This window comes from Coptis chinensis, chromosome 8 (genome assembly GCF_015680905.1).
Source record: "Coptis chinensis isolate HL-2020 chromosome 8, ASM1568090v1, whole genome shotgun sequence".
In the NCBI taxonomy this organism is placed as follows: Eukaryota; Viridiplantae; Streptophyta; class Magnoliopsida; order Ranunculales; family Ranunculaceae; genus Coptis; species Coptis chinensis.
The window spans coordinates 18,441,709-18,585,887 of record NC_141463.1 but is presented as its reverse complement, the minus strand read 5'-3'; the positions used below and the strand labels follow the sequence as shown (position 1 = coordinate 18,585,887).

The window sequence follows — 144,179 nt, the reverse complement described above, 5'->3', positions numbered from 1 at the left end:
GCTGCCAAGCAATTCGTTCTCGGGGCATTTTATAAACCGATAAACTGATGATGTCTAAATTCTTTACATAATTTACTATGAGTATAACTGTCACTTTATCAGCACGCTTTTCCGCATCACAATATTTTTAATATTCTATATTCCTTCTAATTAAAATACCTAACAAAAGTCGAGATTCAGCCCGTAAAACCTTTTATTCTTTTTACTAGTGTCTGAAATATTATAACATAGCAATACTTACAATTAGGGCAGCGGAGCGACAAAAAGCAGCTCCACTGGCATTCGTAGCTTCATACTCATCATAGTCGGCCTCCATAAAATGGCGCTCCGCTGCTGCCATTGCCAAGAGTCGAGGATCATGCAAATCCAGGGGAGTGCCAGAGATTGTCCAACCCTCACTGCAAAATGTGAATATAATAATAATACAATTGAACATCGATTACTAAATTTCCATGCGGATGCCTTACAGCCTAAAAAGAGATAGTACTGAACCCACCCCACCCCCCTCAAAGAAAGTACTGGTCCGGCACAAAAAAACAACTGACTAAATTGTTTAAGCTGGTCTAGCACAGCAATCCTTAATGTTGAACACCCATTACTACACCACAATAGTCTCCACTTGCATGGAAAACACTTTCCTTGCTGAGGTTATATACCCCCCACCCCCTCCCCCGTGCCCAAAAAAAAACAGATAGGTAGAGATAGATATCACGAGTATGGAGAGAGGAACAGAAAGAGAAAGATAAGGAGGGGTGAAAGAAATAACTGAGTACGTAAATTATAAGACACCACATCCAACACTAACCGGTGAATGAATTTCATATAAAGAAAATCCCTGGTCAATATAGGAGCCAAAGTGCACTTCTCTCAATTCTTATTGGTAAGAAAATAAAATTGAATAATGAAAGCATGCTAAAAGTTAAAAACCTACCTGATATCAATGGCGGTGGCATCCTGAGATGAAGGGGGTGGAGCAGTGTAACCAGGCTGGTACGGCTGTTTGACACAGCAAAAAATTAAAATGGAAATCAGATCAGATGAAAGTACAATGCAATCATTATACAACCATGAGTACAGGAGGGCCATATGTACTCATGTCCTACAATATTATGCACGACTCAAAATGGGTAACATGTGAAGAAATCACTGCCTGACTTCTTTATAAAAGCTCAACTATTGCATAAAACGTCAATTGAAAACAAAACAATCTGGCAAACCCATTTATCCTGAAAGTTCAAAATGAGACTAAAAGCTTTGGAGTGATATCTATTTGTCAATATGGTATTAATCATCAAATGATGGACCATCCCCACCAAATCCTTGTTCAATTAATCAATAAAATGGCACTTACAGAAACCATGTCAAGAAGTCGTAAACAAACACACAACTCTCCTCTAATTTAATAATATTATAGTACTACAATAGGATGTGCAGTGTAAAATGGACAAAGTAGCACGAGATACTCTCTAAAGTGGGTCCTACATATATTATGTCAAAAAGTCGTGAACAAACATACAACTCCTATCATACAAATATTACAATAAGAGATACAGTAAGATGTGCAATATGAAGGATATAAAAGAAGCTCAGAATAAGTTCCACTTCCTTTTTGTTGTCTCTTCTTTGTATTTTACGTTTTAAATTCCTTACGAGTGGTCGGAGTGGAGACAAACTTAGAAAGTCTCTTGCCATAAAGTAGCTCAGAATGCTGCAGGATTCCAATGTATTGTGTCCAAGATCAGAACGAGCGTGCCAGAGGATGATGTTTAACATGAGTCCCCAAAACAAAACTAATGCTCGGAATCAGCTTTCTAACGTATTTCTTGAGATACTAGTAAGATAGGTATGGTTTGCACAACGGGTTTTCTTAAAAATTAAGTTACTTATCCAAAGCAACCAGAAACCTCATTAAAACAAGAGCAAAGGATAGACAATTTACCACCAGCAACTCTCTTCCTCATTTTAAAATCTTATGAACTCCTTTTAATTAACAACCAAAACAGGCTCATGTACATTCTACGGACAATAAACCCATATACAAGAACAGTAACTCAAACTAGCCAAAAATAAAGTTGATTTCAGACATGCCGAGAGAGAGAGAGATGCATGTACCTCATGGCAGATTTCACAAGTTGTATCACCTTTCTCATTGCACCAACGCTGAACACACTTTCTGTGAGCAAACTGTATAACTCAAAATACACACATATTAGCATATATACATATTAATACAAGAAAGGAGAAGGATTGTTAAAGGAAAAAAAAAAAAAAAAAACTCCATACTTCCAAAAGATAGTGTAAACTATTTCGAAGTTACCACATATATATACTAAAAAGTGAGCATCGGAATTTGCATAGATACATGTGCAGCACATGAACAGGAACATGCATAGACAATTCACAATGTAGTCCAAAATAAAAGAAGAGATTTAAACAAAGGTGGTACACTGACTTCTTGAGCCATACAATTCAAACTCTTGAAAAAAGTTGGAAGAAACGGTAAGAATCTTCAGTAAATACATAACATACAAATCAAATCATTTTGAAAAAGCAACTAAACAACTTCAATCCATAGCATATAATCTGATGGAATCCATAACATTATATACCGATGCCTCAACCAAAGAATTGCTATTGAGATTATTTGATGATTCTATCACAAAACGGTATCCTCCTTCCCATAATGATAAATATTTCTTACTTTGCTAGAATTCCATACTAGAGAAAAACGTTTTGAGAAAATTACACATACTAATATATTTCCCACGACCCAGATCCTTAGAAAAATTTATCGAGTAAAAAGTAATACCTACAAGCACTTACTGAGAAAGAAGAAAGTGTTTACCTTCAAACTGCCACTGCAAGCGCAAGGAGTCTCCAAATTTTTTATACTGTCTTCTTCCTGACAAATACGACATTCCACAACCTGAATAAGTGGTTCTTCTTCCTCAGGAACCTCCGATTCTTCCACTGCATTCTTACCACCAGTAGGGAAAGCAGAAGTATTGGAAGATGAACCTTCCCCAGTTGATTTTGATGCCTCATCCGGTAAAACAGATTGCGATGTTGCGGGAGTTATAAGTCGGTCGACCAACAAAACCACATGATCACTCATTTTTCAATAATATCCCCTCCTCCACAATAGATCTTTCACTTGAATCTTCGATTTCCAATTACTACAAAGTAAATCTTCAAGTTAACCCTCACAAAAATCAATCAATGCCTGCTCACAAACAGCTGCAGTTCAAGAAAATTCACCATCAAACACCATCAAAAGATCCAACATTACTACTAAAAATTCAACACAAATCCAAATCTCTTAAATCCCTAAATTTCAAACACAAATTGACATTACCAAACAAAGATAAAAGATCTATTTAAACAATAACATCACATAAAACTGCTAAATTTTCCCAAATAATAGCTGCAAAAACCCTAGGACAACTCTTCAATTCACTTAAACCATAATTTCTACATCAAAATCTAATCTTTTTGAATTAATCAAGAAATTATACTTGAACAAAGCCAATATAACTGAAAATTACATGAAATTTCACAGCTTTTTTCACATCAAACCTACAAAAAAACACAATCAATTGAACGAATAAAGCTTACAATATTGAAATTGAAAGTTTTACCTAGCGAATTTTTCAATGACCGCGTTGAAGAAAAAGTTTCTTTCTTTTGGATTTGACTGTAAGTCTTGAAAAGAAAACGTTGAAATGTTACAAAATTTTCATGTTTTTTAATTTAATTTATTATTATTGCAAAAGTAAAGACACGTGTATGTTGGATAAAGATTTGACAGATATTTGCAAGAATATCTTGTACCATAGTTAAAACTTATCCATCGTTCGATACTTGAATCGGTTGTTTGTTGCAAGAATGTGTCATCAGTTATTGATAGGATACAAATCCTAGACGTTTATTTGACAAGTGGAGTATATCTCGAGGTGATTTGAGAAGTTTTTATTAGTTTTACAATGCTACGTGGCGCAGAGAAGTATTTTGGTTAACGTGTTGTGTTATGTTATGTTTCCAAGTTAACGCGGTTTTATCTACTCGCTTTTTAATTTGTCCCTAGGAAATTTCTCGGATAACACGAGGTCGAAGTTTCCAGGACAGGAATTTTAGTGGGCCAGGCTGAGAATTGGAAGTTTCATGGAATGGGCGGGAGTAATAATCAGGTTGGGCCAAACGTTAATCATACCGTGCGTAAGAGCATTTGCAATGCAGGTGATAGCAGTAGATTTTAGCCTGACCGGTAAACAAAATATCGCAATCTGAAAGGTGATAAAAAATATCGGCGGGATGTTGGATTTTTGACATAAAAATTACTCCGGACCGAATATCACGAAATTTAAAAAAAATCGAAAAAATCCGAAAAATATATCTAACATCCCGTCAGAAAAAAAAACCCATTTTTTAAAAAAAAAATCCAACATCCCGTCCGATGATAAATCGGTGGAAGGTTTCTTGTTTTTGAACTTCGGAAAACTACGAGTTTATACCCGATGCACAACACTTTTAGAGGAAAGTAGGTGATAGTTATCACTTCCCCCCTATATGACATTGCAAATGCTCTTGAGATTTTAGCGGGGAACAATATATTTTTACACCGACTTCGATATATCCGATATATATCTACCGAATATTAAAAAAAAATCCGATATATATCAAAATTTCTGATATAACGATATATCCGATATAAATTATTGACTTTGACCGATATTGTTGACTTTGACCAAATATTATTAACTTTGATCGATATATTGTCGATATTTCTAATATATCGACATACATAACAAAATTTTGACTGGTCACAAAATAACTATATATATCCGATATTTCCGATATATTCGATTTTTGAGTACACCGATATATTCACCAAATTCGATATTTTGATCCTTGGATTTTAGAGCCCGGCTATCCCAGAGATATCCTCATATAAGGACGTACTACTGAGGCCATTAGATCTACTCATATCCAACAATATAGAAACATAAACAATTCAATAACCGACCAAAAAAAGATAGTAAAGTGACGAAATAATACATGCTTGTGTGTTTGTCTTCTTCCCCAATTCCACATTTCCACCTATTGATTTCTCTATCTAATTCTCTTTATCTCCTAAACGGCACCGAATTTTTATGACTCCATCTGATTTCTCCCATTATTGAGAAATATTGATCAAAGTGTTTTCTATGTTAATGTGAAAATTCCTTCTTTTGTTTCAATAAAGCTTAAAAATGACTTATTTACTCAAAAGTGTCTAAAGAAAATTAGTTACTTCAAATTTTCATTTTTTTTAATGTTGTATTTCTCTTGTATGACATAATCTAAACTCAAGTTATAATGGTATGAATTTGCAATAATGTTTTGCATGAAATGCAAATTCAATTTGGTTTTTCCTCTAAATTTTTTTTGGGTAGTTTTTTGCAGCAAATGATTTGACTTTGAGAAGCAAATAATGAAAATGTCCAAAACATACTATTAATAGCAAGGCCCAAAATATCGATATCGATCAATATATCGGTATACCCAAAACCGATATATATCGGATATATCCATTATTTTGGTCACTATTCCAAACTATTTAAAATATCGGAAATATCGGAAATATATTGTAAATATCGGATTTATATTAAAAAATGGTAAAAAAGTCAACCGATATATATCGTAAATATCGGATATATCGATTATATCGGCGATATAAAGTTTTATATCGGAAATTCCAATATATATCGGGAAAAAAAAGGTTCTATATTCGGTGGATATATGTCGGAAATATCGATGTCGGTGAACCAAAATACAGATATATATCGGATATATCGGCGATATTTTGGTCCATGATTAATAGTACTTTTGGGTGGAGGAGTTTTGGGGGCAGAAGAACAAACTCTGTTTCTACGGTCCATACTTTTGTTCTCTCCTTTTTCTGGTCAAATATTAAAGTCTGTTATGTCATTTTTGCCCTCAGGATACGAGTAGATCTAAATAGTAGGACGCATAGTACAAAATATCCCGATATATCCCGATATTTGGGGATATCTATCTATATTCCAGAAAAATATATATAAATATCCGATATGTTCCAGGCAAATATCGGTCGGGGCGATATTTATGATATTTTCGATATTTAGAGATATTTTACGATATTTGGGGATAAATATAATAATTTTATTTAATATTTACTATTATATTTTAAATAAATATAAATAATGTATCATGATATATCAAAAAATTTACAATATCCCCGATATTTGCGTGTGAAACAGGAAGATACGATACATATCCGGAATTGAATATCGATAAATAATATCCCGTATGGTAGGACGTACTTATGAGGATATCCCTAGATATCCGGGCTCAAGATTTTAATAAACTCGTGACCTTAATGGCTGACCAGTTTCTTAAGTTCATTACCCCAATTAATGACAAATAAATTTATTACCCCGACTGATTTTTTAATCAAAATTCGTTGCCCTTTTGGCTAATTTTACGTTACATTTTGTTCTTTCTAACACAAGTTTCTTAACAATGTACTAATCAAAATCTCAAAAGCCTATAATCTTTTAGCTCTTACAGTCACTTAGTTTTGTTCATTAGAACTTTGTAATTACCTCGCTTAAATTTGTATCAGCTCGAAATATCACTTTTCTGAGAAACCCTGTATACATTCATCATGTGTTGCTCACAAGTATGTGGAAGTGTGGAACCATCCGGATTGCATCATCGAGCAATATATATATATATATATATATATATATATTTTTGGCTAAAGTCGAGCAATATAATTGCATTCCCCCCAATCAGTCTCCACAACAATTTTCAACAAAAAGCATGTCTCCGTGGCCGTCTCTAGGCCGTGTCTCACTGTTAGTGGTGTCCATATATACTCCATTATATAAACATAGAGAGAAAAATCTCGGTGGCCTGAAAATCGTCTTTTCTTGAAAAAAAAATAAAAAGGCATGATATAATTATTAAGATGTAACGATGATCATTTTTGCAATACATTACTACTCAGTTACCAAATTAGAGTTACCAAAAAAAACCTACCAAGTACAATGGATCCAACGAAAATCCAAAATTCCCAGAACAATCAAAAAGCATTGCTTCCCTGTTACGCTCTGTTGAGATCACATTAAACTGCACTTTAACACTTTGGATTCTGTTTAAGGCCAGCATTCATAATCTCAACTTACAAGTGCAACAGTTTCATTTTTCAGAATGTTCACCTTCTTTACCATTCCCTCATCAAAATACTTGAGTAATCTTGAGTAACGAGTAAAACACATGAAGAGAATTCTCTTGGGTTTACTGGTTCTAGGCTGGACTGCAAAAGCCCTTCATTCACAAGACATTACAACCAACAGGCCAAACCAATGGATTGTAACAACTTTCTCTTGCTCATTTTGATATTTCTAACTGATTCAAGACTTGGTTTTTTCTAAAATAGGTTCTTGTGGGATAGTTGTCCTTCGAAAGGCTTGTTAAAAAGTTAGGGGCAGAGGAAAACAGGGCAAAAGTGACATACTATGTTTTGCAAGACAAACCATTTCTTTGTGTGCGTCTGCTATTCTCAAGAGTGGAACGAGGTACTAGAATTAATGGATATTCAATAGTTTAAAATTTAAATCACGTCCCAAGTTTTATAAACCGAAGACTTAAGACACGTGGCATTTTTAAAGGAGATGTCTTCAGAATTGAAATCATTTGGTTTTTCTTTGATTTCCATAAAAGATCTAGAGCGGTATTGATTCTCAATTTGATATATATATATATATATATATTAGTTGTACCCTCTTGGCTATATTTTTTGAGCCTTTAGAGAGTATCCGCGTCATACAACTAATTACTAAAAATCAGAACGAAAAATCGGAAGTTTCAAAAATGTATTAGACCAAAATAGAAAATTTACGTAGACTCCAAAAAAACAAGGAAAGATAAACCAAACCGCGATAAGAAAAAAAAATACTCGAGTGCCACGTCACATATTTCCCAAAACTTAATATTTCCTAAACACATCCAATTTGCACTTATATAGTATCCACTTTTTCCCTAAACTCTTACACCAAAAATAGAAGTTTAAAAACTTAGAAATTAATACATATTCTAGTTCACACAGTTTACAATAAATCTTAATCACATTCTTCATCTTTATCCCTCTCTTCCTCCATATCCATCATGAAGAGTTGGACACCAAAACCAATTAAAAAAAGATTTTTGAATGAAATCTTTGATGGAGAGACCTGCAATCCAAGTAAAGATAGAATACAAAATATTACCAATGATCTCATACAACATGATTCAATTTCTGAAAAACAAATAAATAATTGGTTCAAAAACAAGAGAACTAATTTGAAAAGAAAACAAAAAGATATGGTCACATGCCCAGAAGAACCTAACAAGCGAAATATGTAGGTGCATTATTTGCAACATAAAATATTACCATAAAAGATAAATATGTTCCCAGAGTGGATGTGTAGCTAACAAAGGTTTCCACGTTAATCAATACCTCTCAAAATTAAATTCGAAAATCCACTACAATTTCTACTAGACTCCAATTTCTCACAAGCGTTTAGCTGGGAGTTCACTTGGTCCTACAATTGCCGGCATTAATGGTATCACCATTACGAAATGGTTAAAACGAACATGTTTTGGAGCAGCACATTAATGGCCCAAAGTTTTATTTTCTAATGCTTCCGATTCATCCTTTTCAATACGAATTCAGCTTCATTCAATCTTCCTTCGGTTTCTAGAATGTCTTTCAGAACTCCCAAGCAGTTCAGACTAGGTTGGTTTCCTTTCTCTATTAACTCATAGTAAACATTTTGATACTTCTCCAGACGGAACAATAACATTTCTCTCTCCTCCAAGTATTTTCTATTAGAAAAAATGAATTTGCACAAATCCATTAAAATATGAATGAGTAGTTTGTCTCCCAAGTTACCCCACTTGAGATGAAATGAGTTTTTTCTTGAAACAGTACGTAATGTGAGAAAAATCTTTTTAATGTGAGAAAAATCTTTTCAAAATGATGCACTTGTTCAAAACAGTGCATTATGCCGAAAAGGTGTGACCTTCGAAAATGCAAGACTTGGTTGAAAGCGGTGCATCATGCAGAAAAGGTGTGACCTTCGAAATAAGCACCGGTTGAAAAAAAATTGCTTTTATGCCGAAATGGTGTGTCTTTTCGAAACATGTGACTTCTCAAAGAGTTGCTTACTTTTTCCCAAGAGTCACTGTGTTGTTTCGAAGAGTCACCACTCACCTATAAATAGTGGATGAATTTGGAGAGAAAAATACATCATATCACACAGAGTTCTGATCTTTCTCTTCTCCCTCTGTTCTTAGTCAAATACTATGTTGTATTCGCTGTATCTATAGAATTGAAGTGCTAGCTTTCTATAGAAGGAAATCCGTTCTATCTTGGGAGACAGTTTCCCATCAACCTTCAAGCACCGTGAGGGGGGAAATCTGTCTTAAGGACATAGTGTATCTACACTAAGCTCGGATTTAATTAAGAAGTACAAGACACTTACAAGACAAAAGGTTTGTATAGTTTGGTAATTGGTAAAGAGTAAGTACAATTAAGTTGTATATTCCTAACAACTTAAGACAGATTTATTTTTCTTCTTCTTCTTTACCAAACAGAATTTGTTTATGTTTTCTTTTCTTTTCTTTTTTGGTTTAAGGAAATAACAAAGTGTAGTTATATTTCAGAATATGGCAACACCACCAGTTACTCCTGCTGATACTGTTCCTACTATTGTTTCCCATTCTGTTCCTCATGGGGAGAAGCCTAAAAAGTTCAATGGAACTGATTTCAAGCGCTGGCAACAGAAGATGCTCTTCTATCTGATTACCCTGAACTTGGCAAGGCTTTTATGGGATAAGGCTCCTGATGTAAGCCCTGATGAAACCGACAAGGAGAAGGTTTTGGCAAAGAATGCTTGGTTTCATGCTGATTTCTTGTGTAGAAATTATGTCCTTAGTGGGTTGGCTGACTCATTATACAATGTGTATAGTGTGTTCAAGACTGCTAAGGAACTTTGGGATTCGTTGGACAAGAAATACAAGAGTGAAGATGTTGACATGAAGAAATTCATAGTTGGCAGATTTCTTGATTTCAAAATGACGGATAGTAAGACCGTCATAAGCTAAGTCCAAGAACTTCAAGTAATCCTTCATGATGTCATTGCTGAAGGAATGACCCTAGGAGAATCTTTCTAAGTGGCTGCTATGATTGAGAAATTACCACCATCTTGGAAGAATTTTAAGAACTATCTTAAGCATAAACGCAAAGATATGAATCTTGAAGAACTGATTGTCCGTCTAAGGATAGAGGAAGATAACCGCCTATCTGAGAAGAAGGGCAAGGATCCCATGGTGGCAATGGCCAATGTTGTGGAAGGATCAAGTGCTAAGGGAAAGAGGAAGCACCAAGACAAAGCTCAAGGTGAAGAGAGTAGTACACCTACTGTTTCGACCCCCACCTACGTGGCAAACGTCCATTAGTAGGGTCTCTATTTTATTCATTTAATCAACAGGGCTAAAACCCAATTTACAATACCATGGATCAATGTCTGGGGCCCGTTAAGCAGCGTGTGTAAAAAAGGTGAACCTTAGCCACATGACTTGCCACTAATGTACATTCACTACTAAAATAAGGGTTTTTTGTGTCACTTTTTAAGTGACACAAGAAGTCACTTGTGTCACTTTTGAAACTAATTACGAAGTGACCTATAAGCCCCCGACACATAAAGTTCTACCAAAAGTGACACACAAAGCCTTACTAAATGTGTCACTTTTTGTTAATAAAAGTGACACTTAAGAATAGCCTCTTGTGTCACTTTTAAGAAAGAATGTCGATTGCTTGTCAAAAGTGACACTAGTTGTATCCATTTTGGACGAGTGGGACATAATTTACGTCAAAAGTGACACATTAAGTATACTAATTGTGTCTTTTGGACCAGTGAATGAGACATAGAATGCGTCAAAAGTGACACATTAAATACTAGTTGTGGTCACTTTTGGATTGAGATGAACATAAGTATATCAAAAGTGACACATTAAAATTACTAGTAGTTGTGTCACTTTTTGGACCAGTGAGACATAAAATGCGTCAAAAGTGACACATTAAATTATACTAGTTGTGTCACTTTTGGATTGAGACATAAATACGTCAAAAGTGACACATTAAGTATACTAGTTGTGTCACTTTTCGACCAGAGTGAGACACAAGTACATCAAAAGCGACACAAAAGCCCCTTAGTGTCACTTTTGGGAATCAACTCCATGTAACTCGTATGAAAAATAAAGAGACACATAAGAGTGGTTAGTTGTGTCACTTTTAATAGATATTATGTCACTTTTTCCAAAAGTGAGACAAATGAAAATAATTTTTTAAAAAAACTTTTTCTCATTTTTGTATTCGATCGTATTCATTTCTCAACCTGCATCCTATACGTCATAACCAAAATCCCATTAACCTGCTTTATGACAGAAACAACATCCACATACATTTATCAAAACATCACAACCAAAATCACTTTAACCTGCTTTATGATATGGAAACAACATCCGCTCGGGAAAAAAGAAACGACATTCAAAACAATTAATTTCTATTGATTTCATGGATCAAACTTAGTATCTATCATCCAGTTTGACTCCCAGGAAAATAAGTCATTCCCATACCAAAAGAATCACAATAAAGCAAACAAAAAAAACTACATGGCCCAACACTATCCTAGCCATATCTTAGCTTGTTGTATGTGCGCTTCCAACACCAAAAACCTAGCTGCCATCTATTCATCGTTAATCGATCCATGCATCCGCATCACACGAAGTCCTCATTCCACTATGACTAGTATATAAATTAAAAAGAAAGTGAATCATTTGGGTAAGAAAAAAAATCGATAAGAAAAGTATATATACATAAAGAAAGGGAAAATATGGAAACCCACTTACCCAAATTAATTACTCGGATAAATTGTTGGATAAAGTCGATGAATTCAAGACGAAGTTCATCTATTTCAAGATGGTGTAACTCTTCTTGCTAGAGAACTCCAATACCGTTAATTAAAAAATATATTATAAATACTATGAAAATGAATAATGCAGGCAATGCATTGCCTACCATATTTACCATATTTACACATGCACCAATTTATAAGCTAGCACACTATGAAAAAATAATGCTACTTTACAAGTCACCTTTTTTTTTAGTGGTGGACCGGGATCCTCCACTAAATCTCGTGATAAAACGCATAATACATAATATCCGCATACAATCTCCCTTTGTTATTGTAGGCACTACACATAATTAATATTTGCATTAACATATATACACAAATTGGAAGATACTTTGTATTGTCTTCCAAAGAAACTAAGCTTCTTGTCACATAGTTCCAATTTAGATTTGGATTCATCTTTTCTCTTTGCTTTGGGCATATTTGATGTCTTGATCTTGCTTGAAAATGCATTCGTTTCATTCTCATTATTTTCAAGATAGAATCAAATATACAATGAAAAATACAATAAATAAAGACTAAACTCACGTGTTCACTAATAATTTAAAAGCTAGATCTGGCAGGCAGCCCTCGAAAATCTTTTAAAGAGTCCAACCAGTACACTTCCATTGATGGTATGTCAAGAACCATTAAGACCCAAAGCCCCCTACATGGCCAGTTATGTGGATACAAATCCAATTAAACACTTTTAATTATATAACCAATTGGAAAAAAAAATAATTATATGAAACTAATGTGTATGTACTGCAAATGTATAAGCACAATTACCCTATGTTGAAAGGAATTAAAAGCATACAATCATCGTGTTCTTCAGCCAACTTCTGAATATATATATTGAACCTTCTCATCATCCTTTGTATAAATAGTAAAACTTTCTGAGTTACTAAATGCGTACTTTGCTCGAGCAATTCTAAAAGTCGAATATAAATATCTACAACATATATATATATATTCTGTTAAGTCGTCACATTTAGTAAAAGATTTACCTTATTACTTATTAAACCAGCCTCCTTTGCAGCCAAAAACACATGTTGTCAGATTGCATTTAACTCCTAGAAACAACGAAACCATAAAGGACGGGTGATATAGCTAGAAGTCTAGAACTCCGTACCCTCAACAATCACATCTCACAGATCCCACCCACATAGAGCATAAAGATGTGTTCCTATATTCTATGCGGTCCTAATACGCACACTATCGAAAAAAATACAGATTTACATAAACCACTACACATCTTTTGTCTTGAATTTATTTACTTTTTACTTGAATAACCAAATATTATTAATCAAAGTCAAACGGCAATGTAAACATCATCCCCAAACTTAAGGTTTGTTCTGTGATTCAATTTCAAATAAATCTAAGATATTAAAGCGACTACCGTTAAGAAACAACAGAAAAATCTACCATCCCAACTCAAGATACATCAAGGTTCGGTGAGGTACACGATATTCTTGCAGCTTATGTAGTTTCTAGAATGATGGGTCATATAGGCTGTGGCAGTTATCGATAATACAAGTCATAAGTGAACTATACAAGAACCACCGACAATTGCTATCCATGAGCAAACATTGCAATGCTTCTAGAATTTTTTTTGCCCTGTTGCATCTCATGCTCCGAACCGAACTCGAATCGCGCTTCAAATTGGAAGGCTGCGAAAAGTTTGTGCTGTCTGGAAGTTACCCCTAAATAGCAACTTATAATCTAACAAACACATCGGGCATACATAGTGTTATGTTTTTGGCCTTTGAAGTGTTATGTGGACATTTGCCAACCATAATGATTGGAGAGACTAGAATTTTCTCTTCCTTTTCTCTTTTAGTGGGATATAGTCAAGGAAAAATCAAGATATCATCGCCAAACATACAAAGTGACAAATGTCCACATGATGGAATCGTATGGTTCCTAACTACAAAGATGATCATAACTTAGCCAATCCAATAATAGTAGAGACTTCAACGATATTTCTGTTTTTAACCGGTGAGCAGAAATTTACTATTAACATGCACTCCTAATGGGAGTCAAAATTATCCCCGTATCCCTAATTCCCTAGTAAAGATGTCATCATCGGCGAGTCCCTGAGATCCGGCTTGCTTAACTAAGAAGTAGACTAGAGGAGGTTGTTTTTTTAGCATCGGTATAAGCCTATAAAGGGAGATTGGTGTGAGATGAATGACGCTTCCGGATGATTTCGAGAAAATGAGGACGGCTAATTTGACATAAAGTCCGCTTCTTAGTTTAAGGTTATTTCCTTGACCTAATTTTGAAAGTCGAGAAGACAAACTATACGTTCTTTGGAAAAGACGAAAGTTAAAGGTTAAAGCTTCGGAAAACTAAAAATGTTATGAAACCGGTCAAAGATTCTCGCCTTCCAAATGATTTAAGAGAAAAAGGACAACAATGCTAGACAAATAAAACGAAAAAAAAAATTACCTTTATTTTCTTTGCTCGCAAGAGAGAGACAATTTGAAAGAGAACTAGGACAGAGAACGAGGGATGGATGAGAGACCCATTTGGGTGGGAGAGCACATGGTGTTAGAATGCGGTGAGAATTAGTTGGGAGGAAGAACGGTCTCGCCGCGTTTACAGCGAGACGTTTTTTTACATTTTTCTTCTTCTTTTTTTTTTTTAACCCTAAGTGATTTAAATGACTTACGTTTCTATTTCTTTTCCTTCTAGGTTGATAAGTTAGTTTCTTTGGGGGGAGAGAACTAAAAATATATCCCCGTGCCCAAATCACCGACTTTGAGTTTAGCGATCGACAATTACTTCGTGTCGCTTATTCATTTTGATAATTTGTTAATTTTGTTTTCGATATTTTTACATCCCGAAGTGACACAACAAGTCAAACCACTAGTGTCACGTTCAAATAATGGGACACAAAAAATAAAATTACTTGTGTCACTTTTCTTAGAAGCAACACATCAGCCCTCGTTCCATAAAAAAGTGACACGCCAAAACTCTGTGTGTCACTTTTTTCTAGTAAGTGACACGAGACAAAAAAAATAAGTGACACAAAAAGCCCTTCTTTTAGTAGTGATTGATTTATGTCCATATTCATTTCTTATCAAAGAGATAATTATCAATTGACAGTTATATTCTATCACAATTACTCAAGCAACAAGATTACTTGAGCTACAAGGACTCTCTACTCTACCTATATAAATACAACATTATTTTTCATAAGGAACTACGTTGAAGCTTGATCCCTAGAGAATAGATCTTGGAATGCGTGGCAGCCATTATTTGGTTCGGTTTCATCTCCCCAACATCAAATTCCCGTTTCTTAGTGCGTTCTTTACCATTGCTCTCGTTGTGTTGAAGCGGTTCTTGTGAAACATAATTGGCACCGTCGCATGGGGAATTTAGAATTCATTACCACGTGAAACAATCAAGATGGTAAGCACAAGAAGGAGACCAAATAGTCAACATATTCCTCCCGCTAATAGGAATTGCAACCCCGAAATTCAAATCGGCCAATGCAAGAACCGTTGAACAATCAAGTTGCTCTAGTGGTAAGATCAATTCTCAACATAGCCACCACCGGCCACCACCACCGCCTCCGCACGCCACTCCTAATACGGTTGGCGTGAGTTACGACGAGTCATGACCGATTACACACTCTAAGAGTAATGACCTATTACCCGTACTTATGGGGAGAATCGGATTGGCGGGGATAACTACTACCCTAGACATGTCCGATCTCAAATGGAAGATTTACCTCGAGAAGCAATTTCGGGGAAGACCGCCATTCGAGATATGTCGACATGATGGGAAGGCGGGCATCGCACAAAGCAACAAAACATGGAGAAGTGGTATAATTATACCGACCACCGCCAAGGTGATTACCAGCCCTAGGCAATTTTGGATACAAGGATAGGCAAAGGCAATCACCGGTCGGAGCTGATCGTGCGTACCGCCAAAGATCTCTAACTCCAATAAGAGATAATAGAAGGTATCCTTCTCCACATGGGCACGACCGGGGGCGTCCAGTTGTTCGATCCAATACTTTAACTCTAACAGAACAACAGTTGAAAGAGTTTATTGCAAAATAACTTAACGATAGAGAGTCAAAGGATGTAAAAATGAAAAACTTGACAGTCAATAATGGCGTACTTGATAAGTTTTCGCTCGACATTCAAGAAGCTTACCACCATCCCGACTTCAAACAACCAGATTTTGAACTTTATGATGAGTCGGAAGGAGATCCTGGCTTGCATGTTCTATCGTTCAAAAATAAGTTGGTGTTATGGGGTGGAGATGATCCGCTCATATGTAAGCTCTTTCCATCAACTCTAAAAGGAGAAGCATTACACTGGTTTAATGAGTTGCCTTCAAGATCAATTCACCAATTCAATGAACTAGAAAATCAGTTTGTTAATCGTTTCCGCCACAATTGCAAGACGCCAAAGGATGTGGACTCACTTCTAAACATCAAGCAACAACGTGACGAAAAGTTACGTACTTTTGTTACTAGGTTCCGGAAAGCAACAGCACCACCGCCGCCGCTACCGCAAACGGCGATACAAATGCCTCCGAAAGAAAGCGTCACGGAAGAAAGTATAAGGAAAACCTTAATCCCAGACTGGACCGACCTGACAGGGAAGGCCGACCTTGCAGATTTGTGGAAAATCGCCATCCTAGACAGGTTCGACCAGACAGGGAAAAAAGGTGTCACGGAAGAAAGTATAAGGAAAACCTTCATCCTAGACTGGACCGACCTGACAGGGAAGGCCGACCTCGCATATTTGAGAAAAACTGCCATCCTAGACAGGTTCGACCAGACAGGGATGGAAGGTGTCACAGAAGCAACTAGATGGAAGACCACAATCCCATACAAACTACTGACCTAGATAGGCTGGTTACACGCAAAGAAAAAGACAATCTCCAGTCGGACCCGAACGTGTGTACCGCCTAAAATCTCTAACTCTTGTAAGAGGTAATGGTAGGTGTCATTTTCCACATAGGCTCGACCGGGGGCGTCTGTCTGTTTAAATCTTCTGGATAAAATGGATTTCACCCCACTTAGCATGAAGTCCCTTTGATGTAACTTCCCACTCATCATAAAGTTCATCTGCACCTTAACGAAGCTTGTCCGATTCATTCGTATCCGTTGCCATGAATTTCCGGTGGTGAACATGCGGGCTTCCAACGCCTATCTTTCATGGATGCTTCTTCGTGGTACTACCCGGATATCTTTGAATGTGGATGACCAAGAGTTCACCGCCTTCATCACCGACCAAGGCATTTTTTGCTACACTGTTATGCCTTTTGGTCTGAAAAATGCGGTGCAACCTACCAAAAGCTTGTCAATACAATTTTTTCTGATCTGTTGGGAAAAATAATGGAGGCTTATATCGATGATATAGTCGTTAAATCGAAGCATACTGGTGATCATCTTTCCGATCTCAACTTGTTTTTGATAAGCTTAACAAGTATAACATGAGACTCAATCCCGCCAAATGTTCTTTTGGCCTCTCTTCTAGAAATTTTTTGGGATACCTCATGACTCGTAGAGGTATTGAGGCTAATCTTGATCAGATACGCGTTGTTATTGATATGCCATCACCAAAAAAATAAGAAGGAAATTCAACGACTTACTGGTCGGCTTGCCGCTCTTCATAGATTTATTTCTAAATATTTCGATCGTTGTCATCCCTTCTTCCAGACTTTAAAGAGGGCGGCAACTTGGAACATTGATTGTGAGATGACATTGCAACAATTGAAGAAATACTTGGTCAGTCATCCTATATTGACAAGTCTTTCAACGGGTCAACCTAGTGGCATATACCTGGCAGCTACAACTCAAGCTGTTAGTGCTGTTCTTTTCATTGATGATGGAAAAATCTATGGAAGACATTCTGCCGCCGCTAATTGGGGGTGACGAAGACAAACATGAAAATGCAATTCCTAATCCCATTGACCTATGGATTGTTTACTCAGATGGCTCCCATAGTAAATCTGGGTCTGGAATTGGATGTGTTTTTGTTAAACCAGGCGGAGAAAAGATTGGAAAATCTGTGCGACTTGGCTTCGCCGCTTCAAATAACGAAGTCGAGTATGAGGCTGCCATTTGTGCCTTGAGAACAGCTTTGACACTGGGGGCGCGAAAGCTCCAGTTATACACGGATTCTCGCCTTGTTGCAAATCAGTTTGGTGGGTCTTTTGAAGCAAGAGATGAGCGTATGACGGCTTATCTTAGTTTGATACATAGTCTTGCTCGACAATTTGATAGCATCTCTATTACTCAAAAACCCCGAAATGACTTACGTCATGCAGATTCATTGGCTTATCTCTCCGCCGCCATTAGAAGCAAAGGGTTTGACACATCACTTTTGCGATCAAATCTAAGTTTGAGCGTTTTAACGCCGCTTTTAGTTCATTACTATCATTACTGAAAAAAAATCGTGAAGTTACCACATTTAGCTTCGTCAGTTTAAGTTTGAACGCTTTTTACGCTCGCTTAGTTCATTACTATCATTACGAAAAAATCTGACGAAGTTACAACATTTAGCTTCGTCAGTTTAACTTTGAACGCTTTTTACGCTAGCTTAGTCATTACTATCGCTACAACAAAATCTGACAAAGTTACTACGTTTAACTTCACCAGTCTAAGTTTGAACGCTTTTACGCTCGCTTAGTTCGTTACTATCACTATAACAAATCTGACAAAGTTACCACGTTTAGCTTTATCAATCTAAGTTTGAATGCTTTTACGCTCGCTTAGTCCGTTACTATCACTACGACAATATCCGACTAAGTCATGGCGTTTCGTTTTGACAATCGAAGTTCTAACGTTTTTACACTTTCGCTTAGTCTAATTTTGCCGAAGTTAAGTATGCAAGTTTTTTAAAATGGGGGCGTCTCGTTCTATTTCATTTGCATAAATCTACAACATTGTTAGTTTTCCGCAGGTATATTATCTGACACAACAACAATATTCAATAACAAACCCATATTTATTTTTTATTTTTCATCAAAAGAAGTTTTAGCTCTATAAGTATTACATTCACACAATTACCTAATCAATTGTCTCGTCAATTGTCTTTACGGTTGTTCGATTAAATCTTCATTTTCTTATTTGAAATATGCATTCTTATTAGCTTTTATGATCATTATTTTTAAGGCATTGTGCCGATCTTTTCTGAAAAAATTTCCGGCGAAAATTTTTCATTCGATTTCATTATTTTTCTAAGGCATTGTGCCAATCTTTCTCTGAAAAATTTTTCGGCGAAATTTTTTCGTCGGTTTCATTATTTTTCTAAGGTATTGTGCGATCTTTTCTAAAAAAATTTTTTTTAAAATTTTAAATCGGTTTTCATTATTTTTTTCTAAGGCATTGTCGATCTTTCTCTGAAAAAATTTCCGGCGAAAATTTTCACAACGTCGTTATTTTTTTAAGACATTGTGCCGATCTTTCTATGAAAAATTTTCCGGCGAAAATTTTTCGTCAACTTCATTATTTTTCTAAGACATTTGTGCCGATCTTTCTACGAAAAATTCTCCAAACAAAATTTTTTCGTCATTATTTTTTTTAAGGCATTACACGATCTTTCTCTGAAAAATTCTTGGCGAATTTTTTGCCGGTCATCATTATTTTTCTAAGGCATTCGCGATCTTTCTCTGAAAAATTCTTCGGCTTTAAAATTTTTCGCCCGGCGTCATTATTTTTCTAAGGCATTAAAGCGAACTTTCGGCGAAACTTTTCAAGGCTCGTTGCAACCGTCGTTTCTCCGTCGCGGCGAGAATCGCGATTACGTCACATTTCTTCGAAAACTTTCTCCAGCTTCATTATTTTTTCTAAGGCATTAAGCGAACTTTTAAGCCGAAACTTTCCGAGGCTCAGATAAAAAAAATGCGGCAAAAATTAAGCATTACGTTAACTTTCTAAGCGAAAACTTTATTCAGCTTCTTTATTATTTTTTTCTCTACGGCATTGTGATCTTTCCGTTCGAAACTTTTTGTCAATATTTTTTGCTCGTAATTCCGCCGTTTCAATCTGCGACGCAAATACAAATATTTTCGTTAGTCTTTCAGACTTAACCAAAATATTGACATACCTGTTTCATGCCGTCGAATTTTTTTGCCACTGCTTTGTCATATTCTCCGAACTTTTCTCCGTCTTATTCGGCAGCCCAAAATAACTCAATAATTGTGCAATTTCTTTGCTTAACGGAATTGCATTCCCGCAACTTAATTGTGAGTAAGCCATTAATTACTACTTCATCTTTTTCGACATTCGTTTCAAATTCATACATTTCATCCATCTCAAATCTCTCGAGTACTAGTATTTTTCGTAGTTCTTTAAGTGACCATCGCTGTGGCGTCGTGCGTTTGTTGTATCTATCACCTTCTTTCCACCTCACCAAGTCTACGATCGTCATCGAGTTTTTTTGTTCTTGATTATCTTTCATCCGTGTAATACGGTCGTTTCTACCTGCAAATAAAAAAAAAAAAAAAAATCGGGTTAGAAAGCTCAAAAACCGGGTTAGGTAACTCAAAAACTATGTTCACTAAGTCCACAAGGGTGAACTGGGCCATATCAATAGGACACAGGTACGGTGCCCTTCCTTAGAGGGCGATGCACCGTATCATGTTTGTTAAACTTAGTTTGAGTATGGGCGCCATCAGTATTGCCTTCACCACTTTTCTTCCACAGCAGCTCATGAAGTCATGAAGAAATAGGAGATGATATATAATATGAGTAAAAATGTTGAAGCCATTACCAAACTTGTTCACAATTGGATATAACATACTGAAGCTTGGAACCTTTGACGTAATACCCATGATGAGCTTTTAAAAAAAAAAAAAGAAGTAATATTAATGGACGTTAGTGTGTGGATTTGTTGGTGATTCTTCATTGGCTCTTGATATATATACATCTATAGGATTAGAGAATTATTGGAGTTGGACGAAAATATTGGAGAATGGGTTGAAGCTTTTCTTTTACACGATTTGGTGGTGATATTTTAACACTTGTCACCATCAGGCGCACTTGATATATAAGCAGAGTTTGATGGTGGTGAACGTACCTGCTAGTCCACGGCGAAGACGAAAACGCTCTGGCGTTTCTAATGGCGATCTTGCGGCAAGCTTTCTGCAACCGGGGATTCTTGATCACGCCTCGTTTTGATAAGCGCCAAAGACTTATATAGGGTTTCGAGATGGTTTTCTATTACTGGTGGGATTCTTTTCTAATCCAACTTCATCTCTAATCTTAAGTCTTATCTACTTCACATTCTTATCTACTCCGAAACCTTTGAGTCCAATTAGTATTTAGCTTCATTTTATTTCTATTATTACTAAACTACCCCTACGTTTAATTTCAACGGTCTAATCATAATATCGTTATTCCGTTGGCACGCGTCGTCGAAATCAACTTTCGTATTGTTATGTGATGCGTTCGGTACAGTTTTTAGCAATCAATTTCTTTTGCAATTTTATTTTTGTGCATCTTTTTATTTTTTTGTGCATTTTCGGCCATATTTTATTTAACTACATTGCGTCCCGTATACGTTAGTTTGACATTATTTCGTTTCCGATAATTCACGGATTTTTTCCGATTGTCCATTTTCCTATTGTTTACGTTCACACAACACTTTGTTATACATTCCGCTTACTCTTTTCTTATTCCAAGTTTTCCTTGATTTTTCTTCTCTTCTTTGCCATGTGAACTTTGTTCGCATGACAAAGAGGGGGCGGTGTTTCGACCCCCACCTACGTGGCAAACGTCCATTAGTAGGGGTCTCTATTTTATTCATTTAATCAACAGGGCTAAAACCCAATTTACAATACCATGGATCAATGTACAGGCCCATTAACGCATGTGTCTAAGGCTGAACCTTAGCCACATGACTTGCCACTAATGTACATTGATTTATGTCCATATTCATTTCTTATCAAAGAGATAATTATCAGTTGACAGTTATATTCTATCACAATTACTCAAGAAACAAAATTACTTGAGCTACAAGGACTCTCTACTCTACCTATATAAATACCACATTATTTTTCATAAGGAACTACGTTGAAATTTGATCCCTAGAGAATAGATCTTGGGTACGTAGGCAGCCATTATTTGGTTCAGTTTCATCTCCCCTAACATCAAATTCCTCTATTTCTTAGTGCGTTCTTTACCATTGCTCTCATTGTGTTGAAGCAATTTACTGACGAAACACCTACTAAGTTCAAGGGCAAGTGCTACAATTGTGGGAAGGCTGGACATAAGGCAAGTGAATGTCGCAAGCCAAAGAAGTATAAGAAACAAAAGACTGAAGCCAATATGACAATGGACACGCTTTCTGACAATGTTAATGACATGAACCTATCTGCTGTGGTTTCTGAATGTCTCATGATTGGAAATGAAAGGGAATGGTGGGTGGATACTGGTGCTACTCGCCACATATGCTCCAACAAGTCGATGTTCACCACTTATCATCTTTGTGGAAAGGAAGAACAACTCTTTTATGGGAAACTCTTCTCGCCCAAGGTTGAAGGCAAAGGAAAGGTGGTGATGAGGTTGACTTTTGGGAAGGAACTAACTCTGAATGAGATGCTTTATGTGCCCGACATTCGCAAGAACTTGGTTTTACGGGTCTTTCTTGAGCAAGAATGGCTTTAAGTTAGTCTTTGTTTCGATAAATTTGTACTAACTAAGAATGATGTATTTGTGGGAAAGGGCTATCTTCGGGATGGGCTCTTTAGGATGTCTTGTTTTACTATTGCGCCAAAGAGCGCCAATAAAGTTGAATCTTCTGTTTACTTTATTGAGTCTTCACATGTATGGCATGGTAGATTAGGATATGTTAATTATGATACTTTGCGTAGATTAATTAATTTGGACTATATACCAAAATTAAAAATAGACCCACACCATAAATGTGAAACTTGTGTAGAATCCAAGTTGACCAGATCATCCTTTCATTCCATTGAAAGAAGTACTGAACCTCTAGACTTACACACAGATATATGTGATCTTAAGTATGTGCAAACTAGAGGTGGTAAAAAGTATTTCATTACTTTTATTGACAATAGCACTAGATATAGTTATGTTTACTTGTTGAGAAGTAAATATGAGGCAATTAAAGTGTTCAAACACTATAAAAATGAAGTTGAAAATCATTTAAGCAAAAAGATTAAGGCTATAAGGAGTGATAGAGGAGGTGAATATGAATCACCTTCTGAAGGTTTCTGTTCTGAACATGGAATCATTCATCAAACTACGGCTCCTTATTCACCTCAATCAAACGGTATTGCGGAATGCAAAAACCGAACTCTAAAAGAGATGATGAACGCTATGTTGTTAAGTTCTGGTTTACCCCAGAATTTGTGGGGGGAAGCTTTGCTTTCCGCCAATTACATTCTCAACAAGATTCCTAACAAAAAGACGCTTAAAACACCATACGAATTGTGGAAAGGTCATCAGACTTCCTACGAATTCTTAAAAGTGTGGGGGTGTCTTGCTAAAGTGGAAGTCCCTAAACCTAAGAAGGTGAAGATAGGACCCAAGACTATTGATTGTGTATTCATTGGATATGCAAACAATAGTAGTGCATATCGTTTTTTGGTTTATAAATAAGAGATTCAAGATATGCATGTTAATACAATTATAGAGTCAAGGAATGCTTCATTCTTTGAAAAGATGTTTCCGTATAACATGTGTATAGAGTCAAGTTCAACAAAGAGAACTTTAGATGCTACAACTAGTAACCATCCTACACAAAGTTTTAAATTGAGGAGGAACCTAGGCGTAGCAAAAGGTCAAGGGCGTCAACGTCTTTTGGACCTGATTTTCTAGCATACTTGTTGGAAAATAATCCTCAAACGTTCAAGGAGGCAATGTCATCTCCAGAAGCTACTTATTGGAAAGAAGCAATAAATAGCGAGATTGAATCCATAATGCAAAATCATACATGGGAATTGGTGGATTTACCACCAGGTTCCAAGACTTTGGGATATAAGTGGATATTCACAAAGAAATATAAGGCGATGGATCAATCGACAAGTATAAAGCTAAACTTGTGGTCAAAGGCTTTAGACAAAAGGAAGGATTGGATTATTTTGACACTTACTCTCCAGTTACAAGAATAACTTCCATAAGGATGCTAATAGCAATAGCATCAATACATGGATTTGAGATACATCAAATGGATGTAAAGACGACATTCTTGAATGGTGAGTTAGATGAAGAAATATACATGGAACAACCCGAAGGGTTTATTGCTCCTGGACAAGAAAGGAAAGTTTACAAGCTTGTTAAATCTTTATATGGATTAAAGCAAGCACCTAAACAATGGCATGAGAAATTTGACAATGCAATGTTGTCAAACGGTTTCAAAATAAACGAGTGTAACAAGTGTGTCTATGTCAAAAACACTCAAAAGGGATGTGTCATTGTTTGTCTCTATGTAGACGATATGCTAATTTTGGATAGTAATATGGATGTCATAAAATCTACTAAACAAATGTTGTCTAGTAAGTTTGACATGAAAGATTTAGGTATCGCTGATGTTATCCTAGGAATTAAGATTTCTAGGATGGAGGATGGACTTGTTCTATCACAATCTCATTACATTGAGACAATTCTTGACAAGTTCAAGAAATATAACATCACACCGAAAAGGTCACCAGTTGACGTAAATCTTCATTTAGCCAAAAATACTGGAGATAGCATATCTCAACTAGAATACTCGTGATTATACTTGGTAGTTTAATGTATGTCATGAACTGTACAAGGCTGACATAGCATACTCATGAGCAAGCTAAGTCGATATACGAGTAATCCTGGCAGAGATCATTGGACTGCCATATTGAGAGTTTTGGGATACTTAAAGTATACTCAGAATTTTGGTTTGCACTATACAAGATATCCAGCCGTTCCAGAAGGGTATTGCGATGCTAATTTGATATCTGACACTAAAGACTCAAAGTCTACAAGTGGATATGTCTTTACACTTGGAGGTGTATTTGTTTCTTGGAAATCCTCAAAACAAAGCGTGCATAGCGAGGTCACTATGGAATCGGAATTCATAGCATTGGACAAAGGCCGAGAAAAAGCAGAGTGGCCGAAATTTTTTAGAGGATATTCCAAACTGGGCTCAACATTGTGCAAGAGTGTGTATACATCTGTGGTGATGCCTAATCTGCTATTGGTAGAGCACAGAGTAGCATGTATAACGGGAAGTCTCGACACATACATCGTAGACATAATACCGTTAGACAATTGCTCTCAAATGGAGTTATCTCAATCGACTATGTAAGGTCAAAAGATAATATTGTGGATCCGCTTACAAAAGGTTTAACAAGAGAGCAAGTAGAAAGATTATCAAGGGGAATGGGCTTAAAGCCTTTAAGATAATCAACCAAGAGTCATCATAATGGAAAAACCAACCTAGTTGACTGGAGATCCCAAGATCTAGGTTCAATGGGCCAACTAAATTATGTTTGTGACTCAGTTAGCACTGGAGAGTAATATTATACTCTAACCTATTCCTATATAAGACAGTGCATATTTGTCGTGAGAACCAGGATAAGTCAAGCTTTTAATGATTTACTATATCTTGGAAAGTTATGTTATCCAAGTGGAGTATTGTAGGATACTCTTTATAGAAATCACCTATGTTAGTGCGAAGTGGGGCCGCTTCTATGAGAATTTTAAAGGCAAATGTCTCAAAATCACTATCTGAAACCAAGAAGTGTTCAAGGCCAAAATGAACACAAACGTGAGAACCAACAGTATTCGAGAAGGTATTGCGTGAAGATGATTGTCTAGGTTTATACAAACGGCTGACAGTTCAAGGACATTAATTGAAGTCTACTGATCGTCCAATTAAATCCAATCGTCTTTCACTAAGGTAAGTTCAAGGCCTCCCATGCTACTTGACCTGATGCGGTATCTTTTCATTTGTAAAAGAACAGAAATCCGATGTTTATGATAGAAGAAGCCAAATTTTCATTCATGTGGGGGATTGTTAGAAAAAAAAATGAATTTGCACAAATCCATTAAAATATGAATGAGTAGTTTGTCTCCCAAGTTACCCCACTTGAGATGAAATGGGTTTTTCTTGAAGCGATGCGTAATGTGAGAAAAACCTTTTCAAAATGATGCACTTGTTGAAGCGATTGCATTATGCGAAAAGGTCGCGACCTTCGAAATGTGCACCGGTTCAAACGATTGCATCATGTCTAAAAAGGTGTGACTTTCGAAATAGGCCTTTGGTTTGAAAGCGATGCTTTATGCGAAAATGGTGTGTCTTTTCGAAACATGTGTCTTTTCAAAGAGTTGCTTACTTTTTCCCAAGAGTCACTATGTTGTTTCGAAAAGGCACCACTCACCTATAAATAGTGGATGAATTTGGAGAGAAAAAGACACCAGATCACACAGAGTTCCGATCTTTCTCTTCTCCCTCTGTTCTTAGTCAAATACTATGTTGTGTTCGTTGTATCTATAGAATTAAAGTGCTAGCTTTCTAAAGAAGGAAATCCGTTCTATCTTAGGAGACAGTTTCCCATCAACCTTCAAGCACTGTGAGGGGAAAAATCTGTCTTAAGGACATAGTGTATCTACACTAGGCTCGGATTTAATTAAGAAGTACAAGACACTTACAAGACAAAAGGTTTGTATAGTTTGGTAATTGGTAAAGAGTAAGTACAATTAAGTTGTATATTCCTAACATTTTCTGCTCCAAGAAAGGAAACCCACCACTTCCTCCATCTTTGTGAAATATCCATTGTCATGAAGCAATCGAACAATCTCGAATGCATTATCTCTGAGTCCACTCTTAAAAAGCATATCCACAATATCTGTTCAAAGATTGATATTTTGTTGGATTTTTCTATCTAACATTAGCATAACAATTCACAAAGGCTGTGAGGATAGAATGGAGTGTAGAAGTTCTGGTATGATGGGCACTTTTTAACATCTTCTCTAAAGTCTTGAGCGCAAAATTAGGCTCATTCTTCTAGAAGAACCTCTCGATTAGGGACTCATATATCTCCACATATGGCACAAAATCTCTCCTCAATATCAAGACCAAGAGATCAAAACCAGCTTCGAATGTACCTTCCTTGTAGTGTCCCATGATCAATGTTCTGAAGGCTGAAGGGTCTTGTCTACCTCTCTTCAACAGATGCCTAAACACTCTCTCAGCTTTCTTGGTCTTCCCCTTTGAGCACAAATACTCAAACATTGGATTGTAAGCCGCAACAACAGGGACACAACCTTCATCATTAACTAATATCTCATTCTCCGAAAGCTCATCAAACAACTCTTCTGGGTAGGTACTATGACATGGTCTTATATACTAAACTAACGGTAATTGAGCATGTGAGTCAAGAATAAGCCCAAGGGATGTGAGTCCTGCTTTTCTTGATCATATTGTTAGTGTTCTATCTAAAATAGATTGATAGTCAATAATAAAAACTAACTTCCTAACACTTCCCACCACCATAAGGACTTTTTCAACCAAAAGAATCCTATTAATAGTAAACTTCCTAAACAAACCTATCTATATACAAAAGTGACGATCTGCCTAACACAAAACAAAAACAATAATTATGGATATATACAAAATAAGAATCCTATTAATACTGAACTTCTAATGACATAAGAAATTAAAACCTAATCAATTAACCTAAACAAACCTATATATATACAAAACCAACGATTTGCCTAACACAAAACAAAAAACACAGGTAAACTTTGAGTTTTTTTTTTTTTATTCTTATTTACATGTTGAATTCAATACATTAGTTTTACATATATAACTGAGTTCTTTTTATTTTCTTTATTGCATACAATAGAAGATATTCAATCAAGACTTCAGAAAGAGTTAAAAAAAATGGATAAGGTAAACTATTTTTTTTGTCGTATCTTATTTAATAATTTTGTTGATTTCTCATGTAGTTATACAGATATGTTTCGCACCTCATGTAGTTCATTAGATATGAAACATCAAGTAGTATTTTGATTTCTCTATTTTTTTTCTTCTCTTGAGCCTTTAAAGAAAAATATAATATCTATATAACATAGCTAGAGGTTAATACAGGGGCCTAGGTCCTGATGATTCAACTGATGATAAAAAAAAAAAAAAAAATAATATCAAAGTTTAAACACATGAGATATTAGCATAAGCCTGTAACGGGGGGTTTTTTTTTTTATTATTCTTTTAATTCAATTGATTCTCTTCTTTAAACTTATTTGGAGGAAGAACTTCACAAAGACAACTAAGCCAGCCCTTACAATGCTACCATGATTCGATTAATAGACCTGTATTAGTGTAACAACTATCTTAAGAGGCAGATACCCAAAAACTATCAACAGTACCAAAAAAAATCATATGCAATTACTAAAAATACAAAATAATAAATAATAAAAAACACCCAACCAACCAAAGAAACAAAGAGCACACAAAAAGTATATGCAACAACGATTGAATGCAAAACAAATTCAAGTTTTTTGTACCTCATTGTTTTCAAGAGAGCATGGTATGCCAACAACATCAGGAAGTTACGCAGGGAAGTAGCACCTATTCACTATAGTCCACTTTGACACAGATTTAGTATCCTCCCACAGAGCCTGCAAAACAGTAAAACATCCTTCAATTAAATAAAACATAAAATAATCTAGCTCGAAGAGTGATAAGAGCCCAAAACTGTAGTTTTAACCCCTTAACAATATTGCTTTTTGACCAATTATGTGATTAATAAGTAAGAGTTAGTAATGTTATCGTGTTCTTATGTATTTCAGGCATTGGAGTCGAATATGTGCAAAAATGCATCCCTTTTACGAGATAAAGGAGCAAAAGTTGGTTGCTAAGAAGTTCTATGATTAAAGGCCAAGATTCAAGGAGAAAAAGCCATTTTAAAGCCCGGTCAAAGCTGAAAAGTCAAAGTCAACACGGGCAGAAATAGCGCACAAAAGTCAGCAGAACTTCCGAAGGTCGTATCTTTAGACTCAAACCTCGGAATTGGGCCTACCTTATGTCAAAACGACCAGCTTGGAAAGAGCTATGATAAGAGCCCAAAACAGTAGTTTTAACCCCTTAATAATACTACTTTTAGACCAATTATGCGAGTAATAAATAAGAGTTAATGCTAATTACGTGCTTTTATGTATTTCAGGCATGGAACTCAATTATGTGCAGAAATGTGCCACTTTGGCGATATAAAAGAGCAAATGGTTGGTTGCTAAGAAGTTCTATGATAAAGACCAAGATTCAAGGAGACAAAGCCTTTATATAAGCCCGGTCAAAAGCTGAAAAGTCAACACGGGCAGAAACAGTGCACAAGTCAGCAGAACTTTCGAAGACCATATATTTGGACTTAGGCCTCGGATTTGGGCCTACCTTACGTCAAAACGATCGGCTCGGAAAAAGATTTCCAATGGTCCAAGCTTTGACCCAATCAAAGGAGCAGAAATGGACGAAAAGTCTGCTAAAGTCAAAGCCAGTTGAAACGGGCTCTGTGGACTGAAGAAATTGGGCTTTGGGCTCGATTTTCCGGCCCAAAACATGGCTCCTCAGCCCATGCACGAAATTGTGGATCTAGTCTCCTGCTTTAGATAAAACAAGACTTAGCTCTTAAGAAAGATATAGTTAGATAGCTTAGAATAGAAAGTAGTCATTAGAATAGCTTGTATATCTAGTTTTTGAATTTCAATTAATAATTAATTAGTTTCATTTCTTGTTTTAGATTAATTATTTAAATCATTGTTCTTCATTCATTAGATAAATACAATAGTAGTTCTTGTTAATTTCGATTTTGTCATTTAAATTTGTTTAGATCAAATTTAATTTATTGTTTGTTATTCATTTCCTAGTTATTAATTTGGATTTCAATTCTTGAGTAGTTAAATTAGTAAAATTCAAATCTTTATATTATGTCTAGTTTTAATTCAATTGGAAATGATAGTTTGATGAATCAAGGCTAAACCTCCATTAGAGGGGTTTGATGAAGCCTTGATGAAAACTTGATTATGTAGTATAAAATCGTTGTAAGAATCTATTCCACTCTAGAAGGTCGTTGATTCGCCATGAGAATGGGTGGACGACCTCACATGCTAGTTATGAATTGGTAGAAATGCCATATATAATTAGGGATTAGAACGACCAATTCTTACCGTAAGAAAGTAAGAATTGGTTTACAACAAATCTATGCTAGTTTATTAAGTTGGTAATCAAGGTGGAATCAAATTCCCCTAATTTTTTTATCTAGATTCAACTCTTAGCATTCCGTCATTCCGTTATTTGTATCTTGTTATTTGAATTCACATCGTAGTATAAATTCCCTTCGTAAATCTCTCATTGACCTTGGATAGACCATCAATTATAGAAAACTTGAATGCTAAAGGACTAAGAGTAGAATGAATCTTCTATTCCAACTCTACGTCAATAGATTCGAGAGTAGAAAACAAATATCTTTGATAAGTCTAGTATAAGAACAGTTTGTAGTTTTACTTTTATTTAGAGTTCATCGCTTTATTCATTAGTAAAACTATCTTTTTTACGAATATCAAATGGTGCCGTTGCCATTTTAGTACTCTTTAGTATTGTTTTATTTAGAATTGATAGTTTTTCAAAGTCCCATAACCCACCCACCCTTGTTTGATTCTCACTGTGGTTGTCCGTTTCAGCACTAAAATTTTCCTCAAAAATTACTTTCGGAAGCGACGCACCAAGGCAAAGCAAATTGAGCCACACCGCGCCCACACGCTGGAATTCCACTTTTTGCCGAGTAGCGACATCGCCTCTACCAAGGCTAACTTGGAGTGCAACCTGCACCCTGCGCTGGAATTCCACTTTTACTGGGAACTGCGCCCGTACCAAAACTAACTTGGAGCGACTGCGCGCTTGACCCTAGGCCTATTCTCGAAGCGCGACCGCCTCTGCTTTAAACCGCCCGATTTCCACAGGTTTAATTCAAACTTCTATTTCTTCAAGATTTTCAGTGTTCTAACTTGTTATATACACTGAGCACGCGTAAACAAGACGTTATTCATAAGTGAAGCAAGGAGGCTTTCAGGTACTCTTTTCTTCCACACCTCGCATCTTCTGTTAGAGGTTTATACTAGCATATCAGGATTGTTTGGAGTGTTGTTGTGTTTCATTAAGATTGGTCTTAGCCTAGCATGAGATTAAGGTCAGGCCAAAGAAAAATGCCTAACGTAATTAACCGACAACGGCAACAAACACGTCTTTCTAGTATACCACTCACTACACCTCTAGCTAGCATACCCCACACCACACCTGAGATTATGGCTGAAGAAAGAGAGTCTCCTCTCTCGGACTTTTACAAAGCCTTGAACGATAGCCCTAAATCTTGCATCGTTCTATCAGACCCAGTGGGGGATTTCCGAATTCCCCCAAATATATTTAATTTGTTACCCATTTTTCATGGGTAACCTTATCAACACATGCGTAGGATTGACCAAGTCCTTACTACATTCCACCATCCTACGGTTGGTGCTGAACAAATTAAACTAAGGGTATTTTTTTCATTTTCATTTTAGCCCGATAAAGTGGCGTCTTTAATTAAGCTGCCCAAGCTCTTAATTCTGTGGACTCGTGGGCTAAACTTGTTCAACTATTCATGGAACATTTTTACCCACCACTGAAGACCGATGAAATACTTTCCAAGATTCATTTCTTTCGACAGAATCCTCATGAATCATTTTTAGAGGCTTGGAATCGTTTCACTGATCTACTTATAGAGTGTCCACATCATAACCTCGTGAAAAACACGTTAGTTTGTGCCTTTTTCAAGGGACTTCTACACCACCATAAAGAAGTCCTTGACATAATGAATGGGGGTAGTTTCTTAAGTAAAGGAACCTCAGGGGCTTATAAATTTTTTGAAGATCAAACTAAGCGTAATAATAACTGGGGGGTAGTGATGATATCTCCCGTTCCGCTAGTTCTTCTACAACAATTAAAGCCACCGGGATGTTTGAGATGAAACCAGATTCGAAACTTAAAAATTTAATCGAATCTCTAACTAAAAAGGTAGAGGCTGCTTCTGTTCAACAAACGCCTATCCCCGTCATGAATGTCAACTCCAATCCATGTAACATCTGTTTGAGTCCAGAGCATCCCGACTCTTATTGTCCTTTCGCCTATGAACAACAACAGTCACAACAAGATAATGTTTGCTCGATTAATAGTTTTCCTATTCCTAATGCCCCTTGGAGAGAACATCCCAACTTCAGTTGGAGAAATAATCAACAAGTAACACCTCCAGGGTTTAATAATCAAAATGTTAGGCAATCAAACAATTATAACCAAGCTCCACCACGACAAGGACAAAGTCAGGGTAATTATAATAATTATAACAACCAAGTGCAACCATAACAAGGTCAAGCACAAGGTCAGGGTAATTATAATAATTATAACAATAATAATGCTAAGAGAGGTATCGTTCTAGTAAATAATAACTACCAAAATCCACCCATTAATAATCAACGAGACATAGTTCCTGTCACACAACATATAGCTAACACTCTTCTACAACCGGATCATTTTGATACCTTTATGCAATCTCAACAACAGATTTTGCAAGCCATCCAACTTTCCTTATAGCAGCTAGCTCAAGAGAAAGTACAACCCAAAGGTGTGTTTCCAGGACAAGCGATACCAAATCCTAAAACACCAAACACAGCCTTTGAGGTGAACGGTAATACTAGTACGGAAAATGTAAACGTAGGTGAGCTAAATACCATCACCACTCTCCGTTCTGGCAGAGTGGTCAATAACAAAGTAACTATGCCTATAGTTACACCACCAGTTGTCCCTACACCGGAGATTATACTAGATACCATAATAGAAACTGAAGAGCCTACCCCTGTAGAGGTACCAGTTAAACTACAACCTAAGAAATAGAAAGCAAATGTTAGACATCCAGTTTAACCATACGCTAAATATAGAGAGAAACCACCATTTTCTCATAAATTAGCTATGTTAAACAGAGATACAAACTTCGATGAGATTAGGGAAGTATTCAAGAATCTAACGATTAACCTACCCTTTCTCGAAGCAATTAAAAAATTACCTCACCACGCTAAGTTTCTTAAGGATTTGTGCACTACTAGGCGTAGGACAAGTATTCCTAAAGACACCTTTCTAACTGAACAATTTCCAACTTTAATAGAACATAATGGAATTGTGAAGTACAAGGACCCTGGTTGTCCTACTGTACAATGCACCTTAGGAGATTCTCACACGACCACCGCTTTATTAGACCTGGGGGCAAGTGTCAACTTACTCCCGTATTATTTATACAAACAAATAGGTCTACAAGAGATGCAACCTACTCAAATGACGTTGCAATTAGCGGATAGGTCTATTAAGTATCCTAAGGGCATGGTTAAAAACGTGTTAGTTAAGGTCCAAGATTTCTACTATCATGTTGATTTTGTTATCCTCGATACAGAAGTCGTTAATGACTCTGTTCCGATCATTTTAGGGCGTCCATTCTTGACAACTGCCAACGCGCTTATAAACTGCCGTAATGGTTCAATGTCCTTGTCTTTTGGCCATCTTTCGGTTGAGGTAAATGTTTTTAAAATGATGAAAAAGTTACCAGATTCGTCTATAGATGGAGAGGTTAGCATGATCGAGAGCTTATGTAACACCCGTATTTAAAATACGTAATTATTTATTTTATTAAGTAATTAAATTATTTATTTAAAAATCGACTGGATTGGATTTGGGATACGGGGCTTGATTTCTGGGCCCGAGTCTGTGTTGGGCTTGGGTTTCAAACCCAAGTATATAATCACATTGTTCTAAAAAATAGGGTTCTTGGAGAATAAAAAAATAATAAAAATGGAGGCAGAGATAGAAACTCGTTTGCTGGAGGGTGGAGCGCGACGACTCGGACTAGGAGGATTTGTGGAGCTTGGGATAAAGGTGAGTAGCTATTTTGCTATTTCACCGGATTTATAGTTTTCATATATCGGTGTATACTGTCTAATTTTTTTCTGTTTTTTTTTATACTGCTTTCATTGTCTTGTTTTTATTCGACGTCGTGTTTGTCTTATTAAAACTCTAGTCAAACACTGTCAAACTATAATACTGTGGGGGTGGCTATTTTATTTTGAACTGTGGAAGCTATGAACAGGCGTTCATGGAGGCGCTAGCCCATGAATCGTACTGCCCTTAGATTATGTTGATTTGTTTTGATGTGGGTTTAGAATCGCCTGTTGAGAGATCTGTTCAAGCTCTTGAACGAGACGTTAATGGCATGGCCGCGATTTGGTGGATGGGTGAAGTGTATGGTTTGAACTGTGGTTGGGGGAAAGGTGATTTGGGTCGTGTGTGGTGCTGTTGGGAGCTTGGAGAAGGCTGTTAAGGGAGGCGCGAGCCCCCAAACCTCCTCCTCTGTAGATTTGCATTACTGTGATGCTGAGGGATTTGCTTTTTTGGTTTTTATTTTCGTGTTTGATCTGCTATGTTGTTTTGTAGGTTGTTGATGTATGTTTGAATGTTGGAATGTTGGAATTTGGATGGGGGCTGTTGATAGGTTGTGGAAGCCATTAATGGAGGTCAAAAACTTTGAGATCTAGGTTTGATGAAGATGAGGGATTAAGGAGGTGAGGGTTTTGGCTTTGTTAATGTTGTAGGGGTTTTTCCCCTGAGTATTTTCGATTTGGTTCGGATGAGTGGAGATTAGTGGTGGCTGGTGGTGGCCGATTTGGTGGCTGCTGGAGGGAGAAGATGACCGTCTGGGCCTTGGGCCGGTTTCGATTTTGGGCCTTAGCTTATTAGTTGTTGGGCCGAAATTTCTATTTTTGATTGGGCCCGATTTGTTTTAAGTTGTTGGGCCCGATTTTGTTTTAAATTTGTGGACCAGTTTAATTTAAAGTTTTTGGGCCGGTTTCAGTTCAATTTTTGGACCGAACCACTTAACTGTTTTGGGCCAGTTTCTAATATTGCTTGGGGCCAGTCCATAAGACTTAAAATAGAGATCCAAAGCGGTCTTTCAACATGTTTAGACTTCCGGATTCTAAGGTTTGGGCTTGGCCAGTTAGGTCCGAACCATTACCTTGGTCCTGAGCCCATGAGCCATGCAACTTGACCTTAGCCATGAACCATGGTTATGACCATGAACATGAACCTGTTGAACATAGAAACGACAGTTTGACTTTGACAATGACAGTTTGACTTCGACCATGATGCGTTGACTTTGACCATTGACTTTGACTGTTGACTTTGACCGTTGACCATTAACCGTTGACTTTGACCGTTGACCGTGGACTGTTGACTTTTTCCGGTTTTTCTCATATTTAAGAATATGGACAAATATAGTAATAAAATATTGTCGAAAATTATATAACGTTGTTTTTCATTATCAAATTAAGATTTGACGTGAGTAGTGTGTAAAACATATATATAATGGGCTTTGATTGTGGACTGTGGACTGTTTAATTGTGCTACATTTTATGTTGTAAATTTGTATGGACAAATCAAATGCTAAAATGCTGTGGAAGCTTGTATAAATTTGGTTGTCATTATCTAATCAAGATTTGACGTTGATATTGTGACATTATATAATATGTTGGGATACATATATTAAATGCAATAGTTTTGGAGAAATAAATGTATAAACGCTCCATTATTTTATATGTGAGATGCTACTATGAGGTAGTATAGTATGTGTAGATATTTTTCCACGGGATTGTGACTTAGTGCAATAATATATTGGCACGTGAAATAATGAAAGTGGTTATGAGATATAATTAAGATATTTCTAAATATTGTGGCTTAGTGCAATAAGGTATTTGACCTGCACGTGATATAGTAGAATGTTTAGGAGTCATAGATGGATGACACTTGAATAAATTACGTAACGAAAATCCTAGAACCTAGCTACCACAACTCATGTGATTTGGCCCTTCTACGTTTTAGTGAATCTGAATGGCCTTCGGGCGTAAGTAATGTGATTGGCCCTTCTGGTGTTTCAGTGAATCTGAATGGCCTTCGGGCGTAAATAATGTGATTGGCCCTTCTGGCGTTTCAGTGAATCTGAATGGCCTTCGAGCGTAAGTAATGTGATTGGCCCTTCTAGCGTTTCAGTGAATCTGAATGGCCCTTTTGGCGTGAATAATGGCTTGATTATTCCGTTAGCAAAATAGTGGCTTGATTTTATGTCGAATAGTGGCAGTACTTGCATAATGGCTTCTGTGTGAGGGTTACCTGGTGTGCGGCATCCCACTCAGGGTAGTTACGCACGGAGTGGTTCATTATGTAAGGGGAGGCATGTGGATGTACATGTTCGGCATTAGGAAGCGATTGTGGTAGCCAGGGAAACTAGGTAAGACATAGATACGACGTGATTTTAGGGACACACAAAGAAAGCCTTAATTAATATAATTATGGTAATATGTTGGTTAATGATATATCTTTAGACAGATGATTGTATATGGTTTGGCAGAAGGGTGGGTCAAACTAATTACTTGGGCAGAGATGGCCCACTCTGTAATTGAGCATGGAATGCGGTACGTATATAATACGTTTGGTTGGTTATTTGTTTAGTTGAACCTAAGGCGCCTCGATGGAGGAACTACCTGCCTTATTTATTATGTGTATAGTTTGTTGTGTGATTAGTGGAAAGTTAAGGCGCCTCAGTGGAGGAACTACCTGCCTTAGTTATTGAACTTAAGGATGTTGTATTAGTCGTGGAAAGTTAAGGCGCCTCGGTGGAGGAACTAACTGCCTTATGGATTGTGTATGTATATGTATAAATATATGTTGTATTTTAGAGCTACTCACACCAGCATTTTTATAATGCTGACCCGATTTGCATGTTTGCTTATCGGGTATGTTCATTATATGAACATAGTTGATAAGTCTTGACAGGTTTAGTGTTGAAGAAGATTGGTTGCTGCTTGTGGTTTGCGTTAGCATCGTATTTCAAGATAGGCCTTGTTTTCCTTTGAGGTGATATAGATTTTCAGTTTAGATAAGGTTATTTGCATTTTCATTTGTAAATTTTTGTAATGAAGATGACTTTTGTTTAAGTTAAAATTTTTATTGGTTTTATTTATCCGCATATTTAAACTGTTTATGGGTTTTGGGAGTTGAGAGTCGGCCACACCCGGAGATCAAGAGTCAGGAACAAATAATGTTTTTCCGAATTCTGTCGAAATTTGGGGTGTGACAGCTTAGCTCAAGATTACTTTAAAAACACGTTTCCAGAAAACCATATGCATAAATTCCTTTCTTTTGGAAGTTCAGATTTTGTCGATGACTCCTACGTAGAAGAAGTCAACACCATCTTCAAGGCTACACAAATCGTAGACCCTTCGGTTGTTCCATATACAAAGTTTGAAGATCTGCTGCCTAAGCAAGTATTCATTACTCAAGATGAGGACCCTCCAAAAGCTTTTATCGACATACCAACCACCTCAGTACTTAAACCTCTTCCTCCTGAGTTAAAATATATTCAACTTGATCCGGATGGTAGCCATCCGGTAATTATATATTCTCTGTTATCTAAGGAGGAAGAGACACGTTTAATCATGGTGATTAGGGAACATCGTTCTGCGATTGGTTGGTCCCTAGCTGATATTAAGGGAATTGACCCTAATGTGTGCACTCACCGTATCCATTTGGAGGATAACGCAAAGACTTCGCCTGAACCTCAGCGTTGTTTGAACCCCGCCATGAAAGAAGTGGTCAGGGAAGAAGTCTTACGGTTACTTAATGCAGGTATCATATACCCAATCTCTGATTGCGAATGGGTCAGTCCCATTCATGTAGTTCCAAAGAAATCAGGGATTACTATGGTACATAATGCCAAAGGTGAATATGTTGCCAGGTCTTATGAAATGGAGGATCTGTATTGATTATAGACGTTTAAATGCCATGACATGAAAGGATCATTTTCCTTTACCCTTTATAGATCAGATGCTTGAACGTCTAGCTGGTCATGCTTTTTATTGTTTTTTTGATGGCTACTCTGGCTATTTCCAAATTATTATTGATATTGATGACCAAGAAAAGACTACCTTCACATGTCCTTTTGGAACATACGCCTATAAACGAATGCCTTTTGGCCTTTGTAATGCTCCTGGTACCTTTCAGCGGTGTATGCTTCATATATTTAGTGACATGGTAGAGCGTTTCATGGAAGTGTTCATAGATGATTTTTCAATCTATGGAGACTCTTTCACTGAATGCCTGTCTAACCTATCTAAGGTTTTGACACAGTGTGAAGAGAAGAGTCTGGTCTTAAACTGGGAAAAATGTCATTTCATGGTAAAAAACGGCATAGTACTAGGTCATATTGTATCTAGTGATGGCATAGAAGTTGATAAGGCCAAACTAGACAAGATAGCAACTCTACCTATACCACAGACCGTCCGTGATATTAGAGCCTTTCTAGGCCATGCAAGGTTTTATAGGCGCTTTATCAAAGATTTTTTGAAAATAGCTAGGCCGTTAACTAACCTTCTTGTAAAGGATGCCATCTTTGATTTTAATTTTAATTGTAAACAGGCTTTTGAAACCTTAAAAGCTGCCTTAACTTCTGCACCTATTATACAGCCTCCCGATTAGTCTAAACCTTTCGAACTCATGTGTGATGCTAGTGATTATGCAAATTGGTGTCGTCTTTTGAACGTAAAACTAGATAATAAATCCATTGTTATTTATTATGCTAGTAAAATTCTAAACGATGCTCAACGAAATTATATAACTAATGAAAAAGAATTCTTAGCTGTCGTTTATGCTTTAGATAAGTTTCGCCCTTATTTGGTTGGTTATAAGACCCTAGTTTACACGGACCATGCAGCCCTTAGGTACCCTTTTGCAAAGAAAGATGCTAAGCAGAGATTAATCCGATGGATTCTCCTCCTGAAGAGTTCACATTAGAAATAAAGGACAAAAGAGGGGTCGAAAATGTAGCTGCCGACCACTTATCTAGACTAACAAACGACGATGATAGTGATTCTCAGTCCATACATGACTCTTTTCTCGATGAGTATTTGTATGCTATTTTTTCTGCACCATGGTATGCTGACATCGTGAATTATTTAGCGTCTGATGTTATTCCTTATGACTGGTCAAGAAATGAACGTAAGAAGTTTTTGGCCAGAGTTAAGCTATACTACTGGGATGAGCCCTACCTTTTTAAGTATTGTGCGGATCAGATTATTCGTTGTTGTATTTCCTAGTGGGAATTTAATGAGGTACTCTCATTCTGCCATGAAAAAGAGTGTGGGGGCCATTTCAGTGGTATGAAAACAGCTGCTAAAATTCTATAATGTGGATTTTATTGGCCTACTCTCTTTAAAGATGCCTAAGTACATTGCAAGGCGTGCATTCGTTGCCAACAACTTGGGCGAATCACGAAACATAATATAATGCCATTGAATCCAATCATGGTGGTAGAAATTTTTGACGTATGGGGCATTGATTTCATGGGTCCCTTTCCAGTTTCCCATGGTTTCAATTATATTCTAGTTGCCGTGGACTACGTGTCTAAATGGATAGAGGCCATGGCTTGCCGTAGCAATGACCATAAGACAGTTTTGTTTTTTGTAAAAGAGTATATTTTATGTCGATTTGGCATTCTTAAGGCCTTCATTAGTGATGGAGGAACACATTTTTGCAACAGAGTTGTTGCATCTCTAGTAAAGAAGTATGGAGTTACACATAAGGTAGCAACTCCGTATCATCCACAAACTAGCGGACAAGTAGAAGTTTCTAATAGGGAAATCAAAAAGATCTTATAAACAATCAGAAATCGATAGGAAAGACGGGTCAAGTTGCCTATCGATGCCTTATGGGCATATAGGACAACTTTCAAAACTCCTATAGGTATGTCTCCCTTTAGACTTGTATTTGGGAAACCTTGTCATTTGCCCGTTGAATTGGAGTACCGTGCTATGTGGGCTATAAAAGCCTTAACTTCAATTTTGATGAGGCGGGTGTCAAGCACAAGTTGCAATTGAATGAGCTTGAAGAAATCCGTAGCGATTCTTATGATCTCGCAAAGGATTATAAAGCTAACATGAAACATGTTCATGATAAATAAATCTTGCGCAAAGAGTTTGTGGTAGGTCAAAAGGTTTTACTTGCACACCCCGCCTACATATTTTTCCAGGAAAATTAAAAACCCGTTGGTCTGGTCATTTTCTGGTTACTGAAGTCACCCCTTATGGGGTAATCACCTTGGTAAATCCCAAGGACAACAGTACCTTTCAAGTTAATGGCCAACGGTTGAAATATTTCCACGAGCTATTGTCCCCTGATGTAGAGGAAGTCCTTTTACAGGACCCTGTCTACGAGGATTGACCTTTTTCATTAGTGTACTTCCTTTCATTTCTATATATTGGTAAGTGCACCATTCAGGTAACCGGGCCCTCCCTATGGAGTGTGTGGCTGTAAGTACCGGATCCTAAGTCCACGGTTAACATAATTCACCTTTTCCACTCTTACATGTTTTCTCGGTTTTTTAGGCATGTCCCTCTATGGTGTGAATTATGCATTTATTGCCTTCCTGTTTTTCTTATATTAAATTTTATTCATAAAAAATAAAAAAATTGTTAAAATCACAAACATAGTAATTTAAGAAGTCTTGGGAATCTGACTTTAAAAGACCCACTTTTAAAAAAACAAATTTTCTAAACTCTGTTGTCAAAAATTTGTTTGGGGGTGGGGTGTTCGGTTTCCGTCCTGGATTGTTCAACTTTCCATGTGTTGTTTAGGCCGTTTAATCGTATTTCGATTCGAGTAGACATTATCTATGAAATTAGATTTCATTCGTTCGCATAACTTACGTCACGCACTTCGAGACATTTTCCATCTTCTTACATGTTACCAATAGTCGGACTAGAGCGTGTTATGGATCATTGGATTGGAAATTCTCTCCTGATCATTTCCATACCTCATTTGCAAAAATTGGCCCGGTAATGAAGCGGCAATTTAAGTTTGAAGTTACGCGAAATATCGAAAAAAAAAATCGAAAAATCAAGTGGGCTTGGCCCAACCTCGCGCGCACGTGCGTCTCCTTCTTCTACCAATAGCCGCGTTTCATTCCCCAAACCGCCATTAACAAACAACAAAGCTTTGAAAACCTAACCTAAATTAAAAAAAAAAAAAAAAACCTAAATACACCCACGCCCAAAGTTAAAACCCACCCCAAATCTTCTCCTAACTACACCCACCACCACCTCCACCAATTTCACAAAAACCACCGAAAATTCAAAAATTTCAACTGCCACCACCACCACCGCGCCTCCTGGCATTATATATTGCCGGATACAAGTCCCCCTACCTTATTCAAACCCACACATCTTATAAAAACTCCAATGGCTCAAAGACGTCAGATATTGCCGGAGCACGCTTTTACTGCCGACCACTTTGTGCCGTTTTACGGTGACGAGATGGTTAGGAGAGACTGGAGTGGTTTGTGGTACTTGGCAGACGATTTTTACCACGAAGATTTGGTCCGAGAGTTTTATAGGACGAGGGAGTTGGATGGAAATCGAATTTTTGTTAAAGTGGCTGGGAGGAGGAGAGAGGTTACTACTGGGTTGTTGGCTGAGATTTTAGGCATTCCGCCTAGACACCATCTCGATGCCACATTACAGGATTCCCAGTTTACTGTTGTAGAACCTTTGATGAACGCAATTGTTGCGAAATGGAACTACAATGCGAGCTCGTATTGTGTTCGCCAATCGTCTCTCAGAACCAACCAGCTAGCTGTAGCTCAGTGGATTGGTAGGAATGTCATAGGGAAGGAGAAAGTCAGCGATATCGGTCTGAACTGCCTTCACGTTCTATGGATACTCCAGGAGCAGAAGTATGAGTTCTGTATTTTGGAGTTTTTGCGTAACATGATTAGGGGAGTTGGAAAAAGTATTGCACCTCTCCCTGTTTTGCTAACGAAGATTTTGATGACCTTGAGAGCGACTCCGAGGTCTGATAGGATTTGCTTGAAGGAGCACCGAAATCATCATATTTATACGGAGTGTATCCAGAGAGTTTGGAGGTTGCCTGAAGAGAGGGTAGTCGAGGAGACTAACTCGGAGGATGAGGATGACACGACATGTTTTGATGCCGATGCCTTGGAGAGGTATAGGTCGGATGCAGAACGCATGGCTGTGATTCACCATGGCATGCGTTCTCTCAATACTATTTGTGAAAACCTCCAAACTCGGCAGGCTACCATGCATCATAACTTCGAGACTCGTGCCTGGCGCGAGGATGATTGGTGGGAATAGACAAGGGCCGATATGGAAGCTCAGCACCAGTTCTGAGAAGACATGCTTGCACGCTTCCCAATCCAGGAGGTTCTTCTTCGGAGGAGCAGTCTGTGAGGCACGAGCGTCGTCGCCGCAAGACGGATGGCTCCGGCCCATCGGAAGCCCAAGAGCTATCTCCTTCACGAGCGCATTCCACTACTAGCAGCGAGTGGTTTAGGGATATAATGAGTTGATTTGTTTTATTGTATTTGTTTTTATGTAGTACGGATGTAAAAAGATTAGTTCAGTAATTAAATTTGAATTTGGTTGTTGTATGTTATTTGAATTCAATTTTAATATAAGTTGGTTAATTTCGAATTATGCGTTGTTTTTATCATTAATCCCACCTTCCCGAATTGTTTGGTGCTGGTATTATTTAGGCTAGCATAATTCGTTATAGGATCATCTATTTTAAGAAGTTGTTTTGGAGTGAGGGTTGAGAATATTGCCGATATGGGCATCGCTATAAATAGATATTGTGGTAGGATGAAATCTCGATGAGTTAGGCAGTTTCTATCCTAAATTCAACCTAAAAGATATTAGGGTTGTTTTAGAATCAAGATTATGAGTTGTTTCCGTTTTCGGTTTTGAAAATTTTATATTTTCGGAAATTGCCTTAAAGCTTTTTGGCAAATTCCCAATTCGGTTTAGCAATTTAAAACCTATAAAAACTGCATTCATTCTACACTCACAACCCCAACTACATCTCACATTCATCTCTCACGTTTCATTCCCACTTTAACCTTATTTTTCCTTCGCACTTCGGCCTAACAGCTCCCCAGCGACTCGTAGTGGAGGGAGCCACCACCAAAGACTGTCGAGAAATTTTACCTCGAGCGACGACGCTCTCCTCCCTTCAAACCTCGAAGCCACTCGCCACCAAAACACTGGAATTCCAGTTTTCATCCAGAGCGCACCCCGCGCCCATCCCAGGCTAAAACTGAGCGCACCCTGCGCCCCAAGTGCCTGGAACTTGAAATTCAATTGAGCGCACCTGCGCCCATCCCAGGCATACCTTGAGCGCACCCTACGCCCTGACCACTGTGGACACCAAAAATTTCCAGTTTTTCCAGGATTGTTCCAGGATAGTTGCAGCTGCTCTAGAGAGTAGTTTTGTGATAACTTCTCCTATAGTAATACCGGAGCAGTCTTTCGAACACTTGTTGGGGGAGCGAGTCTTATGGACATTGGTTCCGCGAGAGGATCATACAGTTCGGATGGAGGCATCTTCTGGTAAGTGAAGACGACTCATATTCACCTAAGCTTATTGAATTTTTTTACAATAATATTAAGTTCTATTGGTAACCAGGATGTAGAACAAGAATTCTCCGTCACAGTTGATGACACACCCCTAGAATTAAATAAGTATGTGGTAGCATTAGTTTCTGGAATACCAATACCTGATCCCATTCACACGTGGGGATATATGACCGATAATTCATACCTCTATGACTATACATATTTCCATGAGTATTATGGGGGAGGGATATTTCGTATAATGGACCAAGGGCGTTACAACATAGCCCTTGGTAGCCTGTCCCTAAATGTAGGCACCACCACGCTATTCATCCTAATAAATATTATAGGGGAGTGGCAATTTACTTCTGTAAATAGTACCACTGGTGATGTCTTCCTTGCTTTAGCTGAGGGACATCACCGATATGACATTCTCCGAGTATTAGTGGCTAGTCTTAAGAGAGCCCAAAGCATGCGACATAAGTATCTTCTTATGCCTGTTTTGGTTTGCCGCATCATGCTCAGTTGTCTACCTGAATTATGTACCCAGTTCACGGATTGGAAAAGCATTGAAGCTATGAGACCCACCAATTGGGTGGTTCTCTCATTTCAAGTAATGACTTGGCCGGGATGGCAGGTGCAACCTCATTTGGTTGCTCCTTACACCCCATCAGACATAGTAACACTAGGCAGATTAGCACAAGTTGACAACACACGGCGGCAGGCTTGGCAAGTTATCATGGCATGGCAGGATGCGAAGGAACCTCATCTCTTTGAAGAGGGAAATGATGAGGAAAATGTTTAAACGGGAGTTAAGGTTAGTTTTTATTTCAGTTAGTGTCTGCTTATGTCCCAAGCAATCTATTTCTCATAAACCCCATTACGGGTGGAACTCTTATAGAGTTGCGACAGTTTTCTTTTCTATATTAGTATGTTATAACCTTGTTTTGCAGATGTTCTGAAATTTCACGCATTTCAATGATATTTTCCTACCCTCTTTATTTAAAATACTTTGAGGAAAAAGCATGCTTCTTGTTTGGGGGGGGGGGGGGGATAGAAACACGTGTAATTAAGGCATCTGTTAGGATATAGATATGTATAATATGCACTTGTTTTCTAGCTAAAAAAAAAATTCAAAATTTTTAAAAATATAAATAAAAAGTATGATATACACTTAGGAATATTGGTATTGTTTTCTTTCTTTATGCTCTAAATAATCTAGAAGTCTCACGTAGCGTTTGCATTAGAATAGTTTTTAGAAACTTAAGCTAATATGTATGTAATAATCCTTGCATCTATTTATAAATATGTTACATGAGTATCTATGATAGTTGGTAGTAAGTTTCTGAAATCTAGGCTTGAGTACTTATTCTACAAATCCTGTGAGAATATAGCCTAAAGCCTTATATGAGTGAACATTTGAGAAATGACACAAGGGAGAAGTAAAATCCGGATAGAGAAATCACACGTCCGCTTGCTTGATTACTATACCATATCCTAAGCGAGAATTTAGGTCCTCTTTGGATCAATATAACCAGAAATTCAAACCTATGAATTATTTTCCGCTAGTCGCCCCTCTGAGCCTTTCTTTAGCCTTTCATAAACCACAAATCCTTACCCTATTACAAAACAAAACAAAATCAAAAAATCAAAATCAACCCACCTAATTCTTTGAATAAGTCTGAGAATAGAGATGAAGAATAGAAAAGAGAAGAACCTTTGAAATCAAGAATTCGTTAGTCGCTTCAGATAAGAAAAGGAAGTTTCCATCCAAATAAATAAAAGAAAATAAAGAGTTAAAACTCCAAAAAAAAAAAAAAAAAAAGAATCAAAGGAGTCAAAATCCAAAGAAAAAAAAATAAAAAAAAATGGTTAAGGATGGAAACAAAGTGTAGAAGCAAAAGTAAAGAACGAGGGTTTCTCTAGTTACATAATATGAAGCCTCTATTATCTCAGACTTGTCTTTTTTGAATACATTTCCTTCCTTCTTAAAATCATCTCCTAATCCCCGCAACACATAATAAAGACATCTAGCTCAATTAGGAATAGGTTAGTGTGATAATAAGTGGCAGATGTGTTTGATCGACTCCGGCTTCCTTGTGTGTCATAAAGATTGTAAGGTAAAATGTGCCTACTGCATACTGGAGTAGCGAAACTTGAGTGGAAAAATCATAGTGGTTTTTGTCTTGACATTTATGTGAGGACATACTTAAGAACGTTATTCCGAGTTTTCAGAAACGGACCTGCTAGTTCATCTCATAATATTACTCATTGTATATATGTTTATTCGTAGATGATAGATTATTATGCATATGTTAGCTTAGGTTTCGACTTGATTATTCTGTATTCATTGCTAGTGAGATGTATAGATAATTGAGACATAGATAAGGAAACAATAGTTATTTCTGAGTCGTTGTAGTATAAATGAAATTTGTGAGTACCTTCACTGGAAAACTCTCACGAGACTATAACTCGTCCACTAGGAAATTCCTAGTGGTTTAAGGCCTTGTTGCATATGGTCAATGCAATCGCACTTGGCGAAATGAGATTAGTTAGAACTCTATTTTTGGTTACTTATGCTAATTTCTCATATTTGCTTGAGGACAAGCAAAATGCAGTTTGGGGGTGGTTTGATAAGAGCCTAAAACTGTAATTTTAACCCCTTAATAATACTACTTTTAGACCAATTATGCGAGTAATAAATAAGAGTTAATGCTAATTACGTACTTTTATGTATTTCAGGCATGGAACTTAATTATGTGCAGAAATGTGCCACTTTGGTGATATAAAGGAGCAAAGGGTTGATTGCTAAGAAGTTCTGTGATAAATGCCAAGATTTAAGGAGACAAAGCCTTTATATAAGCCCGGTCAAAAGCTGAAAAGTCAACACGGGAAAAAACAGTGTACAAGTCAACAGAACTTCCAAAGACCATATCTTTGGACTCAGGCCTCGGATTTGGGCCTACCTTACGTCAAAACGACCGACTCGGAAAGAGATTTCTAATGGTCCAAGCCTTGACCTAATCAGAGGAGCAAAAGTGGACGAAAAGTCTGCTGAAGTCAAAGCCAGCTGAAACGGGCTCTGTGGACTGAAGAAATTGGGCTTTGGGCTCGATTTTCCGCCCAAAACATGGTTCCTCAGCCCATGCACGAAATTGTGGATCTGGTCTCTTGCTTTAGATAAAACAAGACTTAGCTCTTAAGAAAGATATAGTTAGATAGCTTAGAATAGAAAGTAGCCATTAGAATAGCTTGTAGATCTAGTTTTTGAATTTTTAGATTAATTATTTGAATCATTGTTCTTCATTCATTAGATAAATACAATAGTAGTTCTTGTTAATTTCGATTTTGTCATTTAAATTTGTTTAGATCCAATTTCAATTATTGTTTGTTATTCATTTCCTAGTTATTAATTTGGTTTTCAATTCTTGAGTAGTTAAATTAGTAAAGTTAAAATCTTTATATTATGTCTAGTTTTAATTCAATTGGAAATGATAGTTTGATGAATCAAGGCTAAACCTCCATTAGAGGGATTTGATGAAGCCTTGATGAAAACTTGATTGTGTAGTATAGAATCGTTGTAAGAATCTATTCCACTCTAGAAGGTCGTTAATTCGCCATGAGAATGGGTGGACGACCTCACATGCTAGTTATGAATTGGTAGAAATGCCATGTATAATTAGGAATTAGAACGACCAATTCTTACCGTAAGAACGTAAGAATTGGTTTACAACAAATCTATGCTAGTTTATTAAGTTGGTAATCAAGGTGGAATCAAATTCCCCTAATTCTGTATCTAGATTCAACTCTTAGCATTCCGTTATTCCGTTATTTATATCTTGTTATTTGAATTCACATCGTAGTATAAATTCCCTTCGTAAATCTCTCATTGACCTTGGATAGACCATCAATTATAGAAAACTTGAATGCTAAAGGGCTAGGAGTGGAACGAATCTTCTATTCCAACTCTACGTCATTAGATTCGAGAGTAGAAAACAAATATCTTTGATAAGTCTAGTATAAGAACAATTTGTAGTTTTACTTTCGTTTAGAGTTCATCGCTTTATTCATTAGTAAAATTATCTTTTTTATGAATATCAAGCTTTCTAATGGTCTAAATCTTGACCCAATCTGAGGAGGAAAAGTTGACGAAAAGGCTGTTGAAGTTATTTCCAGCTGAAAACCCTTTTGTGGACTGAAGTAATGAGGTTTTGGGCTTGATTTTCCAGCCCAAAACATGGCTCCTCAGCCCATGCACGAAATTGTGGATCTAGCCTCTTCTATATAAAGAGACTAAGCCTTAGCTCTTAAGTTACTGAGAGATAATTCATAGAATTAGTTTTTACATTCAAGAAATTAGTTTTTAGATAAAGGAATCAGTTTCTAGAATCAGTTTTTAGTTTTATAAATAAGAATTAGTTTTATATTCCAAAACTTAGTTTTTATCTAGCTAATTGATTATCAAGAAATTAGTTGTTAGAACAAGAATTTAATTTTTAGAATCAAATACTTAGTTTATATTTCAAGTTTTAGTTTCTAATTCAATACTTAATTCATAGATTTAGTTTGTCTTAAATTGATAATTAGTTATTCATAATCTTAGTTTTAAATTCAATATTAATTCATTTCGAATCATTAGACTATTGTTCAATTAGATTTATAAGGTTTAATTACTTATTCAATAATGACTTGTTCTTATTGTTCTTGTTTTAGAAATGACAGTATAATGATTCAAGGCTAAAACCTCTATTAGAGGAATTTGAGAAAGCCTTGATGATAACTTGATTTTTGTTAACATAGATAGAGTTGTAATGTTCTATTCTACTCTAGAAAGTAATTAGTTCACCATGAGAATGTGTTTGATTACTTCACATGCTAGTTATTAGTTGGTAGAGATTACCATGAATAATTAGAGATTAGAAATACCCAACCTTTACGTGAAAACGTAAAGATTAGGATTATAATGTATTCTATGCTAGTTTATTAAGTCGAATCAAGGTGGAATCAGATTTCCCTAATTCATTCTTATATTGTCAATTTAGTATTGAATTGTCGTCATTTCATTTATCACATATTGATTAGTTAATTCACCATCGTAGTTAAATTCAATTCCATTACTCTCACGACTTTGTTAGTTTACACGAACTAGGAAAGTTCACATCTAAACGAACTAGGAGTGGAACGAATTCTCTACTCCAATTATATTCAACGATAACGAGAGTAGAAAACTTTGATAGTAGCAATACGAAATAGTTCTAGTTTTACTTACATTTGAGTTTAATCACTTATTCGTAGGTAAAACTACCGTTTTCCCTATTATCAAATGGCGCTGCTGCCATCTTAGTTGTGTTTAGTTTCATTTCCTTTAGTAGTGTTAATCCTACCAAAGTCTCATTAAACCCACCCACCCTTGTTTGGTTCTACCTGTGGTTGTTTGCTTCATAACTGGTTTTTTCTCGTAGAAATACACTGAGCGCGCTCTGCGCCTCATTGGCCTATTTTTCGAGCGCGCCCTGCGCTAAAGTGCCTGGACATCGTCTAAGGCAAGAGCGCACCCCGCACCCTTGTAAGGCAAATTTGAAGCGCAACCTGCGCTAAAGTGCCTGGACTTCGAGTCAAGTAAGAGCTTGACCCATGCCCTACCTAGGCAATTTCTGAGCGCACCACGCGCCCTCTTCTGAACAGCCCGATTTTCGCAGGTTAGTACAAATTTCCATTTCTTCAAGTTATTCAGTGTTTCTAACTTGTTAAATACACTGAGCTCGCATATACAAGACACTATTCATAAGCAAATCAAGGAGGCATTCAGGTACTTCTTTCTTCTACTCCTCGTATCTCCTATTAGAGGATTTATACTATCATAACAGGGTTGTTTTGACTGTTGTCGTGTTTCTTTAATATTGGACTTAGCCTTGCATGAGATTAAGCTCAGGTAGAGAAAAAATGACTAACGTAATCTATCGTGAACATCAACACACACACCTATCTAGTATACCACACACTACACCTGAAATAATGTTGAAGAAAGAGAGAGACTCCTCTCTCTGACTTTTACAAAGCCCTGAACGATAACCCGAAATCTTGCATCGTTCTTGCAGACCTAGTGGGGGATTTCCGAATCCCCCAAAATATATTTAATTTGTTACCAATTTTTTATGGGTTAGACCATGAAAAACCTTATCAGCATATGTGTAGGATTGAACAAGTTCTTACCACATTTCATCATCCTATGGTAGGTGCGGAACAAATTAAATTGAGGGTGTTTCCTTTCACCCTAACCGATAAGGCGGCGTCTTGGTTAACTGCCCAAGTGCCTAATTCTGTGGACTCATGGGCCAAATTTGTTCAATTGTTTATGGAACATTTTACCCACCATCAAGACGGATGAAATGCTTTCCAAAATTCATTTTTTCCCTTTAATCCTCATGAATCCTTTTCAGAGGCCTGGAATCGTTTCACTAATCTTCTTATAGAGTGTCCACATCATAACCTTGCGAAAGACACGTTAGTTCGGGCCTTTTTCAAGGGACTTTTACACCACCATAAAAAGGTCCTTGATATAATGAATGGGGGTAGTTTCCTCAGTAAAGGAGCCTCATAGGCTTATAGGTTTTTAGAAGATCAAACAAAGCGTAATAAGAACTGGGGGGGGGGGGTAGTGACGATATCCCCCACTCCGCTAGTTCTTCTTCAACAGTTAAGGCTACCAGTATGTTTGAGGTTAAATCCGATCCTGAGCTTAAAACTCTAATTTAATCCCTCACTAAAAAGGTAGAAGCTATTTTTGTTCAACAAAATCCTACCCCTGTCATGAATGCCAACTCTATTCCCTATAATTTCTGTTTGAGTCCTGCGCATCCCGACTCATATTTTCCTCTAGTCTATGAAAATCCATCCGCACAGTCGGACAATGTTTGTTCCATTAATAGCGAACCTAACGCACCTTGGAGACAAAATCCCAACTTCAGTTGGAGAAATAATCAACAAGTTACACCTCCAGCATATAATAATCAACATGTTAGGCCAGCGAACAATTACAATCAAACTCCACCGAGACAAGGACAAGGACAAGGACAAGGACAAGGTAATTATAATAATTATAACAATAATAATTATAATGATAATAGAGGTATCGTTCCGGTTAATTATAACTATCACAAACCACCTATTAATAACCAATGTGAGATAGTTCCCGTCACACCACCTGTAACAACTACACATCCACAACCGGATCGTTTCGACGCCTTTATGCAAACCCAACAACAAATTTTACAGTCCATCAAACTTTCCTTACAGCAGTTAACGCAAGAAAAAGTATAACCAAAAGGTGTGTTTCCAGGTCAAATGATAACTAATCTAAAGACAACAAACACAGCCTTTGAGGTAAACGATAATACTAGTAATGAAAATGGAAATGTAGTTGAGCTAAATGCCATCACCACTCTCTGTTCTGGCAGAGTGATTGATAACGCCGTAACTATGCCTGTAGTTACCCCACCAATAGTCCCTACACCTGATATTTTACTAGATACCGAAGTAATAACTGAATATCCTACCCCTATAGAGGTACCAGTTAAACCACAACTGAAGAAACAAAAAGCCAAGGTTAAACATCCTATTGATCCATATGCTAAATACAGAGAGAAACCACCGTTTCCCTAGATATTAGCCATGTTAACCAAGGATACGAATTTCAATGAGATTAGAGAAGTTTTCAAAAATCTAAAGATAAACTTACCCTTTCTTGAAGCGATTAAAAAGTTACCTCACCATGCTAAGTTTCTCAAAGAATTGTGCACTACTAGGCGTAAGACAAAGATTCCTAAAGACGCCTTTTTAACATAACAATTTCCAACCTTATCCGAACATAATGGAATTGTTAAGTACAAGGACCCTGGTCGTCCTACTGTACAATGCACCTTAGGAGATTCCCACACGATGACCGCGCTATTAGACCTGGGGGCGAGTGTTAACTTACTCCCTTATTATCTCTATAAACAAATAGGTCTACAAGAGATGCAACCTACTAAAATGACGTTGCAATTAGCTGATCGGTCTATTAAATATCCTAAGGGTGTTGTTGAAAATGTGCTTGTTAAGGTTCAGGATTTCTACTATCCGGCTGATTTCGTTATCCTCCACACAGAAGTCTCTAACGACTCTGTTCCTATCATTTTAGGGCATCCCTTTTTGGCTACTGCCAACGCTCTCATAAACTGCCGCGATGGTTCGATGTCCATGTCTTTTGGCCATCTTTCTGTTGAGGTAAATATTTTTGAAATGACGAAACAATTCCCATATACGACTTTGGATAGAGAGGTTAATATGATCGAGAGCTTAGCTCAAGATTATTTCGACAACACGTTTCCTGATAATCAGATGCACCAATTTCTAACCTTCAGAAGTTCCAACATTGATGCCATGACAGAAGAAATTTTTTTTACCCACTATCCCATTGATTTTTCTAACCCACTTATTGAAGAATGTCTTGCACATCTAAAAACTTCTGATGATATAGACCTGAGAGCTCTAGCTGAACACCATTCACCCACCACACATTATCCTGTCACTCATTCACCTTCCATCAATATTCCCCGCCCTCCACCTTTTCAAAGGAACCTTGAGTTTGCACTTGACCCTCTTGTTTCTACTGTGCTTCATGATTTTCTTAACTCTCATAGTAAGAAACTACAACCTAAAGTGCCACCTGAGACCTTCATTTTCAGATGTGTGATAATACCAACCCACTCCACCAATGAATTTTGTGACAAACCCACTCTCTCATTTCCTCCATTTATTACTTCTAAAATTCATTCATATCCACCATATCTTCCACAACCATCAATTTTCTCACAATCATTCACTTGGCCACCCTTTCGTTGGAGGAAAAAGAAAACTTTGCATGCTAGGTTAGATTCTAGGTCTATCTGCATTCACTCTAATTCCGCTACGCCACGTCATGGGAAATCATGGTGCTTGATTGTGTTTGGGTGTGTTTCCTGTGATCATTATTTATGGAACGATCCACAACTATTTTGGTTGTTGATATATGATAAACTGCATGTTCATTATATACATATATTTTAGATAAAGTCTTGAGTATCTGACTATAAAAGACTCATTTTATTCTTCGGTGTACTCCATTCCAATCTTACATTTTGGTAAGTGCACCATTCAGGTAACCGGTCCCTCCTATTGGAGTGTGTGGTTGTAAGTACCGGATCCTAAGTCTACGTTTAACATAATTCACGTTTTCCACTCTTACATGTTTTCTCGGTTTTTGAGTCATGTTTCTCTATGGTGTGAATTATGTCCTTATTGTCTTATTGTTTTTCCTTATATTAATCTGTATTCATAAAAAAATATTAAGACCATAAAAATAGTAATCTAGGAAGTCTCGAGAATCTGACTTTAAAAGACCCACATTTAAAACAAATTTTTTAAACTCTGTTCTATAAAATTTGTTTGGGCGTGGGGTGTTGGTCTTTCCATCCTTGATTGCTCAACTTTTTATTTTTGTTGCTTATGCCGTTTAATCATATTTGGATCCGGGTTGACATTATCTATGAATTTAGATTTCATTTGTTCGCATAACTTACGTTATTCACGCACTTTGAGGCATTTTCTACCTTTTTATATGTCAACTACGGTTAAAATAGAGTATTTTATGGATCATTGGATTGGAAATTCTCTCCTTATCGTTTTCATATCTCATTCGCAAAAATCGGACCGGTAATGAGTCGAGAATTTCAGTTTTAAGTTTGCGCACATAGGGACGCAATGGGCATTTTCCGAAATTAGTTGGGCTTGGGCCCAAAAATCTTGCACGCATGTGCGTCTCCTACCCCAAAAATCAGATCACGAGTTGTCTTCTCCACTCCGCCTCCATGCTCCATTAACGAACCAAGCCCTAAAAAAAAAAAAGAAAAGAAAAATCACCACCGATTTTTCTCCACTCAAATCAACCCACCCACACTAAATTTCGCCCCTTCCAGTTCACTTCTCTCTCCAACAGTTCGAATATATATATATATATATATATATATATATATATATATATATATATATATATATATATATATATATATATATATATATATTGCCCAAATCAAACCACCACTCAAACCAAAGTTTGATTTCTTGTTTCAACACCTCTCCTCCACTTTACCCTAAACCCATTTTCGATTTTAAATATCAATGGCCCAAAAATGAAAAATCCTTCCGGAACAAGTTTTCAAAATGGAACAGTTTGCGCCGTTTTACGATGACGAGATGAAACATAGGAATTGGCAATGGTTGTGGTATACAGAGAATGATTTTTACCATGAGGATTTGGTTTTGAATTTTTACAAGAAGCGGGAAATCGAGGGTAGGAAGATTTTTGTGAAGGTAAATGGTGCGAAGAAAGAAGTGTGTGCTTCGATGTTGACTCATGTTCTGGGCATTATGCCAAAATGCCAGCTTGTAGCCACCATGTAGGAATCCTAGTATTGGGGAGAGGGTAGAGGCGTTGATGAGAGAGACTGTTTTGGAGGGGCGATACAATGCAAAATCACACTGCGTCCGATAGTCGTCTCTGAGGACCAACCAGCTAGCTGTAGCTAAGTGGGTTGGTAAGAATGTTATTGGTAAAGAGAAGTTCAGTGACGTCAGTCTGAACTGTCTGCACGTACTCTGGGTATTATAGCAACAGAGGTATGATTTTTGTATCATCAGCTTCTTGTTAACTATGATTCGAGGAGTTGGAGTGAGTACCACACCCTTTCCTGTTTTAATTACTAAGATAATGTTGTCTTTTGGTGAGAAACCAAAAACTGAGCGAACTATGTTGAAGTTGCATGCAAATGCAATTGCTTATACGTAATGTATTCAGAAAATGTGGTGATTGCCTGGAGATAGGGTTGTGGAAGAGGTTAATTTGGATAATGAGGAGGAGGACACGACATGTTTTGATGTCAATGCCTTGGAGAGGTGTAATTCTGATATGGAACACAAGTCAGTGCTGCATCGTGATTTGCATTCCCTGAACCATATTTGTGAAGACTTGCGGAATAGGCAGGTTGCCATTCATGATGAAAATGTGAACCTACAGAAGATTGGGGATGAGCGTTGGGTAGAGATGAGGGAATTTATGGAGGGACAATGATGGTTCCAAGACGCTTGCCACCTTATCAGAGTTCTACTTCTGACGAGTGAGAGGCATGAGCGTCGTCGCAGAAGGCCGGATGACTCTGGCCCATCTTCATCTCATGGCAAGTAGTCTAGTTGTTTGGTGTTTAGGAAATTTCCCTATTTTTGTAGAATTTTATTTCGAGTTGTTTGGTTTATTAGTTAGATTTGGATTATGTAATCATTTTCGAATATTTGATCGTTAGTTGAATTTTTAATTTAATTTGTGTTTTGTCTAAGCATGCGATGAATTTTCTATGAATCCCACCTTCCTGAATTGTTTGGGGGTGGTATTATTATTTTTTGCATTGTTTTTATCTTATCCACCATTTTAGAAGTTAGATCTTGCAAATCGTGGAAATATGAGTTCTTGGGAATGTTGCCAATATTGGTGTGGCTAAGATCATATATTGTTGTGGTGATGGAATTTCAATGAATAGAATTAGGAAGTTGTTATTTTGAATTCAACCAAAAAGCTATTGGTTCGTATTTGGAATATGCACATAACTTGTTTCCATTTTGGTTTTTAGTATATTCTGTTTCCGGCAATTGCCTTAATAATTTTGGCTACTTGTGGACGTTGGTTTTAGAAACTAAAACCTTATAAATACTTGATTCACTCTTCACTCACAAACCACACCTCTCACCTTGCACTCTCACCTTTCACTCTCATTTTTTCTCTTAGTTTTCCACTGCAGAGCACTCAAGGTATACAGAGCGCACCTCGTGCCCACAACAAGCCAATTTTGAGCGCACCCTGCGCTGAAGTGCCTGGAACTCGAGTTAGGCAAGAGCACACCATTCACCCTTCACAGGCAAAATCCAAGCGCACCCTGCGCTGAAGTGCCTGGACCTCGAGCAAGGCAAGAGCGCACCCCGCGCCCTTCATATGCCAATTCCGAGCGCACCTCGTGCCCTTCACAAGCCAATTCTAAGCGCACCACGCACCTTGCCCTTTGCAGCCACTTAAATTTCTGATTTTTTGTGAGTTTTTCCAGGGTTGTTTGCAGCACTTCTAGAGTGTATTTGTTGAAATGAACTCTCCTACACTCATACCGGAGCAGTTTTTCGAAGATTTGTTCTTGAGCGACACATACGGATCTTGGTTTCACGAAGTGATCATATAAGTAGGATGGCAATCTTTAATGGTAAGTTCTAATAAACTTTACTCTCCTGCACTTACTTTGTATTTTTATGACCATTGTAAATTCTTTTATCGGATGGATGGAGAACACGTGTTTTCCATCACCATTGATGACGAAACAATAGAAACAACCAAGTTCTTGTTGGCTTTTGTTGTTAAGCTTCCTATGCCTGCTGAGATTCAAGACTCATGGGGCTATTTAGTTGATAATTTCTCTACCTACAACTATGAGCTTTTGCATGAGACTTATGGGGCAGGAATTTTCTGTGTCGAGGACCAAGGGACATATAACGTAGCCCTTAGTAGCTTGTCCCTTAACGTGGGCACGGTGATGTTCTTTATCATGCTAAACATATTAGGGGAGTGGCGTTTTTCTTCTGCGAATGACGCCACTTGCGACATTTTCCTTGCTCTAGCTGAGGGGCGTCTGCTATACGACCTTCCCAAGACATTAATGTCTAGTTTAGGACGATCCCAGAGTATGAGGCATAAGTATCTTCTTATGCCTGTCTTAGTTTGTCGAATCATGCTATGTTTCTTTCCGTCATTTTATGCCCATTTCACGGATTAGGTTGGGGTTGACATTGTGAGACCCACCAACTGCATTATTCGTTCTTTTCGTGCAATTACTTGGTCGGGGTGGAGGCTACAATCTCATTAGGTTTCCCCCTACACCCCATCCGACCAAGTGGAACTTAACAGGTTAGCGATCATAGATGATAAATGGCGTGAAGCCTGACAAATCATCATGGCATGGCAGGATGCGAAGGAACCTCATTTCTTTATAGAAGAGGTTGACAACGACTAAATGCTGGATAGGAGGTAAGTTTTTATTTTTTGTTTGCGTCTGCTTATGTCCCAAGCAATTTACTTCTTGTAACCCCATAACGGGTGGAACTCATATAGAGTTGCGTATATTTTTATTTATCTATATTAGTATGTTTTAACTTTGTTTTGCAGATGTTCCAAAATTTCACGCGTTTCCATGGTATTTTTCTACCTTTTTTATTTCAATACTTTGAGGACAAAACATGCTTTTTGTTTGGGGGGTGGCATAGAAACACGTGTAATTTAAAGCACCTGTTAGGATATAGATATGTACAATATGTACTTGTTTTCTAGTAAAAAAATCAAAAAATCAAAAATATAAATAAAAAATTGTAAAGACTCAAATTCTTGTTAAGGGTATTTTCGTAAATTATATATTTAACCTAGGGATATTTAGGTAATTGGTTGGTCGGGTTTACATTTCAAACTTACTCAACTTAATGAAACTTAACTCAAACTTATACGCCACGTTAGGTAAGCAACTCATAGGAGAAAATTTGACAAAAATGTCGGTTAGCGGCTTTTCTGCGTTCGAAGCTGGCACGAGTTAACAACTTACACGCATGAGTGGGTTATCGTTATAGCCTGCGGTGGGATAGAATGTAGGAGATTAAATTTAGCTGGATGGGCCGGAAAAATAATTACGACGCTACGTCAAATTAGTTAGTGGTTAGGAGTGAATTAGGACCTTAAGCCTAAATTGGACATATTGGGCTTGGGCCTTAATAACTTAAACAAAACAAAAACAAAACAAAAAATGCACAAACCAAAATCGCACCCAATTTCTCTCAATTTTGCAACTCTTAAACCCTAGGAGAGAGAAACCCCAAATTCACCAAATATTCAGTGATTAAAACCTCAATTCGCACACCCAATCCTTAGAGACAGTAAAACCAAAGGTGAGGATTCGAAATCTCCTTGAAATTCCAGCGTACCAAGCGAAATCAAAGTGAAAGGTGAGTTATTTTCGCCTCAATTAAATAGTTCAAACTCGATTTCGATGGGATTGTGATGTATTGATGAAAAATAATTGAAATTGGTTGTTGAATTTCGGTAGTAGCTTGTTTGGAGAAGATCGAGTTGAGCGATATTGGTGGAGCAGCTAGCTAGGGAGCTATTCTTACTGACTCGGTAAGAATTATATATATTCACTCTATTTTAGAGAAGTTTATGTTAGTTATATACTTGTTTAGGATTAGGTCGATTGATGAATGATTGATAAGGAACACCCTCGTAATTATTTCTAGATTTAAGGTGAATTGAAGAGTGGAATTTGTTTGTAGTTGGAGTTGGGAAAAATCCTAATCGTTAGTGGAATTGATAGGATTGGTATTGACATAAAGGCCGCGGAGACCGTCAGAGTAACAGTGCTAGAAAAGGCCTGTAGTGCTGTTGACAGTAGTTATAGGAAAAGATACCGGAAACCAAATTCGTAGCGTCGAGATTCTTCTCGACTTAAGTTAGATAAGAAATTCTCGTTCGTTCGATAAATTCTAATAACATACGTGTATATGATGTTCTAGGAGTTAAATAAGAGTGGATTCGGTTGAGTGGGCTTGATTCGGTTAAGTGGGCTTGCGGAGAACGGAGCTTGCTAAGGTAGGAACCTACATACCAATATATAGTATGCTTATTTTCATGCATGATTTGATTTGATTTGATTTGTTTAAATTGGTAATGGATTGTTTGCGTATCAACCATGCATGTATATATATGATATTCATGCTTTGCATTGTAGTTTTCCTCGATATAAACTAAGTATATGGATAGCTTTTGTGTGAAAAGAAATGAGTTTGTGAAATTGGGGTAGTTGGGATTGTTTTCTTTGTTAAAAGAGTAAAACTGGTTTTGGGAAGGGTTCTCGTCTCTTATCTCAGTAAGGAGACAAAGAGATGGATTTTGTAATGTGGGTAAGGATTACCCGGTTGTTTGTAACTATGTGTGAGGTTCTGGATTGTTCCACAGATGGTTCATTGTTATTTACAATGATTCGCTGTTTGGGAATCATCGGTTGTCATTTACTATGACTGGCCCGTTTGGGAGTCATAGGTTGCATTACTCGATTGTTGGAAATCCAGGAACTCACACATACAGAACCAACAGTTTTAAAAGAAAAACTAAATATGTAACTATAGTATTTGGAAATAATCGGTAATACGAGTATATAATACTATTCTTATCACGAGGGGATTTGGAAAAGAACTGGTGAATTCCTATAAAGAATGAACTGTTGTCGCATTTTCGGAGACGGCAGTTCGCTCTAGGATTCCAATTGTGGTGTACACCTTTCGAGGTGGTGGGCCATATTTAAAGGGATGCATCACAGGATGGAGTCCGGGAATTCCTTTTCTACTTTTCTAGATAACCATGTTTGTACGTGTCACGCTGTATGGTGCTTAGCTTGTGTGAGGTTACATGCTACCTCGATAAGGTTTAGACGCGAGGAGTGATAGTTTAGCCCACTCCTAGATGTGTGTCAGGATCCTGAGCAGTCTGCAGTCGTCGAACGGTTGACCACCGTAAGTTAGGTGACAGCCCGTATGGGGGTGGTCACAGGGCCCACCTGAGCCCTAAAAGCTTTGGGGATTTTGTGTGTACGAACACAACAATGGCATTTCAGCCGCCAAGTAAAATCGGAAAACAACGGTGCATGGTTCACTTTGGAAAGTCTTGAACGAGATATATATGGATCGGGCCGAAAGTAGTACCGTCATTACCCTCACCATTCTAATAGGATGCAGCGGCCACAATAGTTGTATGATGATTGTGAAAAACTATATTTTGAATATTAACGAAGCATGTCGAAATGATTTCTACTAGTTAGTGATGTATTATATAGTCACGATATTTGGATATTATTATGGAAACCCTGCATGTTTTAAATGTTTTCTATAAGTAGACTATTTATTGGTTATGTGCGTTTCTACTGGGCATAGTTGTTTTGCTCATCCTATATTAACATTTCAGCCGAGCCCGTTGTGGAGGAGACTTTCCCTACTACCGAGGATGATGGTTATGGGGATTTGGGTGGGTTCCCCCATACTTGACGAGGGACAGAGTCAAGTTCATATTTTGGGTTGTATAGAGATAGTCTAGTTCATTCTTTTGTTGTATATATTGAGAGCTAGCTCATTTTGGATGTATTTACTCGATGTATTGGAAATAGTTGCTCTTAAGCATTTTGTGGAAATGTAGGTAGATACACCACTGTTGTTTAGAAAGTTAAGATTGTATATATATGGGTGTTGGATGGATTTATTATGCGATGTCCAGGTTTTATGACAAGTTTTGAGTATACGAAACGTCGATTAAACAAAGAAAACTCTGCCAAAATTTCTTTAGAATTGGGATGGTGTCATCCTCGAGATTCACTCTTTGTCTTCGGGATGCGTGATGGGTGTCGGGGCGAGACAAAATTTATGCTATACACTTAGGAATATTAGTATTGTTTTCTTTCTCTATGCTCGTAATAGTCTAGAAGTTTCACGTTAGCTTTTGCATTAGAATAATTTTTAGAAACTTAGATTAATATGTAGGTAATAATCTTTGCATCTTTCTATAAATATATTGCATGAGCATCTATGTTTGTATTAGCAGTAAGTTTCTGAAATCTAAGCTAGTATACTTATTCTACAAATCCTGTGAGAATATAGCCTAAAGCCTTATATGAGTGAAATATTTGAGAAATGACACAAAGGAGAAGTAAATTCTGAATAGAGAAATCACATGTCCACTTGTTTGATCACTATGCCATATCCTAAGCGAGAATTTAGGCCCCCTTTAGATCGATATAGCAAGAAATTCAAACCTTATGAAATTATTTTCCGCTAGTTGCCCCTCTGAACTTTTCTTTAGCCTTTCATAAACCGCAAATCCTTTACCCTTTTACAAAACAAAATAAAATTAAAAATCAGCCTACCCATTCTTTGAATGAGTCTGAGAATAGAGATGAAGAATAGAAAAGAGAAAGACATTTGAAATCAAGAATTTATTAGTTGCTTCAAATAAGAAAATAAAGTTTTCATCCAAAGAAAAAATAATAATAAATAAATAAATAAATAAAAAATGAGTTAGAACTCCAAAAACATAATCAAGGGAGTCAAAAGCCAAAGAAAAAGAAAAAAAATGGCTAAGGATGGAAACAAAGTGTAGAAGCAAAGTAAGAACAAAGTTTTCTCTAGTTACATAATATGAGGACTCTATTATCTCAGACTGGTTCTTTTTGAATATCCATTTCCTTCATTCTTAAACCATCACCTAATCCCCGCAATACCTAATAAAGACCTCTAGCTCAATTAGGAATAGGTTAGTGTGATATTAAGTGGCAGATGTGTTTGATCGACTTCGGCTTCCTTGTGTGTCATTGAGATTGTAAGATAAAGTGTGCCCACTACACACTGGAGTAGCGAAACTTGAGCGGAAAAATCAGAGTATTTTTGTCTTGACATTTATGTGAGGACCTACTTAAGGACGCTATTCCAAAGTTTCAGAAACGGACCTGTTAGTGCATTACATAGCATTACTCATTGTATATATGTTTATTCGTAGATGATTGATTATTATGCATATATTAGCTTAGGTTTCGACTTGATTATTATGTATTCATTGCTAGTGAGATGGATAGATATTAAGAATAAATAAGGAAACTATAGTTTTATTTCTTAGTCGTTGTAGTATAGATGAAGTTTGTGAGTACCTTCACTGGAAAACTCTCATGAGGCTATAACTCGTCCACTAGAAAATTCCTAGTGGTTTAAGGCCTTGTTGCATATGGTCAATGCAATCGCGACTTCTTAAAACGAGATTAGTTAGAACTCCATTTTTGGTCACTTATTCTAATTTCTCATATTTGCTTGAGGACAAGAAAAATGTTGTTTGGGGGTGGTTTGATAAGAGCCCAAAACTGTAGTTTTAACCCCTTAACAATATTGCTTTTTGACCAATTATGTGATTAATAAGTAAGAGTTAGTACTGTTATCGTGTTCTTATGTATTTCAAGCATTGGAGTCGAATATGTTCAGAAATGCGTTCCTTTTGCGAGATAAAGGAGAAAAGGTTGGTTGATAAGAAGTTCTATGATTAAAGGCCAAGATTCAAGGAGAAAAAGCCTTCTTAAAGCCCGGTCAAAGCTGGAAAGTCAAAGTCAACGCGGGCAGAAATAGCGTACAAAAGTCAGCAGAACTTCCGAAGACCGTATCTTTGGACTCAGACCTCGGAATTGGACCTACTTTATGTCAAAACGACCAGCTTGGAAAGAGCTTTCTAATGGTTTAAATCTTGACCCAATCTGAGGAGGAAAAGTGGACGAAAAGGCTATTGAAGTTATTTCCAGCTGAAAACCCTTTTGTGGACTGAAATAATGAGGTTTTGGGCTCGATTTTCCAGTCCTAAACATGGCTCCTCAGCCCATGCACGAAATTGTGGATCTAGCCTCTTCTATATAAAGAGACTAAGCCTTAGCTCTTAAGTTACTGAGAGATAATTCATAGAATTAGTTTTTACATTCTAGAAATTAGTTTTTAGATAAAGGAATCAGTTTGTAGAATCAGTTTTTAGTTTTATAAATAAGAATTAGTTTTATATTCCAAAACTTAGTTTTTATCTAGCTAATTATCAAGAAATTAGTTGTTAGAACAAGAATTTAATTTTTAGAATCAAATACTTAGTTTATATTTCAAGTTTTAGTTTCTAATTCAATACTTAATTCATAGATTTAGTTTGCCTTAAATTGATAATTAGTTATTCATAATCTTAGTTTTAAATTCAATATTAATTCATTTCGAATCATTAGACTATTGTTCAATTAGATTTATAAGGTTTAATTACTTATTCAATAATGACTTGTTCTTATTGTTCTTGTTTTAGAAATGACAGTATAATGATTCAAGGCTAAAACCTCTATTAGAGGGATTTGAAGAAGCCTTGATGATAACTTGATTTTTGTTAGCATAGATAGAGTTGTAATGTTCTATTCTACTCTAGAAAGTAATTAGTTCACCATGAAAATGGGTTTGATTACTTCACATGCTAGTTATTAGTTGGTAGAGATTACCATGAATAATTAGAGATTAGAAATACCCAACCTTTACGTGAAAACGTAAAGATTATGATTATAACGTATTCTATGCTAGTTTATTAAGTCGAATCAAGGTGGAATCAAATTCCCCTAATTCATTCTCATATTGTCAATTTAGTATTGAATTGTCGTCATTTCATTTATCACATATTGATTAGTTAATTCACCATCGTAGTTAAATTCAATTCCATTACTCTCACGACTTTGTTAGCTTACACCTAACTAGAAACTTCACATCTAAACTAACTAGGGAGGAATAATTCTCTACTCCAATTATATTGAACGATAACAAGAGTAGAAAACTTTGATAGTAGCAATACGAAATAGTTCTAGGTTTACTTACATTTGAGTTTAATCACTTATTCGTAGGTAAAACTATCATTTTCCCTATTATCAAAGAGTATAAGACAACATATGAATAAGTTATGATTGTGTATACCCAAAAAATATGGAGACTTGGAGTAGTCATTTATATCTGATTTTGAATAAACATATCTCCTATAAAGTGAGGCATGCAATTTTGACAACATTGAGAATTTCATGTTAATTTTTCAGCTTTTAGATATAAATACCTTTCGGAGAAACTTAGGTGCACCACTAATAGCTCTGCCAGGATTAGATATTGAATTTGCTTCCAAAATTGTTACATGTAGTGTTCCATGTAGAAGAATCAAAGCCATTTTTCACCTGTAACAAATATATATGAGATGAATGATACAAGAACTTTATTAAGTGAAGATCTAAAGAAAAAAGATATACCAGGAGAACGTCAAAGAGAGATGAAAAGTTTAAAACCTAAAATAATGCATGTTCTAAAAGTAACAAGAAATTCTCTGTACTAATAAAAATGTATTGCCTGAAGCTTTGAAGGTCTCAAATTGCCATTGTTAGTGTAAAATAAACCTAAATTATTGACAAATGACTAGGGTTATTAATGTTACCTTCTTCATTAAACCAAAACACTTCTTCACCAATTGGTTGACAATTTGTAACTGTTCCCATTCAAACTACAAAACATTTTGTTGTCGTTACTATCACATTCCAAATCATTAACTATTGTAATTTTTAAAATGCAACTCATGGATTATGAAACCAAACACAATATTTCACTAAAGACGGCGTTGAGGGAAATTCTCATCAAGGAAAAAATTCATGAAGAACCAGTTTACATATCAAAGATTGAAAACAACCAATACACTGCTGATGTCAAAATAAATTTGCCGATAATGAGAGAAATCTTCAAAAATCCTAATTATCCTATAAGCCAATCATTTTCGAGGATGTATCAAGCTAAGAAAGTGGACTAAAAAAATGTGGCTGCAGGAAACGTTATCCGCTTTCTACAGCAGCTATACAAATTTGAGATTTTAGACGTAAGTCATTACTAAACGTGAAGAGCTACATGAAGCAAATACTAGAGAAAACCAACTTCATCAATATATTGAACACTTGAGAAAAGAAAATGCCTATTTGAAGGCAATAAATGAAGCCTTGGTTATAGGAGGACCAAATTGGGAAATGGACTACCTAAGCATTCCAAATAATTTATCAGAATTGGTTGAGGATTAGTGTAGTGTCAGATCTATCAAATTTTTTTTTAGTTATTTTTTAGCTGAATTTTCTATTGGATGAGGATTAACATAGTATTGGATCCATCAAATTTTTGTTTATCCATTATGCCAATTTTTTTGTTTATCTATCCTCTAACATATTATTATTATCTTGAGGTCTTGCAAATAATGCAATAGCTATACACACAAGAAAATATTAAAAAAAAATAATATGATCAATATACTTACTCTCATACTAATGTTGCTTCTCATCTTGATGCACAATCCATAAACACTCTTCCCATGCCTCAACCACCTTAATTGACTACATACCAACAACAAGTTCACCATAACAACACCATTTAATTCCACCCCTTCACAAACCATGTTCATATAGACTTCTAAACTCAACAATGGCTCCCCATATTGCGAATATCCAGCAAACATTACTGCCTAAAGCACCGTGGCTCTTTCAGCCATCCCATTGACCAACCTCTTTTTTGTGTGTTAGATGTGGTATGGTCGTTGAACAAAAGAGAAGCGTATCAAAACCTAATTATCCCTCAATAAGTAAATGATGAGTAGGGTATCGTTCCACTTTTAAGTGTATGTTATGTGAAGAACAGGACTGGAGGGGGTTTGAGGGATTAAAAACTAATATTGTAGAGATTGTAGATTCTAATGCTAAACTAAGCTAAATTAACTAAACTATTGAGAATTTATAAGAGAGAGAATTCAAGAGATTAGAATCCACCAATACTTTTAATCTATGACCTTCTGCTTCATGGTTGTTCTTACAAGTAGACTACAATTAGGCAATCGAGCGAGTGCCGATGCCCTTTTGGATGAAACATTGTTAACAATTAACTCTACTTAAGGTTGTTCTTATGTTTATGCTATTAATATCTTCTTTCCTTTTATGTAAGCTCGGGCAGCCATTCAATGTATTACCAAGAGCAACATCAAGGAGTACTTCCTAATAGGGCACCATTCAATGAATCACCACTTAAGGCAAACACAAAGAATACTTCCCTAGGCAGCCACTCCCCGAGCTACCCCTTCTAAGGCAACACAAAGAATACTTCCTTAACTCTAAAGAATTACACTACTAGAAGAAAAGTAAAGAACACTAGCATGATATTAATATTGCAAAACATAAACTCTATTCTATACTTCCATCCCCAGGTGTGGGCAATGGAACTAATAACTACAAACATAAAGAAGTAACCTGATTGAAGAACACCATGAACCGGAAGAATCATTAAACCTTAGCACATCGGCTTCATCTCCTCCCCTTGAAGGAGAAGATTAGCCTTCCATATAGAAGGAAGAACATGAAGAACGAGAAGAAGAAAGAAGAGTTGAAGAACATAAAGACTAGAAAGACTAATTTATTAAGACTCGGCTAGTTAAAACCGATCTTTTATTATTAATGAGTTCTCTCAAACCTCAAGTTTAAGGAGACAAGAATATAAGTGAATTGGCCCCTACATGAATTGGCCCCCTACGCATTATCCATGCATCCATGTGTCCCGATCTATGCATCGGATGCAATCAAGCCGACATTTTTTCTCTTCTACGATTTTCTCTATCCTTCTATCCCTTTTGCGGGCTTTGGTCCAAGCAACGAATCCTTTGGCCTTGGGCTTCCAAATAGACTTTAAAATAGGTCCAAGTCGCATATTTAATAGCTCCAATTCCTTGGCCTTCTCCATAATTGTCCACGGACCTCCCATGTGATCATTGATGTCTCCGAATTGCTTCGTTTTACCCCATTTTCTCTAATATTCTAAAAAACTCTTTTTCACTGTAGAATCTTAAAACACAACTTATAAACACTATTAGTCCACTAAGATGGCTAAACAAGAGGCATAATCGAGGGTTAAATAGCACTTTTTGAGCACTTATCACAACTCCCAACTAGCCTTTTGCTAGTCTCTTAGCAAATAAGATAAAAATAGATAAGTGATCAAAATCACATCCTAATAACAAAAATAAAATCCTAACTCATTTTCGCGAGGCATCAGCGATTGCATTTACCATATGCAACAAGGCTTTAAACCTTTAAGTTCCCCAAAAGGACGAAGTTATAGTCTCATTGAGGGTTTTCAGGTGATATACCCACAAAATCAATCAATAGCATGTTTAAGAATGATAGTATTTTTCAGAGAGAGAAATTCCTTACCCACTTAGTGCTTACCCCAATAGCAGGTCTCCATTGCTAACTACATTTCTGCAAAAGACTCATAGATTATGATGGGAGATAGTAAAATTGACAAAATTCTCAATCAAGGCTTATGTGTGTACTTAGTCAATCTCCTATACTTTCCTATCTAAGAAACGGAATCCCTAGTTTACCATAGGTAGATAATCTCGACTTTCAATCCTCACCGGTCATACTCTCAGAAAAGAATCTCGAGGAAGATGGTCTACTATTTTTACCTCATGTATGTGGGGAAAAGAATAATGCATCTGAACATCCCACATACTACCTTGAAAAACAGACTTCTGAATAAAATTAGTCTCATGGAAAGAATGTCAATCACATATGAAGTGTCGGGTCCTTCACTTTAGCATCCTCTCACCTATTCTAGACTTCGTACCATATTGTAATGATAAGTCATGGGTTGTAACTTGGCTTGGGTATTGGTTTATGAAGGAAAGGTAAAAAGGATTCTAAGGTTGTTTCGAAAACACTAGGGTTTTGCTTCTTTCTTTGGAAGATTTCTTCAAATTCTGTATTGTAGAAAATTCTTCCTTTATCTTAGCTTTTCCATCCATTCTTTTCAACTTTTTTTTTTTTTTTTTTTTTTCATTGGTATATCCTTGATTAGTAATCTTGGATATGCTTGTTTTCCACTAGCTTCTTTCACTTTGAACAGAATGATGGACTTCATTGTATCTCTCTGATATTTCCTTGTAATCTTCCTTTTGTGGTCTTTCTTCCTCCTTGTGCCCCTCGTATTCTCAGAAACATATGGGTATGGGTGATAAAGATTTTGGCTATACTCCTTTGTCGGAGTTGGGTGACGGGTAAAGGGTTTTATGAAAGAAAATGGTTTATTGTAAAGGCTCAAAAGGGTTTAACATGATGGTCCTACTAGGTGGGATAAAATTTGAATGGGTTCACTACTTGACTTATCATTATGATAATTCTGTTTTGAATAGACTACAAGACCTAATGGCTATCTCCCCAGTTGATGTCACTTCGTGATTAACCAAATTAATGAATAATGAGACTATATTACAATGACATAAAGAATTGAAAGATGATGAGTCATTAAGACTCGGATTTTTCGTAAGAACTCTCCAAAAAATGGGTATAAAGCTCAAGTCTCACGGGCAAGTCTAAAAATTCTACTTCCAGTTTACTAGGGTTTTAAATCTCTCTTCTAGCAAAAGTACACAAAACTGACCAAGTATTATGGTGATGCCTTGATAAAGAATTCTATCAATAAGAACTATGTCCGAGCATAATAAATAGTCTAAGCGGTAATGAAATCAATAATATCAACTATCTATCAAACTCAACACTAAGCAGTATAGAATATATATCCCAGACTCATCATTAAAATTCATTTTTCTCATGCTACTGATATAGAAACAAAAATATTTTTGTTTTTGAAAACTAATTTTCGAAATTCATTTCTCAAGTATACCCTCCCCCTACTTATGCATGCATTGACCTCAATGTATAAAGAAGTAAATGAAATGGATGAGAAAAAAGGTAGGATATTACCATTGATGCCGAATATCAATATTAGTTCAAGAAACAAATTTTTAGGTCTTTTTACGTCAGATCCCCAAGACATAATGTGAGTCTTTTAAAGTCAGATCCACAAGACTAGAATTCCCATTCCAAAACTGATCTCTCAACAACATGCTTACTTCCTATAGACATTTTATACTCGGTCTACTAGAGTTATGAGACTTTGACTCCGGGGCTTGCAACTTCTCTCAAGAAAGGACAAAGTTATGAAAAATGAGGAGGGGCCGGCTATCGATGGCACTTATACTAATGAGATCCTAAGGAGTCAAACTTTACGACGCTTGGCTTCCTCATGCAAAAACTTAAACTAGGCAGAGTAACAGGTTCAGCAAGACATAGAATGTAATCTTTAAGGTGTGTAGGTAACTTACCCCCAATTTTCCACTTCAACAAATGGTCCGATAAACCGGATCCTCGAGAAAAATGGCCTCCACGTCTCCGGTAGGTAACTCCGAGAAAAGGCTTTTAGTCGATGAGCATTGACTTTGAAACGAGTCCTTCTTTTATGTCTTCTACTTCAATAGCTCCAAAAGGTGTGACATGTCTTACTATAAACGGTCCGATCCATCTAGATCTCGGCTTTCGGGGAAAATTTCTAGAAGAGAGTTGTAGAATTTAACCTTCGTCGTGTTCAAATTCTCTCTTCAGAATTCTTCTATCATGTAATGCTTTAGTCTTATCCTTGTAAATCCTCGACTTATCATAAGCATCACTTCTCAATTCCTCTAATTCATCGATCACGAAGCTTCCTCCTTTCTCCTGCTTGATCTAGGTTGAAATTCATCTCTTTCACTGCCTAATAGGCTTTATGTTCTAACTCAATAGGTAGATGACACGCTTTTCCATATACCAAGCGATAGGGCGACATCCCTATGGGTGTTTTGAATCTTTGTCGCTCGTATGCCCATAGTGCATCTTGGAGTCTAAGAGACCAGTCTTTCCTAGATGGATTTACTGTCTTCTCCATAATACTCTTGATTTCCCTATTCGAAACTTCTGCTTGACCATTAGTCTGAGGATGATATGGTAAAGCTAGCTTGTGAATTACTCCATACTTTGCCATAAGATTCCCAAATACCACGTTCTGAAGTGAGAACCGTTATCACTGATGATGGCTCTCGGTGTTCCAAATCTTGGTAGAATGTTCTTCTTCAGAAAGTCCACGACGACTTTATGATCGGCGATCTTCGTAGGAACTGCTTCAATCCATTTTGAAACATAGTCCACAGCAAGTAGAATGTAGGTGTAACCAAAAGAAGGAGGAAATGGTCCCATGAAATCTATACCCCATACATCAAAGATTTCTGAGATAAGGATCGGTTGTTGAGGCCACTCGAACCTTTTCGAGGTTTTACCCAGAAATTGGCATCTCGGACATGCTTTGCAATAAATATTTGTATCTTTAAAAGAGTAGGACAATAGAATCCAGCTTGTAATACCTTGTCTGCGATGCGTTGCGGGCCAAAGTGTCCTCCCATAAAATTTGATGATCATGAGAATGATAGAATGGATTCTGTTCGGTCTCGGGATGCATCTTGAATAATTTGATCGAACACTTCTTGAATAAGTATGGATCATCCCAAAATAATATCGGCCTTTGAGTAGAATAAATCTTTTTCTTGCTTGCTCCAATGTGATGGTACCTTGTCGGTCACAAGATAATTTGCAATGTGGTCGTACCATGGCACTTCCGATTTATTGAATAAGCTGTTCATCGGGAAAAGTCTCCGCATTTGTTAATTGTCTTCCGTATTCTCCACTAGCAATCTAGAAAGGTGATCGAAGCGACATTCTCTGTTCCTTTCTTATCACGTATCTCCAAATCAAATTCTTGTAAAAGTAGTATCCATCGGATCAATCTTGGCTTGGCATCCCGCTTAGCGAGTAAATGACCTTAAAGGCGGCATGGTCGATATAGACAATCACCTTTGAACCTATCGGATATTGTCGGAATTTGTCAAGAGAATAGGCGATGGCTAAGAGTTCCTTCTCAGTGGTAGAATAATTAATCGAGCTCCATTTAGAGTCTTGCTAGCATAGTAGATTGCATATGGCACTTTCTTGTCTCTTTGTCCTAGAGCGGCTCCTATAGCATAATCGGATGCATCACACATGATTTCAAATGGCTGGCTCCAATCGGTATACGAATGATTGGTGCTAAAGTTAGTGCTTCCTTTAACTTCATAAAAGCTTCAACACATGATGTATCAAAATCAAAGACAATATCTTTCCCTAACGGATGTGGCCGGGGTCTTGCAATTCTCTGAAATCTTTGATAAATCGGCCGGTAGAATCCAGCGTGACCTAGGAAGGCACCGGATATCTTTGACAGTTTCGGTTTGGGTAGATCCTTTATAATATCAATCTTTGCTCGATCTACTAGAATTCCTTCCTTTGAAACTTGGTGACCTAGCACTATCCCTTCCTTTACCATGAAGTGACACTTTTCCCAGTTCAGAACTAAGTTGGTATCGCAACAACGTTTAAGGACTAAGGAGAGATGGTGTAGGCAATCCTCAAAAGATGATCCAAAAACTGAAAAATCGTCCATAAAAACTTCCATGTATTTCTCCACCATGTCGTCAAAAATACTCATCATGCATCGCTGAAAAGTGGCCAGTCCATTACATAGACCAAAAGGCATATGACGGTAGGCGAATGTTCCGAATGGACATGTGAATGTGGTCTTCTCTTGGTCCTCAGGGTGAATATGGATTTGAAAATATCCTGAGTAACCATCAAGAAAGCAGTAGTAAGTTTGTCCAACTAATCTTTCTAACATCTGATCGATAAATGGCAATGGAAAATGGTATTTCCTCGATGCGCTATTCAGCTTCCTGTAATCGATGCCAACTCTCCATCCATTCTGAATCCTGGTTGGAATCAACTCATTGTTCTCGTTCTCGATCACTGTGGTTCCGAACTTCTTTGGGATGAAATATGCGTGGGAAAAAGAGGTAACAGAGCCAAATTTGAATAGAAGTTGTGATACAATACCCGCTTAAAACATATATTATAAAAAATTTGGGCCCTAGGCCCAATAGTAAACGTATAAGTTTCAAAGCCCAATAACTTCTAGCTAATTGAAAAAAAAAGTGTAATTTAAGATAGGGCGATTTAGCTTTAGGTCCTCCCAATAATATAGGTATTTGCGTTGGATCCAAAGTTTTTTGTTTCTTAGCTTTAGGTCCCCCTACCATTAGTTGATCGCGTTGACCGTCATTGACCAAGTTTGCCACTTTCAAAATGCCTTAACTACCCCTGAAACGTTTTGCACGTGCCCACACTATAAAACTCAAAATCCAAATTTCAAATTACCCGACACGTGTCGTAATCTTGGCTCCTAATAGAGTGGAGGCTGAAAACAGGGAGAAGCTCGCTGTTGAAGAATCTATTCAGAAGTGGAGATCTAATCATGGCCAAAATATCCAAATTTAAGATATATACAAAACTAGAATCCTACGAAAAGTAAACTTCCAATCACGTAGTAAAACCGAAAAACCAGGTAGCTTATTTTCTTCCTCTTCTCCATTATTTACAATTATTTTCTCACGTCATTTCATATTTTGTTATATTAAAGAATATTGGATCAAGAATTTATAAATTTTATTATGTATATTGCAGATAATGGCTTATGAAAATTACAAGTTATGTAAAAAAAATTGCTAAAGGAAATTCTAGAAAAAGGACTTAATGTTCAACAAGATCCGGTCTACAACACCGAATTAGAGAACGGATGATTCAAAAGCACTGTAACATTAAAGGTGCCGAAAGACTTAATATTTAACAATGAAGATGTCGTAGTTAAAGAAATTGATGGAAGCACTACATATTCTGTTGCAAAAGCAGAAGATTCAGCAACTTTTCACGCAATACAGTTTATATATGATGAACGTGATATGTAAATTAAAGACTTCAATTTCAAAGAACTTATGAAAAAAAAGAAAAGAGGTTGAAGAGAAACAGAACAACTCGACATCCTCAAAAATATTATGTTAGATTATTTGGTTGATGATAAATACAACAAAGATAAGATAAATTGTCTCGAAGAAAAAATTAAAGGAATGAAGGACATGGAGAGTTTAATAATAAAGAGAAGAAAAACATGAGGATTAGTACTTGAATACAAAAAAATTATTATGTTGGTCAAATAGTATGTTTTTTTCTTCTGTTGAACCCTTATTTTAAACTTTATATATGCATTAATTTAATTTATTTACTTCATTTGTAGCAAAATAACGTTGTTTTGAAAGAATAATGTAGTCTGAAATATTGAAAGAAGAATGTATAGATATAGACTTGCATTTATGTCCTATTCGAAGTTAATGTGCTATTTGAATTGTAGCATTACAAAAGAAGTCTTCTGATTTCACTGAAGTTCATGCTTGAAACGAATGAACCTAAAAACATATGGACATTAACCCAAATTTATTGGTGGAAGCAATGAAAAATTAACTCTTATAATGAGTAGTTAAGTGGGTCAATCCAACAGCACGTACTTGAGGATTTGGAAAATCATCTGCCAATAACTAAAAAAAAACAATATTTAGAATTATATGTGGGCCTAAAGGAAGGCCTAAAGATCAAGAATAGTACTCCTTTATCTGTTTCGTCTTCAAAACCAGTAGCTAAGCTATATCCAATAATATAAGCATATGTCATGGTATAAGCTTTTTTCAAACTTGCAAAGTATCAAGACATATTACAATTTAAAACATAAAAAAGTGCCCTCCAAAAACAAAAAAAACTAATACAAACTTTCTAAAACTAACAAAACAGCAGTTGGTATTTCTTAACAATATACACAGCTAGCATATGTGCTTCAGCCTTGGACTTTGTTATCCATTTATGTGTTTGCAAAACCACACATTTGTCTTCCCAATCCATACTCTGAAATATTACTCCTGATGCAGGTTTACTACTAAACCTATCGAATCAAACATAAAATATTCAATTCAGCCAAAACATAAATTAGGAGAAATAGAACACCCAAGTCCCCAACACATGTACAACTCATCCTATTTTGTCTCTTAAGTATCTTAAGCAATTGGAATAAAACAATATTTGACTAAAACAACTTACCCATCCATGGCGTCTACGGTAGTAGATAAGTAAGACTACAATGAATATGAAACCAAGAGACCAGAGAGCGAGGACTATAAGTTTAGGGGAAATGGGTTTGTGGCTGAATATGTAAGGAACGATGAGGGAAGAACTTCTACACTTTCACCGAAACAAACTTCAGACGTCAGAACTTCCTCTTTTTTTGTGTTTGAACAATTAAATATCAGATCACGTGGTCTTCCAATGACAAATGAAAGAAACTAAATAAATGGAAAAAATGAAATTGAAAATAAGTAGAGACCAAATTAAACCAAAATAACATAGCCCATTTCAAAGCTCATAAACAAGTGTTTACAATGTGTCTTATTTTCAAAGTAGTAATGTTACACCGACCCACTTATTTAACATTTTAACCTATTATTTAAATCTACTAATGTGTCAAAAGTCCTAATAAGTGCAAGTTTATACATCAACAAAAACTTCTTAATAAATAATACTCTGACCAAGGACACATTTTCATTAAAAAAATTAACTCAACCACAATTAAATGGGTTAACAGACTTTATTATGGGCTATGTCTAAGATGCATTATAGCCCTAAGAAGTGCTCTATGGGCCTAAGCGATAAAATTGGACTGTATGCGTCAATTTAGTTCGTATTACAAATTACCAAATGGGCTTATGACTTAAGTCCACATTTATATACGAACCACATTTAAAAAAAAAATTGATATAAATGCATCTATCAAAAAGTGGATACAAAAACCACTCAATTCTTTGTGAAATTAAAGAGAGCATTATCTAATTATAATAATTATTAGCGGGTAGGTGAAACTTTTTCATCAAGTATGGATGAGATTAGAGATGAAAAAGACACTAGGATTAGTAAAAGATCATTGATCATACTTTCTTGCCTTAGCCACTATTGAGTAAGAGGAGAGGAAGAGAAACTCATAGTACAGACAATCCTTACCTGTGAAGGTAGTTTACTTGCTTACTTTAACAAGTAAATTTAGATGAGTGATAAATATAATATTCATATCTTATAGCTCTACATAGTTACTAACAATTTTCATAATAATTTAATATATATAATGGCACCCGTTTGTCGAACGGGTTCGAAAACTAGTATATATGTTATAGCTATACCCTCTTGGCTCTATTTTTTAGAGCCTTCATAGAGACTCCAATATTTTCACAACAATTAAACTAATTACAAAAATTTAGGAAAAACCTTACATTGTCTCAAACTAGAAAGGAAAGATTCTCCCTATTACCAAGTTCTCTTAAATCTCACTAAGAGGAGTCAATATATTTCCATCATTATTCAATACCGAAAAAGTAAAAAAAAAAAATAATAATAAACAAAATTTAGCAAGTTTGGTTAAGATATCAGATCAAATCGTATACAACTAGAGCTTCTTCATGTGTTTGTGTCTTTGGAGAACTTGATAGATGGTAAAGCTTTCCATTATCAAATTGTTTATGAGACTATGATTATTATATTGTTTGTAATTGCAAATTTTGGATGGTTACCTTCATCTCTCGACGTTGCGACACTTCAAATCAAACTATGAACTCTTATGGGAGCAGTAGAGTGACTTCCGCTTCTTACGTGATTTAAAATTAAAGTTACAAGTTATTAAAAGAGGTAGTGGAACCTGAAATTATAAATGATATGAAAATTATATTAATCACTCATTCAAATTTCTTACACCACTCTCTATAAAAAGAAAGTACCAAACCTTAATAAAACCTATCGATTTATTTTTGTTGTTAGAATAATAGAAGTTTGATTGAAATTTTGTGAGAATGTCCAATGTGGCGAAGATGATATTGAAGCTACTTGAATAGCAAGACATCCCCAATCATAATTAAAAAAATTATAATAAACACTACTTAAAATATAAAACTGTACTTGTCGAGACATTATATTCTCCCTACATATAATACAACTATGTTTCGGGGTCAGTTTAATGCATTTGCATCAAGTTTCTGATTTTACGTTAATTATTCTTTGATGCTAGTTCAATGTAGTTGCATCTAGTTTCCGATTTCCTATTAATTATTCTTTGAGGTTAATTTAATATAGTTGTATCAAGTTGTTGATTTCTCATTAATTATTCTTTAAGGTTAGTCATTCTCTAAAAAGTAGCTACTTAAGTTAACTTAAAATAAGTACATAAGTAAAACTTCACCTAGAAAATGAATTCAAACACAATTTTTTGTGGTTATGAAGTACTCACTATAAATATCATCTCCACAAAATTTCAACTCATTTGGAAACCTCTAACATAGATAAAAATTGTTGTCATCTTTAAAATGAAATCTACCTGTCCAGAAATGTCGAGTTTTCGCAATGCTTTTTTGCCAATGTTGGAGGTTTCCTAATGAGCTGAAATTTTATGGAGATGATATTTATAGTGAGTATATCATATCTACAAAATAATGGGGTTGAGTACTTATTTTAAGTTAACTTAAGTAGCTACTTTTTAGAGAAGGACTGTGGATATATATAGCCCGGCTCCTAAAAGGGCCTTAAATAAGGACTAAATCTAAAACAACCACAACTTCACCTACAAAATGATTTAAAACCTAATATTTTGTACATATAATCAACTAACCATAAAGAACATCTCTACAAAAATTCAACTAGTTTGATATCCTCTAACTTATATAAAAATTGTTATCCATTTTTGAAAAATATCTAACGGTCTAGAAATGTCTAGTTTTTGCAATTAACTTTTGCCAATGTTAAAAATTGTCAAATGAGTTGAATTTTTGTAGAGATGTTCTTTATGGTTAGTAAATCATATGTACAAAAGATTAGGTTTTAAATAATTTTGTAAGTGAAGTTGTGGATTGTTTTAGATTTGGTCCTTATTTAAAGTCCTTTAGGGAGGATATATATATATATATATATATATATATATATATATATATATATATATATATATATATATATATATATATATATAGTCCCAATCTTAGAAGTACGTACTTAACTTAGTAATTAACGGACTAAACCTTACAGAATATCCACGAGATTTAGTAATCCAAAAACACTGAAAAAACCCCACCGTAATCTCTCTCTCTTATTTCTCTCTTTCCCTCCCTATTTTCTCTCCCCCATTACTTGACTCTCTCTCTCTCCCTCTCCCTCACGGTTCGCTCTCTTTTCTCACGACTTAAATTTTTTTCTTTTCTCTCTTCCAGTCAAAAAAAAAAAAAAAAAAAAACCATTCATATTCTCCTTCTAGTACTTTTTCTTCGGTAAACAAGGACAATTTCACTATTTTTGAAGGTATTTGGTGCTACTTATGTTTTTTTAACAATATCATATTGAAGTAGAACTAGAATATTTTGCATATAGTCTCTTTTTTTCCCCGATGGAATATATTGTATTTCTAGTAGTTGTAGTATGACCTGTGCTTCAGTTTAACATTATATTGATTTTAAATAATTTTAAATTTAAGAGAGTGGTTTGGAGTTGAAGTGTTTATTACTTACGGTGTATAACTCAAAGAATTACAATGTATAGTTCAAAAATAAATCAGTATTACTTTGGCGTTGGTGTTGTTTTGTAACTACTGAAATTAAAATAAAAAATGAATGTTGCACTCTTTGATTCTTCATTTTTCAATTATCACATACTAGTGCCGCAAAAGACCATGCTACAGAATAACTAGCAACGGTCATGCATATTGAAATTGTCTATATGTGTGAGCACTATAGTTGGGTGACCGTGCAAACAAAAAATAAAAATGCTTAGTTGGGTGACGAGTCAAGCAATCTTGGTAAGCTTATTGGCATTCAGATGGTCTTCAAGTGGGCCATCAGTTGACAAGATGTGCTGTTAGATTACACCCATAGAAGGAAGTTTTAAATTGAATGACGCTTTAAATGATAGATGCATGCAGGGAATGGGCATGGAGGAGCCATCAAAGATAGTGAAGGAAGAGTGGTAATTGCATTCTATAGAGATGGGAGAGGGGACTTGTCCTTTCTTGGATGAAAATGCATAGTATAAACAATACTTTACAGATGCTACTAACTACACACACTACACTATTTACGCATTATCTCCATTTGTTTATTGTACTTATTAGTAGGTACTGTACGTGCTAAAATAACAATTAATTATTATTGCATATATAGTGCTTTTTGGTAATGAGTTTAATTTTTTTTTGTGTCAGGTTATAGTGAAATGGAGAATCCAGAAGTCGATGTAGAGAGTGGGAGCTTAGGTGCTGAAAATATTGAGATTTACACTCCTCAAGTATTAAACGACATGAAGCCAAAAGTAGGTCAGGAGTTTGAATCATTGGATAATGTTTACAACTTTTACAATGAATATGCAAAAATAGCTGGGTTTAGTGTACGTAGTTGGTCTCAGCAGAAGAAGGATGGTGCAACAATAAGAAAGGAATATGTTTGTTATAAACAAGGAAAAAGTTCACTAGTAGCAGATGTTGGGAAAAAAAAGGCGAGGGTAATAAAAAAGAAGTTTGTAAGGCAAAAAATAGCAGTAACAAAGACAAAATCTGGTGCATTTGTAGTTAGTGTATTTATTGAGGGGCATACTCACTCGTTGTCAACACCGAGTAGAGTACACTTTCTAAGATCTCACCGTGGCTTTTCTACTGCCCAAAAATGTTTAACGCAACAACTTGCCATGGTTAATATACCACAACATCAACAATTCAACTTGCTTGGTGTGCAGTCAGGTGGGATAGAAAACATTGGTTTTATCTGAGAGGATTTATATAACAGAAAAAAGGAACAAGCGTAATGCGGTGAAGGGCCACGATGGAGATATGTTTCACGAGTACTTAAAATTGGAACAAGCAAAGAATCCTTCTTTCACTTTTAAAATTGAGGCAGATGTTGAACAAATGATTACTCATTGTTTTTGGACAGATGCAACCTCTAGGCGAGCATACAAGTTTTTTGGAGACGTGGTTATTTTTGATACTACATTATAAAACCAATCGATATGGATTGATTTTGGCACCATTATATGGGGTTAATAATCATGGCCAGACCATTTTATTTGCTTGTGCATTTTTATGTGATGAGAGGCTGCAGATTACGTTTGGTTGGTTATTGACCAATTTTTAAAAGCTATGCCGGCGACGCGCGAAGATGATTATAACGGTCGGGATCCAAAGAATGACAAAAGCCATTTCTCTAGCTCTTCCAAATACTTATCACAAGTATTGTAATTTTTGTTTTGTTTTATTTTTTCTTTCTTTTGGCATATTAAATATGGGTATTGTGTCCGCGAATGCAGAGTTGGCACATATTGACAAAATTCGGAGAGATTAGATACAATTAAGTATATTTAGTACTACAGTGAGTTCTCAAGTTGCATATGGAGATGTGAGACAAAGGATGAGTTTGACTCCAAATGGAGTGATCTTGTTGAGAGGAGTGGTTTACATGAAAATAAATGGTTACAGTCATTGTACGATATTCGTTCACAATGGGTGCCTGCATATGTGAATCATATTTTCTTTGCTGGTATATCAAGTAGTCAACGAGCGGAAAGCGCTCATTCATTCTACAAGAGGTATGTTTCCAAGGAAAAATTTTTAGTAGATTTTATGATTCAGTTTGGTACACTACACCAAAACAGGAAATCAGTAACGCACACTTTTTTTGTTTACTAACGCTTTTTAGGCGTAATTATGTTCCTCTCACTTTATTACCGTGAGTAATTATAAGGAACTGTTACAATGATTTTCCATTAAAATTGAATTAATTTCTAACGTTTTGTTTTAATTTTCTTACGAAACTTATGCGCTGGCAAACCATGAACATTAAAAAAAACACACACAAAAAAATTAGAAATTGAGGAATAAGGGAAACTGCTAAAAACTCGCACTCTATTTAAGTTTCGTGTATCATAACTCTTTAACTATGGAAACAAACTATCTTTCAATCTCTCAAATTTCTTTCAATCTCTCTCAAATCTGTTTCGTTCTTGAGTTGTTTGATGCCGCCGCTTGTAAGTCTACTACAAATACAGATGCAGCACACCCTATCGAAGAAGAGTTAACCTCATCTTCTACTACACCTCTGCCTGAACTTGAGTCGTTAAAGATCGAAGAAGATGTTAAAAAAGAGAATGATTTTCTCGAAGAAGCTGAGGATACTAATATTACAACTGTAAGATTACTCGCCCCGTCCTTATTAATATTTATATATTGAGATTTGAGTTGTTGTTTTACAGGTTACGTCAGAAGATACATTGTATTCAATAAAGGGCGACATTTGAGGATTTGAAATTATCATCAGAGTTATTAAGAGGGCTTTATGTTGAGATGAAATTTACTCGCTTTAGTAAGATTCAGTCGGTTAGTTTGCCTATGATTCTCTCTCCACCGTACAAGAATCTCATTGCCTAAGCTCATAATGGTTCGGGTAAAACTACTTGTTTTGTGCTTGGGATGTTGAGTCGTGTCGATCCGAATTTGAAATCCCCACAAGCTCTATGTGTCTGCCCGACTAGGGAATTGGTGGTTCAGAATTTGGAAGTTTTGAGAAAGATGGGGAAATATACCGGTATAACTTCTATCCCTGCTCTGCCTACTAAGGATGGAAGGCGTGGGCAAGTTGTGGATCAAGTAGTTATTGGAACTCCTGGAACGATTGGGAAATGGTTTTCTTACAAGACACTCAACCCGAGAGATTTGAAAATACTGGTTTTTAACGAGGCGGATCACATCTTTGGCGGATGTAAGTCGCTTTTTTATTTGGTTAGACACTTCTGCTCATGTAGTGTTTCTCTTTATAATTTTTAAAAGTGTCTTTAATTGATCATTACTTATTGACTACTTTATCTTTTCTTGTGTATGGATGCTCATGTGCATTGCTACCTTTTGTAGAGTGGCTTCCAAGAGGATTCCTTGAAACTCATGAGGGATATTAGAAAAGCCAATAGGAACATTCAGGTGCATTATTGTTACTGTCATATTGTTCCTACATTGTTGTGCTCAAAAGTATTGGTAGAGTTGTCTTCTAGATTTTATGCAGTAAACTGATTAGCATCTAGGACTCTAGGAGTTCTTCTAGGACACACATACTATTAAGAAATGCAATGAAGTGATAAAACCATCGAAATTGGCTTTTCAATTTAAATTGGATAGGCCTCACCTATCCACGCTTACCCGCTCACCTGTAGATTACCAGAATAGTTGTTAGTGTTACATTGATGAATAAATGAATTACTTATTCATTTCACCTATAAGGCCAATTCTGGGGCAAAGTAGGCTGAGTAACTATTTCACAACCTTTGTTTACTTTAGTGTATTAAGCATACGGAGTCGGACTAATACAAAAATTTGAAGGCATATAAAATTTTTAATTTGGATTTAGAGAGGTCATTTTTTGTTTTATCATAATTAAAATTCACTATATATTTCTATCATGTTGATTTGTTGTGTTTTCTTTGTTCTGATTACAGTATACAACTTATACATATCAGGACGTCCGGTAAATAGTCATTGTTATATAATTATATCTTTTATGGTTTTTTAACCCATTTAAACTTCAAGCATGTATAAATTCATTTATTGAGTCTTTGAAATACAATACATGCTTAGTTTGGATGCTTATTTTGGATCTTAAACTATTCATTCATAGTACTAAGGTTCCTGATCATCACCTCTTATGTTTCCCCAATTTTCAGATCCTTCTGTTTTATGCTACTTTTAACGAAACTGTTAAAAGTTTTGCAGCAAAGCATGTTAGTGACCCAAACCAAATGTTTGCATCAACCTATTTTAAATGGTTGTAGGGACTTTCTGTTACCCGGCTTCTTTTGGTTTCCATATTAGGTTTTGTTTATTATATTATTTTTCTACAGTTGATGAATTGTTTGTTTCCTTGATGAAATATGTTAACATTTCAGGTTCGGACCATTTGAGGGATGTCTTCGTTAAACAAATGGGTCTTAGTGATCAAGATATTATTGCTCTCTCTGGTGGCCACACCTTGGTTCGTCGATAATATACTCTTTTTATCTCCATTTCTTATTTTCTAGCTTGTTTAGTTCTACTGTGGTGATTGAAGCAATTGTGCTTCATGTACTGTAACAATTAGTTTGTTACTTCCTGAATTTTGTTTACATATGTTATGTATCCAATAGGGAAGGTGCCACAAGGACTGCTCTGGTTTTGAAGGGCCCTGGACTGTCAACCCGCTAATATTTGATAACTCTTATTTCAAGTAAGAATTTTTCGGCTTCGAGATAATTTTTTCTTTGATTGAGTTTTGCTTATTTCTTTTCCATCTATTGTGTGCTCCATTGTTTTGAATGGTCTATGCTGATTAATTCTTGATTTTATTTTCCTTTATTAAGCTTTTACTGGGTTTCTTTATTGCTTTTTCGATGGTTATTATTTTTAATTTAACTACTGAAATTTATTCCCTTTTACAAGTCTAATAAGGGAGTTGATTAATAGTGTTGATTTCGTTTTATTTGATGTGGTCCAGAAACATTATGTTCATGTAATAATGCAAGCTTGAACTGCAATCTGTCAGAATATCGCTGTATTATTGCCACCGCAAGTACACTATGTTTCTCCGCTGCTCTCATTGTCGCGTAAATACTGTGTAATCTTCCTTTTGTTTTCCTTTTATTACATAGGGCTTCACTGCCGTTTAAATTTGGCGATTTTTTCAGTAAACTAACCTCTCTCTTTCTTTCGTTTACTCGATTACTATGAAGGTTATGTATATTCTTCTCTTTGTTCAATATTATAACTGTGGTTCACAGCAAAGGTACGGTTTGTTCTTTTTATATTTATGTTTTTTTCTATTAATTCCAATACTTTGGTGGTCTTTTCGAAAAATGGGCAGATTTTCTGCTTCTAGTTGTGCTCGTTTTTTATTTTTTAATTATATTTCTGTCTTCAGATTATGAAATTCGGTATTGAATTTGTGTGATCTCCATTCCTGAATTGTGTTTGCTCTTGAGTCTTTTAAAATGGCTTGTCCATGTAACGTAGGTATGCATGCTGATTTTGGGTTTTTAGGCTACTTTTGCTTGGTAGGAAATCGGATTTCTACCTTCAAAAAGGAAAATTCAAAATTGTGATAAACGGGTGTCATGAAAACATAATCTAGCTTATTGAGGATGTCATGCTTATATCAATATTATTGAGATAAAAAAGATCCTTCAAACTAGGGCCTTTTTCTTTGTTGCTGATAATCAGTACTATTAGTTTGAAATGCTAGTCCCATGCCTAGATAAAGGAGGAGGGACGATGGCGGTGCCTTGGACAATTTTCACTCAACATTGGGAATCTTCTACTAAAGGCGTGTAAAAGTCTTGTTATTTGTTTTGTTGATTATTGTGAGATAGTGATGGTTATTGATGTTAATTTAGGTCTTGAAAGTTAAGAGAAAATTTTGGGTACCACTAATTAATATAGTGAAGAGAATTGTTGATAGGGTAACAATAACACATTTTTTAGCTTTCAATGAACAAATGTTTATGCATTTTGTGGATCATCTCTATTTCTTTTTTCCTTCAAAGTTAAATAACGTGCAAGACTTGGGTGGAAGTTGTTTGTGGTTTATTAAAGTGTTATCGTATGGGATGTTGTTCAGGTGCCAACATTGTGTACTATGCAGGCTTACACACAATGGTATGTTGTGGCCTAGTACGGTATTAAGATGCTATATTTAGGGTGCATTGGTTGTTGTTCTACCAGGGTCCTTTAAATAAGAAAAGTTTAGTTGTTACTACATTAGTTAACTAGGACTACTACTAGTCAGTACTCAAACACCTTGCTGGCTGGGATGTTTTTTTTTACATTCTTAGTTGTAATAGACTTTTTACTTTAGCGAATATTTGGTACTGTTTCAACACTAAATAGTATGATTATGGCATTATGCACTCATATAGGTTTTGTCTTGCAAAAAATCATTTGGCTGTAAAGTTTTTGAGGTACTTGGGTAATATTTGGAATTAGACTTGAAATTAGCATTCACTGAATTCAGGTATGGATGTTTCTTTCATTTTGCATGTCTTATGTATTTTAATTTATCTTATTCTCAGGACTCAAGATTTATGGAGTGTTGAGGCCTAGATAGTCGAAGAAAAAGAGGATGAGTTCCCTGACAAATCTAAAATGTTTATTTCCTTGTGCATCAAATTTCCGAATTCGCATGTTCTTTATGGTTATGACTTTTTGGTTGTGATTTGTAGTAATATAAAAGAGTACGTACTTGATTGGATGTATTTGTGAGGTTTTTTGTTTATTGGTAACTTTTGTGGAATTTTAAAAAAAAAAAAATGGGGGCATTTTATGCAGGTGATTGGTGAAGGTGGTAAACATGTGGCACGAGAAAATTAATTTTTTTTTTCAATATGAAATTGTTTTGTAACGGCAAAAAAGCGTTACTAAGCTCTCCATTAAGTAACACGTATGAAGTAGGAAAAACGTTAGAAATGGGTGCAAAAAACGTTAGTAAATGATTCAATTAGCAACACATACTACACGAAAAAATGTTACTAATTTCTCATAACCGTTACTAATATCTTCAGTAGGCTACGTGTACCAACCGTTACAAATTGAAGGAAAATGTTACTATTTTTGAAAATATTTAATGCGATTGAGTTTAGAAAACCGTTAGTAATTAATTTTAGTAACGCTAAATAACTGTTACTAAAAAGAATTTGTAACGGTTAAAAACCGTAAGTAAATAACTTAACATATTAATAACGCCCAAACAGTTACGGAAATAAACCGTTACAAATATTTTTAGTAATGGTTCTGCGCCGTTAAGAATATCCTGTTTTGGTATAGTGGTAGGGGACTTATGCACCAACTCCATGAAGAATTAATGGCATATAACAAAGATATGATTGAGAAACCTAAATTGAAAATGCCCCATAATTTTTTGGTACACATGGGTGATGTTTATACACTTGAGATATTTTTTAAATTTCAAGATGAGTTGTGGGAGAGCTTGAATTATAGATTTGAGCTTCTTGGTGACAATGACAGTTGTTGTATTTATAAAGTTGAAAGGAAAATCTTGGGGAAGAAAATGGTGGAAAAGTATAGAGTGCGGGAAATTTGTTATAAAAAAGATTTGGATTTTGCTTCATGCAGTTGCAAGATGTTTGAAAGCTCGGGGGTCATTTGTAGACACGTATTGGGATATTTGAACAAAATGCATGATTTTGATAAATTGCCGAACTAATACATTTTAAAGAGATGGTGTAAAGTTGGAAAATCAGAGACAGTCATTGATGATGGTGGAATGGAGATACAAGATGATAAACTATACCTCATGAAGAGGAATGAACTTATTCAAATGTCTACCGTTGTAGTTGATAAAGCTCTTAGAAGTAAAGAAGCAATTAAAGTATATACTGATGCTTTAGATGGTGCACTTGAAGAGATTAAGAAGTTAGTTGATTGTGGCACAAGTGTAGCAGCAACACGCGATAAATGTAGTCTTTATGAAAATAAGAGTTCGAATTTGGAAAACAATTACAAGGAACCGAGTCAAGCAAGGGCAAAAGGGTGCGGAAAAAAGATTAAGAGGGGAAAAGAGAAAGCACTTAGGAAGGGAAAACAGAATAAAGGTAGGCGATGCAATGGTTGTAATAAGGTTGGAGTGTCTTATGACAAAAGGAATTGTCCAATGCTTAATAATGGGTAAGTAATTGTCCACTTTATTTTTCCTTTATTTTTAATTCTAAAAGTGCATTTTACATATTCTTTGTAATGTTAATTACCTTGCAGCGAAAAAACTTCGCAAACTTCTTCATGTGACGACGAGGATGAAACTAATACAAATTCTAATAGTGACGATGGTTCTTATTCTGGCTCGGGTAAACACCAATTTTTTGAATTGTTTTTTTACCTTTTAGTGTTGTATATCTTAGCTATTGAATTTTTGTTTGATATTAGGTGATGGAGCTTTGCATTGATATGCATGAAGTACTCATGATGGCAGCTGGTGGTGGTAGATATTTCATACGAGGAACTTTAATGACACCAGATGTTAGTAGCAGATTTCAAGAAAACCGCGCTAATCGTAATAGATATTGTTATCTTTTTTTTAGTAATGGATGATTGCAACTGCAATTTTATTTTGAGAAGCCAATGTAACTAGTCTCGTACATTTATTTCATTCAAGTCAAGGGTTGTAATTGAACGTATGTGAAGTGGTCAGTCATGTGACTTGCTGAAAAGATGGTCCGCGGACTTGTTGAAAAAAGATGGTGCAGTAACTTGCTTTCTTTAATGGATGAATTTGAGTGGTTGCAATGGTTGCAAGAGATGTGATTTGCCTTTCAAAATCACAAACAATCGATATAGTTCCCAAGCAGATTTTGACTTGGGAAAAAAATATCTAAAATGAAATACAAAAACTACAAAAATGCAATTGAATACATTCTTCATTACAAGCGAAGAGATATTCAACTGCTATTGCAAGAGAGCTCAACTCTTATATAGTAACATTCCCACCCCACCAACTGCTAATGTTAGAATAAAAGGAATTCCAATGAATTCAAAATCAGCTATTTTGCTTCTCCTGTCTGTTCTTACTTCCTGGTTTCTTTCACCCCAGCTCTTGTGAACAAAATTGCTGAGATTATCTAACTGGTGCATAAGTTGACCTTGTCCTCGTGCAAGGACTATGATCTGTTTATGACAGCAAAATAGATCATAGTGTACCCCCTCTTCAAACTATACCTATTTTCTTACATTTACCTCTATTTTCATCACTTTAAATCAATTATGTCAAGCCAAAAAAACAATTTCTTCTAGTGTGTTTACTACAAGAGAAAGCAATCAAGTTTCTAGACTCACATTTTCATTCGACAATAAAATCTGAAACTCAAAGTATTAAAACACCATTCTTGATGATAGTAACTGAGATGAATTGCTCAAGGAGCTGGAGCAACAACAATCCTCCCTGCAACTTGGTCAAGATCACGACGTCCGCTAGAAGTGATTCTCCTCCAACTGTTACCAAAAAAATCAATGACCAATATTAGTTTTTCAATAGTGCTAAAAGTCTAAAAGGTTCAATTGGCATAGGATGTCTACTTAAAGATACACTTTGCTTTGAACGCTTCTAAGTCTGATGCGTATTCCAAACCATGACCATTAAAAGGAAAACAGAAAATACGAGCTGCAATCAAATGCTAAGGAGTTAAAGAGGTACAAGCCATCCTCTCAACATACATGGGTTCTTGAATTTCTTAAAAAGGCAATGCAAACCTTGTTTACAAGTCAGTAAATGCTTCCTAATGCAGGAGTAGCTCCTTACCAATGAAGATAGCTCTTTATCTCAACAATTTAGTTTGATCTTAAATGATTTTAGTAACCTTAGAACGAGGCCAAGACCATAGTCACTCGAATTTTAAGTGTATATCTGAGGGAACTACATTCCATATAGGGCCCATCAAATTTGTGAAGAGAATCCTTCCTAACATACTTTTCCCTTTTACCCTGAATAAACAGAAAAAATAAAATAAAAAAAATAAAAGGAAGGTGTGATCAAATAACTCACCCCTTAGGATCAACATCAACAATTTTCATCTTCTCAAGCTCTTGCAGGATGTGATGAGCAATCCCACTGCTGCTCTTGCAGAAATGTGGTGGACGGCTTCCATTCCTCTTGCGTCCACCATAGATCTTTCGGAAGCTACTTGAGTATAAAATTAAAAGAAAATAGTATATAGATAGATACCTTGCCGGATCTCTTGAGGTGAGAAGAATAAACTTTGACGAACTCATGAGGTGACATGTTTTTTACTGTTCGCGCAGTCTCCATTGCTACTCAACTCAGAGGTTGTTTCTACTTCAAGGAGAGAGAGAAAAAAAAAACATAAGTGAGGTAAAGAGTAACAAGAGGTATTGAAGTGAGAGAGGATAAGGAGACATTTTTTATTGTTTATTTAATTTGGTCGAGAGTGCGAATAGTTAATGGAGAGAGAAAAGTATGTGAGAGAAATTTTGGAAAGAGAGAAATAAGAGGAGATCTCGAGTCCTAAGAGAGAGAGATTACGGTGGGGTTTTTTCAGTGTTTTTGGATTACTAAATCTCGTGGATATTCTGTAAGGTTTAGTCCGTTAATTACTAAGTTAAGTACGTACTTCTAAGATCGAGACTGTATATATTTATATTTATTTATTTATTTTTTTTTTATGGGACTTCAATGTGAATTTGAAATGTAGTTCTTATGTATGATTTTGTCGCACATAAGAAATGTATGATTTTAAATGTATGATTTTGAAATGTAGTTCTTACATTTCATACATAAGAAATGTAGTTCTTATGTATGAAATGTAGTAACTCCACCTTATGATTAGGACAAATAGAAACATGCGTACAAACAAATTTGAGTTTGAATTAGCCTAGATTGACCTATACTGACCATACACCATGTGCAAATAGAAATCATCTTTTCCAAATTCTGCTCATTATGTGGTTGTGATTATAAGTATGAGGCAGATTATTAGTACATTGATTAAGAAGGAAATTGTAATAGTTGATGTGTTATTTTTGGTTAATGAAAAACTTACAAAATCAACAAGGCAATTGTTAATATTAATTATCTACAAATGATTAAGATGCCGACTAGTAAAGTCTGTAAAATCTTTGGGTAATGATACCAGAGATCTGGGGCTCAAACAGTCGAACTCCACCAGCATCAAAAAATTACTGATCTCATTTAAAGCAGACTTACCAATAATAAAAAAATGATTAAGGTGCATTGATAGAACTAAAGGTTGTCCTCGACATTCCATAATATCAACTGTTCATTTAGGCTCCCATTCTAATTTAAAGGCAGATGTGGTTGGATCCTGGAAATATTGTTGAAGACTTGGGTCTCATCCCAAGAATGAATTTGTCTGAGGTAAAATTTTTATAAAGTTACCGGTTTATTGTATAAACTATAAAGTAGAATGGTAGGTCAGGAACACTAAAGATGTGATGATAACTCAAACAATACAGAATTACCAAAGATATGCACACAACCTTTATGCCAATGCATACCAAGATTGCTGGAAAAGAGTTGTTACTTCATCAATTCTTTTGAACTATTTATCCACACCTTAGCTACATTTATTTATTTAGTTTATAATTAAGCAAAAAACCACTCTTGATTCCCTGGCTTACAATTTCCTCCTTTCTCCAATTTACTCTAAAATGGAAGACAGCAATCTATCGTCCGTTTCTTCATCTCCATATGGATTCAGTATGATAGTAACCATGCTTTCTTGCATAGTTGTACCTGCATGGATCATCATCCACAGATGGAATCAAAGAAATGTGATGGGACCAAAAACTTGGCCTCTTCTTGGAGCATCAATTGAACAGTATATCAACTATGACAGAATGCATGATTGGCTCGTTGAGTACTTGTCTGTGGTAAAAACTGTTATAGTTCCAATGCCCTTCACAACTTATACTTACATTGCTGATCCTGCAAATGTTGAACATGTCCTGAAGACAAACTTTGCCAATTATCCCAAGGTACATGTTCTTAGTGAGTTCATCCAAAATGGTCTTTACATTTAGTCTATTGTTATGGTTTTTCTATATTGGTTATATCATAAGCAATTATGGTGTTGACTAAAGGGAGAAGTGTACCATTCATACATGGAAGTACTACTTGGAGACGGAATATTCAATTCAGATGGGGAGCATTGGAGGAAGCAAAGAAAGACTTCTAGCTTTGAATTTGCATCCAAGAATTTGAGGGAATTCAGCACCATAGTATTTAGAGAGTACGCATTGAAGCTCTCTAGTATACTGAACCAAGCATCCGCAGATAAGAAAGAACTAGATATGCAGGTGAGTCACACCCTGTACCCCTACCCTTATGCTACATCAAATATGATCTGCTTGGTCAAATACTTTATGATCTAAGGTGAAGAATTGTATCGAAACACACTTTCCTATTTTCTTAGGAACTGCTGATGAGGATGACATTGGACTCCATTTGTAAGGTGGGATTTGGTGTAGAGATAGGGACTCTTGCTCCTCACCTACCAGCTAATAGCTTTGCACAAGCATTTGATACAGCAAACATCATTGTCACACTAAGGTTCATTGATCCTCTATGGAGAATCAAGAGATTTTTCAATGTGGGTTCTGAAGCTCTACTTGATCAAAGCATTAAAAGCATAGATGATTTTACCTACCGTGTGATCAGGAGAAGAAAAGCGGAGATAAAAGAATCTAAAACAACTAACGAAAATGAGAATAAGGTACTATATATGTATCTTCTATGAATGACTCTCATCCAACTTATATGATATATGACGTATTTCGTTGCAAATTATCCAGATTAAGCACGATATATTGTCAAGATTCATTGAGTTGAGCGAAGAACCAGAGAGCGATCTAAATGACAAAAGCCTTAGAGATGTTGTGCTGAACTTTGTGATTGCTGGACGGGACACTACGGCAACAACTCTCTCATGGGCTATCTACATGGTCATGACTCATCCTCAAGTTGCTGATAAACTCTACTCTGAACTCAAAGTTTTTGAAGAAAACCAAGCAAAAGAAGAGAACATCTCATTGCTTCCTTATAATCCCGATGGCACAAAATCTTTCAATGAAAGGGTAAAACACTTTGCAAGCTTGTTGACATATGATTCACTCGGAAAATTAACATATCTCCATTCAGTAGTTACGGAGACACTTCGATTGTACCCTGCGGTACCTCAGGTACGTCCATTCCAATATTTATATATCATTAGCATACATCAGTCTGTCTATATGCAAATCATCACTGTTTCTTGATTGTACAATATAACTCAATAGTGTGGCCAGTGTGTCAACTGGTAAAACAGTTTGACATCGTACACATAACTAAATACCACTTATTGTTAACAAGGAAAAAATTGCAAGCTGGGTTTCCCAAGGATGATCAAATGACTTGATCTCATCAGATCACTCTGTTATAGACAACTTACTTTGTTATCTTTTTCTTACTTGTTTATCTCAGTTGTTGACCTACTTGTATGGATGAATTATGCTGTGCTATAGTGATTCCGTATGCCACATTATTATGAAGTTAAAAGATATATATGATGATTGTTAAGACGTTCGTTTGTTAGAACCTCGAGTAACTTTCCTACTTCCCAGTCAATGGTATTGAAATTTGGTTATAAACATTTTTTTTTCTTTGGGGATGTATTTTTCCCTTTTGGACTGTCAAAGCTAAATTAAAGTAATGAAGTGCAGGACCCTAAAGGCATCTTAGAGGATGATGTATTGCCGGATGGAACGAAAGTAAAAGCAGGAGGTATGGTAACTTATGTACCTTATTCAATGGGAAGAATGGAATACAACTGGGGTCCTGATGCAGCTCAGTTCAAACCTGAGAGATGGCTCAAAGAGGGGTTCTTCCAAAATGCCTCCCCCTTCAAATTCACAGCGTTCCAGGTACATTTTAAGATTTAAAAATATTATCCTGACTGAGCAAATGGCAAGGTGCAGGTGTGAACTTTCAGATCTATGACAGTTCAAACCTACACCTAAGTCTTACTAGATTGAATTGCGGCGATTCTAAAAACATCCAACACTAGAGTGCTTGAGTTCATCAATTATGTCATGCGAGAAGTTAGAATGTACGGATTCTGATGTGTATGTGTTTTCTGCTGTACTGTTATGTAGGCTGGACCAAGAATATGCTTAGGGAAGGATTCAGCTTATCTACAAATGAAAATGGCACTAGCCATCTTGTGTAGATTCTTTGAATTCAATTTGGCACCAGAGCATCAGGTGAAGTACAGAATGATGACCATTTTATCCATGCAATATGGACTGAGGCTTGGTGTTACTAGACGCTCTTAAATTGTCAAAGTTGCTATTGGTTAGTCGTGGTGCCGATTTATGTAACAGTTAGTACTTTAACAGCTCTTTTGGGGTAACAATATCGGGGATTGTTATTGTAAGGCAGTATTTTAAAACACAAAATTCTTAGGAAGGAACACTTTAAGCCTTTAAGGTCATTATCTAGTAGGTTGCAAATGGACAATGATTTTAAAATTTGGAATTCGGTAAAGTATAAAATCCATATCCAAATGATGAAATGGATATCCAGTTTGCAGCCCTGTCGCGAATGCTCTACCAATTTATGCCAAAATTTATTTGAGTAGCTTTGGCAAGGAAAACTCTTAACTTGTTTGTACTTGTCAAAGCATTTAATGAGTTAAAACATCCAATCAAATTATAGAGACAGCTGATAAAGTGATAAATACAAAGAAAGGAAGATCACGGAAAAACAAAACAAACAAACAGAAGCTAGTCTTCAACTAAAAGCTCCATATGTGAGATCTATGTAATGTGGAATTTATTTCTCTTCAGTAAATGATAAATTTGCATTCTGCATTCAACTGCAGAATTTACTATGAGAAGTATACAGAAATAGCAAATCAACCATGAAGGTCGTTTATACCTGCAAAAATTGAGAATAAGAATACACCAAAAGCTGCGTGGCTACTGTCAGTAGGCATTGCTTTGAAAGTTAACAAGTAACTGCTCTTACCGCTAGGAAACGCTTCCACCAGCATTTCCAGTGCTCTTGCTTAGTTCGTGTCCCACTGAAACAAATTGGTCAATGAAGAAATTTAAAGAGGCCTATGTACGTATTTTTTTTATTTTTTTTGAAAAATTAAACTAGGGTTAATACAGACCCCCACCTATTATTCTTGCAAAAGGTTAAACCTTACAAGCCTCCCTAAGAGTTGGATCATTAAAAGGAAGAACACAACCACACTATACCGACAGGCTTCAAGCCTAACATACATAAGATAACATCCTAGTCATCCTACAGTCGAGCCTAAGAAAGTAGAGATAGTAGTCTTACTTCCTAGTCATGATTTCTTTAACAATCTTAGGATGATCTTTCCTAAGATGAGTCTGCGCTTTCTCATAGTTGTAAAAGAAACATTCGCAAGCACAACACACATAAATGAGTCCCAAAGTATCATCCCAAAACTCTTTGGTGTAGTCCTCAAGATTTCTCATTTTTTTGTTTTTCGTTAGCAACTTTACCTTCTTCATCATTGCAAGCGTAGGCTCTATTTCTCCTGAAGAACGCTCTTGTATTCTTTTGCTTCTTTTTGGTTTCACAATAGTCCATTAATGTTGATCCTTAGAAGGCGCAACATACCTTGATGAGCTCTTATGCAAAACAATAGTTGGGCTCTTTGTAGTAGCATTAAAAGAAATGATCTCATTCTCTGAGAGATCATCATCTTCATCCTCATATCCAGCAACTAGCCCTTCATACATGTTTCGTTCTCTACTACTTGGCAGTTGGTTAATCGGAATAACTCTGGGTTGATGACTTTGGATTGGAGTAACCATATTGTTCTTATCTCTCTGGTTACTTGAAGTTCCCATTTGCGATTGAGGAGTATCCATAGTTTCACCAATCCTATTTACTATAGGATTTGTTATTTCAGCAGGCACATAAAGTGCTAGCTGAAGTCCAATGGAAGGATCAGTTCCAGTATCATATCCACCAGTGTTGAGCTCTTCAACCTTTGTTCCATTCCCCTGATCACGACTACTCTGGCCTACTTCTTCTATTCTAACAGTGGAAGGACCCACACAAACTACTAGTACTGACTCCGCAAGACGAGTGTTCAACACCACATCAACTCTTTTTACTTGTACTATTGGACAATCATTTGGTGTACCATTTGTTACACCTCTCTCAGTTGCAAGCCTTCTCACTGCCCAAACTCGAGCGCCTTGATTCACACATTTAGCAGTGTTATGCCCAAAAATCTTGCATTTCTCACAAGACGATGGTTTCCATGTGTATTCTACTCCAACCACCACTTCTCTTTCCTCAACCTTTAGCTTGACCGTCGGTTCATACTTATGATTTACCGGAATCTCAACACATATTCTTCCAAAGGAAAGTCTTTTCCTTTTCGCTGTAGCTTCATCCATGAACATAGGTCCCCCAACTAAGCTTGCCACATAAGAGATCCCATCTAGTGTCCACATCTCTTTTGGAGCATCATTAAGCTTAATCCAGATTGGAACTGTAGCAATCTTACTCCTATATTTTTCTATCTCAATTGTCCAAGGTTTAAGAACAAAAACACGACCTGCAATGAACACTGGCCCAGCCTCAATAATCATTTTTCTATCCTCACCACTTGAAAAACTAATATAGAACAGCTCCTTATCAGTTGTGATTTCGAAAGAAGCTTTCAATTTCCAGTTCTTTGTAAGAAATTCCTTTACCATTGGAAAGGAAAGGCGTTTTTCTAGAAAAAATCCAATTAAGTAGTCTTTCCATTGAGATTTACCTTGATCGATTATATTCTGAGGCACTTGAGCAACTCCGTCTTGCATAACAGGAGTAAAGCTCTTCAAGGCAGTATTTGTGAGTGCTGATGGACCTTTAAATAAAGAACTCCATGGAGAGGCAGTTGTTACCGTAGCATTGACAGCAAGAGGAGCTTGAGAGATATCCATTTTATGTCGATTGGAAGCTGGTTTCAAGTTGCCTGAAGCAGTTCTATCTCTTTCTTCCTTGGTTTGTGGATGCTTTTACCCGGAAAAGAAGGTTTTGGAGGGAAGGAAAGGATAAGAAAATCTGCTACCGAAAGTTTTGAACTAAAGAAGGAAAGTTTGGTACACAGGATCAAGAATGTGGCCTAACACTAAGTTACTCCCATTCTTTCACTAAAGGTCCCCATTTTTATTTCACATACTAGTAACTCATAAGGCATGAGTCATTCTTGATATTGATATTGTTTTTCATTCTCAAAATAAAACTAAATGGATGGAGTTTAGAAACAAAATATGAACAGAAGCCTCAAGCTATCTACATCAATATGTAACATGGAGTTTTAGATTCGGGACATTTATACTTTCCCTTAGCACTGGTACAAATTCCTGGATACTGGAAACCTTAAATGGATGAGCTCAATTAGCCAATTTTCTAATCTTGAGACCTGAAAGCTGAACTCAGTAAGTAAAAGCCATAATCTAGGAGGAAAGATCATTTACCTAGGATTGGTCGCTTTCTGTTACAATATCCTGTTCAACAATACAAAAAGTCAAAATACACATTTTCAGCATAATATTTTCCAAACTTTAAACAAGAAGGAAATGTATTAACCTTTAGAAGCCGATCCAAAATATGAGCACCATCCTGCACGTTGACATCTGAATCTTCTGAGAGCTTAGAAAGTGCATCAAATATCTGATTTGAAAATACAGTGATATCTCCTCTTACAACCTGCACAAACAATGAAGATTTCGTCAAGACCAATAATATGACAATAACAGCACTCAGAATAATTATGCCAAGAAAAGTTAAGTGACCAAATCTCACCTTCGCAATGTTGTATAGCGCTTCACAAGCATAATAACGAACTCTGCTATCTTGGTCAGAAAAGGAATTGAGTACAGGCGGTACAATTTGCTGGAAAGTCACATAATATATAAATCATCACATTTGGACATCAAAGGCAGAGGAGAGAGTCTATACATCATCACATATTAAGATAAAAAAACAAAGAGTCTGGTACCGCGCTTCAAAGTGCAAAAATCAACAAAGAGTCTAAGAGTGTGGTATAAGATCAAAGATCAAAGAGTCTAAGAGTGGGGACTTCTAAGGGGTGATTTTAAACCTTAGGGGTAGTTAGGTATTTTTACAAAAAATTTAGGAAACATGAAAAAAACACACGGTTTAGGGAGTTTAGAGGCTGCAAACCCACATTTGGACATCACCATCTAGGGATCGTAGTGCAAAAGGAGATGATGCTGACTAGAGTGGGGACTTCTAAGGGAAACACCTTTGAGTGAGGAAAAAGACATGGAGTTTATAACGCGTAGGGATCGTGTTTAGGAAAAATATGGAGTGGGTTCTTTGGAGTGGGTTCTTTGCAAGGGAAAAGGTTAAACCTTGAAAATTTTTGGATCCAAAGCCAAAAGCGTAAGACCGTAATACGGAAAGATCAGGGATTTGGCGTTGGATAGCGAGTGGAAGATTCATGAAGAGGAAGGCCATGGGAGTAAGTCACCCGATACAACAAAGGTGCAGTACAAAAAGAAAGGCCATGGGAGAAGCTTGAGCGATGTAGAAAGTTACTTTAAAGCAACGAGGGTTGTAGGGGTGGAAGGCGTATTGAGGGTTGTAGAAAGTTTAGGTGAAAGTCATGTTAACAAGGATCATAACGCCTAGGAAGTGAAAAAAAGAATATGAGGAAGGAGAAGATTCTCAGTCCAAACAAGAGGTTAGCGGTGCAAAAACAGCACTTGAGAATGCGGTTACTGATGAGAAGCAGAAACAGAGTAATGGCGATTCAAAACCAAAAAGTACATGGGCCGAAGTGATAGGGAGAGGGGCTGCTGGAAAGGAAGAACTGTGTTATGTACCTCCCACCATTGTAAATGGTAAGCCAGTAATACATGTCCAAAGCTCTCAATTTTCAGCGTACAATAAAAAGTTTGAAAACTTGGTGATTGGGTCGTTTGTGGGGAAACGACTAAACTACAATTATGTAAAGGAGATTGTGAGTAGAGCATGGAGGGTAAAGAATTTCGTGATGAAACCTTATGGAGATACCATGTATACCTTTCAGTTTGAGAAGGAGGATGATCGGAAAGCAGTTTTGGATCTTGGTTCGTTTCATATCGCAAGCAAGCTGTTTGTGGTTAGGCCTTGGAGACTATTTGTTGAAGCGGAAACAAGAGAGTTAAAAACAATCCCAATATGGGTGATTGTAAAAGGATTGCCTATGGAGATGTGGAATAAAAATGGCTTCAGCCAAGTGGGGAGTGCCATAGGAGTCCCAATGTTTCTGAGATAGGCTTCTGAGAGAACATGGCGAGGACTTCATATGCAAGGGTGTGCATTGAAATCGATTCAGAATGTTCATATCCAGAAGACATCCCAGTGGTCCTAGATCAGAGAAGAGCGTACAAGGTTGGTTTCGAGTATAACTGGAAGCCTCCGTGTTGCAGAATGTGTAAGGTATTTGGGCACACGGAACTTAGCCCAAAAAAGAAGCCACAGACAGAGATAAATATTAAGCAAGTGTGGCTCAAGAAACAAGAAGAAGGTGAAAGTGTAGGAAGTAAAATTGCTGAAATGGGCAGCACAGAACAAAAGAGTATGTCAGAGAATTCACTGAAGAACATGTCAGATAATTTGAAGAAGAGCATGGCAGAAGTGTCGATGAAGAAAGAGAATGTGGAAGAGGAAAATAAGAAGGTTGAGGACAGGGGTAAACAAAAAGGAAGTATGACAGCAGGAGTTACCAAAGAGAAAGATGTACAGGAAGTTTTACTAGTTGACGACGAAAAAGGATGGGAATCTCCAAGTCGTAAACATACTTGCAGAGCAAAAAACAAGGTATCGATTACAGAGGCTAATGCAGTGATTACTGAAAGTAAGGAGAAGGGACTAATGAGTGGAACTGTAGAGCAAAAGAGTAATTCAGAATTGGCAGAGAGTGGAAAACAGCACTTACAGAGGCTAAACACGCATGTGGGCAAGAGGTCAGCAGAGAAGGAAAGAACTGAAGCAATAGAAAATGATGCTTCTGTGGGGAAAACTGAAGTAGCTAAAGGAACAACTGATGCAAATAAGATGGCAATGAAAGAAAGCACCAAAAGCTTGGCCAAGAGGGCAGCAGAAAATGAAAGAACTGAAGCAATAGGAACTGATACTTCTGCGGGGAGACATGAGGCAGCCACATCTGCTGCAGCAAAGACGGCAGTAAAAGAAGGTACCAAAAGTGGTTCCTTAACGCACATACATAGATTTAAATGATAAATCTAGCATGCTGGAACATGCGCGGGTTGAACCAAGCATTCAAGCAAGTGGAGGTTAGGGATTTAATTCGCAAGTATGACATTAGTCTTATGGGATTGATTGAGACAAGAGTGAAACAAAGTAGGATGGAAGAAATAGTGAATAAGTGTTGTTACCAGTGGCAAAGTGTGAATAACTATCAGTTTAGTGAATTGGGGAGGATTTGGGTATGCTGGGATCCTCAAAGGTGTTCTGTGACAAATGTTCAAGTTGAAGAGCAGTGCATCACCATGGAGGTACTAACTACGGCTGGTAAGGAGTTCATGGTTACCATTATCTATGCAAAATCTTGATAGAATAACCAGAAGGAACTTATGGAACAAAATTATAGATTTATCCTGTACTATAAACAAATCATGGATTCTGCTTGGAGATTATAACTCAATCTTGAATTCTCAAGAAAGAGTGGGTGGGGCTGATGTGAGACCTCTACACTTTGCTGATCTGTTAAACTGCGCTATGAGCGCAAGTTTGGTAGATATAAAATACAGAGGTAATTTTATGACATGGTCAAATAGGCAAGGAAATAGAATATGCAGTAAGCTGGATAGGGTAATGGGAAATGATGAATGGATTCGAGAATTTAGTGACTATGAGGCTGAATTTCGAAACCCAGGTGCTACATTAGATCATTCAGCCATGCTAGTGTACTGAGTTAAGCAGAGGAATCAGAAAAGAAAAGGGTTCAAGTTTTTTAATTTCTGGGTTAAGGAGGAAGGGTTCATGAAAGTAGTAGAGAAAGCATGGGAAGAGGCAGTTGTGGGAAATCCGATGTATAGTTTTATGAAGAAATTAAAACATGTGAAGGCAGCACTTATAGATTGGAATAAAGAGAAGGTGGGGAATGTTACTACAAGGGTTGTGGAATCTAAACGGGAATTGGATGAGCTGCAAACAAGGTTACAAACAGACCCTTTGAATGCAAACATAATCAGATCGGAAAAAGTAGCTTTTACACATTATGTGCAAGCTGCAAAATCTGAAGAGGGATTCCAAAGGCAGAAGTCGAGGGATCAGACAATAGTCTTGGGGGATAATAACACAAGCTATTTTTTCAAAACTGTACAAGCAAGGAGGGTGACAAATCGAATAACTTGTATAACAGATGGGACTGGAAAACTGATGGATGACATTAACGAGATTGGTGGTGCATGTGTGGAATTCTATAAAGAGCTATATGGGCCAGATCAACTGCCAAATCTGAATTTCTCTATATTTAATGATTTGCCGCCAAAGCAACACATCTCTGAAGAAATAAAGGAGTCTCTCATTGCTGATATCTCAAAGAATGAAATCATACAAGCATTATCGAATATATGCAGTGATAAAGCTCCGGGGAGTGATGGATTTTCTTCACTATTCTACAAGGCCACATGGAAAATCATTGGTGAGGAATTTATTAAAGCAGTTAGAAACTTTTTTACATCTGGTATGATGCTTCAAGAGGTAAATGCTACTTGTATTACATTAATCCCAAAAAATGCTAGGCCAACAACACTAGGAGATTACTGGACCTATTGCTTGTTGTGGAGTTATATATAAATGTATTACAAAGATTCTAACATGACGGGGATGAAAGGCTTCATGCCTATGGTAGTAGCAGATGATCGGTCGGCTTTCATTCCGGAAGAAACATCCGGGATAACATTCTCTTGTCTCATGAGCTGCTTCATAATTATCACGAAAAGGAGGGCAACCAAGATGTGCGGCAAAAATTGATCTAAGGAAGGCATATGATTCACTCAGATGGGAAGCAGTAATTTTTTCTCTACACAGGATTGGAGTTCTAGATAAATTTATTGCGTGGGTCAAAAGGTGCATTGAAACTCCGATTTTCTCCATCATGTTAAAAGGAGCTCCTTATGGTTACTTCAAGAGTAAGAGAGGAATTAGGCAGGGTGACCCCATGTCACCCTACCTGTTTGTGCTAGTAATGGATTTGTTTCATGAACTAATGATGCAGAATGTGCGAGAAGGATCGTTCAGGCTCCACTACAGATGTCATAACCCAATTATCACTCATCTATCATTTGCGGATGACCTTATAGCATTCATGCATGGTGATATTGAACAAATTGAAGTCATTGAGAAATTACACCTGGAGAATTTTCACAAGTGTACGGGATTGAAGTAAATATAGAAAAGAGCTCTCTTTTCTTTGCGGGGATGAGGACAATGCATGTGAGGAAATCCAAAGCATCATTCAATTTCAAGAGGAAGCCTTCCGGTGAAGTACCTTGGGATTCCTCTTATAACAACAAGGTTAATGACCATCGATTGTGCCCCTCGCTTTCTAAAGTGGCGGTCGGAATTCAATCATGGAAAGGTAAATCATTATCATATGCCGGAAGACTACAACCGATAAAGGCAAGATTGAATAATGTTAGCATGTATTGGGCGACTTATTTCATACTACCGAAAAGTATCATTGAGGAGATTAATAGACTGTGTAGGAATTTTTTTGTGGTGGGCCGGGACTGCGGTTACATCTCATGCATTGATATCTTGGGAGAAGGTTTGTTATCCTTATGAAGAAGGAGGGTTGGGAGTGAGAGACATAGCAGCAGTTAATGAAGCAGCGAACTTAAGGCATCTGTGGAATGTGGTGAGCAACAAGGAAACACTTTGGGTGCAATGGGTACAGAAAAATCTTATAAAGAGGAAGGACTTCTGGCATATGGCTGTACCAAGAAATTGCTCATGGAGCTGGAGAGGAATACTAAACAACAGGAAAGAAGGTAAAATGATTGTGATGCATCAAATTGGGGATGGGCAAAACACTAGATTTTGGCTGGATCCTTGGCACCCAGCTGGAATACTCAAGAAGTTCTTTCCACAGACACTTCTATATAACTCGACAGGTAACCTTAATGCAAAAGTATCGCAGGTTATAGAGAATGGAAACTGGGAGATACCACAAAATATTAAGACGCACTTGTCAGATATAGTGATGCAAATGGAGGAGGTCGTGGGAATAACAGGAGGGGAAGATAAACTCATTTGGTCAGTTTCGCAGCAAGGGAATTATAGTATGAAAGACACTTATCATCATGTTAGGAAATCGAAAACAAAAACTGAATGGAGTCAGTTGGTATGGTACTCTAATCGGATACCGAGACATTCTTTCATCAGCTGGATGGCTATACAAGGGCGTTGAAGAAGACACTCAAGAAGCTTAGAGAATGGGGGCGGTACAATCGGATGTTTGTATTCTTTTTGGCGAGAAATTGAAGATGAAGAGCAGCATCGTTCTTCGACATTACTATGGACAATTTGTTTGGGGCGTCGTTACTTCAAAGAATTGGGTACAAGAGGGGCAGAGCGCCACATGGCGGGAAGAACTGGAGTGGGTTATTCAAATAACAAAAGGAAAGGGAGTGAAACAAGATGCAATGAAATTAGTTTGGAATGGGATGATTTATTGGATTTGGAGGGAGCTGAAACACTAGAATTTTTGAGAAGAAGCAAAGCACGCTGGTGAGAGCAAGTCGTGGAAATGATATTTAATGATGCAAGAACCAAATTGCAATCAATGAGAATCACGATGGAACCAGGGAATGAGGCGCAGTTCATTAGTAGCATCCGGAATGTGCAAATCAAAGAAAAAGGTTCTTTGTTCAAAAAAAAAATGCAGATGGGAGCAAGGAGAAGATGACAAACATGTGTTGAATCTGGATGGGACACTTCAAGGAGATATGGGAGGATGGGCTGCTTTGTGATCGAGAGATGCAAAGGGAGGAGTGGTTTGCGGCAAGAAAAGGGAAGTCGGACTATGGGACAATTGCAATGATTGAAGCGCAAGGAGTGGAGAAGGGACTGAACCGGCAATGAATTTGGGCATTAGAAGGTTAGAGGCAAGAACAGATTCCACAAATGTTGTCGCATTCATGAGAGACACAGGGCAACAGCCATGGGAAGCGAGAAAGATGCTCAGGAACATCGCACTGTTGGTGGGACAGCTGGAAAATTTCAAAATATATCATGTGTATAGAGAAGCAAATAAATTGGCTGATGCATTAGCCAATAATATACCTAATGTGCGTAATATTGATATTATCGCTAGCTCTTTTTCAGAGGATATTAGGAAAATTGTATACGAAGATGCGATAGGCATGGAATATGTGAGATTGTAACAAGCTGAAATTTATTTTTTAATTTATGAAAAGGGGTAGGGGACCTCTCTAAAAACCTCGCTTGCCTACCAAAAAAAAAAGATTGCAGTGCTACATGCCTACAATAAAGCTAGTAGGGAACATAGCTAATGAAAGTTGTTGTTGCTCTAGTTTACACAAGCCTACTTAGTGATCGAGGAGCATCCAGACTGGGATAAACCACTCATTGTAGAAGCATAATGTCCACAGGTACAATCCCATCAACTGGTCAAATAAAATTCTGAGCATATTCGATACTCTAAGGGGGATCTACATTGGTCCAATAAAGTTCTTAGCTAATTCGAAGAGACCTTTTCTGATAAAACTAACACGGCGATAATATTGATGCTAGTTAAAATTCCTGGGCATTACACAATTCAGTTACATATATAATGTCCATTTTTCAGGTGGCATAGACTTGGGCAAAAAAATGAAGAAGGAAACCACCCTTTCACAGTTACACTTCTCTACTAAAAATATTGTTTAGTTTCCCTTAAACCCATACCTCAAGATGCTGAGCAGCTTCCACACTCAAACCAACAGTAACCGACGCGAGTCCTATTAATCCTCCCTGAGGTCAAAAGTCATTAAACTAGCTCGATCAAGCTAAGAATTTAACGAGAATTGCATTTGAACAGAAAAGTCTAGTAAGTACCTTTCGATGATTGGGATGTGGCGAGTAAGCAAACTCTGTAGTCAACAGATTTATCACAGCCTTAATTCTAACATGATCATCAGCTGCAACGAGTTGCCTAACAACTCCTTCTATCTAAAAACAACAAAATACACTTGTTAACACTGCAAACAACTAACTAACTGACTGACTAGTTCCATCACACTTAGATCAATATTGTGAAAAGTACCTCGAGAGCAGCGTTCTTGTGCGTCTGGTAAAGCTTTTCAGCAAGGTTTTGAAGAACTGATGCTGGAATTAACGACAGTGCATCAGCCATAATATTACGCTAAATGAGAAAAAACGAGTGTGACTTATTTATAAGTATATTTTGGGCGGCGCACGCCGGTTTTGACATTCGAGTCATTCAGCAGTTGTTGAAAAGAAGGAAATACAAAAACTGAAGCGTATTCCGTTTTTATTGTTAGGTGTGGGCGACACGTCTAGGATTTTCAAACAAAGTTCACAACTTCACATCCACAATGTAAACGTAACTATTTTAAGTGGAGTCTTCCGAATGTGGCTATGTTACTAGCTCTGATATTCATCCAGTAAAATAGTTTTAAAAGTTCATTGCAATCATATGACCATGATTCCAGAGTTAACAAAGAACCTAATTCAGAAATTTCAAAATTTAACAATTCAAAAGATTTAGTAAATGGAAGTTATACACCACTATCTGCTTCATCACTAACTCCTTCCCAGTGTAATGCAATCTATAATCTCATTTGAATTCCTTCACAACGTCTTTGGGTTTCAATAATGATTTTTGTCCCTCACTTGCTCGAGGATAACACGATTTACGAGAATGAGCAAGCCAACTTCAAATTTCTCAAGTCACACTGCAGGCAACATAATATTTGGACCAAAAGTCCTTCCTCATAAAAGCCCCAGACCAGAGACGCTTGGTAGATTCCAAATTTACTAGACGGGAGGATTGTCAGCAGCTGATGAACTCCCTTTTTTCGTTTCACAAACTGCTTCTCTGATATTAATAACTTGGAACCTTTGGCATGGTACCCACAAGCCCACAACTCAAAGTATGTGGTTAGTGGAGAAATGACTGATATGAGAAAAGATCACTAATATTCTAGAATGGTCTACCATTAGTGGTTTCACACATCTTACTTGATATGCAGGCTTTTTCCAACATTCAGAATTGTGCTTCACAGCTGATGGGAACCAAAAATCTTCAACTGTCTGCAAATTAATGATTCATATAGAAGAAATCAGAGTGTGTCATGTCTAATATAGATAGAATATAAAAGCTTTTACAAACATGGGCACTCAGAGACATAGAAGATGCAAAACTAGATTTCCGACAATCGAAAGACATCTCCCCCACTATCTTGCATGTAAGCCACTTTCTTCAAACCGAACTTGTAGTAATTACTTATTGTAGATAAGGATGTTAGTGTTTACAATATATGGAAGCTTACCACACTCTACTAATTTGAATAAGAAATCACATGCCTCGTTCAGTTTACCCCGAACATAGAGGACCTATAAGGATTATTGCATAGACAAAATTATTACGCACTTTGGAATATCAAACAACATTGCTCAGAAACACCTTCTAATCAATTCTATTGGATCCACGTACATAATCCCTCAATCATTATGGTGTATGTACTGTAGTGGCTTCCAATTCCAAAAGCATTGGGTAAGATGCAGATATCAAATCAACAGTTAAATTGTCCAAAGATTAGCCATGCCGGATAAAATATATGGATATGCTTCTGACTTCGAATTATTTCCATCACATTGTACCTAAATAATTTTTTCAACCCATTATGTCTTAATTAATTAAATCAGTGTTCAAATTAATTAAATCAGTGTTCAGGACCATTACAAGAAAGATTTGCATATATGTGGTATAGCCAGTGAGTGCACAAAGCTCCTTCTTGAGAGACCTGAAGGTTTAACGTACAATCTCTTGAGGGATCTTGTTTATTTTTAGTGAAGATAAGCTGGCATTTGGCAAGACACCGCCAGTTTAATTGCAGGTGTATATTCTCCCAAGTTCGAAAAGGTGAAGTTTGGTGAAAGCACTTACCAGTCTTCTATCAAAATCTCCACTACTGCAACACAAGTTGGGCCACTCCAACAAGGCATTAACTGCATCAGCAAAAGAAAATGCATAATGACCAAAAGAACGTGTACAAGATGTCAAGATCTTATTACTACATGGACACTTCAAAGAGCTTATGAGAAAAGAAAGAAGGAAAAAGGGGAAATTTCCTTACCAGTGAAGAGAATTATACCCTTTTGAGAGAAGAGATCATTATAACAGCTTTGACATGCAAAAACAAAAGACAACTTTTACTAGATGGGGCGAACTAGTATATGATTCCACCACTAACAACAACTCAGTTAAGAGATCGTATCGAGAGTCAAACTTAGAAGAAACAAAAGACAATTTTCTAAAACTCTAGGTTCTAACTACAAGTTTGGTTTGTAAGTTCCCCAAACTCAATCAACACGGAGTCGAATTGTTGTTAGGTGTTCGTGGACTCTCGATTTTCTCAATCACGTGAAAAAGAATTGTTGCTAGGTGTTCGTGCACTTACAGAGTCGAATTGTTGCTAGGTGTTCGTGGACTCTCGATTTTCTCAATCAACACGGAGTCGAATTGTTGCTAGGTGTTCGTAGAAGTAAGAAAAAGAATTACTTACATCTATAATAACACTCCCTCGAGAGACCTCGCCAAGCTTTGATCTCCAATCATCATGAGGCAATGGTAGTACAGCACCTCCGTCATAAACCAGGTTCACATGAACTTTGAAGTTCCCCTCTTCCAATCTCCTGTTATCAAACTCGGTATCAGGAACAATATCTTGCACAATACCTCTCGCCCCGACTCTAAGTGGTCAACCACCACGCAAATCACATTCTTTACCAATATATTCATTGACAACCTTCAAAATTAAATTATGTTATCAGTTTTTCCTTATAAGAGTGGATCATATATGTTTTTCAAAAAATAACTCGAATAATTACCGAGTAATTACCGAGGAAGCGTGACTAAAACGTGGGGATTCAACATCTGCCATAGCCATTCTTCCTTGGCTCATAAACTCTCACAACAAATATGTATTCTCCAACACTGCATTCTGAAACACATCTACCCTCTTCTCAAGGTTCGTGTTCATCTCTTTCAAAGCCAAATTTTGTTGCGCCACAACTTTCATCTTCTTCACCGATGTTTTGCATACCCCTTCACTCAAGCCTCGAAAACGACCTCTACTATCTGGCCCAAGAACCTGTACTTAATGGACAATCGATTTATTACCCTTAAAATCATGTCAAACAACAATTAATTACAACAACTATGATTAAATATGAGACCTTTGTGAGGGCATCATTCACCAACGTCTCTCGTGACTCTGGGTGCAAAGCAATGTAACTATTAAACTTTTCCTAGTAAATCGGATAAACAAAAATATCTCAAATTACTATCTTAAAAATGATTAAGTATCTCAAGTCTTATTAAGTCAGTACACTAACAGCTACCTCCGGGTCCTAGTGTTCCCCATTCTTTCTTTTATGATTGTGCATATATTGGTCCAATCTAGTGATAGATGACACAGGGACCCCTTTCTCCTTCGCCATTTCAACTTTAGCTATAGCTGCAGATTTCCTCCCAACATACGAAAGTTTTTTTGTTGCTTATGATTTCTTGTGTTCCTCAAACTAGAAGCCTGCACATGTTAAAGTTAGTAATAGTGCACTTTAATTTATATCAAAACACATACACCTAATCACCATGAAATAAAACAGAAAACCCGCTAACCTTGAATTTCTTGGTATTGCAATTATCCACAAATTGTCGCCAATCTTGTAAAGGAATTCCTTGTTTGGGGTGTTCCCTCACAAAGGAAGGAGGTTGATCTTTGACGTATTTTTTGAACAACTCATGCGTGTACTCTTTCCACGCTTTCTGGAATTTGCTTATTGTCCAATCTGTGTCAATAGTATTGATGTTTTTAAACACATACATTCTTCCTAAAGCTTTAATAGCATTAGGTATGATGGTCTCATGCGACCGAACTGTTTTCCAGCTATCATAGGAAATTGGGATGTCATAGCGAGCAATGTGACCCAGCTTGGTGATGAAATGGTCAACCTCTTCTTTGGGCCCATCTGGTTGAGCCCACTCATTAAGCTTAATGATTACCTTCTCATAGCCTTCCGGTAGCTCCTCCGAAACACCTATTGAAGGACCTCTTGTTTCCTTAGAAGAGGAAATTAATGCACCAGAAATGTGTGTCTCACCTACATATATCAACCAAATTTGTTAGTAAAATCAAAACAATGGTACGAAAAACTGAAAAGTAAAAGTCATCTCCGTTACCTAAGTCATCACCAAAGTTGTCATTTAGTGAATGTGAGCTGCTATGTGTTTGTCCCTCGTCCATGTGCAAAGAGCTGTAATACAATACAACAAGTATGCATGTCCATGGTGCAAAGATCAAGATCAGTTAATTTTTAATTTAAATTTCTACTTAACTAAGCAAGAAAAGCATTCGATAAACAGCCTATTATGCACACATGAAAAATACAACCGGAAAAGAAAAAGATTCAAGGTACAGACATACCCTGTTCAAACAAAAAGTTACACTTAATCAAATAACTACCAAAATTTTAATACCACAAAACACACACAACTAAGACAAAATATAAATGGACTATGTTCTAGATCTCATTCTTTTTCTGCTACTCTCAACAACTTCAAACATGTCGTCTGGGTCGTTAAATATCAGCTCATCCACCATAGAAATGTCGAGGTTGTTAGGCCCTATATCTGAATCATTCACCACTCTTTCATCTGACAGACATGATCCACATTCATCAAAATACACTTTTCTTGGAGCCTCCAACACTACATGCCGATCAAGATTCTTGGGATCTTGGGAATAGAAAACCTGAGTAGCCTTCTATGCAAGAATAAACGGTTCATCACATATATGGTCTGAACTTAGTTGATTGAATAAGTTGACCAACCTCAACTTTGCTTCCTCATCCACTTGCACACCAAGTTGTGCACTTAGCCCAATCATACTTGAACAAAACAGTCTTGTAGCCATCACGATAATTTAGTTAAACAATGTTTGTTAGAACGTCATAGTAATCTGCATCTCCATCAATTGGATTTTTATCTTTAGAACTAGAACGGAAAGTTGTAGGGCAACTTGTGATAACACCATTGTTTTGGTTCCTTTTATTTTTTTGATAGTCTTTGGTGATGAACTTTGTTAACTTATTGCTCTCAAGCTACCTTAGAATTTTTTTTACAGAGCCAAGCACAGTGTGGCAATTTTATTTTGATACATCATCCTCATTTGACTAACACATTTGATTAAAGCATTACTCAAATAATAGTAGGATGAGTTGTTTTAAACCAAATCAAAGTCAGTAGTCTTTGATTTGAAGGTATGATACTAGCCTACTACATTTGAAGGTATGATACTAGTCTCCATACAGCTCTTCTGTTCGAATACTTTTTCGGCATTAAAGGTATATGATAATAGTCTGCTACAATTACTTCTACAATTGTAAAGCTATATAAACATGACATTTTTTATTCAACAAAATGCATTACCACTAGTATAAAACCCGCTTAACTATCATGTTTCATCAAACAATGTTGAAAATAAAAACACTTTACTCACATTAGGAACTAAAAAATAGAATACGGGGAAAAAGAAAAATGCATTTTTCCAGTTGCTTATATATCAAATGGAGCTTTAAGAATTCGTATAAGAAAAAAAAAAAAAAAAAAAAAAAGATATACAGTGCATATATAGAATACCAAACTTTCACCGACACTAAAATATAGAATACACACTTGCAGAAAGCAAAGAAAAACAGCCAAGGAACTTGCTTCTTATCCAAAGCAATTTAAACAAGATCAGACATTATGTAAGAAGCCCTTTGTCGAAACACACAAATCAAATTAGACAAACTTACCATAAATTATGGCGACATAATATGGTCTTTAAACGAATATTCTCAGAGCTGAAATTAATCAAACACAAGTTTTAATAAAATAGCTAGAAAATAAATCATGTTACACTTATCGAACACAAGTTTTAAATAAATAACTAAAGTTTCCATCTTTTAAAAACTGGTGTTCAAACGAGTAGTAATGGAAGTGGAGGAGGAGATGTGTGGTGGTATAAAGATGAGGTGGTGGCTTTGTAGTAAAGGAAAATGAAGATTTTTTAATGATAAAACATGCAAAAACTGGAAAACGAAGTGAGAATGAGGCCGAGATTCAAACAAATCAACTAAATATTCAAACAAGGAAGAGCTGAGGGTTTTACCTTGAAATAGGCTAACAAATATTAGCACAATTTTTTTTAAAGTTACATTGAAATTACCTATTCAGGTTGAGAAGGGTGTCTGTGGTGCCAATGAAATTCTAGAGTTTCATGAGGTAATGGTCTGACGTAATCAGCAGCTATTGCAGAAGCGGATAGTAGTAGAAGAAGGAGAAGCTAAAAACTCGACAGTGTTAGAGTTGGCTTTATTATTTTAATTTTAGGGTGGTTTAATTTTTCATGAAATTTTAGCATGGGAAGTGAAATCTTTGCCGCCTGATAATTGGATAGATATGACGACGGTTAAGAAGTACTGCCATATTTAGGTGTCCGTTGGAAACAAACAATGGTTAAAGCCCGTCGAACTAGCCGATAGCTAAAAACTCTCGTGCAACCGTCAGACAGAATAAAACAATTGGAATACCCCCAAAAAATTACAGGGCGGATGGAAAACTAATACCCGATGGATAAAACCCGGCGGATAAAAGGCGTTGGTAAGCAGGTGCAGACTAGCAAAGTCGGTAAAACCTTTGGGTGATGATACCAGAGGTCTGGGGCTCGAATCCCCCAAAGACATCAAAAGTTACTGATCTCATTTAAAACAGGCTTACCTACCAAAAAACAAAAACTTCCTATGGTTATAAACCGTCGGGTAATCTTTCTCGAGTCTGTCGGGTAAAATAGTTTTTTTGGTAGTGTTAAGAGCATTGGTTCTGAGACAATTTTGAGCTTGCAAGTATGCAATGCTTCGAGAAAATGGATCTTTGTTGTGTAAATATACTTGTAAATCTCTTCTTTGAATTCAAGTTTTTGGAATCAATAATTAATATTCAAGTGTGTTTGGAATTTACAATATTTTATGTAATTCGTCTTCTATTTTGCCCATCGTGAAATAAATTTCTAGCTCCGCCACTGCACACAAGTGTAATTCCCTCAAACAACATCCTCTAGTAAGCCAATTGTAGAGAACACCCACTAAGTTCTTAGTTCTTACAGAGAAAAACTACCACATCTTAATTAACTATTGTTGTTTTGTACAATTAAAATCCAGACCTTACATGCTTATTGTGTTTTACAGAGGTCATATCAATTCCCAAGGATGCAACCCCTTTTTAACACTTTTCTTTACGGTGTCTTTGATGGAAATTGTTGTCCAAATAAAATAGATACTTTCCCATGTTTAAAAACTTAAGTAGTAGGTGGGAGAAATATTCCAGGAGGAGAAATTTTCCTACGGGAGAAGGGAAAAGATTTCTTTGGACTTGAAACAAAATATCAAAAAATAAATAGTACAATCATAGTCAGGTTTTCACATTATAATTTTGTTTTATTTCTCTGTTTATCAATTACAACACAGTAACTCTGAAAAATAATCAGACTAATAAAACACACACACTAGAACGTAGTATAATTTATCAAGGTGTAGATAGATAACATGAAATCATGAATTCATACTATCCTAAGCAAGTATTCAATATTGCGTTGTCAAAATAAGCTGGCAAAACAGTTTTGCAGTTAGGGTATCTTTTCCGAATGCTAAATCTAAAAATTGACTCAAATTTTCACCTTGCTGATTTCACTTATTAAATGAAAAGGAAATGATGAATACATAAATATAAATATAAAACAAACAACAAACACGATGTTAACAGAAACTTCATACAAATAAATAAAAGGGACTCACCAACAATATACACAAAAATCTTCATATAGACTCGAAATATGAGCCCGCCATAATCCCAAGTTATTGTACGAATAGTGTTGCAGAAATGTCTCAACCAGAATACACAATCCTGAAATACCAAACAGAATTATACATTTTCTTCACATAACAATACAAAAAATTATATATGTAACTAACTCTATCACGTCCAACTTTTCATGTATTTTCTTTCGAATTCGAGTATGATTTTACATTTGAAACCCAATTTCGAGATGGCACAAAATGAAACCCTCATACGTCTGACGTAATGCCCTGCGATCTATATTTTGTTCTGGAAGTCATTTCTATATCCTGACCGTCCAATTTGAGGTCTCGAGATTCTTTTATTATTTTGGATTTTTGCACGCGGTTTACGTCCGGTATGCGTATCAACTGTGTCGAGTTACTAGCCCAATCACGAGTAGCTACTTTAACTAACTTTTGACTGCTCAGAATTCAGAACCAGTGCTACAGACGAGTGACTAGTCACACACTCATACAAAAGAAAAAGGCCCTGTGAAGCTCTTAAAAACCCACTATAGTGTTAGAAATCAAGACAAAACCCCAATTTTTCAGAATTTGTATTGGGCCCTTTGAAACAAATGGCCGGCCTACTAGTCATACCGTAAAGCTTATGCATGCATAGGCATAGTAATCGTGAGTCCTTGTACAGTGTATTTACACTCAAACACTATCAAAATTACGAAGGTGAGTTACTAGCCAACTCTTGCGACTCTGCATGCATTCAGAGTTTCAGACTACAGAACAAACAAACTTAGAAAAGCTACTGGATAGCTCCCCCTCTTGGAGTTATCAAGCTAAACACAAATGGATGTGTAAGGGGGAACCCAAGGCTAGGGGGGGTGTTTAACATAGGGGCGGTGTAAACGCACAAATTTAGCCAAAAGGTATTTGGGCATTACACCAAATATAATTTTAGCTTGGTAGAGATTTATTGGAGAAGTATTTTGTTAGCAGAGATTGCGCATAACAAAGATATTTAGACACAATAATTTAGGTGGTTCGGCATAGTCGTTACCTATGTCCACAAGGGTTGGATAGTTTATTAATGGAGGTTGTACTGGTGGTGATTACAATAATTTGAATGTGTACAAGGGTTTATAAGTTACCGCATTCCATATACATGTGAAAGCATTGGAAGCCATTAGAGAGTGAAGGAAGAGGATGGAGAGAAAGAATCCCCCTTGAGAGTGTGGATAGGTGTCTTTTATGTAGTTGTGATTGAGGGAGTAGGTGGTAGCATGTGGTGGCACTTGTAGTGGCATGTCCGACACTTGTAAGAGTAAGTAGAGTATGTTGAGTGCACTAGTGGTTAACAGTGACAAGTTTTGAGGTAATGTGTGAGATTAGTCAAATGTGGTACGCCATGTGTCAACGTCGCCAATGATGGATTGAGCATGTGGTTAGTATGAGGATGCTTGAAGTCATATGTCATATGTCTGGAGTCGACCTGGAGTGGTGGAGTCAGTACAATCAACTTGGGGTAGGAATTTACTTACATAGCCTTCTCTCGTTAGGACGTCATTAGAAAGGACGTGCTGACGAGAAATTCAAAAAAGCTTTATACATGGCGTTAGATAATTTGTCGTTGTTTTAGTAGAGATATGCTCTGGTGATTGATGAAGCTGGCAAATCTTCAGTTGGATGAAGTTGAACTTGTTGTACTGAATTGCTGAGGAAATAGAGATCGAATATAGCCCTCGGTGTAATTGTATGTATATGAAGCCCTCGGTTGGTTTGAACCTGCATATGACGAGAATAATCTGAAGTCAATTGATGAAAGTATAGGGAGATATCCGACTGACATATATAAATGCGTTGTGGTCATTGTAAAGATTGTGACATCTTCTCCAAATTGTTTAGTAGAGAGTATGGATGTCTGAAGATATTGTGGAGACTCATAACATAGTATTTGTTGAGTTGTCTAAAAGAGTGTGTTTCAGTTCAATGTGATAGAGTTGAGATGTTACTAGAGCAATGATGTTAACTGATTTGGAGTCACTCTTAGCTAGGCTAACATACTTAGATGTTCTTTTGCCAGCGAACTGAATTTGGTGTCGCTCTTATATCTATCATACGGCGATGATCTGAGGTCAGCGAACTAATTTGGATGACAATTCAGGGGAGTGTCGAACCCGTATAACATTTTAACGTGAGAATGTCGAACCCATTGTTTGACAGATTATAATTAAGGGAGTCAATCACACCCGTATGATGGTTTGTGGGGAGTATCAAACACGTATGAAAGTTTAACGTGGGGATGTTGAACCCGTTCTTTGACAGATTATTAGGGGAGTCACTGTTACAACTCAATTGTACTTACTTTTTACCAATTACCAACCCATACAAACATTTTGTCTTGTAAGTGTCTTGTACTTCTTAGTTAAATCTAAACCTAGTGTAGATATAATATGTCTTTAAGATAGATTTTCCCCCTCACGGTGCTTGAAGGTTGATGGGAAACTGTCTCCCAAGATAGAACGGATTTCCTTCTATAGAAAGCTAGCACTTCAATTCTATAAAATCAACAAACACAACATAATATTTGATTAAGAACAGAGGGAGAAGAGAAAGATCATAAATGTGTGATCTAGTGTGTCTTTCTCTCCAAATTCATCCACTATTTATAGGTGAGAAGTACCTTTTCGAAACAGCACAGTGACTCTTTGAAAAAGTTAGGCACCTCCTTGAAAAGTCACATGTTTCGAAAGGACGCACCATTTCGGCATAAAGCATTGTTTCAAACTAGTGCCTATTTTGAAAGGTCACACATTTTCGGCATAAAGCACTGTTTCGAACCAGTGCCTATTTCGAAAGGTCGCATATTTTCGGCATAATGCACTATTTCAAACCAATGCCCTTTCGAAAAAGTTTTTCTCTCTTTACGTACTGTTTCAAGTAAAACCCATTTCATCTCAAGTGGGGTAACTTGGGAGACAAATTACTCATTCATATCTCAATGGATTTGTGTAAATCCATTTTTCTAACAATCCCCCATATGAATGAAAATTTGGCTTTTTCTGTCATAAACATCGGATTTCTGTTCTTTTATAAATGAAAAGATACTGCATCAGGTCAAGTAGCATGGGAGGCCTTGAACTTGCCTTAGTGAAAGACAATCAGATTTAATTGGACGATTAGTAGACTTCAATTAATGTCCTTGAACTGTCAACCGTTTGTATAAACCTAGACAATTATTTTCACGCAGTACCTTCTCGAATATTGTTGGTTCTCACGTTTGTGTTTATTTTGGCCTTGAACACTTCTTGGTTTCAGATAGTACTTCTGAGACATTTGCCTTTAAAATTCTCATAGAAGCGGCCCCACTTCGCACTAACATAAGTGATTTCTATACAAAGTATCCTGCAATACTCCACTTGGATAGCATAACTTTCCAAGATATAGTAAATCATTAAAAGCTTGACTTATCCTGGGTCTCGCGGCAGCTATGCACTGTTTTATTTAGGAATGGGTTAGAGTATAATATTACTCTCTAGTGCTTACTGAGTCACAGACATAATTCAGTTGGCCCTTTAAACCTAGATCTTGGGATCTCTAATCAACTAAGTTGGTTTTTCCATTATGAGAACTCTTAGTTGATTATCTCAAAGGCTTTAAACCCATTCCCCTTGATAATCTTTCCACTTGCTCTCTTGTTAAACCTTTTGTAAGCGGATCCGCAATGTTATCTTTTGACCTTACATAATCGATTGAGATAACTCCATTTGAGAGCAATTGTCTAACGGTGTTATGTCTACGACATATGTGTCAAGACTTCCTGTTATACATGCTACTCTATGCTTTACCAATAGCAGATTGGCTGTCAGCAGGTTTAGCCCAGTGTGGAATACCCTCTAAGAAATTTTGAAGTCACTCTGCTTCTTTTCCAGCCTTGTCCAATGCTATGAATTCTGATTCCATAGTGGACCTCGCTATGCACGTTTGTTTTGAGGATTTCCGAGAAACAGCTACATCTCCAAGTGTAAAGACATATCCACTTATGGACTTTGAGTTTTTAGTGTCAGATATCTAATTAGCATTGCAATACCCTTATGGAATTGAATGGTTGGATATCTTGTATAGTGCAGACCAAAATTCCGAGTATACTTTACGTATCCCAAAACTCTCAGTATGGCAGTCCAATGATCTCTGCCAGGATTACTCGTATATCGACTTAGCTTGCTCACAGAGTATGCTATGTTAGGCGTTGTACAGTTCATGACATACATTAATCTGCCAAGTATAAGAGAGTACTCTAGTTGAGATATGCTATCTCTAGTATTTTTGGTTAAATGAATATTTACGTCGACTGGTGACCTTTTTGGTGTGATGTTATATTTCTTGAACTTTTCAAGAATCGTCTCAATGTAATGAGATTGTGATAGAACAAGTCCATCTTCCGTCCTAGAGATCTTAATTCCTAGGATAACATCAACGACACCTAAATCTTTTATGTCAAACTTACTAGACAACATTTATTTGGTAGATTTTATGACATCCATATTACTATCCAAAATTAGCATTTCATCTACATAAAGACAAACAATGACCACTACAAGAAAAAATGATTTATATCACTGTTAAAAACAGTCACAAAAAGTCTTTTGCCTTTTTTTTTTTTCCAAAACCGTGACGGAGTGAAAGTCATTTATTTTTTTCCCAAAACCGTCACAAATATTTGTTCTAGACTAGTCTCTCTCTACCATAAAAAATGGTAACAACTGCTCAAAAACCGTCACAACAAATCATATCATTTGTGACGGTTTTAAATAAACAGTTATGCATTCATCCTTTTTAACAGTCATGAACTATAAAAAAACGGTAACAACTGCTCAAAAACCGTCACAACAAATCATATAATTTGTGACGGTTTTAAATAAACTGTTATGCATTCATCCTTTTTAACGGTCATAAAAAGTATCATTAGTCATGACGGTTTAGGTAAAACAGTGATATGTATATATTGTTTTTTTTATTATTAAAAAAAGAAAAAAAAATGTAAATATATATAAAAACCCCAAAATTGGGGATCTGCAATAAACTACACACCTGAATAAACTACATATCTGAATATGATCCATTAAATTTCAAGTAATGCTCATATATATTGCTAATTTCATTGAAACATTCCAATCCCATTGGATAACCAATATATATTTGTACTTAATCATAAAACGTAATGAAATAAATAACACATTTCCAATCTAATTCATATAAATATAATCAGCCTAATCCAAATCCAAATGAAAAAATAACATAATCTCGTCAAATTCGATCACCCACATATATGTCTTCAGCCTTATGGTTCATCTTCATCTTGAGGATAGTTCATAATACATTCTTGGATGAACATAACAAAATCCATTCAAACTTCATATATCTCCTTGTCGGTGAAGGCCTTTTTATGGCTAAGATTTTTTAGCTGGAATATAAAAAACAAGTTTAATATTTTGCAAAATAAAAAAAAAAAAAAGTTAAAAACACAATTGCTAAAGATATCAAGCATAAATTAAGTTAAAATGTGAGAGGTATTTTATTTACTTTCAATGGAAAAGGAGAAAGATCGCTTATTATGTCTCACATGAAGCGCATTGCATGAATAATACATTGTTGACCATCTGGTTGCCTAGGGCCCTGCAAGAATATGAAATTGATGCTTATCAACTACAGAACAATGCAAAACTACAAGTTGAGTCTAAAACTACATTGCACATCCTTTTGGGCATACATAACATCATATGTAAATGCATATAAATAAGAACTAAACCATTTCGATCTTTAAAATCATAGTTATAAAAGTTCCACAATAATGTCTTACCTCGTCGACCTCTTTCAGGGAAATGATAAATGGAGGAGACATCATTATGTTATTGTCACACCCCAAATTTCATAATGACTGAATACCAAAGACACGTGACATCTACAATCATTACAAAACTTGGGACGTGATACAGACCAACCAAGCAAAATCCAAACTATACAGAGACAGGAAAATCCTACAAAAATTTCGGCAAAACTCCCTCTGTATTTTCAACATTTCATAAATTTTAATCATGTCATAACCTGAAAATCATAACAATATATATCTCATTGCTCAACCCAAGTACTTAACCGCCTCGACAAATGCCAGAACAGTTAAGTAACCCTTACTCCTTGAGACAATTTAGTTTCTTCCCTTGGAAGACATTAGTTTCTCTAGCGCGTCTAAAATCTACTAAAAACATTGTAAAATTTACATCATGACTGTTTTTTTTTTTTTTTAAAGATAAGCTAGGGTTTGGCTGACCCTCACCTGCATTAATTAACCATATCTTACATAGATAGTACCTCGTGCATCACCCTCTATTAGTTTTTGCAATTCTCTATCTAAAGGAGGAATAAACACTGATAACTCATTACATAAAGATGGATTAATCCCAGCAAGTAAGTATGCCGGCTTATTAACTTCCCTAAAAACATGCGAGAAGGAACAAAAACTAAAATGTTCAGCTATCTTTAATATCCGGGCTTCTATATCCACACATGTCCATGGTGGTTTTGCTATCTTATTGATGATGTTTACTGCTGTCAGGGAATCTGATTCAACTTCCACCTTTTGGACTCCTATCTCATATCATACCTCGAGCCCAATTCCTATAGCTTTTAGCTCCTAAAAAATCACCGCCTGCTTATCTCCACTTCCCAAGTAAGCAGCCAGCACCGCTCCATCACTATCTCTGATTATACCTCCATGTCCAGCTCCGATCTCCGTCAATGCACCATCAGTATTCAGCTTTGCTATTCCTTGTTTTGGTGGTATCCAGCTGCACTCTTGCTTCTTCTGTGCTTGAAACTTTATTTGTATGCCCAGTGACTGACATAGATTCCTTACTTCAGTGGATTCTATGACTTCAGTAACTTGTGTCTGGATGTACGCCTTTGCCTCTCTGAATATTTTCCTTAGCACCACTGCAGCTGGTCTCTCATTGTGCTTGAATCTGCGCCCATTCCTATCTTTCCAAATTCCATCCACAGCCGCACAAATGTAAACCTTCTAGACTTCAGCCACTACACTCGACCCTTTGCATACTCTCAACAGTGACGACCATTCTCTGTTCAAGCTTCTACAGTCTGCCTTAATTCCCAAAGCAGTTTTTATGCCTTCAATGATCTCGCGTGAGTATGTACACTCAAAGAAAAGGTGATTAGAAAACTCTCTACTCTGATTACACAAACAACAGGACGAGAAGGAGATGATCTTCTTGTATACTAACCTATCTTGCGTGGAAAAACTGTTAGAGAACAGCTGCCAGGTAGTAAAGGAATGTCTTGGTATAACCAATCTGCCCCAAATAAGTATCTGCCATTTTACTTTATCACCTTTTCTTCTCAAGGCTTCATACATGTTGTTCGATGTAAACTTGCCACTAGCTAGGATGAGGCTTCCACACTACTCGATCCTGATCAAGATGTTTATTGATCCTTGTGTTCAGAATGTCCTCTCATAACCTGTTACATTGGATGTTCTGTACCACTTCATTCCAACGTCCTTCTGATATGAGCTCATCCACTGTGGCGTTGATAGGAATTTGTAATTCAACTACTGCATGTGCATTGAGCAAGAGAGGACTACTGTTGCACCAGATATCATGCCATAATATCATGTCTCGTCCATTTGAGATAGAGTACAAGATTAGTTCTCGCGCTTCTTTTCTTCTCTGTAGGATGTTCCTCCAAGACCATGAACAGTCTTGCGGGATTGTCATAGTCCACAAGAACTTATTAGCCAACTGATTCTTCCACACCCAATCAACCCAAATACTACTCTCCTTGGCAGCTACTTTGAATAGCAGCCCGCAATAAGCACCTGTATTCCATACTTCCATATTCATGATGCCCAATCCGCCTTCTTCTTTCATCTTGCAGATGGTTCTGAGGCTCGCTTGATGCACACATCTCTTGGTATCAATTCCACTCCAAAGAAAAGTTGCACATATCTTTTCCACATTCTCTAGTACCATTTTTGGTAGGATGAATGTTCTAGCGATATATATATAACGAAATGAAAAAATCGATAAAAAGCGGTTCGCGGTCCGCATGAGAGAGTAATTTTGCTTTCCAATCCTTGATTCTACTTGTGACCTTATCTATCAGAGGCTGACATTCTTTGACACCAAGACAAGCAGAGAATAGTGGAAGTCCTAGGTATCTTACTGGAAGAGTTACCAGTTCAATGCCTAGTATCTGAGCCAAATCCAAAGAGGCTTGTTGACACATGGCACCAGTCATAATAGTTGTCTTGTGCGAATTTATCTGTAGGCCAGTCACTGCACTGAATTCCAACAAACAATCTCTGAGAGCTTGGATTGAATTCACTTCACCTTTGCAGAAAATTAGTACATCATCAGCAAAAGCCAGGTGTGTGAGCTGATTTCTCTTGCATTTAGAATGGTATTGAATAAGTTTGTTTTCAATACTCACTCTAATCAGACAACCTAGAACTTCCATGATAAGCACAAACAAATATGGAGACATGGGGTCTCCCTGCCTTAAGCCTCTGCTTCCAGGAAAGAACTCTTCCAAAAATCCATTTATGAGGACAGAATAAGAAGGTGAGCTGATGCACATCTGAATCCACAATATCATCTTCGGCGGAAACTGGAATCTGTCCAGCATGTAGAAGATGGATTGCCAACTCACCATATCATAGGCCTTTTTAATATCCAGTTTCATTGAGCATCTGGGGGTGTCGTGTCTTCTTTCATAGCCTCTCAGAACTTCATGAGACATGAGTATATTATCATGTATCGATCTTTCTGGAATGAAAGCCGACTGATTTTTGTATACTATCTCAGGCATCACCATCTTCAACCTATTGGTAATGACTTTGGCCACACCTTTGTAGATCGTGTTGCACAAAGCTATAGGTCTGAAATCTTCAACTTTGGAGGGTGATATCACTTTTGGGATTAGACATAGGAAAGTTGCATTAATACCCCGAGGCAACTTATGTGTTCTAAACACATTCTTAATTACGTTCACAACATCCACACCTACCGTGTCCCAGCAGTATTTGAAAAAGAAAGGATTATATCCATCAGGTCCTGGCACCTTGTTATTTTCCATCTCAAAGAAAGCTTCCCTGATCTTTGTTTCAGTCACCTCGGCTTCCAACATAGCACTCACACCTGGCTCAATGGTTTCTTTAACTTTCAGCTCCATGAAGAAGTCTATGTCGCTAACTGGTGGTCCGGTAACACCCAACATCTGTGTGAAGTATTTCACAATACTATGAGTTACCTCTGCCTGACCATGCGCTGTGCCACCACTATCATTCTATATCGTCCATATACCTTTTCTGGCTACCTTTTCCTTTAAAGAGTTGAAGAAAAACTGCAAACATTTATCTCCTTCTGTCATCCATTGGGTCTTAGACTTTTGGTCCATATCTATTGCTTCGGCTCTTGCTAAATCAACATATTTTTTCATAGCCTCTTTTTCACCTCTTCCCAACCCCATATCAGTTGGATTGTTTTGGAGTAGTATTTGTGCATCTTGTAGATGTTGCCTTGCTGAAATAACCCACTCATGTAGGTTAGAAAAGTTTTTCCTGGCCCACGGTTTAATCCTCTCCTTAAGCATCTTAAGCTTTTGTATGAGAACATACATAAGATTTGCATAAATCCTTGTATTCCAAACTTCCTCTAGAATGGTTCTGAACTCCGGTTGATACACCCAAAAGTTGCAAAAATGAAATGGTGTTGGGGCTCGACTAAAATCATGCCATGTGAGGAGCATGGGGGAGTGATCAAATACTCCCTGAGGTAAGAATTCGACCCCTGAGTTTGGATATGCTTTTAACCACAGGCTGTTCACTAGGCATCTATCTATTCTAGACATAATACTTGCAGAACCAATAGATTTATTCCACCAAGTATAAAAAAATCCGCTAGAGTTGATGTCCGTTAGTCCTGCCTGAAGACAGAGTATAAAATCATGGGTTTCCCTTGGATGCATAGGGTCCCCACCTACTATTTCATTAGCAGTCCTGATGTTGTTAAAATCTCTCACTGCACTCCACGGTTTATGTATTGATCCTTGTATCCTTATCAAATCTTTCCACAATACTAGCCTTTCTTGAAAAGAATTACTCACATACACCACAGTAAGAAAAAATTCTTCTGCCTTGGGAAGGTATTCCACACTACAATGGATGAATTGCTCAGACATCTCTATTTTCTGTACCTTCACAACAAAAGGATCCCAACAAATCCAAATTCTTCCTGACGAGGCCTTTTCATAGTTATTATCTTCCTCCCAGCAAGGGCAACACACTTTACGAATGCTATCATACTTATCCTTTTTCACTTTTGTTTTGAGTATCCCAAACAAACATAATTTCTTGTCTATCCTCACTTTATTTATTTCTTTGGCTTTCAAAAGGTCATTTGCTCCTCTCACATTCCAAATACATATAGGACCTATCATTAATGATGATGTTTTTTTTTCTTTGCTCCCTTGGGTCTCCCCTTACTTTTGCTACCTTGCTTTTTTTTCCACTGGCTGTTTGGTTTTGTTTTCCCTTACTTCGAGTCACCACTCCATCACGAGGTGTTGGAGTATGAGGCTCTTTAGATATAGGCAGAAGGTTTTTATCTTGAAAGCATGCAGTTTCTTCCTCAGACACTTCATCATCAGATATCTCCCCAAGTTGTGCACTTTCACAGATGTTATTGTATTCCTCCTGTTCCACTTCGTACTGCATCAAAGGGTTGAAACCAACAGCTTGTTCAAGGCCTTGTATGCTCTCCACGTAAGGCACTAAGGCGTTAACATTCTCTCCCAAACACTCCACTGACAAACTCTCCCTGTTCTCATAATTAGCCACACTATTCTACTCCTGTACTAACTCAGACCCCTCAGTGCTCTGATCTGACCTCATTTGAGCCCCCAGAACCACCTCATAGCTCCTATCCCTGTTCTCTCTATTCAACCCTTCGCTGTACTCAGACCCTCTCTCTGTTTCATCCTCTCCTGCTACCACTATTTCATAACTGACCTCTATCTCTGCCTCTAGCCGAGTTTCTGCTCTATCCACAGTATCAAAATCTCTTTCTGGGGTCTCTGTCTCACTACTCCGATCCCTGTTTTGCTCAGACTCTCTAGCCTCTACATCTACTACTTCTGCCATAACCTCAGACCGAAGCACTTCCTCTCTTTCTGACATCGTTTCTGCACTACTACCTGAGACAACTGCTCTCTCTGAAATCCCTGTGCCTTTTTCCTCATTATTGTTGCAGCTTAACTGCTCCTCTCTCTCAGCTGGTTCCTCTCTCTCAACTGCCTGAGTCAACTGCTCCTCTCTCTCAGCTTGGGTCTGTCCCACTGTAGCTTCAGGAAGACTTGTGATTTCTTCCCCTCTATCATTTCTAAACATACTACTCTCAGGTATGGTAATTGAATTCTCTACTGGCACCTCCTTTTGTCTCTCAGTCCCTATCGTGTTATCCCTTTGCAAACACCCGTCAGTCTTATGCCCAAACTTACGATAGTGGTTACACATCTTTGGGATCCATCCATATTCCACATAAATCCTTCTAATATCCTCATCACCCATATCTATCTCAAAGGTACTAGGTAACTCTGCATCAATCTCTACTAGTACATTAACTCTCGCAAATGTCAATCTTTTCCTTGTGGCAGTTGCTTCATCCATCCTCTGTGGTTCCCCTACTCTGCTTGCCAAAAACCTCAATCCGTCACCAGTCCATAAATCTTTTGGCACATTGTATAGATTAATCCATATCGGAATAGCATTTACTGTATTTTTCCTCTTCTCAACATCTTTATTCCATTGGGTAACTATGAAACACTTTCCTGCCATAAATATTTGAGCCATCCCCAGAACCTTTCTCTTATCTTCTTCATTAGTGAATTTGAAGTAGAAAAGGTTTGAGTCCACCACCATCTCATAATCCCCCTTTGTTTGCCATTTTTTCCTGAGGAATTCCCTGACCAGTGGGTATGGAAGTTTTTGTTCTAAAAAGAACCCCACAACATAGTCTTTCCAGATACTTCGCCCTTTACAGATTAAATCCTCTGGTACATCATGACTCCTTTTGTTTGCCATTCTTACATCATGACTGTTAGTTCCTCTATACAGTGTGAGGCGTCTTTTTATCAAAGTTAACCAACAAATAAAATAAATTTATCTTGTTCAAAATCGTTATATGATAATTCACACTTGTAAGAATGTTCGTATGTTTACCTATGTCGTTATATGATAATACCATCCTGCAAAGCATATTTTAAATGAGTAAAACTAGCTAACATATATATTAATTCAAATTTAACTATATAGTCTAAAATCATTATAATATAACACACAAATATCCCTAGCCACAACCACGATAGTCACACAAATATCTAATATTTCAAGATTAGAATCAAGCCTTACGTAGCTCTTAACCAAAAACATAATTGTCATACATAAACGTGCTCAAAATAATCACTATTCTCACTTTCGATAATGTTCATATTCAAAACATCATATATAAAGTTTCAGCCCTACTGATGCACAATAAACCTATAAGTCAGAATTACTCAAAAACTGACTTTTACTATACTTTCGGGTCTCCAAAACTATCTTAAGATTCATATCAGTTCCAAACAAAACCACTATCGAAATGTAGGCTACAAACACTATACAAAACACCCAAGAAAAGTTTAAGAAACTCTTTGTTCATTACTAGAAATATTTCCCAAAATAGGTTCTTGCACATAAAAAGAGAACACAGTAGGTTTTCTAGCCAACTTACTAATACAATAACATTTCCTACAGTCATCCAAATAATACACCACTTGATTATTTGAAAACTAGGATATATATACTTACTTTTTCATGTAGAACTTGAAGTCCCAATGCCAACCTATCGAGGAGTAATTATAGCGCGAACTTGGTAAAAATCCTAATTTTCAGCAAACAAGAATTCTGACGGACTATCTTCAGGATAGCACAACTCTTTCCACAGTTATCCAAAACCAACGAGGCTTTTTGCATTGTAAAGATAACACACAAAACTTACTTTCTTACGCTTACAAAAATTCTCAATCTCATTTTAAATATGTGAAAACTGGGCTCGAACACAGTACGCAAAAACTGATTTTTGACACACTGTTTTCTGCCGACCAGACTTCTAAACACAAAATCTTTTTCCACAGGGCTCAGAACGCGATGAGGCCAATTGGGCTGGAAAGTAGACACACAGAACTTACTTTTTCATGTTCGACAAGGGTTTGAATCACAGCCTAACTATGTTAAAAGGCAGTTCCAAAACTGGGGCAGAACCTGATTTCTGACGGGTTAACTTCTCGACCGAGTTACAACTAATGAACACCACCTTAACAACAACGCAAACACACCAAAATTTCTATGAAAAATAGAATGAGGTGAAAGATCAACAGTATAACCCAATTACTAAGCAAACCAGATAATGAGATTATCATTACCGCATAAAAGAAAGTTCAATAGATGAGCGATAATCGCTCACTCATTATCTCTAGCCAAGACTCTGAAACAACAATTAGCAAAGACATATAATTAAAATTCAGACACCATCTATATGTGTATGGACCCAAACAATTAAATCAACTGTGAATATCAATTGGTTTGAATATTCCTCTCCACCTCTGTTATGATTTACTAACAAGTTATACAAAGTTTCTAATGGAAAATATCATGCCAAAACTCCAATCAAAAGTCCATCAGAAATTGGTGTTAAAACAGAAAGACTACTCTCTATCAAATAACATAATTCATTGAATATTAGTCAGGCATATATAGAATTAAACCTTGGGGGTAAATGATTACTCACTAGTTTAAAGCAAATCCAAAATTCCCACGGGAAACTTCGATTTCGAAAACATCCTGTGCAAATTAACACCAACAAATCCCAGCTCTTTCTCTTGGACGTCTCCCCACACATGATAATTGCTTCTAATTAGTTGATCTAGGTGAGGTGCTTGCTGGAAAATTTTAATAGAGAGTTTGACAGTTCATTGAAGCCATCAAAACACAACCACTCGATTACATCAGAAACTTAATGTATTCTACTCGGATATTGTAAGATTGAAGAATGGTTTCAGGTCTACATATTATCAACTTTAATAATATGTTAGAGGGGTCTACCAATTCTCCAGAAGCCCAGAGTATCAATTTTGGATTGTAACCAAGCTATATTTTCCAACTGAAAATATAATAAATAAATAAATAAATAGCCAAACTACAGTAACTCATTACGTAGAGTAAGGATGTACCTTCAAACGATGCTTCCCGAGAGGAGGCCTTAATTCACCATATGTGGCGGGTAAAATCTTCTCGTCAGAAGAGACATTCAAAAGCATAACGAAATCACCTCCATGAGAACATAGCAGCCAAATTGTTAATGATATTAAACATTCCAAAATAAAAAAACTACTTTTGCAGCATAGGTTCAGTAAAAAGATAGTGATCCCTGATTGTAAATACAAACTACAGAAAAAGACCACAAATCAGGTTTCAGTTCATGGTGGATGCTTGCAATGAGCATAAAGCGGCTAATATCTCCATTACCATAAACTTAAGCAAAGTACATAACAATTTTAGCAAGCCAATATAAAATTCCCCAGTTCACAAATTCAAGTCGAACACAACATTATGTTATACAAGACATCTGGTGTTACAGTAAACTAGTGAAGACATTTATCCTCAGTTAAATAAGAAAAAATTGTAATTGTCCTAAGCTAACATTTTATGGGGTTAATTTGTATTTCTCGGTTCATATAATTATAATTGATATTGTGCTCATAGAAAATTTCAGGTAAATGGGGTTATATAAGCATAGCAATTTGCAAATCAATGAGGTAAAGTAGGCATGAACAGTTAATTGAAAACCCATACCTTACTTGATTTCATTTTTACCCTGCTTCATATGCCAGTCTCAATGCTTCTGATGCATGCTTTGGTGTCATTTCCAGGGAATTCACCATCCTTAGAAACTTTAGCGTTGGGCAAACTACTCAGGCTTTGAACTATGATTATATTGTCAAGGAATTTTGTTTTAATGTAGTGGGTGGAAGATTGAATATAACTTTCATACCGTCTCCTAATGCTCCGAATGTGTTTGCCTTTGTGAATGGGATTGAGCTTGTGTCTATGCCTAATATCTACAATACTACCAATGGGGATGCTGTTATCATTGGCCAGACACAGCCTTTCATTATTGATAATAGTACCAATCTCGAGAATCGGCTTAATGTGGGTGGCAATCAGATTTTAACGACTGGCGATACTGGAATGTTTTGGACTTGGGTAGATTTCAGATTTTAATGAAGAAAGAGTCGCGAGAGATCGTGCGATTTGTTGGATGTGAATAAAGAAAACAATAAAGAGACAATGACAGAAGTAACATGTAACAACCAAGGCGCGGATTAAGCTGTCCTTAAGGAAAGATTTCGCCCCTTCCAGTGGTGCAGAAAGGCAGCAGTGGCATCTTCCTCACAGGATTCAATGGTTAACAGCAGTCTGACTTTGCACTAGAATATACTACCCTCTAGAACAGCAATATAACTCTCTCTGGCGGCTACAGGAAGAAGAGAAGAAAAATAGGGCAGGTTATGGTTTCTATTTCTCTGAGATGGATTTCTTATGAACTGTCTAACCTCTATGGACGCACAGTCCTATATATAGAGGCTTGGTCAGTCATAGCAGTCCAACTCGCACAAGGACTTGGTCGGTTAAGAGACCAACTCACACTAGGACACTGAAACCGAAACTTGCAGCAAAAGAAAAAACAAGTTTAGGCTTTTGGTTAATCCTACCCACTAGACACAACAAAAAGCCCAAGCCCAAGCCCAAACCCGGCTCGGCTGGCGCGGCAGTCGCTTGATCTTGCCGGGCCCTTGAAAGTGTGGTTTTTTGGGTGAGTCATCCCTCCTAACACAAAAGCATTTGTACCCTAAGGGGCATGCCCATATGGTAGAGGAATGTCTCTTATACTTCACTTGCTAGTGGTGGATAACCAATGTGGGACTATCTACAATGCACTAAAGTGGAGAGAACACACTTTGTTCATCTCCTCCACTTTGCACACACACACACACACTAGTATTTAGAAATACTCATAGAGATTCCAACATGATTCACCTTGTTTGTTTGTTTGTTTGTTTGTTTTGTTTTTTCTATTTTTTTCCTTTTTTGTGAACCGTTTCTTAGAGGCACGAACCTGCAAGTGTTTGAAGAAAGCGGGCTGGGAGACTGAACGTGGGCTTCGTAGTAGTTTTTTATTGCAGTTGTGGGGGGCGGGACTAAAAAATTAGAATTTGGTCTTCTATCTATGACTGTCACATAAAGTCAGTCCGAGAACATGTAACTATTTTAGTAAAATAGTCACAAATAGTTCTTCACACATATACACCTTCTTTAGAAAAAAAAATACTATTTGTGACCGTTTCGAAAATGCACGTCACTAAAAACTTTTTAAAATAGTTACAAAAACCCTTTTCTGCCATTTGTGACCGTTTTGAACAAAACAATCACAAATAACATTTTAAAATAGTCACAAAAAGCCTTTTTTCTACTAGTGGACACATCCATTTTGAGTGCTTTTGACATAGACACTTGTCACACTCATTTATTTTGAAACCATTTAACAACATTGCATTATCAAATTTCTCATGTCATTGCTTAGGTGCTTGCTTTAATCCATATAAGGATTTAACAAGCTTGCAAACTTTCCTTTTTTGTCTAGGAGCAATAAACCCTTTGAGTTGTTCCATGTATATTTCTTCATCTAACTCACCATTCAAGAATGTCGTCTTTACATCTATTTGATGTATCTCAAATCCATGTATTGATTCTATTGCTATTAGCATCCTTATGGAAGTTATTCTTGTAACTGAAGAGTAAGTATAAAAAATAATCCAATCCTTCCTTTTGTCTAAAGCCTTTGACCACAAGTCTAGCTTTATACTTGTCGATTGATTCATCAGTCTTAAATTTCTTTGTGAATGTCCACTTATATCCCAAAGTCTTGGAACCTGGTGGTAAATCCACCAATTCCCATGTATGATTTTGCATTATGGATTCAATCTCACTATTTATTGCTTCTTTCCAATAAGTAGCTTCTGGAGATGACATTGCCTCCTTGAACGTTTGAGGATTATTTTCCAACAAGTATGTTAGAAAATCATGTCCAAAATACGTTGACATCCTTGACCTTTTGCTACGTCTAGGTTCCTCCTCAATTTCGTTTTGTGTATGATGGTTACTAGTTACAACATCTAAAGTTCTCTTTATTGAATTTGGCTCTATACACATGTTATACGGAAATGTATTTTCAAATAATGAAGCATTCTTTGACTCAATAATCGTATTAACATGTATATCTTGAATCTCTGATTTATGAACTAGAAAACGATATGCACTACTATTGTTTGCATATCCAATGAATACACAATCAATAGTACGTCTTGGGTCCTATCTTTACCTTCTTAGGTTTTGGGACTTCCACTTTTGCAAGACACCCCCACACTTTCAGGAATTCGTAGGACATCTGATGACCTTTCCATAATTCGTATGGTGTTTTAAGTGTCTTCTTGTTAGGAATCTTGTTGAGTATGTAATTAGCGGAAAGCAAGGCTTCCCCCCACAAATTCTGGGGTAAACCAGAATTTAACAACATAGCATTCCTCATCTCTTTTAGAGTTCGGTTTTTGTGCTCTACAATACCGTTTGATTGAGGTGAATAAGGAGCCGTAGTTTAATGAATGATTCCATGTTCAGAACAGAAACCTTCAAAAGGTGATTCATATCACTCCTTATAGTTTTAATCTTTTTGCTTAGTTGATTTTCAACTTCATTTTTATAGTGTTTGAACACTTCAATTGCCTCATCTTTACTTCTCAACAAGTAAACATAACTATATCTAGTGCTATCGTCAATAAAAGTAATAAAATACTTTTTACCACCTCTAGTTTGCACATACTTAAGATCACATATATCTGTGTGTATTAATTCTAGAGGTTCAGTACTTCTTTCAATGGAATGAAAAGATGATTTGGTCAACTTGGATTCTACACAAGTTTCACATTTATAGTGTGGATCTATTTTTACCTTTGGTATATAGTCCAAATTAATTAATCTACGTAAAGTGTCATAATTAACATGTCCTAATCTACCATGCCATACATGTGAAGACTCAATCAAGTAAACAGAATATTCAACTTTATTGGCACTCTTTGGCGCAATAGTAAAACAAGACATCCTAAAGAGTTCATCACTTAGATAGTCTTTGCCCACAAATACATCATTCTTTGTCAGTATAAATTTATCAGAAACAAAGACTAACTTAAAGCGATTCTTGCTCAGTAGCAACTCAGAAACTAAGTTCTTGCGAATATCAGGCACATAGAGCACATCATTTAAAGTTAGTTCCTTCCTAGAGGTCAACCTCATCACCACCTTTCTTTTGCCTTGAACCTTGGATGTAGAAGAATTTCCCATAAAAAGTTGTTCTTCCTTTTCCACATCATGATAAGTGGTGAACATCGACTTGTTAAAGCATATATGACGAGTAGCACCAGTATCCACCCACCATTCCCTTTCATTTCCAATCATGAGACATTCAGAAACCACAGCAGGTAAGCTCATGTCTTTAACATTGTCAGAAATCATATCCATTGTCACATTTGCTTTAGTCGTTTGCTTCTTGTACTTCTTTGGCTTGCGACATTCACTTGCCTTATGTCCAACCTTCCCACAGTTGTAGTACTTGCCCTTGAACTAAGTAAGCGTACTACTCTTTTCGCCTTGAGCTTTGTCTTGGTGTTTCCTCTTTCCCTTAACACTTGATCCTTCCATAACATGTGCCTTTGCCACCATGGGATCCTTGCCCTTCTTCTCAGATAGATGGTTATCTTTCTCTATCCTTAGACGGACAATCAGTTCTTCAAGATTCATGTCTTTGCGTTTATGCTTAAGATAGTTCTTAAAATCCTTCCAAGATGGGGTTAATTTCTCAATCATAGCAGCCACTTGGAAAGATTCTCCTAGGATAATTCCTTTATCAATGACATTATGGAGGATTACTTGAAGTTCTTGGACTTGGCTTATGATGGTCTTACTATCCATCATTTTGAAATCAAGAAATCTGCCAACTATGAATTTCTTCATGCCAGCATCTTCACTATTGTATTTCTTGTCCAACGAATCCCAAAGTTCCTTTGCTGTTTCAAACACACAATACACATTGTATAATGAGTAAGCCAACCCGCTAAGGACATAATTTCTACACAAGAAATCAGCATGAAACCAAGCATCCTTGGCCAAAACCTTCTCCTTGTCGGTTTCATCAGGGCTTACATCAGGAGCCTTATCCCACATAAACCTTGTCAAGTTAAGGGTGGTCAGATAGAATAACATCTTCTGTTGCCAGTGCATGAAATCAGTTCCATTGAACTTTTCAGGCTTCTCCCCATGAGGAACAGAATGAGGAACAACAGTAGGAACAGTAACAACAGGAGTAACTAGTGGTGTTGCCATATTATAAAATACAACCACACTTTGTTATTCCTTTAAACAAAACAAAAAAAAAAAAAAAAAAAAAAAAAAAAAAACATAAACATAAACAAATTCTGTTCGGTAAAGAAGAAGAAGAAAAAGAAATATGTCTTAAGTTGTTAGGAATATACAACTTAATTGTACTTATTACTCTTTACCAATTACCAAACCATACAAACATGTTGTCTTGTAAGTGTCTTGTACTTCTTAGTTAAATCCGAGCCCAATATAGATACACTATGTCCTTAAGACATATTTTCCCCCTCACAGTGCTTGAAGGTGGATGGAAAACTGTCTCCCAAGATAGAACGGATTTTCTATAGAAAGCTAGCACTTCAATTCTATAGAATCAACGAACACAACATAGTATTTGATTAAGAATAGATGATACACACAAAGTATCATCTTGTTGGGCACCGTTATGTCTTGGTTCGCACCATTGTTACTAGAATTTCTGGTCATGATGATACATACAAAGTATCATCCCATCTTCAGGATGATACACACAAAGTATCATCCTGTTGGGCACCGTTAAGTCTTGGTTCACACCATTGTTACTGGAATTTCTGGTCAGGATGATACATACAAAGTATCATCCCATCTTCAAGATGATACACACAAAGTATCATCCTGTTGGGCACCGTTATGTCTTGGTTCGCACCATTGTACTTACTGGAATTTCTAGTCAGGATTATACATACAATATAATAGCATGTATGTCAGGATGATACATATAATATATCATTGGCCCGTGAGTCAAATGACGGCCACTGTTAGTTGACTACTTCTGACTATCAATTTGCTGAGCTGTAAATAATTAAACAATTAAAAGATTTAAAAAATATTTATTAATAAAAAATAACGGTAAATTGGACGGAAAGATAATGGGTTACCATTATTGACGAATTACTTAAGTACGTTACCGTAATCGAAGAAAAAAAAGTATGTTACCTCAATTGAAATTTCAGGATAAGTTCATGTATCTTTTTTGGCTATTTTTTCTAGATTAATAGGAGCTCGATAATGGGTGCATGTACATTGAGGTTGACTAAGTAAAAACGAGCGTAACGAGTGCAAGATTGATTTCTTGTGTGACAAATGTCTGGAGTCGAGTTGGTGTGGAGACTTGCTGAAGTTGATATATAAATGGGTCACTAGTTGAAGTCGACCAAATAGAAGTTGGTACTGACATGCCATGTGACAGGCTGAGATAGAACGGGCTGGCCAGGAAGAAACTGAAGGAAAGAAACTATGCATCGAATTGCCATGCTTCTATTGCTCTGCTGACAAGGCAGCCTCACAGAAGAAAGAAACAAACTACTCCTCTGTCCAACACAAGACCTTGCGGTGAGTCAAGAAAGCAGTTTGGTAGCGGTGTGGTGTCTAGCCCTCGGTAATAGACAAGTGACGCCTCGTCGCCTTGAGTGAATGTGTGATGGTTGATATTGTTGTATGCAGATAAAAGAAAACAATAGAAGACAAGGACAGAATAACAGGTAATAACCAAAGCGCTGATTAGGCTGTCCTTAAGGAAAGATTTCGCCCCTTCCAATGGTGCAGAAAGGCAACATGGCGTCTTCCTCACATGATTCAATGGTTTAATGTTAAATCGACTTTGCACTAGAACGCACTACCCTCTAGTAAGAACAAAGAATATAACTCTCTGGCGGTGGTACCGACAAGAAGAAGAGAAGAGAAGAAGATTGAAGTAATAAAAGACTTATCTGTTTCGTGTAGGGTGTATCCAAGGGAGTATCCATTGTTTTATTTGGTGGAGGCAAGCAAAGATGACTTCAACTTGTCTCTTACTCTTAATCGGGTTCAGAATCGGTTCATCCCTATAGAACCAGCCAAAACTTGTTCAAAAAAGAAAAACAAGTTTAGGCAATTGGTAATCCACTACCCACTAGACAACCAGCCCACGACGCGACTCGGTTCGGTGCGGGGCGGGCGCGTGTGTGGCTTTGGGTGAGTCCTCCCTCCTAACACAAAAGCCTTTGTACCCTAAGGGCACGCCTTTATGTTAGAGGTTCACCTCATATACCTTACTACCTAATGGTGGTTCACCAATGTGGGACTAAACAACACACAAGTATTTGAAATACACATTAAGATTCCAACAGATACCTGGTGTCCTGGTGAACTCTTAGTTGACAGTGTTGGAGGCAACTTTGCTGCATTTCAACTGGTAGGATGTTCCTCTAGTTTAATGAGAAGCTACTAGAAAGCGTTCGGTACAGATTGTTGCTGGAGGTCGTCTGTTTGAGGTTGTTGCTGGAAGTCGATCGTTTCGTAGTGGTCGTAGCTGTAATATGTTGTGCCGGCTGGGTAGTGTGGTATGCGTTTCAGGAAACGAGTGAACGCCTTCGAAGGATAAGAGAAGCTTGTAATGATCGTTCACTAAGAGCAAGGTTAAAATGAACTCGAAAATGGCAGACACATGTCTTCTGAGATTTTGAGTCTGGGAGCTCATGCTGCGGGATAATGGAATTTGATGTAGGATGACTTCTAGTTTAATCATCTTTTTGTGGATCGAGCATAGTCTTAGATAGCGCAGATTGCTTGTTGCGTCCTGCATATATAGCGTGATTGCTCAGAACGTTGCTAGCTTAGGGCGTTACTTGAGTGACTTGTAACTCTAAGTGTGTGCTGGTATATGATCCTCCTGAAGTGGTAAATATTTTGGGATTGTGATTAAGAAGATTGTGCATAGCATGCTGAGCAAATACATATGATGTCTCATGGATAGCATGTAATGGACTACGGCAAGTTGAATATTTGAGCTGATAAAGAGTAAATGCAAATAACGGCATGCGATTTTGAAGAGCAGATAAATAAGAAACGTAAGCTGAAGACTTATCTCGTGAGGATGTAGATCGATTAAATTGGCCGGTAGTGTTGACCATGTTGAGATCTCCCAGAATGGCCTGATTCGAATCGAAATCCATGAACAAATGCCAATTTATTCGAACGTGGCTTGGAATGGTTATCGAGTGTAGCAGGTACATTGGGGAGCGTATGAGATGTCTCGATGATCAGTAGCTTATGATCAAATGATGGTGGTGCTCGTTTGGAAAGTTGTAAAGAAGCTCGTTACCGCCTTTCTACTTCAACGTATTCTTAATCTCCATAGTATTAGTTTTGCATTCGTGTCAAGGGTGAAAGGTTGCGGAGTCGGTGTTCAACTGGATAGATACATAACCTTGTGGCATACAAAGTCCAAGACAGATATGCAACTCTCATGATGAGTGATGACTGAGGTTTGATCTTTTGGCATGGTGAGAGAACTCGAGAACAGGACTACAGGTCGTTGTTAGCTCGGAGTCGATCTCCTACGAAACTTTGTTAGGATGTTATGTAATAAGTTTTGGAGTCGATCTTCTACAAAGAATAATTTGTGCCAATAATAAGTAATGAGCATGTGTGTGACAAAGTAGGCATACTGCAAAGGACCAACATGTCATTATAGAAGGTGGGTGTGAGGGAGTAATATACACTTACATTAAATATTAAATATTAAGCACGTGTCAAGTACACAAGGATGATCACATGTAACCACACTTCCAGGTCGTTGATGACCAATTCATACATGTTAAGCGACTTCATCAGCACCCCGAACGTCCTTCTCCCAGAACGTCAAGCTTCCAGAACGCTAACTCTAACCAGCACCCCAACGGCTAGTAACGTATGTTGCAGTTGGCATCATCAAGACCAGAGCTTCAGCTACGCTTGCCATTACTCCACCGCAGGACGCTTTCATGGTTCATTAAATGTCATCAAGTACAGAACTTGACCTGACGCGATAGAGGAGGAGGCGCGGTCACCTTTGCCTATATAAAGAAGATGAGAAACTACATATATCTGACCTGATTCAAGTCTCCCCCAGCAGAGAGAACTTGATACGTAGGCAGTTCATCCAAATGAACTCGGTCAAACCCAATCAATCAACCTATCTCCCCCAAATTGTCTACTCTAGTAAGGTTAAACGAAATATAACCTTTACAGTAGGCATCTTACATGAATTCAAAGTGTATGCAAAGTCCTTTTGATAGGAAAAAATTACAAGTGAAATTTTCACTTCTTAAGGGCATGTGAGAATTTCTGTAAAGGTGGGTCTTTTCATTTTAAAGGCAAATAGGTGTCTTATCTAATGTAATTGCAACTGTGCATAAAATGGAAAAAGATGAAAACTTGGCTTTAACTTCTTACAGAAGGCAAGTATCTTGTTAGCCACCATGCTCTGTGTTAGTTGAAGATGTGATCAATTATCAATGACAAAGTCAAAAGCAATGGATCAGAAGTTGCGCATTTGTGAGATGAGACTTTGTTGTTGCTAAAATTATTATTAGTGAACTATTGGATGGGAGTTTAAGTTTGCTGTTAAAGGCCGGTCTCACTATAGGTGGTTAAGGGAGATTGTTCACTGGAGATGAATGGAGTAGTGGGTGGGCAGATTTTCGAGAAATCAACCACGGGCAACACCAAATGTAAATGCACGAATTTAGCCAAAAGACATTTGGGCATTACACCAAATATGATCTTAGCTTGGTAGAGATTTATTGAAGTATTTGAATTGGTTAGTAGAGATTGCACAACAAAGATAAATAGACACAAGAATATAGGTGGTTTGGCATAGTTGTTGCCTACGTCCACAATGGTTAGGTAGTTTATTGATGGAGGTTGTAGTGGTGGTGATTACAATAATTTGAGTGTGTATGGAAAGGGTTTATAAGTTACCACATTCCATGTATATGTGAAGGCATTGGAAGCCATTAGAGAGTGAAGGAAGAATCCCGCTTGAGAGTATAGAGAAATGTCCTTTATGTAGTTGTGATTGAGGGAGTAGGTGGCACTTGTAGTAGCATGTCCGACACTTGTAAGAGTAGGTAGAGTATGTTGAGTGCACTAGTGGTTGACAGTGACAAATAGGGGTGGCAGTTTTGTACACGACCCGCTAACCCGACACGAAATTAGCGGGTTTGAGTTAGAAAAAAAGATTTTTGGGTCATTTAAGGGTTGACCCGCCAAACCCGTCAAATAAATGGGTTGGGTTAGGGTCACACATGTTAACTCGGGTAACCCGTTAGTATACCCGATTAGTTCTCGGGTCTAATAGGTCGGGTTATCAACCCGTGACCTGTATGACTTGTTTTAAGTCCTTAAACATATATGTTCCAAATTTTATTAAATCTCATAATCCCAATTACCTAAAAGAAAATATTAAACATAAAAGGATCAACTGGATTTAGAAGGATCAGCCGACAATCCAGCATATAGAATATTATAAATTCATTCAATAAAATATATAATCACGTACATTAACATTGAACCTTTACCCTAGTCTCAATTATATAAAGAGAATAATGAAGTCGTCAAAGTCACAATAATATTTGCATTTATTTAATAATAGGTTTGCCCACGATGTAGCAAAGTGGACAAACTGGACATGTATGGTTGTTATTTCTAGTTTGGTTATGTTTTTTGTTTGGCTAACAGGTTGTTTCACTTGTTTGGCTCAGGCGTTCAGCAGATGCATGTGCTTCAACAACTCTACGCACTTTTGCAAGTTCTTTTATTATTTAGATTAATAAATATTCTTTATCTAAAAAAAAAACAAAACTTACGGGTTATCTGTTAACCCAATCCGAAATTGACCTGTTGGCTTAGCGGGTTACCAGTTGGGTAACCCGCTACATATACGGGTTGGGTTTGGGTTTGACAAACTTGACACGATTAGTAATTGGGTCGGGTTTGGGTTTGCTCTCCTAACACGTTACCCAAGTATAACACGACATAAACCCGACCCAACACAACCCATTGCCATCCCTAGTGACAAGTCTTGAGGTAATGTGGGAGATTAGTCAAATGTGGTACGCCACATGTCGCCAATGATGGACGTACTGAGCATGTGATTAGTATGAAGATGCTTGAAGTCGTAGGTCGTATGTCTATAGTCGACCTGGAGTGGTAGAGTCAATATGATCGATTTGGGGTAGGAGGACCCTTATGGGCGACTGAATTTGGGAGGGCTTGTGCATAACTACATAACCTTAAAACAAGACCCTCTTTTGTTGGTTGTGCAATTGAGTAAATTTTCCATTTGGAAACAAATGTATGTAGTTTTTCTTTTGGAAACAAAAATTTAATTATTTGGAGAAAATTTAGGAGTAAATCTTTATATTCGGTCAAATATTCCTTTTTTCTAAAGAGAAAAAATATGAGTTTTTAAGAAAAAGTAACAAAATAAGTTAGTTGCCAGAAAAAGTGTGATTTTTCAATAATTTCCTTAACAGGTTTCAGCCACATAGTATGATAAAAGTGCAAAAATTTTGGGCCCTCCAGAAGTCGTGGCCTTGTTCGGTCGCACAGCTGGCACATGCTTAGCATCGTCCCTGGATTAAACCAAGGCCCAAAATATCGATATCGATGAATATATCGGTGTACCCAAAAACCGATATATATCGGATATTTTGGATATATCCATTTTTTTTGGTAACCAGTCCAAACTATTTAAAATATCGGAAATATCGGAAATATCAGAAATATAATATCAGAAATATCGGATATATATTGGAAATATCGGATTTATATTTTAAAATGGTCAAAAAGTCAACCGATATATATCGATTATATCGGAAATATCGATTATATCGGCGATATAAAGTTTCATATCGGAAATTCCGATATATATCGGGAAAAAAGGGTTCTATATTCGGTAGATATATATCGAAAATATCGATGTCGGTGTACCAAAATACCGATATATATCGGCGATATATCGGATATATCGGCGATATTTTAGTCCATGGATTAAACTACTAATAATTTTGTGGGCAGAATCTAAGGCTACAGTTGAACGCATAATCAAAGCTCAGAAGTTGGGCCGGGAATAGAATCAGACTCAACTGCAACGGTAAAGACATTCATTCTGAAGCAACAAAGTGCACTGGGCGTGTAGAGTAGATTGGGAAAGAGTCAAAACAAAGCTAACATCACGCTCACCAGTACGTCAGAGAGGTTAATTTCGGTGCGCTGCTGATCAATTTGCAAAAAGAGGTTTAACACTTGCAAATGAAGAAAACACAATTGTGGAGGGAACACGAGGGCTTCATTTGTTACTAGAGCGGAGAACCAATCCTTAACCTACTTTAGATTCTTAACTTGAAATCGTGTAATGTTGGAAAGCCTAGCTACACAACTAGTTGTAACAATCTTATATATTTTTTTCAATATACACAATTACCTTATAACTAAAAAAGTGATTAGCCAATCAAGTGTACAACCAGATTGTTGCAAGTGTGATATGAGGTTTCACTTGGCAGATTCGATGACCGAACGTCCGAACTACACCTCTAAATTAAGATTTAAAAAACAATACTATAGTTGAGTTGAGTCGAGTCCTCTAACTTCAACAAACTTTTTTCCTAAAATACTTGGAGTAACACCTAATAACAATATATCTATGTTCTTTCATACTTAAATTTCTATGTTCTTTCACACTTAAATTTCGAATTGATAGGTTTATCACACAAATCCAAGACAACGACGTGTATTAACGAAACAATGTACAAAAATTCACCATTCGTTTTAATCGAGTGGGCAAGTTACAATTTATATTCTCTCCATCCCTAAGAAAGTAAGAATATACCAATCATACCTTTGCTAACTATTCCTTCCACCATCTTTTCCCACCTGTCATTCGGTCATTCCACTAAGGGCCATTTTTTTCGAGTTATAAGTTTAAGACGGGTCAAGTGTGCCATATTGCTGATTTTCTATGATTAGTTATTTCACAATCATGAATAACTGTATTAACAGAATCCTAACTAACGTTCCAACTACCTATTTCCCATTCAAGAATCACACTTACTCACTATTTGCACACTCATTCTCAAACATCACAAACAATGCAACATATGAACAACTTAAACAATGTTCCACTATCACAGGCTTAAAACAGGTTCATACCCAAATCCTCAAGACTGGTTTTGACCAAAATCTTTATATAATAGGCAAAGTCGTATCACTTTGTGCACTTGTATTACATGAATCAATGCATTACGCGGTTTCCGTGTTCAAACATATTGAAAAACCAGATGGGTTTGTTTGGAATACTATGATTAGAGGATTTGGAAAAACCAATGAACCATTAAATGCTTTCGAGTATTATAAAAGAATGTTGGATATGGGAGAGAGAGTAGATAATTTTACATATTCTTTCTTGTTAAAGATATGTGGAAAAATGGGTGTTGTTGAGTTAGGGAAACAAACTCATTGTTGTTGTTTGAAAGCTGGGTTTGATACACATGATCATGTTAGGAATACTCTTATTCATATGTATGGTATGTTTAAAGACGTAAAAGCTGCTACTTATTTGTTTGATGAAATACCTAGTTCAGGTTTAGTAGCTTGGAATACTATTATTGACTGTTATGTTGAATGTGGTATGTATAAAGAAGCACTTGAGCTTTTCTTGAAAATGGAAGGGAGGGGTATTGAACCTGATGACGCGACGTTTGTTGTTGTCCTTTCGGCCTGTTCTAGTTTGGGTGAATTAGATTTTGGGAAGTGGGTGCATTCTCGAATTAGTTGTAGTGGTCTTGATGAGAATGTTGCGGTTTCGGCTTCTTTGATTGATATGTATGCGAAATGTGGAGAAATCGAGAAAGCTCATTTAGTATTTAGTAATATGAAGATGAGGAACTTAGTATCGTGGAACTCGATGATATTAGGACTTGCCATGCATGGATATGCAGAGCAGGCATTGGAACTCTTCGGTCAAATGCAGGAAATGAAGATTGAGGTACCAAATGATGTTACCTTCTTAGGAGTTTTGTGTGCTTGTAGCCATCGAGGGCTTGTTGATGAAGGAAAAAAATATTTTGATAGTATGACAAGAGACTATGGTATTCAGCCAACCATGAAGCATTATGGGTGTATGGTTGATCTTCTTGGAAGAGCAGGATTGGTCGAAGAGGCCTATGAAGTGATAATGAGCATGCCTATAGAGTGCAATGCCATTGTTTGGAGGGTACTGTTGGGTGCATGTCGTGTTCATGGGAACCTTGAACTGGGAGAACGAGTAAGAAGGCACATTGCACAGCTGCAGGTGGATCACAGTGGAGATTATGTTCTCCTTTCACACATGTATGCAAATGAAGGCCGGTGGAACGATGCGTTTAGAACAAGACAGGCAATGAGGGGTAGGCAAGTTCAGAAGCCAAAGCCTGGAAACAGTTTAGTTGATCCCCAGCCTTCCATGATGATGATGCAGGAATCCTCCAAACCATGTGACGAAATTATTACTAAATCTAGGACTGCTTGAACACCTCGAAACTGCAATGCCACTGTAGGAGGGTAATTTTGGAGTGCAAACCAGATTCACTGGAATTATTAACTGGGGAGCAACTGGTGAATCTGGAAATGCACATTTGTAAAGTTGCAATGGATGGTGGGTGTTAATGACTGAGAATAGTCCAACTGGGGAAACATTGCAAGTGAAATCAACATTTTAATCTATTGCTAACTTTGTGTCATCCCGTGTGCTGATTGTTTTATTAGTTTCTCTTTTTTCTACTTTTTCTTAAAAGATACTGAAATTATACTATCAGAAATTATAGTTTGGTTCATTTTCTTGAACCAAATGTTGCCAACGTTTTGTTGGGTCCATAGGAGTGATTGTACTGTTTATTGTTCTTAATAACTATTTTTGACAGAGTTTAATTACAGCTTTGAGTGGAGAGTTTAGTCAGGATCGGCCCCTTTAAACTAGAACATAAGCTTTGCATTTTTGACAGAGTTTAATTACAACTTTGAGTGGAGAGTTTAGTCAGGATCGGCCCCTTTAAACTAGAACATAAGCTTTGCTTTCCTAGAGCACTCACATATCTGGACCACTCCTACGCCGTCTTGAATCTCTAGATCCTGCTTTTATCCTTTTGTCTTACCACTGATCCATCTCAACATGATAACATTCTCATACCAAGTCTTTCAAGACCTTGGAGATCACATATTGCCCGCCATCTAGAGTATTTTAATTATTTATTTTTGAAATACTTAAAGGTTTGGAAGACCCTAACCTATATTAATAAAAATCCGAAGTACATGGTGCCATGTGTAATTGTGTATGCTCTGATAAATATTTTGAAAGATCCTTCTAGAGGAGCAGTAAAGTAGAGATATCAAATTCAAAAGGGCTGTTGTTTCCTTTTGCCAAGCAGACTGCAGGCAGCAGCTCTATTACACTCTCTGACGGTGTGTGGGACTGTGGGTGATATAGATCTATTAATATCACATAAGTTTAGCCTTTTGCACTTTTATATACATTGACCGACACCGACACCCACACACCCCGACACCAACACAAACTAGAAAAGGTACAAAAGTGGTTCTTCTGACCAGGGGTTTCTACAAGTTCACATTTGAAGACCTGGGGGAATATAACCATGTAAGAAAAAATGGACCTTGGTTAGTCCAGGGAGCTAGTAATAGTGCTAAGGAAATGGGAAGGAACAGAAGATCTGGCAGTAAATCCAGCTTTTGATTTTGTTAAGTTTTAGGTGCAGATATATGGGATCCCAGCTGATAGAATGAATGAAGAGAATGTAGAGAAGGTGGGGCAAAGCTTGGGCAAAGTCAAGTATATAGACTTGACTTGCTCGGCTGAATTCAGAGTTCCGGTGGCAAGAGTCAGGGTTAAGTTGGATATAAAGGAGAGATTGAGTAAAGGTATAGAATTGAGAACAAAAGAAGGAGAAGTTTTCCCGGTGTCTTTCAAGTATGAAAAGTTAGACATTTTCTGCTATTTCTGTGGTAGGATTGGTCATGATGTGAACTTTTGTCTACAAAAAGGAGAAGTATTGAGCTAGTATGCTGAGGTGCGGTGGCTCCCCTCGAGATGTTAAACATTCTTTCTCCTTTATGATGAGGGCTACCATTTTCTTTAATGGAGTGGTGAACTCTAACCCTACATCGGTCTCTTTCTCGGGAACACCGCTGAAACCTAGATTTGACCAGATCCCGGCGAGGGATAAATATGCACAGAGAAGAAGGCTTTGGTATGGGGGCTTCCTTGATACACCCCCTAAGCAGAGGTATGAGACTAAGGATAGAGAAGGCAGCCCAGGTGGCTATGATGGGGTTGGTGATTCCCTTGAGTATAATAAGTTGAGATTGGATGGGCTGGAGACAGGATCAACAGGGAAGGTGAGTAAGGTTTGTCTGGAGGGTAGTGGGTTAGACAAAGGTGGTTGCTTGGGTGTGAGGTCTTCTAGGTCGGAGATAGCTATTGTGGATACTAGTAGAAGGGGTAGGAGTGTTGTGGGTTGGTGTGGGCCTGAGGAAGAGGTCCGAGAAGACAGTCCAGTCCAAGTGGTTTTCCCTCTGGGCTGTAAAGATATGGAGATGGAATGGCAAGATGGGTCGAGTTGCAGAACGATTATCCATTATCAAGCCCGAGAGTACCAAAGCTTAGCAGATGGATCTGATTTAGATTTTGGTTCCTTGGATCGAGCCTTGGTGGTGTGGGGACCCAAGACTTGTATGGATCTGGGTCTGGGTGTGAAGGCAAAAGAAGGTCAGGAAGGTAATAGCCTTAACCAAGAGTCCTTAGCTGTATCTGGAGGGATAGGGGATGTGATGGTTTGGGGCAGTGAGCCTGAGAAGGTAGGATTTATAGCTCCTGAGGATTCCCTTTTGGGAACAAGAGATATCTGTATGGAAGAGAATCTGAGGCTGCTGGCTTCTCCGAGTTCCAAAGCTCCTTCCCCTATTCTTGAGATATTAGGTACAGAAAGGTCTGGGTCGCCTTTAATCCCCCCAAATACAGCTCATGCTAGTTTTAGATTCATAGGTTTGCCTTCGTGGGAGGGGGTTTAAAAAACTGGCTTATTGGGGTCTATATAAGAGGGGAGTTAAAAAAGGTTTCAGGAAGTGGCAAGAAGTTTCTGTGGGTTCCAAAAGGAAGTTGGCGGCTAGTTCTCTTTCAGTAGTAGCTATTATGGAGAAAGATGGTAGTAACAGTAGTATTAGGACGGTAGAAAAAAATTCGAAGAAAGCAAAAAAGAGGCAGATGATATACGCGCAAAAGGTTTGGGGCATCTGCTGATCCCAACAGATGTCCCTATTATTTCAGTGTCAAGTGATTCTGTGGAGACCTCAAAGCCTTCTTTCTCCAACCATTCTATGGATTCAAATGTTCCGTCTGAGGTTTCAGGGGGTGATATTCCAGAAGAAGATATACCCTCAGATGCGTTCACTGAAGAAGAAGAGCCATATGAGGATTCTGATCAGGAAGCTGTGATGTTTAACTGTCATGATGAGGTGTCGGTGGGGAATGTGCCAGTAGATTTGTTTCAAGGAAATCAACTAGGGTCTGGCTATGAATCAGAAGATAGTATTTCCCAACCAGTGCCACTGGCTATGGAGGGCTCGTCTGGGAAAGGTAGTGGACAGCTTAAGTCCAATAAAAAAAAAACAGAGGGAATAGCTCAAAAGAATCTAAGGGGTTGAACAGTGGGTATAGTGGTGATAAGAGTACAAGTGTCAGTGTTGGGTCTGGAAGCAGTGGAGGTCTGTGTGGTCCTCCTCCAGGGTTCGCGGTGGCTGTCTCCAAACAGCCGCCTCGACAGATATGATACAAGCCTGGAACTGCCGGGGAATGGGTTCCTCCACGGCAGTTCATAATATAAAGGATCTAGTCCGTCAACACCAACCGGACATTTTATGCTTGTCAGAAACAAAAGTTAAGGAGGAAAAGATAAGTAAGTTAGGGAAGGCTCTTAAGTATGATAATATGTTTTGTGTTCCTGCTGTGGGTTTTCGAGGAGGGCTAGCTATTCTATGGAGGGCTGGAGTTAACCTGGAGGTGCTGGGAGCTACGACCAACCAAAGTCTCAGGGGGACAGGAGATGGGGCAGCTGGAGTTCTGGCTTGGGATAATGAAGGTACTCTCATAGGAGCAGCTACAAGAAGGTTCCTGGCAGCAGATGCGGAGGAGGCGAGATGGTGGCCTTGGAGGCAAATGAAGCTAGCTTCAAGACCACGAGGAGAGAACTCCATTTTGTTTGAGGGAGATAGTCTATTAGCTATTCAAAATGTAGTATCTCTCTTGGAGAATAACTCTCATAACTGGAAATTAGAACATGTTAAGTTGTTAATTGAGGATCTGTGTAGACCTCTTAAGTTTTGTAAATGTAGCTGGATCAACAGGAGGTATAATGGCAAGGCGCACGATCTCGCACATTGGGCTTTCCATGGTCAGGATATAAGTCTACTGCCAAAATACCTACTGGACAGAGCATTGTACCTTTGATGTTTTAATATGATCTGTTGTTAAAAAAAAAAAAACACCAACACCAGTTGAGCAACTATTATCAGATCATCGGATGTACCAAAAGCTGATATTTCTGTCCAAGAAATCCTATTTTAGCACTTTATCCACAAAATCACTGACTTCCACCCTCTTTTATTTTATATTTATATATCTATCTAACAAAACAGAACTGTGTAGGGCCCAAAAGGCCCATCTAGTGGCTACAATCTACAATCTTTAAAAATTATGACATATATTCCAGGCCTTAAATTGTTTATTTTCATTGTGTGCTATCAACTCAATCACACTTGATAATAAAGTTAATTGTAGTGGGTCATTGTTGTTTTAGTCAATAATAGTTGCTGGACTATGGACTGGGCTTTTAACTATTTAGGACTTTAAGTCACAACAAACAATGGACCAAGTGCGGCACCTACTAGGCTTTTGGTGTATGGTGGTGTTATGTCGCGTTTACGGTAGTGCCAAAGGCGCGATGAGCTGATCAGTGTTAGACATTAAAATATCGAGTGTCGGGATAGCGCTCAGGCGCGTCGGGGCCTCGCGGGTCGTAGGCACGGGCATACCCTAGTTTCTTCATGACATAGCCAGGGGTGGTCTCTAATAAAAATATATAAATATCATGATATGTTCAGAGATATACGACTGCAAATATCGGTGATATTTTGATGATATTTGGAGATATTTTGTGATCTTTAGGGATATTTGGCGATATTTTGTGTATGTAACAATTTTATTTAATATTTACAATTATATTTCAAATAAATATAAATAATGTATCATGATATATCAATAAATATCTACAATATTTATCGATATTTTGGATATATCCACAATATTTACATGTGAAACAATATCAAATATCTCTAAAAAGGAAAGATATATCCACGATACATATCGAGAAATTGAATATCGATAAATACCCATATCCTGATATTTTATACTATGGTCTCTACTGTTTTAATTTGTTGAAGCATTTGAAACAAAGAAAATGTCTGTATTCTAATCTGCAGATTCCTAAATAATGCTTTTTTACATTTACTGCATCTCATAAACAGATTAATACGGAATAATCTGAAATTCTAACATGATTACAAACTACAAAAACCACAAGTTAACATTAAAGTATCACCAGACTTCGGGAGCTAGTTTCGTACAAGGCCCAAAATATCAAATTCGGTAAATATTTCGATGTACTAAAAAACCGATACATATCGGAAATATCTATTTTTTTGTTGACCAGTCAAAATTTTGTTTTGTATGTCGATATATAAAAAATATCGTCAATTATATCGAAAATATCGTCAATATATCAACCAAAATCAACAATATTTGGTCAAACTTAACAATATCAGTCAAAGTCAATAATTTATATCGGATATATCATATATATCAGTCGATATATATCGTTATATCAGAAATTACGATATATATCGGAA

The 144,179-nt window shown here is 36.9% G+C and overlaps 5 protein-coding genes and 3 pseudogenes across 27 annotated transcripts in view; 4 read left to right on the top strand and 4 right to left on the bottom strand.

Annotated features, from left to right (window-relative positions):
- Positions 1 to 3,834, bottom strand: part of LOC147480345 (uncharacterized) — a 6,652-nt gene extending 2,818 nt beyond the window's left edge. Inside the window, exons 1-5 of one of the 2 annotated variants that reach the window (XM_086578255.1) lie at positions 3,639 to 3,834; positions 2,846 to 3,237; positions 2,113 to 2,184; positions 932 to 996; positions 242 to 398 (exon numbers count right to left, since the gene is read on the bottom strand). In XM_086578255.1, coding sequence (XP_086434381.1) covers positions 242 to 398; positions 932 to 996; positions 2,113 to 2,184; positions 2,846 to 3,115 — 564 coding nt within the window. In that variant the 5' untranslated portion in view covers positions 3,116 to 3,237; positions 3,639 to 3,834. Of the gene's footprint in view, positions 1 to 241; positions 399 to 931; positions 997 to 2,112; positions 2,185 to 2,845; positions 3,238 to 3,545 lie in introns of both variants that reach the window. The other variant, XM_086578256.1, reaches the window with a different exon arrangement.
- Positions 3,835 to 77,321: 73,487 nt separating this feature from the next.
- LOC147480344 (protein FAR1-RELATED SEQUENCE 5-like) lies at positions 77,322 to 77,870 on the top strand. Its single transcript, XM_086578618.1, has one exon. It carries the CDS (start codon positions 77,322 to 77,324, stop codon positions 77,868 to 77,870), a length of 549 nt encoding a protein of 182 aa, XP_086434744.1.
- A 1,166-nt stretch (positions 77,871 to 79,036) lies between these two features.
- On the top strand, positions 79,037 to 81,324 carry LOC147480343 (DEAD-box ATP-dependent RNA helicase 38-like; annotated as a pseudogene).
- Positions 81,325 to 85,862: 4,538 nt separating this feature from the next.
- On the bottom strand, positions 85,863 to 86,926 carry LOC147480342 (small ribosomal subunit protein eS19z-like; annotated as a pseudogene). The gene is made up of 2 exons (XR_015205236.1): positions 86,663 to 86,926; positions 85,863 to 86,112 (listed from the first exon to the last, which is right to left on the bottom strand). The product of XR_015205236.1 is annotated as a small ribosomal subunit protein eS19z-like (transcript).
- A 1,138-nt stretch (positions 86,927 to 88,064) lies between these two features.
- Positions 88,065 to 91,114, top strand: CYP704B1 (cytochrome P450, family 704, subfamily B, polypeptide 1). Its single transcript, XM_086576625.1, has 6 exons — positions 88,065 to 88,632; positions 88,738 to 88,953; positions 89,070 to 89,369; positions 89,449 to 89,835; positions 90,355 to 90,555; positions 90,787 to 91,114. Exons 1-6 carry the CDS (start codon positions 88,306 to 88,308, stop codon positions 90,964 to 90,966), a joined length of 1,611 nt encoding a protein of 536 aa, XP_086432751.1. The 5' UTR covers positions 88,065 to 88,305; the 3' UTR covers positions 90,967 to 91,114.
- A 334-nt stretch (positions 91,115 to 91,448) lies between these two features.
- On the bottom strand, positions 91,449 to 110,964 carry LOC147480340 (protein VAC14 homolog). Of its 20 annotated transcripts, XR_015204093.1 has the most exons (18): positions 109,796 to 110,197; positions 106,143 to 106,216; positions 105,582 to 106,063; positions 105,302 to 105,489; positions 105,137 to 105,208; positions 104,789 to 105,051; positions 104,464 to 104,706; positions 104,035 to 104,081; positions 103,845 to 103,906; positions 102,917 to 102,988; positions 101,979 to 102,040; positions 101,771 to 101,884; positions 101,621 to 101,686; positions 94,478 to 94,567; positions 94,262 to 94,381; positions 94,150 to 94,179; positions 91,661 to 91,715; positions 91,449 to 91,570 (listed from the first exon to the last, which is right to left on the bottom strand). XR_015204093.1 is itself a non-coding variant. In XM_086576618.1 (17 exons), the coding sequence occupies exons 10-16, from the start codon at positions 102,939 to 102,941 to the stop codon at positions 94,150 to 94,152; spliced, it is 507 nt and encodes a 168-aa protein (XP_086432744.1). In that variant the 5' UTR covers positions 102,942 to 102,988; positions 103,845 to 103,906; positions 104,035 to 104,081; positions 104,464 to 104,706; positions 104,789 to 105,051; positions 105,137 to 105,208; positions 105,302 to 105,489; positions 105,582 to 106,063; positions 106,143 to 106,216; positions 109,796 to 110,197; the 3' UTR covers positions 91,449 to 91,715. The 20 variants fall into 20 exon arrangements, 8 of the variants coding, with proteins under 8 accessions (XP_086432744.1, XP_086432746.1, XP_086432745.1 ...); XR_015204096.1 differs by having other exon boundaries at positions 91,449 to 91,715; positions 104,035 to 104,053; positions 104,464 to 104,593; positions 109,796 to 110,271; XR_015204094.1 differs by lacking the exon at positions 104,035 to 104,081.
- A 6,889-nt stretch (positions 110,965 to 117,853) lies between these two features.
- LOC147480339 (uncharacterized) lies at positions 117,854 to 121,943 on the bottom strand. Its single transcript, XM_086578617.1, has 4 exons — positions 120,724 to 121,943; positions 120,401 to 120,681; positions 119,180 to 119,385; positions 117,854 to 119,080 (listed from the first exon to the last, which is right to left on the bottom strand). Exons 1-4 carry the CDS (start codon positions 121,941 to 121,943, stop codon positions 117,854 to 117,856), a joined length of 2,934 nt encoding a protein of 977 aa, XP_086434743.1.
- A 15,020-nt stretch (positions 121,944 to 136,963) lies between these two features.
- On the top strand, positions 136,964 to 138,946 carry LOC147480338 (pentatricopeptide repeat-containing protein At4g21065 pseudogene; annotated as a pseudogene). Its single transcript, XR_015204712.1, has one exon. The product of XR_015204712.1 is annotated as a pentatricopeptide repeat-containing protein At4g21065 pseudogene (transcript).
- Positions 138,947 to 144,179: the final 5,233 nt, after the last annotated feature.

What these genes read in the sequence shown, in the direction of transcription:
- LOC147480339 (XM_086578617.1), bottom strand. Translation starts at nt 121,943, where the DNA reads ATGGCAAACAAAAGGAGTCATGATGTACCAGAGGATTTAATCTGTAAA. An exon ending in CAGAGCACTGAGGGGTCTGA is followed by an intron (nt 120,682 to 120,723) that starts GTTAGTACAGGA and finishes TTATGAGAACAG; the next exon opens with GGAGAGTTTGTCAGTGGAGT. An exon ending in TCAACTCTTTAAAGGAAAAG is followed by an intron (nt 119,081 to 119,179) that starts GTAGCCAGAAAA and finishes TACTTCACACAG; the next exon opens with ATGTTGGGTGTTACCGGACC.
- CYP704B1 (XM_086576625.1), top strand. Translation starts at nt 88,306, where the DNA reads ATGGAAGACAGCAATCTATCGTCCGTTTCTTCATCTCCATATGGATTC. An exon ending in CTAACGAAAATGAGAATAAG is followed by an intron (nt 89,370 to 89,448) that starts GTACTATATATG and finishes CAAATTATCCAG; the next exon opens with ATTAAGCACGATATATTGTC. An exon ending in TCAAATTCACAGCGTTCCAG is followed by an intron (nt 90,556 to 90,786) that starts GTACATTTTAAG and finishes ACTGTTATGTAG; the next exon opens with GCTGGACCAAGAATATGCTT.
- LOC147480340 (XM_086576620.1), bottom strand. Translation starts at nt 102,941, where the DNA reads ATGTTGGAAAAAGCCTGCATATCAA. An exon ending in CACATCCCAATCATCGAAAG is followed by an intron (nt 101,687 to 101,770) that starts GTACTTACTAGA and finishes TTTTGACCTCAG; the next exon opens with GGAGGATTAATAGGACTCGC. An exon ending in TTTTGGATCGGCTTCTAAAG is followed by an intron (nt 94,180 to 94,261) that starts GTTAATACATTT and finishes ATTGTTGAACAG; the next exon opens with GATATTGTAACAGAAAGCGA.
- LOC147480344 (XM_086578618.1), top strand. Translation starts at nt 77,322, where the DNA reads ATGGAGAATCCAGAAGTCGATGTAGAGAGTGGGAGCTTAGGTGCTGAA.